Here is a 144179-nt window from a genome sequence, read left to right as displayed (position 1 = left end):
CCTAGTGAAGAACTTCCCCCTTACATCCAACCTAAATCTTCCCTCTTTCAACTTAAAACCATTTCCCCGTGTCCTGCTATTGTCAGCCCTTTCAAAGAGTTTAACAGAAGTTTAACAGAGTTTAACCTCTCATGTCCTATCAGAGGCCCTCTGAGTACTGCCTGAGCTCCTGGTGGGTCTGCTCCTCTGGGGTTAATGTGCATTCCTTGTATGCTGTGCAAGTCTGGGAAGTAGGCCTGCAGGAAGGACTACTGTTCACAGAAGTTTAGAAAAAGCAGTTCAGACAACCCATCCTGCATGAAAAGAATTGAAAAGAGGCAGCAGCACGCAAGGAGGAGTACCAGATTTTTAGAGTTAGTCATCGGCTCGTATTAGTGAGTGTGATCTGAAATTGGATAAATCTTTATGACATACACTGCAGGGAGGGAGGTGTGTTTGATGTGCAATTTAATACATTCACTGAGCTCCTTGGATCAATAGTCATCGCTGGACACAAAATGAACATGAAAATATTAGTCTGGGGACACCCAGGGTCATGTAACAGGAGGATTCTGTTGATTCAACGCAGACACACAATTTAATCCCAAAGACTGTTCATACACTTTCCATCATTTCTTTTTATGCAATTCTGATGTTAACTTCAAACCTTCAAGACCAGAACTAGGTTTTCCTGTCCGTCCAGGCAGAAAGTTCCCCACTACACAGAATGTATCTTGTTCAAATATACCATCTCTCTTCAACTTCCCAGTCAAGTTTCCACTAAGAAAATCTCCTGTTATTGCTACAGAAAACCTGTAAAAAAACTACTAAGTGATATTGAACAGTTTACAGGGATTGATAGATATGCAGGGATCATCACAGTTTGTACACTACATTAATAACATCTTTTCCCAAATTCTAGCACCGTTAGTTCTGAACTATCTTCTTCCTTCACTTCAAAAGTCATCTTCTTCCTCCCAGCTTCCTTCACTTCAAAACTCATCTTCTTCTTCCCATCTATAACAGTTGAGCTTGCTGTCAGTGATCTGGATGCATCGATGGCGAGCATCCTCAGTAAGTGTGCTGATGTGGATCAAATTCAACCATGTTATATGCCATTGTATTGCACTGGGCTTCAGTGTGAACAGAGCTCCATCTCACGCAGAGTAGTTCTTATATAAAGGGCGTTCTATGTGAACTTGCACCCAGATGGTTTCTGTTTTGTGTTTTTGTGTTTGTCGCAAGGAGAAGGCCCGTACCTCACCCAAAATCAACAGAGACATGAACTCGCTTGGACTCTGCTGGGACGTCAGAGCTGGTATCTGGTCAGAAGGGCAGGGCCGGGCAGTCACAGCTTCCTACGTAAGTAGTGCATCAGCTGTTTCTTTCACCTCTCTTGAAACACTGTATAGACCTGTATAGGCTGCATAGATCCAATGTTAAAAGTTGTTCATTTGCATGTGTCGTTTTCCAAACTGCAGCACAAGGAGTAAATACAACCCTGAGTCTGCATTTCCTCAGTTAGGGTTAGTTATGCATTGAAGTGTGTTAGAAGATGGAATCACAGGCATCTCGTAGGAGATCCTGTAAGAGAGGTACTTTATTTCACAGCCATTTTTATTCTTATGGCTTACAGTGGGATTGTTTTAAGTAGATGCACATACATACCAGCAAGCAGGTGTCTGTAACACAGTACAGAGCTTTGTATTTCATTGACTAATAATGCAGTAGATCATACATATTAATCTGAATTAAGTCCCGCAGTTCCATCACCTCCAGTAGGAAAGGCAGAAAAGAAGCCCCACCTAGTGGTGTGGTTTATTATCTATCTATAATAGATGAGGAACTTGTTATTCTTTAAAACAAAGCAAGTGCCTTGATCACTTTTTAATGTAAGAAAATGACTACAATTTATGAAGCTGCTTTCTTTCAGTGGCAATTCCCAGTATCATAGCCAAAGTTCGTGCTGAACAACAGCCATCTTACATTTAAAACTTGTACTGCAAACTGTTGTGTACATAGTACTTACATGGAGTAAGGAGTATAGGATGGGAGATTAAAGCTTACCAAAAATATTCTCACTGTTCATGTCTACACGAATGGAGGTTGCAGCCGTAATGAAGTTGCTCGAGGCTCCTTGTTCCCTGTACATGTTTGGCATAATTCATGGTAGTTTCCATTTATGAGCCATCTGTACATAGTAGACACTTCAGATTATCATACAGTAAATATTTAAGAATAAATTCAGCTAAATATGCTGCCTTTCCTGGTATCTGGACTACTAATCTGCTGTAGCTTCTGCCTCCATTTCCATATCCAACTAAAACAAAAAAAAGATGAATCCCACATGTCTCTCGTTTCTTTTCACTCCCAAACTGATGAGGCATTTAAAGGCAGCTACTTCAGTGATTCAGTACCTCATTTCTGGTGTCTGTAATGTGAGGATGATAGATTGTAAATGCAACCTAATGGTGCCAAAATTGAATTGTTTATCTTTTTGCTTGGTGAGGCAGAAGGGCTCAAATTAACTTTGGTTTGAAAATGTTTCAAGCAGCCGCTACGCTGTAAGGAGCTCAAAAAGCAATTCCTTTGAAAGAAGATGCTTCTTTTTTGAAAGGGTTGTCCAGGAATAGGAAGTGTTGCCATTCACACCCTGTTCTGTCTCCTACACAAACAACAGACATGTATGAGCACAGTTGAAGTGAAAGGTTTTACTGTTCCAGGTTATTCTGTTTACAACACCAGTTGGTCAGTGTCCATTCACACTGAAAATGTTGCTTCATGCCATCAGCTGATGTTAAGGGAGTAATTCTTAGCTTACACTGCAGTAACAGAGTGCAGAATATAACAGAGAATCTTTCAAGTAGATCACAGAGTGTGTAGTCTCAATTACTAATTGATTTCTGGTAGCTAATGCCTCCCCCTCGTGCCGCTACTTCCTAATTATATGAGCAGTCCTAGCCAAATCTTTTCAAACTTACTTGCAGAGCTAAGGATAACTCAATGAGATCAAGAGTAGCCAGGTTAATCTTAGAGAACCAAAATGTGGAGCCCTTAATTAACTCGTGGAGTGATTTTAGTAATCAGGCTGGAGTCACAGAGAGAAGCAGCTTAATGACCAAAGAGGAAGAATGAACTAACGAACAGAGTAAATCTTGAAGAGCCACTGATTCATTTTCCTTCTGAATATTGAAAGGTTTCAGTGATTAAATCAAATGACTTCTAGGCTTTCTCTTTCAAAGGCCTATTTCAAGAGTAATTTTCTCTCTGAGTTTTCCTTTTTTTATCCATTGTCCCAAAGATTCTACTTATTTTCACTTAATTTTTGTATGCCATTTTCTACTTATTATTCCAACCGAAGAAATAAATGAAATTTCTTACCCCTGCCTCGAGAAGGATACATCTGTTTCCCAAGACAAGTCCCTCTCTGTCTGCTAACAAAAGGTTTATCTTGGCCAAATTCAGAGTATTTTTGTTTAACTGTGGAGCCTTGTCTTCTTTTCAAATTGGAAGACTAACGACTCTATGTAACATTCTGTCATTCCTGCCATATGTTTAGTGGGTGTGATTTCATTATGGTTTATGACTGAACCCATTTAGTCATCATTTCTTGACTCATGTTACAGAACAGGAAGATCCATAAAGTATTGGCACTGAACTGTGCCAAGGTGCAAGCGGCTTTGTTTTTCACATTTAAATGCAGTGGACAATAGCAGTGAGGTGGTGACCTTTCAGTATGTTTTGCAGAGAGCAATAATCCTCCAAGCAAACAGTGCAGTTCAGAAGCTTATTTGAAGTTCTGTATCTTCACACTGATGTGATTTTTGCTGCTTCATTGATTGAATGGACGATGCAGTTTCTTGCCTGGATTTTTTTTGTCTAAAACTGCCAGACTTTTGTTTAAAACTGCCTGTTTCCTCACACATTTGGCCAGAAGCAAGAACAGCGGTATTGGCAGGAACTTCAGCCAGACACAAACCGCTAGCAGGCAGAATATAAAGACTTTGGCTCTACAGAATTTTTCCTCCCGCCGTGGCAAATAACAACTGTTTTGCTGTGAATGGCTTGTGTACTAAAAGATGCAGAAGCTCTCAGATCTCAGATAAAAAGATGACCTGTAGAGGCAAAACTTTTGATTAGTTTTGTTCTCAAACAGTTTATCCAGGAAAAATAATGGATAAATGCTTGGGAGACCTCCAGTCTTAAAAATGATGAAGACCAGAACAGATAATATCATCTAATATTAGATGTGGAGGGTGCTGGCCTGCATGCGGCAGGGGGGGTTGGAGCTTGATGATCCTTGAGGTCCCTTCCAACCCAAGCCATTCTTTAACTCTGTGATTTTATGATCAGTTCCATGTAAAGCCCATTTCTCATAACAGAGCTTCCAGGTGACTGGAGAGAAGTGTTTCAAAGCCTGGTAATAAATGCGCATCATGAATAGGTGTTTACGGGGTTATTTGAACATGGATGTCAATAATTTTGCAAAAGCTTAGACTTCTTAAACATAGGAGGCTAAACTTGAAAGCCTTCATCCTCATTTAAGTCTCAGTGAGGTTTTTGAAAAGTACTTTCCAAATGACAGAGGAATATACATGCTGAATACAGGGCAGCTTGTGAAAAGGTCCTGTTTTACGCTTAGATCCCAGAGCAGAAATAAGGCTTAGGAAGGACTACAGTGTAGTCTGAATGTTAAAAATGTATCAAAAATGGAATGATAAGGACAGCCCACTAACGGAGAATAGTATTTGTAAAAGTGTTTAAGTAAGAAGTATCTGAAGCAATGACATCATATCTTTGAAATGTATAATGCAAGTAGGCTATTGAACTTCATGTCTATAATTGTAAATACAATGAAATATATGTCTCAGAAGAACTCTGGCATCCATAATTCTAATAATGAGTTGACTAAAATGAGAAAAGAGAAGATTTACTCTAAAATAAATGTGAGGAAACAGGGGCATATGTGCGAAAAACAACTGTTCTTAACTGGTGTATCCAGTATTACTATTTTTATCTATTTCTACAGTCAAATTTGAGTGTCACAAGATAGATAAAAAGTGCAACTTCAAATTTAAACTTCACTTCTGATAATACCACTTTGATACCTGAATCCTCCTGAGGGAACAACTCCTGCCTGGGAACATGATGCTTTCTTTTTAATCTTAGGTTATTTTAAGTTATTACACAGTTTTGGTTGCTTAACTTCATAGCTTGAAATAGGCAACCGCGTGATTTTGGAATTGCCTTGAAAAAGGATGGTTGAAGTTACTGCACTAAGCTTTCACGACCAAGCTCTGCTGCTCATCCTTGGTGAAAGCACAGAGCTGCACAAACGTGCAGCAGTGAGAAGTGCAGCATGGGACCTTTGTGATTTGGGAATGCAAGAGAAACAGTTCATCAGGCAAAAATTCCAATGGTCTCACAATCAGAAGGTTTGTTAACAACGTGCATCAACATACAAAGGAGTGCACAATAATAGGTTTAGAAAATATGTTTAAATATGTCTCTGTTTAAAGGGAGACACAAAGTCAGGAAAATCCCCCATCACCATGCAGGGCTCAGCCAAATTCCGGCCCTTAAAAGGCAAACAGAGGTGACTACTTGAAGACCAAAACCACTCCTGCTCCCTGGAGCCCTGTCTGGTGAATGATTTTTCCCTTTTCTTCTCCCACTCTTGCATCACAAGAATGAGTGAGTTTCCCAGATCATAGAGGGTTGATTTTGTTTTTAACTATAAAAGAAACATCCCTTGTGTGGAGTTTGTTTGTTTGTATCTTGGTTTGTTTTGTTTTAACTGCATTTAAACTAAAACATGGAGCTCCGTCCATAGCTAACACTCACCATTCTTTCTTCCTGGCTTGAAAAGCAGCTTTGGGGAGTAGCTTGGCAGAAGCTTTGTTTGTAAGCTCCTAGAAAAACAAGGCTGAGTGGGATCATTTTTACAACCCATCGTTGCTCTGAGCATGTAAAAACAGGATATAAAGCTAACTATCAAGCTCTTCACCATCTTTCCACTTTCCTCAATGAAAAAAGCAGCTGACAAGGGTCAAGCAAAGTGCCATTTTTCAGTCTTATACACATTAGTATGATTTCAGATAAACAAGGCACTAGAGATAATTGTTTCTGTTTTACAAATTACTAATTACGATAGCCAAGGTTAAAAGGTTCAAAGGACAGCTTCCTTCCTTCTCTCTGGTAGTCAACAATATTGAAGAAAGAAAAATAACTTGATTCATTTTAAAGACACAAACCAAATTAAAAATAAAGATGTGACAAATACGTGTTAAGATTTGATTTGATTAAAGTCTCGGTCATTTAGTCATGTAAATCACAGAATACCCGCCTGAAAGAATGAGTTAAGGCTGCCCTTCAGTAATTAAGAGATACATGAAAGAAATACCTGGACTTCACAATTAGAGATACTGTACATCATGGGAATCAGGCCTTCCTTTCCAATCTCAGTTGTTTCATACAGAAATTGAATCAATTTTTCACTAGTTCAAGGAAGTGTCTTAGAGACCCTTCCCTACCCGAGGATATTACAAGAGGTTGCCCGAGGCACTTCTTTCCTCCTCCTGGCTACAGGCTGTAAGTCTCTGAAGCTGAATTGCAATAAAACTGCATTGCCCTGATACAGGTTTAAATCCTTACAAAAATTGTGATAGCTTCTCTGGGGCCAAATAATTTAAAGTATTTCAAGTTCAGAATATCTTTCCCTAAAAAAACAATATGGAGAAACCATACACCTAATTACTCACAAAACTGTAATCATCACTATAAAAATGACATGTACCAACAATTAGTATACAGGTATCTAGCTCAGTATTTAAGGAGGGAAATCCTGCATGCATTACAGCGAGAGTGGGGCAAGTCTCTTCTCACTAGTGACAAGTGACAGGTTGAGGGGAAATGGCCTCAAGTTGCGCCAGGGCAAGTTTAGGTTGGATATTAGGAAGAACTTCTTTACAGTTAGGTACTGGAATAGGCTCCCCAGGGAGGTGGTTGAATCACCATCCCTGGATGTGTTTAAGAGCCTTTTGGATGTGGTGCTCAGGGATATGATTTAGCAGAGGGTTGTTAGAGTTAGGGTACTGGTTAGGCTGCAGTTGGACCTGATGATCTTCAAGGTCTTTTCCAACCTGGGTAATTCTATGATTCTATGATTCTATGTTACAGCTCAGACTACTGAACCACTACATGTCTTTTTTAATGTAGTTCAGTGTCTTCTTGGGGTTCTCTAAAGCAGACATACCCCATGGTAGGACAGCTGACATAAAAGAGTAAAGGTAGGTTAAAATGAATTGCCTGACTTATGAACCAAACTAACTGAACAATGGTGTAAATCCTTTGATGCTCTACTGAACTGCAGTGCAGTACACGGCTGCCAAAACCCCCCAAATACTGACTGAACTCCCTTGAATATGCAGCCATGAATCTTGATTCTCTTGCTCTTTCCACAGCGTATTTTTTCCACATTTCTTTTCTAACCCATTTGTATCCCTAGCAGAAAACATAAATTACTTTTGTGAGAGAAGCTCACGAAAAACAAACAAAAAAAGCAGGCAAAAAAACCAACAAGCCATCAAAACAAACCCAAGCTCCACAGGCTGCCTTGAATATGGCTGAATTTCCTCTCTGGCTGTCTGGGTTTATTGATCAGAGGCTTGAACTTTTCACCCCATTAGCAGAACAGGCTTCCTGATCATCAGAGAGTAATGCTTGTCTGCTTCTGCCTGTGGGTATGGTAATAACTGACATCCATCAAGCAGTGCTTTCCCCATTCATTTTTGCACGCTTTAAATTAGAAGACCGCTATGATTACATCGCCATCCTTGATTCCTAACAACCCAATTTATGCAGGCAGTATAAGCGCAGATTTCAGACCTCCTCAACCAATGTTAATGAGACAGGGATCTCATCATGTGTGCAAGCCTCTGAGTCTGGAGCAGCACCATCCTCAAGTTACTTTATTAGCAAGCAGCAGGAAGGCACGAACCCAGAAACAAGTGGGTCTGAGCCAGCACAACAAGCCAGAAGCACTGAACCGGTAGCTCCTCAGGAGCTATGATTCATCAGACAGCGAGCAGATACTGCGTTGTATCTGATAATCTCACATGCTCAGCGAGTGCTCACGTACTCGGTATATCTGTGCGGGATCTATGGGGTGGCCGTAGCGCATGCTCGGGGTCCGACTACGCGGAAGCAGCGCGCTGTCGGAAGTAACGTCACGCCAGGGGTGTCCCACGCTTTGCATCTGTGCTGTGCTGTGGTCGTTCTTGTGTATGAGGTTGCATTGAAGGATGTCGATGCCGTTCCGGACCCTACAGCAGCCCCCCCGGCACCTGCTGGTGTGCGAGAAGGGACACGTGCGGCATGAGCGCTCCCGACACGCGGTGCATGTGCGGGAACACGCTTACAACTACCGCGTGAGTGCGGGAGGCGGCGGTGCCTTGGGGGGAATGGAGGAGCTGGGGGGGATATGGCTTATGTGTTTCGGATACGCTTTGATTTCCGTATCTGTGCCCGGCAGGTGTCTGTGCTGATCCCCGAGTGCGGCGTGCTGCCCGAAGTGCTGAAAAACACCATAGCAGACGTCGGGGAGTATTACCTGGTGAGGAGCTTGGCCGTCCATCAGCTGGTCGCTCAAGAATTCATTGACTGCTTTGTGAGGAGAGGTAAGGGTGTGTGGCACACACAAAGGGGATCTTGCATAACAGCAACGTTAACTTGCCTCTGTTTATGCTGTTTTAAAGAAAGGGAAGAAAGTGTGCTAATAAAATCTATGCATTTTTTTATCTGCTTTATACATTTTCCTACTTTACATAGAAGCAATGGGTCCAGAGCTTATGGTTGCTCCCCCTCTCTGTTTTCCCCATTCCATCTAAACCCTGCATGCCTGCTGACAGGAGGGCTCCAATATGTAGTCTCACCTCTCATCTTCTCCACCTTATGGAGAAATCACCTCCTTTCTCAGAGCTATAATTGAGCAGAGGGTTGTTAGTTAGGGTAGCGTGGTCAGGTTGCAGTTGGACTTGATGATCTTTAAGGTCTCTTCCAACCTGAGCAATTCTATGATTCTATGATTTGGTGGGTGGGCTGTTCAACAGACAAGAAACTGGTTGCAAGATTGTACCCAGAGAGTGATGGTCAATGGCTCAGTGTCCAGATGGGAATCAGTGATGAGTGTGATGTCAGTACTAGGACCAGTGCTCTTTAGTATCTTCATCAGTGGCGTCAACAGTGGGATCATGTGCACCAGTGGCAGGTTTGCAGATGACAGGAAGCTGTACAGTGTGTTCAAAGCATCTGAGGGATGGGATGCCATCCTGAGAGATCTGGGCAGGCTTGAGCAGTGAGCCTGGGAGAACCTCATGAGGTTCAACACGTTCAAGTGCAAGGTCCTGCTCCTGGGTCATGGCAACCCCTGCTGTCAGTATCAGCTGGGGGATGAAAGGATGGAGAACAGCCCTGCTGAAAAGGACTTGGGGGTACTGATGGATGGTAACTTAGTCATGAGCCAGCAGTGTGCCCTCACAACCCAGAAAGCCAGCTGTGTCCTGAGCTGTATCAAAAGAAGTGTAGCCAGCAGGTTGAGGGAGGTGATCCTTCCCTTCTACTCTGTATTGGTGATACATCATCTGGGGTACTGCATCCAGGTATGAAATCCTTGGTTTAGGAGAGATGTGGACCTGTTAGAGCATATCCAGAGGAGAGCCACAAAAATTATTCAGAAGCTGAAACACCTCTCCTACAAGGACAGGCTGAGAGAGCTGGGGCTGTTCAGCCTGGAGAAGTGAAGGCTCTGGGGAGACCTGATAGTGGCCTTTCAATATCTAAAGGAGGGCTGTAAGAAAGAAGCGGGCAGACACTTTAGCTAGGTTTGTTTAGACAGGACAAAAGAAAATGGTGTCATACTGAAAGAGGGGAGATTTAGATTGGACGAAGGGAAGAAGCTTTTTACAATAAGGGGTGGTGGGCCACTGCCATGGATTGCACAGAGAGGTCTGGAAGCCACATCCATGGAGACACTCAAGGTCAGGCTGGACAGTGCTCTGAGCAACCTGATGTAGCTGTGGGTGTCTCTGTTTATTGCAAGGGAGCTGGACTATGTGACCATTAAAGGTCCCTTCCAACTCAATTCTATGTACAGTTTCTTCCATTTCCTGAGTGGAAAAGCTTGCACATGGAAGTAATGTATGTCTGGATTGAGGTATATTGATAACATTACCTATATTATGAGTACATTGTAAACTTTATAAAACTAATAATAGGCATTTTGTTCAAGAAGGTGGAAGAAACTTACCTAGTGACAACACAAGAATTAAATGTAATTCAAAAGATTTGGTGCATGCTTGATTATCTTGAAGTGAACGTTTCCTGTTTGTTGTATCTTTCTCCAGAGGCTGTATAATCTCAGCATTTTCTGCTTTACCATTAAAGGTTCATGCTATGCACTTACCTATAACACCAGAATTGATCAAGATAATACTGCAGCTTTACTACCAACTGGTATGTTCTTTTGATTTTTATGATATGTACATTGATTATGGTTTCCAAAATCAGTGTTGCTTATTGATAGTATTAGATGTCAGTGCTTCACCTGGCAGAAGTTGCTACGTATGATTATTTTTCTCAATGAGCTGCATTCTGACTTCTTGTTTCATACTGGTCTTAAAGATACAATTTGTACCAGAAGAGAATACCAGAGTACTCTGTATTATACTGTTATGTATGTTATAGTAGAATTAAATACTGTGGTATCAATCTTTTGTGTGAAATTGTGTACCAGGTGGCAGCTGCCAGATTTGGCTTGTGAGCCAGGAGTGGAGCTGCTCCTGAGCATTATCTGCTCATTGCTAATAAGCGTGTTTCACTCGGTGAGAGCAGTCCCATGGGAGCTGGATGTAATGCTTTTGTGTGTTTAATTGAGCAGAGCATGAAGGGATGTTTACAGAATCAGGTCCCAAGTGTAGCTCTGTGTTCAGCCAATGACACCACAAATGTGGGGGTCAAGCAGAGGAAGGATTGAGTGAAACACTCCCATAGTACAGTCAAACAAACAAACATACTGTGCCTAAATCAGCAACATTATTTCACTTCTCTCATTCAAATTCATAAGACCTGTAGGATAATAAAGAACAATGGAATTTAAATGTCAGGAGCAGATCTGGTACTAAAGAGTCTGGATTACGTTAGCAATACCCAGTGATTCAAAGTTAACGTTGTATAAAGTATGTGGTTCTCAGAAGACTTGCAAGGGAACTAAGCTGAAAAATCATTTAAAGTTTGTTTTGTTTCTAGGAAAACTAATTCTGTCAGTAGATAAAGATACTTATGAGGAACTTGGACTGCAAGGCCGCCCTTCTCGGTATTCTGGTAAAAAACCAATGAGATACAGTAAGTGTAATCGATATTAACAGTGATTACTTCAGATCTGTTGGTGAAATGCCTTGATAGGGTGTCAAAACAACAACACTGAAACTTACCTTTCCTTAGAAATTATTATTTGTGAGGTATCTGTGTCTTCTGATTTAAGAGGAAAGGCTGAGAGTCCTGGGACTCTTCAGTCTGGGGAAGAGAAGACTGAGTGGGGATCTCATTGCTGTTTATAAATACCTAAAGTGTGAGAGTCGAATTGATGAGGGTGGACTCTTTTATTGGTGGTGTACAGCAGTAAAACAAGGGGTGATTGGCAGAAACTGGAACACAGGAAGCCCTGTATTGGGATTTTGTTGTTGGTATCACTAGGAAACTGTTTTGTATTACCTCAAAATAAAGATGACAGGAGATTATTTACATAATGTGGGAGTCGTATTTGCATAGCCAAATAGTTTGTAAAGATGCTGAACATATGAAAAGGTATTCTAATGCTCTTTGGTTTCTTTGTGTTCTTTTAACTCTTAATTTTGGTGTTAAATGTAGTCTATAGAATTAAAAAAGCTTTTGTACATTTTTGCAGTTATAACTATTGACTTGACCGATTCCAACTTCCACCCTGATGGAAAGAAACATAAGAGGGTGCTTTGGGCCTTGAAGGAAAAGAAGCCTTTAGAATTTGATTTCTTACTGGCTTGGTATAATTCAGGTAATAAGAACTGAATGTAAAACTAAAATGGAAGTGACGTGATGTCCACATATTTGTAGTTTAGCTTTTCTCCAGTATTGTCCAATTGTATTTCCTCAGTACAGTTTGTTTTGTGTGTGCAGCATTTGCATTGACAAAAAACACAAGAGCCATATCTTATCAGAACTGTAGCTTTCGGTGTGCTCTGCTTGAAGTCACTAAAAATTCTCATGCTAGTGAGATGTCAGAGGGGTCTTCGAGCGTGTTTTCCCCATCTGCTCTTTACATTCTTAGTGATTCTGGACTCTAAAAGTCTGAGTTTTACTGATGTGAGAAATCAAAGCTGATTTCAAGCTCCTTCAGCTCTGCCCTATGTTTCACTTAATAGTCCTTCAGCTTTCCCCACCCTTTTTAATACGAACTGTGTTACATGGATTTGTCCTTGTTTGTCATGACAGAAGTTGTTTAAGGCTTGCAGTTTCTGTCCTTGTCATCTTCAGGAAAGAGTCACGGTGAAGACTCCTGCTGTCATAAGTGGTGACATAAATCCAGCTAAGGTGGCAGATCTTCAGGCTCAGCTTGCTTGGATTTATTGACTCCGGGCAGAGAGCAAAATGCTGTTAGGGCCGGTGTGCTTCTTACATTTATTGCTGCCTGTGTAGCAGCATTCAGGAAGAACAGTATCCATTTTCTTCAGTTTCTTATGGCAAAAAGCCTATAGTCAGGTTGATCATCTCCTGAATATGGAGTTAAATTAGAACATCGTTCTGTGCAAGAATCAAGTTTGTAGCATAAGAAGACTCTTCCTTTGTACTGACAAAAATAAAACCCTCATTGTGTGGATTCTGCTGGAAGGGGGAAAAGAGGGCTGTATTTTCTTGGGAGTGTCCTTGTCCTCCGTGCGCATTGTGTTTGCAGCCTTCCTGCTGAACACTGGTGCTTCTTGCCATGGCCAGCACTGCTGGAGGCCTCTAAACATTCCGATCACTTTCCAAAAGTAGGGTTTTCAGTTTTCCTATCAATATATTTGATTTCTTCCCACCCCCCCCCCCCCCCCCCCCCCAATCCCCATTTCCTGGTTCTGGTACTCAGAGGAACAGAAAGAAGGAATACAGAGTGTGTGGTGTCTTTAATGACTGAATCAGAGCCATCTTTTCATCTCTGTTCTACTGCTGTAATTTCTATGGCAATTTTAAATATTTACTGGCTGAAATTCACTGGACTCCAAGAGAACTTTGACAAAGCAGCTGGTTGTTGTGGGCACGGAAAGCTGTTCTGTAGCTAGAGGAGCTGTTCTGTTAGAGTCTTGGCTGTAACCTTGGAGATTTCCTGAAGTTAGGACTAAGGCTGAAGTTTGTACTTTGAGGGGTCATTTAAAATATCTCAATTTTTGTTTAATCAAGAATTCTCAGGCAATAGTAAGTATTCTTTGAGCCTGTTAGTATAACAAGTACTTAAGGGCAGAGTAGACTGAAGGAGGATTGTCCTGATGCACTTCGAACATGAATACACATACATATTTATGTAAAAATACAAACTAACAGAAGTTCAGTATCTGTCATGTGTGCCCTTCTGCACTTGGACAGCCATTTGTGCAGGATGATTAAAAAGGGTCAGTTTAGCCCTCCTCCTCCAAGTGATTGCCTTTGGACATTAGATGTGGCTGATGGAGCTTAAGTGGTCCAGAATTCTTGATAGTGGGCCACAGATGCTGTAATCATAGTTAACTGTGTCCTGTTCTGTGTCCTGTCCTCCCTGGGTCCTAGATCAAGTTTTCCACTGCACTAAGAACATCAAGTATATGGTCTTTAATGATGGGATCAAATCTCCTGGAATGATCCTTATGTGTTGTTCTCTGCTGAAAAAACTAAAAGCCTCACTGCCTGGGCATGCTGAGTAAAAGACTTGAGTGCCTTTTAGGAAACTGAGAAGGGACACTTTTGGCGCTTGTAAAGTCGTGTTCCAGGAGAATTTATGAGACTATAACTTTTTGTAAAGTGTTCCTGAGAGCTGCAGGAGTTCATTCCATTAGAGCTGTTTTTGCTTCTAGATGCCATGCTGTCTCTAGGAGGCAGTTCTTACTGAACTAGAGGTGCTGGGATCCCTCTGGGTGCTCTGTGCTCTTGGAGGAAATAGTGCCTAAATTCTTTGGAGCTAAATTTCATTTAAATGGTTTTAGAGATGAAGAATCTCCATTTACATCTACCTTATGTATGCTACCTCTTATGCTTGAATGCCTGAGAAATTTCTAGAGATGCTGAGCTGGAGGTGACCTAATAACATAGCGCATGCATGATGCTTGCACAGCTGCAGGAGCAAAGAGGGGATTTATATATGGACAGTCATAAGGCAAAATGATCCCTAGCCTCGTGTGTACAGGTGTGGGTGTGCTTACAGTGTGAGTACACTTTGTTTTGGGGGGTAAGTTAATAGGCAAGTAGCTTTCCTTTCGTGAATTCCTTTTCAGGACACCTTTAATTCATGTAAAGAATTAATTCATTACTTGCCTAATTAATTTTGCTTGAATTTTCTATTGTCACATCTATTTCTATACTTATCAGTAAAATAGTAATGTTACTGAGCTGTGCTGAGTTGCTGGATTTTGCACTAATTCTCAGTTCAAAGAAGATAAGGAAGCTGAAAATCCTATGCCTTTTTCAAAAGAAAAGGACATAAGCACTTCTAGTTGCAGTTCAGCACCACTCTCTACATCTTTTAAATGCAAATACAAAAGTTTCATAACTTCATTGCTCCTTCTGTGTAATAAGTTTTGTAACAACCCTTTGTGGTGTTGTGTTGTTAAGGTGCAGAGGGATCAACATTGATGTCATACTTTCCGAAAAACCAAATACAGGCCCTAAAGCCAAAAGTAACATTCAGCACATTAAGAGACTTGCAGTGTCCAACATTACAAAGCAATGAACTTCAAGGAAAGCCAGAAGAATCCTGCAGTACAGAGGAGCTGTTTGAATGGCTAGGTGCTGTTTTGAATCAAGTTAATCTGTAAGTAAGGAATTTGTTTGATCTTAAAATACATTATAAGTAGGGAAAGCCACAATTTATTTAAGGAACGGTTATGTAAGGATTAAGAAGGGCACGCTTCTGCCAGTGGAGTGTCTATTACACACTTAAGTACTTGTTGTAAGTCCTGATTAACTTACCTGTGATTTTGAAGATACCCATGACAATTTCAGTGTCACTTGTCCATTAAGCGTTTGGGAATCAACACAGATACTTCTTTGGTACAAGTTTTGATTGCTAAAGCTTTAGCTGGAAGATTTAAAGTATGTTTATTTTATTGATTTATTTATTTTCCTTTTTTATTTTTCAGAGACAACGTATCTTCTAGTTTTTTATCAACCTATTGCTGTCCTCAGCCCAACACAATAGCAGACCGGGCATTTTTGTGCACAATCACAGGCTTCATAATTCCTGAGAAGATAATTCAGTTACTGGAGCAGCTGTGGTAAGGACTTACAGGAGGATGTTCTTAGAGCTCAGTGGGTTTTGGGTTTTTTTTTTGTACTTTCTCAAAATGATTTCAAAAATTAAACACACATATTCAGTAGTGCTGTTGAAAGTAAATAACAGAGTGCAAAATGAAGGCGTTAATTGGGAAATAGCAGAAGCTTCATGTTGGTATGAAAAAGCAGTAGAATCATAGAATTACCCAGGTTGGAAAAGACCTTGCAGATCATCAAGTCCAACCTCAGCCTAACCATAGTACCCTAACTCTAAAATCCCTCTGCTAAATCATATGCCTGAGCACCACATTCAAATGGCTCTTAAACACAACCAGGGATGACAATTCAACCACCTCCCTGGGGAGCCTATGCCAGTACTTAACTACCCTTTCTGTAAAGAAGTGCTTCCTAATATCCAACCTAAACTTGCCCTGGTGCAACTTGAGGCCATTTCCCCTCAACCTGTCACTTGTCACTAGTGAGAAGAGGCTTGCCCCACTCTCACTGTAAGCACCTTTCAGGTACTGGAAGAGGGCAATAAAGATACTGGAAGAGGGCAATAACAACAGTAGTTGTTTTTGGACTCTTTCCTGATGTATACAAATCTGTGAATCCCTGCCCTGCATTCTAGTAACGACTGTGTTTTTATATCTTAATTTCTAAAGCACAGTGGCTCTGCTGAGCTCCTACATTTTTCAGTTTTCATGACTGTGAACATCAAACGCCTTGAAATATGTCTGATGTAGTATTTTTAACTATTGATAAGAAATACGATTGAAAACCCTTTGCAACACCAAAAAGAGCAACGCAAGGCACTTCAAGGTTTTGATGACATTCCCGTAAATTAACTTTATGTATATTTTAATCATGCTACAACATGAATCATGTAATATGAGTAGTGATGAACAGTGTAACTGCGGTTCTAATGCACTGCCAATCTACTGATACTGGTGTGTCTTGGATTAGTGCAGTGTCTGCCTGGAATGTATATTAACTCTACTGACAGTGAATTCCGGAACTTCCTTGCTGCATGTGTATGAGAATTCTTGAAGTGCATGGCTACTAGTGGTTGTAGCACTAGCTCAAGACAACGTTACTGTTGGTTTTTCTGTTTACTGTTGGTTATCATTCCTCTTTATGCATTTTCAGATCTGTAGCAGAAAGCCTCACTAGTCTTATGGAGTTAGAATATGAATACCCTTGGCCTCTGCTTAAGAGCAGTATATAATGCCAGCTTTGATTATTTGTAATCTGTTTCCTTTCTGACGGTAGAAGCATTTGTGTCAAGCACAGCCTCTTTCTTTCTCCTATGCCTTTTCTTCTCCAATGATGACTGTTCTTAGTAAATGTAATACAGTCTGAAAGGTGATGTGTTCTGTAGGAAATTCAGAACAACTCATTTGTGATTTTGGAACTATAACTTTTTTTTTGTCACGTCTATAAGTATGGTAGGAATAATCAAGAATCAAACATATTTCAATTCCTAATGTCATTCTGGTAGAATATTTTCAGATTTACATATGTATTACAGCAGGGTGTTCTAAACCCCATTAATTACAAATGTTCATTAAAATGCTTTTCTTAAATTTTTGACCTTGTATACCTGAACTTTCTGTTCATTCCATTGTATTTATTGATAACCTTGTTTTCTTTCTTTCAGTTGCTATTTTGGTGAACCAAAGCTGGCACCGTGGCTGACCTTAACTGTGCATGGCTTTGCAGACAGCCCTGTTTCCTGGAGAGAGAATGAACACGGTTTTCACAAAGGAGGAGAGAACTTGTACAATTTTGTCCTTTTTAGAAATCTGGACTATTGGCTTCAGATGGCTTTAGGAACTAATGATGATTGTCCTCCGTAATGCTCTGTCTGCAGAAAAAGCATTCTAATAATCCCAGGATACTGTATGATAAACATAGTTTTTATAAAAATAATTAGATAATAAGTTAAATCTTAAGTGGCCTTGTGTTTTTCTGTAGCGTATAGCCCTTGAAACATGACCTGCAATAGAAGGAATGGATTTTTGTTTCTTTGCTGCCATATAGTGTCCTTAGTTCTGGAAGACTTCAAAATTCTGTCTTTAAGAAAAATATTTTGTGTGTGTGCAAGTTCTCAGGCATTGACTGTAGGCTGTTTCTTTTTATCCTAGCATCATTTGTAAGTATTTTTAAAGATTGTTAGCATAGCAGAAATGCTAAGTCCTGGCCTGAACCAGTGACTGAGCACCTGGTGGGAAGGCAGGGCCAACCCAGGGGAGCTCAGGTGCAAGCAATGCAGCTGAGTGACTGGAAAGAATGGAGCCTGGATGCATTCTTTCCCAGACCTCATTTAAGTGTTGGCAGTGGAAGCAAGGTTACCTTGCTGTAGATCCCTGCATATCTGAGGCCTTATGAAGGTAAGCAGATTCTTTCCTTTATTTCTGTGTCCACAGCTGTTGCATTTGAGCTGCTCTTCATTTGCTGCAGCCTAGGATAGTGTCACTCTGCTATTATCTCTGTACTTTCCATCATGTTATAGCATTACAACATTACAATTGGTGAGCCAGCCAGGTGCTTATTTAGGATGGATTATCTAAAAAAATAGTGCACTTGAATGGTCACCAGGACCACTAATACACTGAAAGAGGAACTTCCGGGGGAAACAACGAGATTCCTGTGTTCCCCGTGGCTAAGTTCTGCATTAATTACTGAAGAATGGGGTCTTATAGGGGACAATGGTCCCATTATTAAATCCCCTTCAAAAGAGGCTGACTTTTCAAATAAGTTAGGATAAAATCTTTTGACAACAGAGGAAAGAGTAGTAGCAGCATCTGCTGTGGCATGGCCACTGCTACTCACTATTAATGCATATCGTTCCTTGTAGACAGAATTAAAAGATGCAAATGAGCTTTTAAAAGCCTGTATTAGGCAACTGGAAAATGAAATTACATCTTGGACAGGGCAAACTCTTCCACCTTTAAATGGAACTTCCCTTTTGAAATTAAGATCCATATTATTAGAAGGGGAAAAGAACTTGGATCAGCAAGATCTCTGGATCCTAGTTGAATCCAAAAACAAAAAGAAGGCCAAGCAGACTAAAATCCAACTAGAGGATCTGGGAACCTCAGATCCTCTAGAAATAAGACCAGTAATAACTCAAAAGACAAAATCCAGGATAGACCAGCATGGTTGACACCTGAAGAGTGGCCCCCTACCCACAACACACTACATGTAACAGCATGCCCATGCACAGCTGCTGAACTTATGGATTTATTGCAACAATTTAAACAAAGACCTCAAGAGAGCATAACAACCTGGCTTTTGAGATTATGGGATGTGGGGGCTGAAAGTGTGGTGATTAATGGGGCCAAGATTTCAAAACTTGCATGTATTTCTACACATCTGGCCCTCAGACAGAGGTTGTAATGTGACAGTAATACATAATGAAGAAAACCATTATTTAATTCAGTGGGTAATGGCAACATGTGGAATTACATGGTTGAACAGAAACGATGTACAGATAAATACCAGTTCATGGACCTCAATGGAAGAACTCCAAAGTTATTTCAGAGAACTAAGTATGAAGGAGGCAGTTTATGATAATACATCTGAGAGTCCTGACCTGGTTAGGTTTTCAATGGGAATGAGGGACCTCATACTACAACAAGCCCCTCCCCACCAGTATGGCATACTGGTGTCCATAACAGACCATTTAGTGGCCTTGGAGGCCATCATCCAACAAGCCACCCAATTGTTGGCTGAGACAGAGTGCCTTTGGAACAGCTGCAATATCCAAACATTGGAAGGGGCTGAGGTCATCCCCAGAATTAAAAGCAGGAGTCCCACCCCCATGGACTCCTCAATCGGGACCCATATGTGTATCCTGAGAGCAGATGCTTAATGATTTAATCCAGGCTGGGGTTCAGTTTACTAAGATTGATTGCTAGCCCAGTCATGTCCTCCTCCAGCTGCGGACACAGTGGGAGGACAAGCAAAAGTTTCAGAATATCCCTAAAAAAAGCAGGGGTGAGAACTATTGAAAAAATACCAACGAGAACATGGAAGGTACTCTAGTTTCAAGTAAAAGTACAAAGTCTCCTGCGGTGACTCCAGTCAGTCTACTCCAGGAGTGAGACATGACCTGACCTATGTCAACACGGCAAGTGGGCTAATGCAGGCCTATCCAGGACCAAGAGCAAACCAGGCAAGGTGCTCACCAAGATGATGGCTGCCTATGGGGCACCTCAAGTCATCAAGAGCAACCAAGGGACTAATTTCACTGATGCAATGCTACAATGCTGGGCAGAAGAAAACAACATTGAGTGGCAATTCCGCATGGTTTATAATCTGCTGGGTCTGTTCTTATTGAATGTTATAATGGTATTCTTAAGGCTGACCTGAAGGGGTCCATGCAGGAGTGGACTAAGAGACTCTATGAAACCCTGCAGGACCTGAATGAAAGGCCTAGAGATGGCAGACCCAGTGCCCTGAAGATGCTACAGACAACATGGGTCTCCCTGCTTAGAATCCAGATTATGGGCACTGATAATTGGATAAGGCCTCAAATTGGCAATGAAAATAATCTTCTGCTCCCTGCCCCTGAGAACCTAGAACCTGGTACCCATAAAATGGAAGGTGCAAGTAGGACTGAAGTGGTGTGGCCCACTTGCATCTTAGGGGAGTTTATTGCAGGCTGGGAGATTGGTAGTTCCCCCCAGTAATAGGTACATGGCTTCCAAATTTCACGGTCAACACTCCAGTTTTCATCACTAAGCGGATCTTAATCACATCCCTGTGGCAAACCAGGACCCTCTCTTTGGGCTTGATATAGTTATGCAGCCTCAGATGCTGGGCCAAAAGATATGTACAGATGGTTGGGACATGCCCCAGTGCAAGCTGGAGTTACTGACCCATGACAGGAACATGGCCTGTATCTCGCTGTGGAGGGCAAACCTACCTCTTCTGGTACATCTGAAACATCTATGCTATTTCCTGTGGGTCTCTTTGGGTCCACACGGTCACCAGAAGGAGGGACATGACATCAAGATGCTCTACTGTCACTGTAAGTTCAGTGTGACACCCAGTGGTAGACTATATGGGACTGATAGAAATACAAACCTTCCCTGATCCAAGCAACTATGTGTCGCCAGGAAAACCACTGAGTACTGTCACACAAAGGAGCATGAAACTCAACCAAGAACCAATCATCAATCGTCTTATATTTTGTCAGCCTACACTGACAGGAAAATTGTACGAAGTGTCACAGTACACTGGATCACCATATTGGAAAGGTCTTACCTTCAGCCTGCTCAATCATTGGTTCACACCGTGAAGGGGTGGAGCGTAGCAGGAATGCTAAGTCACAGCTGGAACCAGTGATTGAGCACCTGGTAGGAAAGCAGTACCAACCCAGGGGAGCTCAGGTGCAAGCAATGCACCTGAGTCACTGGAAGGGATGGAGCAGTGGAGGCAAGGGTGTCTTGCTTGAGATCTTTGTCTACCAGAGGTTCTTCCAAGAGTAAGCAGATTTTGTTTTGTTGTTGTTACAGTCCATGACATGGTTGTGCTTGTTCTCTTTTGCTGCAGCCTAGGATTGTGTCAATCTGTTATTATTGCTGTATATTCAGTTGCATTATAGCATTACAGCATTACAGTTAGTTGAAGTATTGGGGAGAAAAGCTCATTTTGAGGTTGAATGTTTTATTTCTTTACATTAAAGATCTGTAAAAACTTCAAATGTGTGTTTAAGACATTTCAGTGTACATACAAGAACCAAAAAAAAAAAAGGAGGGGGGGTGGGAGATGCCTTCTCCATAAATTGGAAAAGGGAAGAAGAGAGCTGAGGAACAAATACATAGGAATAAGGGGAGCACCCACTGAACATGGAAAGAAACGATGGCTATAAACCTGCTTTTTGGATATTGCAGATCACAGGTGGTTATCAGAAACAAGTTATTACTAACAGTGATGCTAAAGGCTTCTCACTGATTCCTATTTTTTTGTTGTTGTTAATTCCCCATGCACACAGCCTCAGCCCTGCCTTGTCTCTACTTTTAGAAGTAGTTTATGTTCTTGCTTATAAAACAAGCCTTCGCTGTCATGATCTCACAGAGGTACATTTCTGGGAACTACACCATGGGTATCCTTGAACAATTCAGCTGAATCAAAATAGCTTTTGTTAGTAATAACCAGAAATACTGAGAGCATAGGCAACTAAAAAATCCATTCTGAATCCTGTTGAGATTTATGGAAGATTTGGTGGTGTTTTTCTTGTTAGTTTATTGTTTGTGTTTTATGGAATCAATATATTTAAAGTACTAATGCAGTCTTAAATGAAAATTGTCCCATGTGATGAAGAAAGAGGAATGGTAGTGATGGACTGTGAAGGAAAAAATCAAGATCTCTTATCAGGGTGAGTAGAACAGAAAAGCAGAAAGCCTGGGGGAAGCAGTTGGATTTTGTTTTATTGATTCTCTTCAGTGAGGAAAACCATCCTGGATGATAACTGGGCGGTATTTGTCATATACCTCCACTGTATGTCACCCCTTTAGCTCAGTTTTAAACAAAAGACAACTTTCCAGAGTTGAGGGTCTTGTATTTGTGTGTTGATTTCTCTTACTGAGATCAAGGCATCCAGCCTTGTTCATGTGCCAGGAGCGCAGCAGCTTTTTGGTCCTGAGACTGTAATGTCATCAGTAGGATCAGGTGAAGTGAGTTTTGTTTGTGGCAGCTGGTTACAGAGCACCTAGGATAGCTGATGAGGCACACGGTGCAGAAGCACTGGTGGGTAAACTGTTCTGGCCTCACTGAGATGGTTCTGGAAGGTAAGATCAGAAGTCAGGGGTTTCAACTCCTCAGTTTTCCTCAGCACTTGTGTACTAAAATTTAATATTTTAGGGATATCTGGGCAAATCTCATCAGGTTGGCCAACGGTTCTCTTTACAGCCAATGGACTGTAAGTGCTTCTCAGCACCCAGTGGTGTGGGTAGAGTCATTTGGTTCTGCTTCTCTATGCCATCCCTGGTCGTCATCTGGTGGTTGTTTCAAAGGGCTTTTCCAGCTAGGGAAGGGACGAAAATACTGTCTCTGAGTCCTGCATCTGGTTGGAGGTGTTGAGCTGCTTTTGAGCTTTCCTATTTCCTTTAGGCTCTTACAAAATGTCATTGAAAATACATGGCAGTAAATAGTCACTACAGTTGTCTGCTCTGTGAATGGTACTTTATTACTCAGATCCATGCTTTCCTAGGAAGGCTCTATGGCATGTCTGCCTCTCAGAGGGCAGGCTGTCCTTTGCTGGCTGGACTTTGTAGTTGCACAAGAGGGAGACTCCACTGAGTGGAACTGGCTTCTTTCTTTCTATCTGTAAACTATTGCAATCCTAGGGAAGATTTTCCTGAGATGTGAGAGAAGGGACAGCATCCTGTTCCCTATGGCCTACAGGACAGACAGAGTGCTGTGAGGAGGTCAGCACATCTTCTCTAGGAAACTCCCAAGCATGGGTGATACTGGAGAAAGCATTGTTCATGTCCTTGGGGAACTGCTTAGAAGGAAAGAGCTGGGGCTGAGCCAGTAATTCAAGGAAGAGTTGTGCAGAGTAGGTGAGGTGGCAGATGATATTTTGCAGGAGGATGAAAGATAACTGTGGGTGGTGTTCTTGCCCTTTGTGACTGACTGTGAGGGAGGACAGGAAAATCCAAAGGGTTCCTGAGAGCTGCAGAAGTAACAGGGAGCAGCTGTGCACCAGCTGCTTCTGAGATCAAAGGGCTGACTGCTCACTATGAAGTTTGGCCTCTGGGGAGTGTTTTATCTAGCATGGAGAAAGGGAGCAAAATATTTGGATGCAGAGGCAAGCCTGGGGCAAGCTGGTTGCATAAGGAGTAGAGGTTTTTGTCCTGGTATGTGGATAGTGATAAGTGGCTCCTTGAGAGCTAAGGAGACAACGCTCTGCTTTAATCTCAGCCCTTCTACCGAGCTGTGCCAGTCTTATGGTATCACTATTTTGTTTGAGGTAATAATAACTAATACTAACATGGGGGAATCTAAGAACATTGGAGGTAAGGATGAAGGAAAAGGAACTTTAGCTATCTAAGGGTGCTATGGTTGTGGTGAGAAAGCAACAAGTCAGCACAGCTTAATTCTGGGTGATGTAGGAGAGTCAAGAATGAGTGCTGATCTAAGGCTACTTGACAGAGAGGTAACAGGGATTAATGGAAGGAGTGCCCCTACTGCAAAACAAATAGGTAAGACAAAAAGTCGAAAAGAAAGGCTTAAACAAGTATTTTCCCTCTCATAAAAGGTACACAGCAAGGCAGTGGCTGATCTGCTGTCAGAATGAAGGCTCATAATAGCTAGTCCAGTGCTCTAGGTACTAGACTGTTGTTCCTCTAGTACTGTTAATTAAGTGATAATTGCATGCATCTGGTCTGTTATTAGTATTTATGTGGTGGCTATGCTGGAACATGTTTGAAGTATTTAAATCAGTTCTACTCCCAGAACAGAGCTTAAAGAGCAAAACCAGAGACTAATTCAACGAGTGGGCTATGAAATTCCTACTTTCTGAATATTAAATCCTCCACTGGCAGAGAAAAAAACAACACAAAACAGGACTTCTGGTTAATTCTTGGAAGTCTGCTTCCAGCACTGCCTAAACTGTTTTAATGCAGCCATGTACAGGAGAGAAAAAGGAGAGCTGAAGTGATTTGAGCACTTCTTTTGCTTTCCAGAGTAGTGTGAGGTGGTTATGCAAAGTTTCTTTTTGTAGGCTACGTTGTAGCAATTTACTGGACTTTCATTACTAGAAAAAGGCTGTGTCTTGCAATTAAGGAACATTCTGAGCAGTAGTATATGCTGTTTTGTTTGGCAGTGCTGAACTCTTCCTTTATCCCCACCTGCTATCAAATGTATTTGAGCATCAATATTATTAATAACTCAGCCAAACTTCTAAGTTCACTAGATACTGAGGATCTTCAAATTTCTGTGTTGTATACTGATTGGGATGTAGAGTATGCAGAGAAACTGGGTTTCATTAGCAGCTGAAAAGTAGCGTATATATTGATTAATCCTTGTCATTGTTAAACTTACTGCCTTTCTTCAGCACTGCTAAATTGACTGTTTTAAGAGTATAATTTAAACAACTGTGGGAAGCTAGTGCTATGTTACACTACAGCTTTCGAGAGTTCTTGCAGTTTGACACCCAAATCTGGCACTGGGGTTATGATAGCCTTATTGAGCTGGGCTCTACACTGTCATTGGATCATCACAGGCTGCATGTTATGGAGTGAGGTATCTTCTTTGTTCTTGAAGCAAATTAGCTGTCAGCTTTTGCAGGGCAGGCACAAAACCAAGCAGCTAAGCATCGGTTCTTGAGCCTGTTATTCTATTAGATAATGAATCCAGCTTTAGAGCTCCTGATGTCGGAACAAGAAGTTGCAGCCCCATAAAGTTATTTAAATGTGTTCAAAAAAAGATTTATGCCAATGTTGGTATTGTTTATTTTCCCATCAGTGGTGTAAATGCTGTCACGTAACTGTTTCAACAGGAATCTGAAGGTGTACCAGAATCACAAAATTGTAGGGCTTGGAAAGGACCTCCAGAGACTGAGTCCAGCCCCCTGCCAAAGCAGGTTCCCTACACAAGGTCACACAGGTAGGCGTCCAGGTGGGTCTTGAATATCTCCTCAACCCCCCTGGGCAGCCAGTTCCAGTGCTCAGTTCTTCTCATTTTACCATTTAGCTCAGTCTGTTCTGATGGAAAAGGGGATATTTTGTTGTGGGTTTTTACTTGTTGCTGTTGTATGGGGGAAGGTGAAAGGAGTGGGGAGGAGAGGTTGAAGTGGGAGAGCCGCCTGAAGGGCTGTGGTAGAGAGAGCTGGGTTTTAGTTCTGATAACAAATTGCTGGGTGACCTTGTACAGTTTGAAGTTCTGTGCTGCTCTGACAGTTTCAGTGCACCAGACTCAGTGATAGTACTTGCTCTGCAAAGCACATTGAGATAGCTATAGGTGCATACAATGCTCGCTGAACTTCAAAACCTGTAATCGGCTCTGGCTGCATCTGCCTTCCTCTGAAGGCTGCTGATCAGAGAGCAGCGGTTTTGACCAGAGCTCCAGGGCAAAACAAGTCATATCTTTTCCCCACCTGTCTGGGGAATGATGTAAATGAAGGAAGTGGTATAGTTTTTATTTGGCTTAAGGCAAGATTGTAGTCGCTGGAAAGCATGACTCTGTTGGAAACATTGTTGAGAACAGAGATGAAGGGTAACTAAGGGTAACATGGAGCATTTGGGATATTTATAAAAATGTGAAATGGCTTTTCTTGTTAAAAGAATGGTTGTGCATCATTAAAGGCTACAAAAGCAAAGAGGGAACATTCTTTTTGGGTCAGGAGGAAAGCAGTCCTTAGCGGTTGCTAATCTATTTATCTTCCAGTCATACTCAGAGTGTGACTTTGTGTGCTGAATCTCTTGTAATTAATTGCCTTGAATATGCCTCTCTGCAGCAAGATTCATTGTTCTGTTTTCCCCAAGAGGAAGGCTCAGATTTTTAGCTTTAGGACTTCCCTGTAAAATGAGTAGAGAGACATGGCTAAATTCCCATGTATTGTTTTGTTGAAACATTGTTAGTTATGGCTTCCATTACAAGAGTGTCAGTGCACTGTGATCTAGACAGAAATTGGTGCATCCGGTGGGAAGCAGCCAGTACCATTCTGAGGAGAATACATGAGTTTTGGGAGTCAGGTTTTGATCCCTGTTGATAGAGTTCCCAGAGCTTTGCAGAATTATTAGGATGCTGTTTCATTTCTTGCTTTCTCAGACTAAGACTATTTTTTATTCTTCTTTTCTCTTTTTTTTTCCTCCTCCCTCCCCCCTTCAACTTCTTCCTGCCAGGTTCCTTTTACTATTCCCCAAGCAATGCTCAAAACATCTACATGTTAAGCCAAGTTAGATGAAGGTGAACTAAAAGCTCCTCGCCTTGGGTGAAGATCTAGAGGGACAAGACTGAACACACTGCCAAGAACCTACGTAACTTATGTCTTCAAAAGGGCCTCCAGTTCAACCTTACTTATGTATGTGAGCCCTTCTCCTTGATGCCTTCCCTTCCCTTGAACAGAAGTGAATGTGTTTTTAAATAGTGAAGCATTTCTGTAGCTTCCTTTCAAGTCCCCAAGGTATTCTTGGCCGTGGGAACTTCTCTGTATAGCTCCTATGGAATTGGGAACTTGGAGCATAGCCATGACACTTCCATGTAAGCAAACATATGTTCTATACAGAACTTTTCACTGATGTTGGTAACCTGGGTGGAATAGCTGATTTTTATTCTACAGATTTACTACTTTTGTGAATGGAAACCTACACTAAATTTTCTTCCCTGAGAGCTGAAAATGGAGTTGCTTTTAAGTTTCAACTGAATTTGAGACATCTTTAGATCCAGATGCTGTTCTTCCTGCTCTTCCTTCAATCTGTGGCCTGTTCAAGTTAACTATACGCTGAGGACCTCTAGGAACAGGAGCTATGAAGAATTATTTTTTTTCCTTCTTGCCTATCAGCAGGTAGGTCTGCCCCATTTGGGACTATTTTGGGACTCTGTAGTCTGGAATGGCTATTTCTTATTCTTTCTTACACCGGTGTTGGAAGGCTCATTGAGAAAGTTCAAATGGCTCCTCCTATATTTACTTGTATAGTTTCTAAAATTGTCCATTGTGCTGAAGCTGAGAAACCAGCCACGGAGATGGGCACTGCTGAAGGCAGAGGGCCTGCCTAGTGGCCTGCTTACCCTGCCCTTGGCCAGTGTTTGCCACAGGCTATGTAGATAAGCAAGCAGGGATTGCTCCCAAGAAATAAAACTATGGAGTTCTTGGCCTTCCTCCTGGAAGTGTAATCTGACAACCACAGTTCAGACAAGAAACTCTCAGCACTGATAATTCACAGTTTGACTCGCAAGTGCTACATCTCCAAGAAGGTGGTGGTATCTTGTCTTTGTGGCTTTCTTCTTGTTGTTTTCTTTGTTTGTTTGTTGCTTTTTGGAGAGCGGTCACTTATTTGTCATTTTCTGGAAGACCCCGCAAAGATGATTCAGAAACAAAGACAGGATGGAAAACTGCAGTGAATGCATAAGGCAGAAGTTTGACAAAGACTTTTCAATAGCATTGAAAATGTTTTATGAAGATTTTGTTCAAAGTGTCAGAAGTTCTCATCCCTGTTAGTTATGAGGGCAAAGTAAAAGCACAGTGAAGTGTGCAGGATCACATGATTACTGCTTTAAAATGGCTGCTTTTCCCTCCTCTCCGCAAATTCAATTTCAGTAACAACAACAAAAAAGTAAAGGTAGATAAGGAAAGAAAACTAGAATAAGTTAGAAGTTGGTCTTGGACTGAGATTAAATATGATAAATTTTGTCTAAGGGAGATCTTGTAGATAGCAATTGAGAAAAAGATAAGAGTATTTTAAGACTGAGTTGAGGATCTGCTCTGTTTTACTTCTCCAAACCCAATAAGAGCTGTGTGGACAGAACAGCTTCTGTATACATAAGAGAGATCTTAACAGTGTTAAGATTTCAGTGCAAAATATGAATTCCCATATTCTTCCATAATGTCCTGAGTTTCTAAAGATCTAGTTGTTTTAATAGGAAAGGTACAGTTACAATAGTCTACCCTGCCAAATGCTTTTATCTGTATTTAGATATATTCCATTCCCAGTCCACCCAGAAGAGGACATACTGCCCTCTTCTTGTCCTTGCTTTCTTATGGCACGAGAATGCCTACAAAATACATATTATTTGTAAATTACCTGTGATATGGTTTTTTTTTGTAAGTAAACATCATTGAGGATGGCACATCTTTGGTTGAATCATCTGGTGTTGGCCCTTGGGCTCTGTCCTCTCATGATTTCTGAGCTGTTCTGTGTGACCTTGAGCATGAGTTATTAAGTCAGACTTTTTGAAGAACTCTACGTTTCTAAGTAGAAACAAGTAACTGTCTCCCTGTGGACTTGCATTTCTTTACATTCTGCCAATCTTCTTGTTTGTTTTTGTTGACCAGTTCTGGTGCTGGTCATGAATTGCCCATATTCTACTAGCAGTTTTGTGTCCAGTGCTGTAGTAATATGCAAAAAGAATCCACTTCAGCTTTCTGTCTTTCATTGCTTCCAAATGTATAAATAAATAAATAAAACAGACTTGGACAAAAGTGGTAAAGTTCCAGAAAAGGTTTTGCTGTTGATAGAAAAAGGACAGAGAGAAAGGAAATGCACATTATGATGTTTCTCACAAGCCAGAGCTTTTCAGACTTGTTTGGTTCCTCTTAAGGTTCAGAAAGTTTGTCCATGCCTGTGGTCAGATGCCTGTTGTGCTGTGTCCATGTAGCTGTTCTGAGGACGTTTCTGCCAGCAGAATAATGTCACACTCAACCCTTTTTAGAGGTACTGGACTAAGTACAAAATGGATCTATTTTCCTCTTGTACTCTGGCTTGCTTTGGTGATGGAAAATGTTGGTGCATGGAAATGCTGAGACAGACTGTCAAAAACAATAATTGTGTGAGATAGTGAAAAACATTTTCAAGGTATTGTGAAGAGCTGGGGGGAGCTTTCTGGGAAAGGAACTGGAGCTAGCCAAAGAGAAGTCTGGACTATTAAATGAATTAGCCTGTCATGAGGTTTTTGAAAGCAAGGATGGAGCTGTATTACATGTTGGCTTTGTGGCAAATGAGAGCTGGCGGGAACCTGCTCATCTGCATGTAGTTTGGGGATGAATTAAAGTCTTAAAGCCCATGGGTATTTTTTGAAAAATGGCATTTTGAAAGAGGCAAATTGGCTGCTAGGAGTCACAATCATGGCAGAGCCAAAATAAGCTTCATATTTCTTAACCCCTACATCACTGTGAACTCCAGATTTTCCCTGAAGATGTGCAAATGCATGAGGACTGAGCGCTTTGAGCTGCCAGGTTTTAATGAGATGAGGAAAAGGAAAATGCATTACAGCTGTTTATTATGTAAATACAGATTTGAAAAAGATGGAGTTATTCAGACTTGATAATGTTCATAAGGAAAGGAAAGAGGCAGCTATAGAATAAGGAGAAGAGCGAGGGATGTGAGTAAACTGAGGATTCAAACTATGACTTCAGTGGTTGGCACGAATCAGCAGAATAAATAAAGTACTGAGCTGGTAGGGGGCTGGGGAGAAGTGTCAAGAGTAGCATAAACAGGTCTAGAGCCAGCATGCTGTGCATTGTGTTAGTAGGCATCAAATGGAACTTGTGGGAAAGATAGCAGCAAAAGAAACTAAGGTTGGAATGAAGGCCACGGAATGATTTGCTATGCTCCAGTCACTTTTGTTCTGCTAAGTACAGTACTAAGAGAGAAATAAGCTTTGTTTTTTCTTATTAGAAAAGATGCAAATTAGATACAGTTGTGATTTATGTGATTCTGTGTATGTGGGAAGCTGGCATCAAGGCCTGAGAAACTAGCAAATTAAAGAGGCCTGAAGAGAAATAAAATGGGATCCCAAGGGATTGTTTATTCTCTCGCTATAAAAAAAGGTCATTAAGAAAGATGTGCCTGTTAAAATTAGGTAAGTATAATTTCCAGCAGCTCATAGCCACAAGTGCTCATGAGCTACCCTATGTATGTGTGAATGGGAGTTTTGGAGCCTAATTACCTTAGGATCTTGGGTATGGGGAAAATGCAGTATGGTACCAGCTCCAGATAGGTGAAACAAGATGAGTGTCAGACTTCCAGCACACCTGTGATCCTGCTGCAAATGGTTAGATTGCAAGTGGTTTTACTTCTTGTTGGTAAGAGCTACTTTGAACTTCTCTAAGAGTGGTGAAGGATGTTAAGTATATTGCTGGACACAGTGCTGATGAGAAAGCCAGGGAAGAATGTGATGCGCTGCCTTTCAGGGTTTCCTGTATCCATATGGTTTATTCCCCATTAAAACTGATGGACACTGCTTTTTATAATGCTGTGTTTCCATCTTTGTACAGATTTATCAGGGAATGCATAGTTCCATCTACAGAAGGAACGCTGCTGTTCAGATTAACTCCTTCTAGGCATGAAAAGCCCATGCAGAGCAGGTAACAGAATGAAATAACTGCACTCTAGCATCCTCTGTTTAAAAATAAATAAACTCATTCATTTTTGTTTATACCACAGGACATAATGTAAAGGTTGCCTGATATCTATCCACTTTCAGGGTTCCTAAAACTGCTTGTGAAAGTTTCTCTATCATATAGAATCTTACTGTTGAAAAGATCAAACTTCACCATCCTAGAGTAATACTAGGTTTATTGATTTAAACAATAACAAAAAGCTTAGAAGTGCAGCTAAGATTATTGAAATGTTAGAGGCCATCTTGCATCACTCCTGAGCCAGGCTAACTCATATGCTTGTCAGTGCTGCTGGTTCAGGGTTGCTTATCCCTTCTGGGCACCTGGCCAGCCTAACTTACAAAGCTGCGATTGCCATGATTGCTAGGAATAGTTACACTTCTTGCCTCAGATTTCTCATGCCTTGTTTCTTTCCTTCTTCAAGAAAGTCTTAGCATTCTCATGTCAGTTCTGAGGAGATCCTTATTTCTCCCTCAGGATTTCCCATAGAGGAGCAGACAGAGGCTCTGCAGGTCTTCCAAATGCAGTCTTTCCTTGGAGAGCAGCAAGCATGTGCCTCCCTTTCTTGGGATCAAGTCTCTTCTGTACCACTTAAGAAAGCTTGGTCTCGCTGCTAGGAGGTAGGAAAAACAGATGCAAAAGATCTTTGATCTGATATTCTTGCAAGGGGACTGCCTCTCTCTTTGTGCATTCATGATGTTCTTATCCTCATTGCCCTTGCAGTTTCAGTTTGTGATGAGGCAGTAGTCTGAGAGAGAAAATCCAAAGTTTATCTTGCTTGTGCCTTACACTATTATGCACTGTGTCCTCAGTGATAACGTGTTTCTGGGGAATGTGCCATCGGTTCTTGCCATTAGCACTGAAGCTCTTTCCAGGGTACAGTTGCTCTTCACTGATACAAATGGTGAGGAGCACCAGGGCTGTATGAGGCAGGGAAGTAATAGTGATGTGTTGGATTATGGCAGACTTCTGACCAGAATCTTTCCATCAGGGCATTTCCTGTGTTCAGACCAACTACTCAGGGGGTACAAAACACTGCTGAGGATTTCTGAAGCCAACCAACTAAAGTCAGAGATTCTGCATGTGTCTTTCTAGATACTAGCAAAATTACATTTATCCTTAGCTGACAGAGTCTTCTGAAGACAGAGAAGCCTACTTTGAAATTGAAGGTGCATGGCTTGGAAGCACACCCACACCCGCTGCCAGGCAGTGAGAGAGTGAGCAAGCATCACTTCCATGATGTATTTCCTTCTCTGACCCTGAGGTCCTCTGGGAATGTAGTTGTTCTTATCTGTGTTCCACATGATATCATGATGTGGAATACCAATAGCAAACATTACAAAACCACGACACTTAGGAGAATTGGAATCAAAACCTGACTTTGCCTTTTGGACATATTGATGTATTTAGTTTGTTTCTTGAATGTAACTTCACATTGGCATAAAGGAACACTTTTTTTTGTAAACACTCAAAAATGAAAGAGTAACTTTAATTTCCTTAGGCAATGTAATGCTGATTTTACAGCTGCTTCTGTGGATGTCACAGTTCAACTACTGAGATCACAAAGCTGTTTGCAGACCCCTGTTTTGACATCACTCATCATCAGGCCTACAAAGCAAGCAAAAAAAATGTTGGTGGGCAGTGTTGCTTCCATTTGCTTTCTTATTTTGACCCTTTGACTCAAGGGGTCATCTTCTTTAGAAGCTCCTAGCTTTGCTCTGTTGTTAACCTTACTTAAAATAAGAAAAAATCCTTGTTCGGGACTTAGCAGATTTCCAGCTTTCATTGCCCGTGCTCTTTCTATGCATAAAGCTCAGCAGCAGGGGTTGTGAGAAGAAAGGGAACATTTCTCTACCTTTTGACGTTTGATCACAGTGTGCTTCTATGACACAGTTGTCCTCTGATGCAATAGACTGTATGCGAGCTAGCACCAAAAGGAAGCTGTTACTTACTTTCACATTTTTATATGATGAAGTACGTGTGTGGTTTATGTATGTATGTGTTTTATTCCTAACTTAGCAGGTTTTCCAGTTTTTGTGTTTAAAATAGGACTGTTTGACAAAGATCCCAGTCCAGCCTGACAAGATTAGTGAATTTCACATACATAACGTTTTATGTATGCGGAGCATTGTCTGCATTTTGCATAATTGCTGCTGGCAGTAGGCAGTTGGTGCAGCATGTGATTGGGGTGATGTCGAGGGGTTCAGTATGAGTGTCTGCTCCCACTAAGACACGAGGTACTATGAACTTATTGAAAATTAATTCATTAGGGAGAGGCAGGGAAGCCAAGCAAGACGTTGGATAGTGTTAATATTCTGGGTTTTGTCTGGTAATTAGAACATTTTGGTGGAGAGAGAATTAGAACCATTTGGTGGAATTTGTTTCAGAAAAGAAGATCACAAAATCAGAGAGTGGTCTGGGCTAGATGGGACCTCAAGGATCGTGAATCTCCAATCCTCCCCCCTGCCATAGTCAGGGCCACCAACATTTAATTCTAGACTAGGACTCCCTGGGTCCCCATCCAGTCTGGCCTTGAACACCATGGGGCATCCACAGCCTCTCTGGTCATCCTGTTCTAGCACCTCAGCACTCTCTTTGTAAGGAACTCCCACCTGATGTCTAACCTAAATCTTCCCTCCTTCAACTTAAAACCATCTGTGTTTGTCCTGCTATTATCTACTCTTTCAAATAATTGAGGAATATCTAGGAAATACTGTTTTATTATAGCATTATGAGTTAACTTCTCTCTGTGCAGAACAATGTGGTTTCTAGAGTATTTAGTCTAAAGTTATAGCCAGGTAATGTTGTAAAATGTGTCAAACTGGAACTAATGACTGAGACTATATGCTGTCTTCTTTGGCAGTCCATTTGGTTACGTTCAGAATGACTGGATTGCTCTTCTGCTTGATGGGCTTGATTCTGGGGAGAAAAACGCAGTTTTAAGCTACTGAGTCTAAAGCAAATCTTTGGGCACTATATAAAAGGCATGTATATTTGTTTTCTTTAGCAATCCTATTTATTCTTGAAGAAACAATTAAGACTATGCTTTTTACCAGAGTCAAGGATGATCCCTGTCTTGCCCTAAACACATGTCATTTTTTGCTCATTTCTGTTCTAGGGGATTTGGTACAATCTTAATAGAAGATGTTGGGCTTTAAAAAGACTAAAGCATGTAAAAGCCTGATGATCTTGCAGCCCTAGACATAGTGATTGTGCATGATATTGGATTGCTGGAAAATTAATGCATTTTATTCCTTCCACAGAATCACAGAACAGTTGAGCTTGGAAGAGGCAGCCGGAAGATACCTGGTCTAAGCCTCTGCTCAAGCAGGGCCGCTGAGGGCTGGTTGTCCAAGACTGTGTCCAGGAGGCTTCTGAAGATCTCATGCCTTTCCAAGAGACCTGTGTCAGTGCTCAGCCATCCTTGCACTGAAAATGTTTCCTGATGTTCAGATGGACTATCCTGAATTTTTGTGCCCACAGCATCTTGCCCTGGCACTGGACCGCTGAGAGTAGCCTCTTTGTCATCTTTATATCCTTCCTTCTAGTATTTACTGTGTTGATGAGTTCACCAGCTCAAGCCTTCTCCTTTCTGTGTATATCCTTTATATTTATATCCTATAAGATATCCTTTCTGATATCTTCAAGCAGATATCAGGGTAGTTGAAGTCTCCAATGAGGACCAGGTCCTGCGAATGTGAGGCTTGTAGTTCACATGAGTTCGGGCATATGTACTGATAAGGTACCCTACACTGATGTACTGAAGAGGTATATGTACACCTCCTGTTTATCTCCTCTAATACTGAGGGTGATGTGAATGAGGATTTAGGGGAGAGAAAATGCTATTCCTTTAGCTATTCCTTTATTTCTCCATGTAGCTGCTTTAAGTACTTTACTTATCTTCTGTGTCTATGTGGTGGTTTCCAGTTTCCCTCATTTCTTGTTCCCTGTGCAGGAGTGATGAGTAGGACCAAAAACACTCAGTCTCTATTGCTATATTTTGCACTGCATTTCAGAATCACACATCCAACTGTTCTTCATCCTGGGAGCGAGTGCTTCACAATATATTTTTATATATATAATTTTTTCCTTGTGTTTAGAAAGGCTGGTGCATGGCAACCCACCAGTTGTGTTCCTCAAGGGCAGGGAAAAAAATGAAAATGGAAAGCAAAGATCTGTAACTGAAGTATTCAGTTAGAAAAATGCGGGGCTGTACAGAACAGGACTACAACGTGGTGGTCTTGTGCCATATCACAGTTCTCATCCTGATGCTCACATTTTTGTTGGAAAGGGAAATATACTTCTGTGCCATCTTCAGCATAACTGTGCCCTCAAGATGCATGATTTAAGGTTGCCAACTCAGCCTCTGATATAGCACTGTAAGACTGCCTGAGTGTTGACAGCTGCTGGCAGTTCCTTAGCATGGAAAATCATAAGGATAACTGTAAATGAGCTGAGAGGTACCTCTTCCCTCCTACTCACACTTGTCACAACTCAGAAGAACATGAAGTACCTCTTCTTCAACCAGCAAATTGAGGTAGGTCATTGACCCCATTTTACTGAAGGTCTCTCCCATCCTCTCATCCATAAATGCTGTCTACTGCCATATAATTTAGCTCTAGTTTACAGTCCAATTCTGCCCACTGTTTGGGTAAAGCATGATGAGTTTGCATCAGTAAAAAGGAAGGCAATTATAGCTCCAGTATTATGTGTGTTTCAATTAATTTCAAGCGAGCATAGCTTTAAGAAATGGATCCCACCTAACAAAGTGGTTTAATTCCCTCGAGCCTTGTTTTCAGAACAAGCTTCTAAAGTACAGAGAAAAGTACCCTTTAGCAATGACAGCAATACAGTGAAGGACTCACTGAAGGAAACTGTTCTAAATGCTGTCTGGGCAAATTTAGAACTTGAAACAAGGGAAAGACATCAAGGTGAGTTCAGCTCTTCAGCTTACCCCAAAATACTTTTTGTATGTTGTACGTTAACTTACTCACACGGAGCAAAAATGTTGCTGTGCTTTCTATTTCTGCTCAAAGTAACACAAGAGAAGAGTATGCATGTGGCTTTCAATCAGTTCCAAGTACATTCCTCAACCTCTGGCTTATCTAGTCCTGTTTCCTGACAGGACAAAAGTAGTGTTATGAACTCCAGTGCAATGCAACATTTTGTGAGGGGGGCTTACTCCTGCTCAATTGCCAATACTTAACCGTTTGCTGTTTGCTCAAGTGCTTGTGGCCATACCTATGTCAGAAGGAGAAATAGACTATCATAGAGAGATTCCTCCACTGTACTACCATAGATCCTCTTCTACAGCAACTGTTCTTCAACAACTTCATGATGCTCTTAAGTTCTCCGCAGAAGTTGTTTAAGCATCAGTACTAGAATCAGCGTAGAAAAGTGGTCTTAATGTAAAACTGCTTCTGGGAGGTTTTGACTCTAAATGAGGTGCCTTTGAAGAAACATTGGCTTCAGCAGCTCTTCTCACCCTTCACCTGGGCCCGGTCAACTCCCAGTTGCTGCAGCTGCCTTCGAGCAGCAGGAAGCTAAACCTGATTTATCTATGCAGTAACACAAGTATCTGCAATGAATCAGGCTAGACAAAGACCTGACTTCTGTGAAGGAGACTTGAAAATACTCATTTTTAAAAGCTCTAAGTCACTTATGACTTCTCATGCCTTATTGCTTGCTATTAGAATGTCATAGTTGTCTTGGCTTTGCTTTGTTTCAAAAGACTAAATGCTCCATAACGCTGTACCACTCAGATACACACTCTTCAGTTTTCTGAGGCAGAGAATTTCTATTTATTTGGGAACAGATGAAAGTAAAGTTCTGTTACCTAGTAGGTATTTGATGGAAGAAACAAAGCATTATGTTTTGTCACATTTCCTTGCCGACGTAACTTAAATTATCATTATTTTTTCCCTGCAGTCTTAGGGAACAGTAAGAAATAATAAGAGAAGACTCTAGAAGATTCACATACCTACACTATTTGAGATGGCTCCTGTGGACAGGGATTGATGGCAGCAATTCAGATTTGAAGGGAGGCTGTAAAAAAGAGCAAAGTATGTTCTACTTCAACTCTTGAAGCCTGCCTCATTGGATGGGCCTCACGTGCGGGGTGAGTTTTTTTAATTCATTTCTTCTGCATATTCACCCTAGAGCCAAAGAAATCATAAACCCTACATTGTTTACTCTCTCTGCACAACCTCTTCAGTATAACTACTTGTGCCTTTATTGTTTTGCAGAACGCTTCTGACCTTGAATGAAAAAAGTTCTGACCCTCCACAGGTAAGTTTTGCATATCAGTAACTACTGGGCACCAAAGGTACTTCCTGACCTATCTGGGACTGTACAGCATTTTCATACAGAAAAAAACTATCTGTGTAGTGGAATGTACATTTATGATTGAAAGCATAAAAGAAGCCAGTTACTGTGTACAGAAATTGGTCTGAACTAAGGATTTTTTTCCAATTTATTTGCAACTGACTGCAACTTGTAGGCACGCATAGCAACAGCCTGGCTAACTGTAACAGCACAAAATGAAGCAGTATTCAACTGGTTGATCTCCACTTGGTGTTATTCCTCCTACCTATCTCTAGATCCAGTCTGCTGTTTCAGTGTAATCCTTCTGTATGTAAGGACAGCATAAATGAGTCTCAAGCCAAAATTCAACCTATGCCCAAGTGCCTCTTCCAAGGTGCCAGAAAAGGGCTGTCCTGAAGTGTTATCCACCTCTTCTCAGAATAAATGTTGGTACAGTTTACCACAACTGGTTGATTTTCAGCTTTTCCTTGGAGGAAACAACTAGGAGCTTATATATGTTTGACAGAGTAAAGCATGAATGTTGAAGGTGCTAATTTTCAAGATCTAAGCAGTACTTCCTTTAAAATCAGAACTGCCTTTGAAAAAGACAACTGTATGAGAACAACGTTTAAAATGTGTTAAGAAATATTAGTTTTATTTAACCAGTTTTCACAGCTGAATATTTATTCTATAAAAACTTTACAGATTGTACAGTTTATATATAGTTCAAACTACTAGAACAAAAAAGTAGGTCCCACAGATGCAAAAATACTGTACCAATCCAAGGTAAAGGCAGATTTACACACTGTACAGCTCTCCACTGGGAAGGGGAGGTGGGTCAGTTCCAAGTAAAAACTTCAAAACTGTACAAAAATAAGGTTTGATTTCTATCCCATTCTTCATAATACATTCAATAAGATTGCAAGCACAGATACCCAAATTATAATAGATATCTGCAGTCAGGAATCAATAACCACTCCTGAAAGGAATGCAAAATAGGTCTATTTACACAGGGCACTCTTTTACACCATACTGTATATAGTGTATATTTAAAATAATAAAAAAAAAAAAGCATAGACAAAGAACATTAAACATCTAATATAAGGTAGTTTTTTTTTTAAGGTTTTTTTTTTTTTTTTTTTTTTACTTAATAGTGTGCCAAAAGAATTTTAACTTATTAAATAATATATTCTAAGTGAACCTAAAATTTATGAACATAAAATGCATTTTTGGTGTAATACATCAATTAAACCAGCAAATAGGAAAAAAAAAAAAACACAACCCAAACAACTGTATATAAAGTAGTATTCTCACCCAGCAACAGAAGCACTTATGTAGTTATTTAAAAAAAAAAAAAGGCTATTTGAAAACCCACTAAAACTAACTTATAACTTAGGATATCCATACATAGATATTCAGTGATTCACTAATACTGCAAAACAAGCTTTTTTTGTCTTTTTTTTTCCCTTACCCCTCCGCATTCCCCTTGCTATCCCCCTCATTGCCTTTCCCCAAGAGACAGTGGTTTCTTCACGTTATCTGGGTAAGAATTAAACACGTTCCTGCTCTCCTTCCTGACACACCTCTATATCACTCCTCTGAAAAGGGCAGAGTGCTTCCTTAGCATGAATCCTGAGCACACTCTTTTGGGCAATATTTTTGATTTAAACTTTAAGGTGTACATCTGAAAAATGTTAGGATGTTCCATTGAGGTATGTCAACCTTCTTCTGAGACAGTGCCTTATGTCTTAGCTGACTTGTTGGACAGTGAAAGTAAGGGCTGGCTAATACCCGTTTCAATTCTGTATTATAATGATAAAAGAAAAGCATTATTCCAAACTTCCCTGCCACACAAAAAAATAATGCAACACCATTTCACTTTTTAATCCATTCTGTTTTATACAGTACTAGCCAACGATGACCAAAACTAGAGCCTTTAAGGAGATGGGAAGTAGTGCACTCTATCATTGTTTACCTTGTGTGTGCATGTGTCTACGTACACAACCTCACACATTATATTTTGTATATATAAAAGTTATATGTACACACACACTTTATGCATGTGCATATATATGTACACACACAAAACAATCAGGGAGAAAGGAGTTTTGTTCAAATTTAAGTGATACAGTACTTTCATACCCCTTGACAATAAAATGGGGGGGGAGGGAAGGGTAGGGAGGAGGGATATACTACTGTTCCCAAGCTGAGCCAGGGGAGAGTTTATATAGGTTTTAAAATGGGCATATTTTATTTGCCCTGATGTCCAAGAAGTACAATTCCAGTGTCAATGGGCACCTCATCAGAACTCATCGATTTTTCTTTGCAGATATTTTAACATCGAGTCCATCCCCTGTGCTGAGCCCCAGATTTTCTTCAAAACTTCACACTCCTTTTCATTTGCCTGTTCCAAGTCCACCTTCATAATATTACGTACTAGAGCTTTGGATTCTTCAAGTACCTACACCAGAAAAAGAAGAGTTTGTTCAGTTTTGAGCAACTTGTGCATTAAGTTTTATATAAACGGATCCCGATGTCATTCATGAATTTAAGCTTTTCATGTACTACGCGTGTATGACTTTATAGTGATAATGAGAGAAAAATAACTTAATTGAAAGTTAACTGTAATACTGTTATCCAGAACTGCTCCAGTAACCAGGTAGACATCCTAATTTAAGCAATATTTAGAACAGATTGAAAAAAATAAAATAAAAATCATCAAAAGTTGGCATTTTCACAATCCACAATTTTCATGCACAGAACAGTTGCTTTGTATTGTATCTCTTACTCTGAGGAAGCAGGGGATTGTGGCAGTTGCAGCCATCATACAGAATGACCAGAAGCGCATGAAGACACAAATGCCACAAGCATCACCAGTAAAAACTGAAAGCTTACCCTATTGTCAAAAACTGTGTTTTTGCTACACAAATATTTTTGAGTCATCAATTTCCTTGATAATTTAAATTACAACACAAGATACATTTAGGGCAACTGCTTACACTGTTGATTAGAAAAAGTTGGACTTCTTTACTGTATCATTTATACTTAAGAAATATACTTTGTTTTTAACTTAAGAGTGCAGTGATCTTAACCACAACATATTACAGCATGTGATCAAACAAACAAACAAAAAAATCAGATATAAACTCCTTAAGAAACCCAGAACAACAACAAAGAAACTAAGAAAACACATTTACAGTCATTACTATACTGGAGTGTGATCCTTGTCTTCTTTTAAGAGATGGAGGGTATAATGATGTAGTCTAGCAATACATCAATTTTTATTTATTTCCTTATGATAAGTTGTTTATAGTTAAATTAAGGACACTTACAACTGAATTACATGTCACCAGTTCCTTAATTCGAACCATTACTTCTTGTGTGAACGTTCCTGGCCAAAACACTTGAGAGACCAGTCCTTTGGCACAAGCTTCTTGCGCAGTCAACTTCCTTCCACTGAACAACATTTCATTGGCCTGAAGGGATAGAAAGTTACTTCTGGTATGAAATGTAATGAGACAGAACTCATTAAAGGAAAAATGCTCAAAAGAAAAGAGAAAATGCCTACGCTATTTGAAAAAGTTTGACTAAGGCTCTTCCAACTTCAGTTATTAAGGAGTTGCCTACAGATGAGCTGGTCAGTGGTGCTGACTGCACAGCTTCAGTAGTTGCAGAATAGAAATCTGTGGTTAAGTGTGGAATGTGTAGATGGCTTTTGTCATTTCCTATTAATGAGCGTTCATAAGCTTCAGCTCTTGGAGCACTGCAGCCATGATTAACTGTACTTATGGTAATAGGTTACAATGCCTAACAGATCTGTAATGAACCCATCACCTTGCTTTCCATGATAACAATGCTTGCAGCAACTAAATCTTTCCTAAAAATAAAAATAATTTAAAAAAAACTAAAAGCCTACATTTATCTGTAAATTATAAAAATAAGCCAGTTCTGGTAGTAGACCTCCTTTGAAATGCTTATCTCGTATGGAAAGCAGAGTTAAAAAAAATAAAAATAACAGCAGACCGCTTAATACTGAACACTCCAAAACCTAAATATATGCGGTTTATTTTGAGCCTGTCTCAAATGTCTTCAGCACTATAGCATTTCATTTGTGATACATTTAAAATAGCTGGCTTATCTTTTGGAGTTCCATCTCCAAAACCCATCGAAGCAAGTGAATTGGATATTAGCTGAATTCCGTTCAAAGAAAATTAACATTGAACTGATTAATTCTTTCCAAAGCTGCCAGAAGAGCCTTTTTTTGGAAGGAATTAAACAAACAACCCCACAACAACAAACACAGCAAAAAACAAAACAAACAAACAAACAAAAACTAAACAGAATCCAGAATCTTAGGAAGACCTTATGCATTGAAAAAAAAAACATTAATAAAGGTACAGAAGAACAATACATTTTATACAACAGTCTCTGTAAAGTTCTTTGATTTCCAATCACACACTTGACTATTTAATAGCTTCCCTGTTAAACATGACCCTACATGTTTATGTATCTCTTAACGAAGTTTCTTATACAGACAGTTTTTGTATTTGTATTTGCCTTGACACCTGCACAGAAATAGCCAGTGAACATTAAAAGCTCAGAGAAATTGTCAATCTTGAAAAAAAAAAAAAAAAAAAATCAGCTTTACTGCTCTTTAATGACTAATTACATTCAAAATATGACAAAGCCATCACTGGACACTTGGAACATGAGGCTGTTTGGTTGCTGACCCCCAGCTCAGTAGGCTTGTGAAAAGGAATGCCTCCTAGGATCTTTGACATATATGTTATATATCCCTGTGAAAGGTTCCAGCAAGCTTAACTATGCAAGATTTATCATTGTAATTCTACCTTCTAATTTTCTAGATCACACACAAACTATACTCTAAACCCAAAAATCAGTGACATACACAATTTTGACTGAAAAATAGGAAATGGAGGAAAAAAATATTTGGAAATTGGATTTGAATTTTGAAAGATACTTAGCACTGATTTTAAACAAAATGTGAATCTACTGGGAGTTGGGAAATTTAACACCTTAAGTAAGTCAGCTAATCAGCAGTTACATATTCTTCACATAGGTCTTAAGTGATGAGGTTAAAAAAATGAAGGTTAGAAAACATTATTATTATTTTCAAAGACGCTGTTCTCCTGAATGTGAAGACAACAAGCACTAGCAGTGCAATCATCTTATTTCTGCAAGCTCTATCACAGCATTAACAAAAGCTCACGTGAAATACATATTCTTAACAGTGATCTCAGCTGACAGATTTTGAAGGGGAGTCTTTAGATTTACATTCATTGTATGCTGGAGACCCACTGTCAAGTTTTATTCATCTGACTGCATCTTGTATCTGCTCTGATATTTAACATACTTGTTGCTTGCTTTCTAACAAATAGAAACAGCCACAGAAATGAAGATGATAAAAATACTTCATTAACACCACGTTCTCATGATCAACTCTCGTATTCATTGACTCAGTTTCATACTTATCCTTTCACTGAGAAATTGCCATACTGCACTGAGACATCTGCTGATCTCTGTTTCCCTCTGTCAAAACAAAGTCCATCAAGGCACTACCACACAAGTCTAGATGCCATGGAACACCTCAACTCTCCCATGCGCTGCTGTCAAGAGGCAGCTGCTCTCTATAGTGCTAAAGACCGTGACTAGTGCAGACTACAGACACTAAGAAATATGAATCCCCCATGCCTGACACAAAAGCTTAAGACATAGTGCTAGTATGCTAGAGACTGGTTGAAAAAAAGCCAGTGAGTGGAACTTGGTCACACAGCTTCTGTGCTTTATGGCCAGAACCATAAAAGAAACAGAGCAAGAATTCCACAGCAGACACAATAACAGGGCTTCCCAAACAGACTTCACAACCTCTATTACAGATTTGCTTTCAGAACTAAAAAGCAGGGCTTAAGCTTCCTTCAAAATTTCTTGGTATTCCCAATATGGAATCAGTATTGAATTCTAAGGTCTGGACTTCAAATTTCCTGCAGTAATGAGCTTCACACCAACCGCATTCTAGGAAAAAATTCTACATGACCGACTGCTCAGCAGCCAAGACTGACCCATTTAGCAAAGGTATTTCCAACAATCTTGTTCTAGATGGGTTTTTCTTTTTAACTAGGTGCTGCTGATAAAAGGAATGCAATGAAACCAGTCTACAAGAGCTAAGTGCGGGACTGGCTTGGTATCTGCTTCAATACATCTGTAAAAAAATTTTAAAGCACACAGAGATCCCCCTTCTTTTGTATGACTTTTTTCCCCTGCATGTTTGTCATCTCCTGCTTGTTGCCTCTTGTTTCTGCTGACTTCTCTGCAAAGTATGCTGATTTTGTGAAATTTCTAACATGACTTCTGAATGTATTTCACAAAACCCACTGATTAAGGACCAACTTCATCTTCCACAGCATTTATACTGCTGTACTGCAAAGAGTCAACGATAGAATGAAAGCAGAAGCTTGGGCTTTCCCTTGGAAAATGCATTTAGCTACGGAATAATACGGAATTATTAGCACTAGGAGCTTCGTGTTTAAATCTTTAGGTTTAAGGATGAGAGCATTCACAAAGGCACATGAAGGAGTACACCAGGGAAGAGCTTGTGTTTTTATGAAAATTCTGAAGAAACAAAAAGTAACAACCACAAGACTCACTCTAAAGGACGAAGATGGATGGAATGGATGGATGAATGGATGAATGAATGGATTGATGGCCAAATAAAAAGGGAAAGGAACAATCAGTAGGTTGTAACATGCTAATATATTAAATACACTCATAACTATTAACCTGTTTCAATTACCTTTTCTGTTCTCTTCTACTGACTAAATCCAGACATCACGCAAATAATTAGTTATGAGATCTGTTTGAACTGGTGCTCTTAACATACCAAAAAATCTGTATTTTAAAAACAGTAAATGCCTATGGGGGAAAACTGGATTTTATAATAAACAGTAACTTAGGAAAAAAACACAGAGCTACGAGTGCTTGTTTCACACTGTAACTATTCAGTTTTGATTGGAATGGGATGTAGGTCCAAGTTTCCAAGGAATGCAGCATAAAAAAAGTAAACAGCACAAAATAACGTAGGTAAGAACAGTTTAAGTAATATTTTCTTACATTCAGTTCTTTCATCTGATTGGAAAACAAGGAAGAAGAGAAAAATAATGTGGCTTATAGCTTCAGCAGCAATGCAAAGCATTATCAGTTACCTCAAGCCAGTAAAACTGCATATACAATACACAAAGCTAAAATTAAGAAGAGAAAAAAAGATTTGCAAGGGTGACTTGGACCAAGTATTTCCTGCATAACACACTCATTTAACACCAGGAGAGATCCATAATGTAAGGAAGTTCAGCACAACTTCTTGAGAATGAGTGCATGAAAGCTCATTTACCTATTTTGCATATTAGCTTAAGACTGCTGATAGCTGGCGATACAGGGATCTGATACATAAGCACAGACCAGTGTACTCTTTACACTTGCTGATGCTGTGCTGAAAGCAAGACACCAGTGGCTGGTCTTCTGAAGACCTCAGCTGGGCGTACGTATCCAGGTACACATCTCCCCCTGCTGCCACCATAAGGGTTAAGGGTGCGCATGATGTGGGATTAGGTCCCACACTTGCTATTTGGTGCCTTCAGGTGTAAGATAAGTTGTAACAGCAGAAAACCTATAAATACTGGTTTCTCATGAAAAGTTTTCAAGAGAGAAAGAAAATAAAGACAGCAAAGCTTAAAAGATTGTGAAGTCACTGGATAAAGTTTCACAACTGTGTTGTGAAGCTGTCATCCCCTGCCCTGCAAGCTACTTACAGAAGCCAGGCCCATTATCCGGGGGAATGTAAGGGATGAACATCCATCTGGACTTTGTCCAAAAGTAGTGTATGGTGTCTGAAACCAAGCCTTCTCATTAGCCCAAACCACGTCACACAGAGGCAATATAGATGCTCCAAGTCCAATGGCTGGGCCATTTACTGCTACAATGATAGGCTTCTTAAACTGAATAAAAGTATTCACAAAATTCCTGAAGAAAAACAAGAACATGCACTCATGTATTAAAAGCAAAATATACCAGGCCCTTGAGATCTCAGTAATAATTAATCTCTATAGCAACGTCACTTTCAAAACCAACCTGATAACCTACTGTGAGGTAACTAGCTTTGCCAATGAGGACAGAGCAGCAGATATTGTCTGCCTAGACTTCAGTAAGTCTTTCATCACCATCTCCCACAAAACCCTCACAGGGAAGCTGATGAAGTATGAGTATGGTGAGGTGGATTGAAAACTGGCTGAATGGTTGGGCCCAGAGGGTGGTGATCAGTGGTACGAAGTCTAGTTGGAGGCCAGTTTCCTGCACTGCATCCCAAGGCTAGGTACTCAGTCCAGTCACGATTAAATTCATTTGTGACCTAGGTGGGTTAGCGTATTCTTAGAAAGCTTACTGACCATTAAAAAGCTGGCTACGGTATTGTTCTGCCACACGGAGACCTCTACAGACTGGAGAAACATCTAACAGGAACCTCATGAAGTTAAAAAGGAGTGCAAAGTCCAGCATGGGAGCAACAGCCCCATGCACCAATTCATGCAGGAGGCCAATGAAAGCAGCCTGGCAGAAAAAAAAGACTTGGTCCCAGTGGACACCACTTTGGACATTTGCCTTGTGGCAAAGGTGGCTAATGATAATTATGGGGAGTGTCATAAACAGGTTGAGTGAAACGAGTGCTTTTCCCTTAGCACTAGGAAAAACACACCCAAAATACTGAGTCCAGTTCTGGGTTCCTCAATACAAGGGAGATGGGGTGTAACTGGACAGTGTTCAGTGGTGGGCCACAAAGCTGATTAACAGACCGGAGCATATCTTCTATGAGGAAAGGTTGGGACCGTTCAGCCTGGAGAACAGAAAGGTCAGAGTGTGGGAAGGATCTTGTCAATGTATACAAAAACCTGAAGGGAGGCTGCACAAAAGATGGAGCTAAGCTCTTTCCAGTGGTGCTCAGTAACAAGAGGCAATGAGCACAAACTTCAAAACCCTGTCGTGACTTGGTCCTAGGCACCCTACTGAGTGGACCAGATGAACCCTGAGGTCCCCTTCCAACCTCAGCCACTCTGTGATCCTGAGAAAATCTGATATTGCTCCCAGTCCAACAAGGCAGATTTACAGGACAGATGTGGGTTTAATGACACTGACATGGAAGCATTTGTGTTAAAATATTGTGACTCATACAGCCACTCTCTCTTAGATGATGGGATGATATACACTTGTGTATTCTCATACTGATCAACACAAAAAGACCATTGTTCCAGTTCCAATAAAAGTATGGATGTTTATGATTTCCCTTCTCTCAAACAAAAGATATATTAAAAATGCATACATAAAAGTTGGGGGGTAGGGAGAGAGAATTCCAAACTCAAAAGTAAGATGCTGATATTTCTTAGTTACTCATAGAATGGCTTGGGTTGGAAGGGACCTCAAGGGTCATCAAGCTCCAACCCCCATGGCACAGGCAGGGCTGGTCAACCTCCACATTTAATACTAGACCAGGCTGCCCTGGGCACCATTCAACCTGGCCTTGAACATCCCCAGGGACAGGGCATACACAACCACTCTGGGCAGCCTGTTCCAGCACCTCACCGCTCTCTCTACAAAGAGCTTCCCTCTGACATACAACATAAATCTTCCCTCCTTCAACTTAAAACCATTTCCCCTTGTCCTGCCTTTTTCCATATTTGTAAAGAGTTGACTCCTCTCCTGTTTGTAGTCTCCCTTTAGGTACTGGAAGGCTGCAATGAGGTCACCCTGCAGACTTCTGCTCTCCAAGCTGAAAAAGCCCAGCTCCCTCAAATAGTTAATAGGTCTGACACATAAGGATAAAGTTGTCCATATTTAGTGCGGGTACATGATTATTAATTCTGAGGTGAGCATATAGGAATTAGCACCTGTGAAACAGTCTTTTGCTCTGAATGACAGGTGGCTTTTCAATTCAGTTTTAGATACTGAACGTGGGATTCCTATTAAAAAGGTCTTCACTCATAAATTTAAAGTTTAGACATGTACAGCATGATAGCAACTGAACATAGGTCTCTGAAAGAGTATAGTTATTCTGGAAGTATGCAGAAGTTATTGCAAGATCTCGGGCCTTAAAAAAGCATTCAGAGGATAAGCTGCTTCCCTGTACATGGGCACAGAAGAACCACACACTATTCCATAAACATTCTTCTAGTTCATAGTAGTGTATATGTGTATAAATTATCATTACTGTAATTTTCTTCTTCCTTTTCTGTCTAAGTAAATAGTTTTTAATCTTCCTAAAATTCCAACATTTTTTCCCTCCTGCCAATTTTCTCCCCAACCCACAGAGACATCGTGGAATGAGCAAAAGGCAGCATGGCGTTCATCTGCTTGCTGGGTTAAAACACAACAGGTAACTAGTATTAACTAATTCACTACTATTTTATTTCTAAAATATCCATAATTCTACTGCTCTTTATCAACTACACTGTTAATTGTTCAGTCACAATCATCAACACAATCATCTTGTGTTTCTGTGTTCAGTTAGTGATCCTGAAAGCATGTGGTTGTTGAAGTCTTTTAGAATTGGCTTCAACTGAATAAATATTATCATAATGCCAGCTTCCGCAGTTAAATTTTAATAATATAAATAGGTATGCATAAAATAAGAACCCAAACAGAAATGGACAGGGAGTATAAAAGTGCTGTGTGCATATCACATAACAGGTGAATATCTGAAGTACTCTTGAATTAGAAGCCACGGAAATAGAAAAGATAAAGCAAGTCAGACTAGATAAGGAAAAATACCTGCTCAGATTACTGAAGATATGTTTACATACCTAATAGCTTCTGCCATCTTAGTGCTTTCCTTTTTTCTATCATCCGTTAAGCGTCGTATAAAATAAATAAAATCAAGACCGCAGCAGAAAATGCTACCAACTGCGCTGAACAGCACAAGTTTACTGTCGTCAGCAGCTGCTGTGTTCAGTGCACTTTGGACTTCCTTCATTACCTGGAGGAAAAAAATAGATAAATAAATTGATTAGAATACTTTTATTACAGCATTAAGTGTGCTGTTCTTCCCCCTTAGTCATGAAAGATCTCAGTCTTTGAGATCCTTCATTTTTCCTTACGAACCAAAAGTTATCATTTATAAAGTTTGTTATTCAAATGTAAGGAAGTTTAAAAACAAATAAACAGCAAAACAACCCAAAGCCCCACCAGTATTAGCTTTGTGTTTCTAAACGGAATTAGAGTGAGATAATGAAATTGTTAAGAAAAGATACATTAGATGTTATCTCCAACTACAGAATTAATTCAGCATTTCTGTAATTTGGACAGCAGATGGCACATGCAACCAGTCCAGAGGAAAAGAACCTTTATTCAGGCTAAAGTTTGTTTTCAGTTGCTCTTCACTGATCTCCACATAACAGAAGTTCCGATGTTGTCTTCAACATCAAAAGTTCAGGTAATAATAAGTTAATACCCTCAACTGAATTATGCTACAAGTCAGTTGGATGTATAGTAACTTGCAAGCAAAGCCCCAGATCTCATGTAGTGTGTTTGTGCCTGAATAAAAGGTAGAAATAAGGCCAAGAGCGTTATAATTCCTTTTGCACCCTCACCACCTCTTCCCCCTGCCCCCCTCCAAAATTAGAACTGTTCTGACCTCTGGATTTAGTGAATTATTTTCAGATGATTTTGTTGATAGCAAGATGTGCGTGAATCCATCTTGTTTCCTGACAACAATGTCTCTGTACCGGTATGCACTCTCTGTTTGTCTCACACTGAAACGCAGCCTTTTATCAAAAGGTTGATCTCTACGGTCATCAATAAACCTCCGCTTGCTGGCTGTCACTCCTGTCACAGAAGTCTGCATGTTGGTTGTACCATTGGCTGCTAATGCTTCCATAAACGTAGATGTACCTAGAAAATAGTTTAAGTAGTAACATCCTATTAATTACATTGTATTAGTTCAACGGTCTCATAATCCCTACAGCATGAAAACACGCTATGCATACAGTTGTGAACATATAATTAATATTGAACTTCTTCCCAGGGAAGTTGGTGAAATGTTACAGAAACATACACTGCACACTGAGCAATAATACAAATGAATTTTACATTTGTGAGAAAAAGAGCAAAGCAAACCAGCAATATTTGTTCTTAGGGAGTAGGGAAAGGTTTATTTGTCCCTAATGTCAATGCACTTCAGTAGGTTTATGAAGTATAATAAGTAAATAGAATCAGGAGAGATAGTAATACCCTGCTTTTTCTTTTTTCAACATCTTTACATGGTCTGACAGCATCACAATTGCAAAGAGGAAGCAGATGCCTTTCAATTTCAAACAACAAGAAGTTAATAAATGGAAGAAAAATGACACAGCAAGCCAAATAAATACCTTGATCGACGAGATCATAGAAACCATAATAGTCTTTAAAGGAAAGCAGAAATGAAGAAATACAGGCTATATTGCTTTGGGAAAGAAACAAGACCCATACAGTGATGGATATTTTAATGGATTCATAGACAATGAGATATTTCTCAAGTCTAAACAATTCTGCTATTAAAACTGGCAAACTGAGTATTATGTCTTTCTGGTCTTGTTCCCAGTAATTTAAATAGACAGTATTTGAAGGAATGCAAGTAAACAGGCCATTCGTCATAGCACAGAAGGGATAGGTTTTTCTGTACTCCACATTAGGGTGCATAATATCAAATAATTAGCATTCACAAGAGAAAATAAGAACATCTTGGCTTTATTATACCCATCTATATGTTAAAATCTCAATGTAAAATTCATCAGATTAATGTAATGGAATGTGCAAGGTGAAAGGCAACAGTGGGATTAAGATGTTGGAAAAAATGCTGCAGGCCATGACACAGAAGGTTTGAAAGCCTTCTGCTGAAAACCGAGATATTAGTCTGTGTCAAAATCTACTAGATAGCCTCAGTCCTTATCTCACTGATATTTCTGGACATCATCAACATGTTGTCTTTAAAAAGCAGAATTTAAACACAAATAGGCAATTAAACATCACTGCTGGATCTTGTTTCATTCTTCAAAAAACTTGCTGAAGAAGCCATATTTTTCAAGTTTGGATAACAAATGAAGCTGTAATTGTTTATTTACAAAACACAATTGTTGGTGTAATGAAGGCGTTATATAGACTCACCCAAATAATTTATATTCCCACATTTCAAATTTATTTAAGTGTTGCTTAATTTGACCCATATGAAGTCTCATATAAAAGCTAACGAAAGCAAATCTGGGACATTAAACTTTTCCTTCTACTTGTATTACAGAAACTGCTTTCAAATAAGTGAACCTTTATATTAAACATTTGTAAATAAATACTCCTCTCATCATAAATCTGGTCTTATTAAAAACACAGAATCGTGAAGGTTGGAAAAGACCACTAAGTTCATCTAGTCCACCTACCAACCCATTCCCCACCATGCCTACTAATCACATCCCTCCCTACATATTTATTGCACACCTCCATGGAAGGTGACTCCACCCCCCCTGTGGGCAGCCTATGCCACCACCTCACCACTCTGAGAAGAAATTTTGCCTAATTAAATAGGCAACTTACCTGTCAAAGGAACTATGCAATAAGGTTTTACTTTGCTATTTCCAAACTTTTGCATTGGTGTTTAAATTCTCTTATTATATGTCTTTATCTTCTTGAGAAAAAGCTAACTCAAGATTTTAATTGTTTGAAGTGAAAAGGTTTACAGAGCTGAGTTCAGCTTGTAAACAACCTCAGAGAGAATAGGTGTGAATAAAATGAAAAGGAAGATAAATATTTTACGTTGTCACAAAAGATTCACGCTTATTCCCAAGTTTTTCTACATCTCATCAAATTCCCTGTTTTCTTTTCAACAGAATAAATAAAAATTTGATGCAGACCAAATGTGAAATTGATGAGTGATGCTTTAGATACTTTTCCCTTTCCAACCATACTATACAGATTACATTCCTTTAAAAATGATTCCCATCAAGGGAAACGCACAGAAACAATACTGTTACCCCATATTTCTTTAGGAAAATAGGATGAAATTGCATCACTGTCTGCAACAGTTTGTTTTTTTTCCATAGGAAATATGAATTAAAGCAAACATGATTTCTAAACCTTGATATATTGATTTTAGTGCTTTTTGTGATGTCAAGGACAGAAAAAGTAGGGAACTGGGAGAGTGCAGGAGACAAGACTGAACTAAAAAGAACCTCACAACCCACCAACAAAAAACCTTCAGTCAGTAAACTTGCCTAAGAACTTTGAGTAGACCTTTGCTCACAACTTATACTGCTAAGGATGTACTCAAGCAACAGAAAATTTGGCAAGAGGGAACAAGATATAAACACCACACACTTTTCATGCTTTTTGAATGGGCAAGAGATGTTTTAGGTTCTTCTGTAAATTTTGTCCACACTTGTCAATAGTTAGAGTTCCAAACCACAAACAAGGGACAGCTGCAGTTCAGTGGAAAAAGGGATATTTAGCTTGTGCTGAAGTGCTGTTTCTAAAGCCGATGGGCTTTCGGTTCCCATGTAATTGTTTCAAGTGTGTTTACAAGACATGAAGGAGAATTTTTCCACTGACAGAGTTAAAAGAAGTTCAATTAGCATTTGTTACTAGCAACGCATGTCTGGTATTCTACACCTTGAAGCATAGGGGACAGTTTCTTTGACATTCAGCCCTCAAAAGCAAAGAAACAGACCAGAGATGTAAAGCAGAGCTTTGTGATAGACATAAACAGGTAAAGGTTACACAAGTGAATGCAGAGCTATGTTTATTTTTTAAACAGATCATAGTTGCAGTTGGAACACTGGCTTTGGGTGGGTTTTTTTTCCTGTTCATAAAGGAAGGCAGACACAAAGTGTGGGAGTTGAAAGAAGGACAGAACAGCAAAGGTAACATCCTCACCCTTCCTAGAGAAGACAAGAACACAAGAAGGAAAGTATGAAGGCGAGAACAATCAAAATACATGATGCCAGGAATCTCCCAGATAAACACACTGAGTTCAAAACAAGAGATCAGATCTCCTAGACAGAGGCCAGCGGAAGGCAACGAAGATGGTGAATGGCAGGGAGCCACTCCCATATGAGGAAAGGCTGAGAGACCTCAGACTGTTCAGCCTGGAGAAGATCCTCTCTAGGATCTTCTTAAAGTTTATAAATATCTCAAGTGTAGGAGTCAAGCTGATGGGGGTGGAACCATTTCTGTGACATACAACAATAGAACAAGGGATGGTGGGCAGAAATGGGAACACAGGAAGTTCCATCTGAACATGAGAAATAACATCTTTACTTTGAGGATGATGGAGCACTGGAACAGGCTGTCCAGTGAGGTTGTGGAGGCTCCTTCTATTCTGGAGATATTCAGGACCTGTCTGGACACCCTCCAAAGAACCTGCTTTAGCAGGGAATTGGACTAGACTCTTTCCAGAGATCCCTTACAAACTCTACAACCCTGTGATTTTTCATTTCCTTCATTCCTTTCAGTACAACCTTCCTCCAAATGGGTCAGTCCCAATCCAATTTCCCTTCCTTCTTCCAGAAGACATTCCACATGTCACCCTTCTGTGTGCTTTTCTCTTCGGCTAAATCTTGGAACGGGGTTCAAAACGGCACACAATATTCAAGACAGGGGACTTATAGCATTTCCAAGCCTCTTTTCTCCTCTTTGCTAAAATAATTTGTGGCTTTTAAAATATATCTATAAGTATATATAATTAGCTCTGAGTAAATGTTTTTAGAAAACTGCATAAAGAAATCCACTGACATTTCTGATGAGAAAAAAAATCTAGTCCAGAATCAATCATTATCTGGTTACAGTTTTATGTTTTGCTATAGGCAGTGTCATACAGAATTACGTTTTGTCCCCTTCTCATTACTCAGGACACATCTGCACTGCAAGTAATCTCACTTTAATAGACAATTGCTCATTTTAAGTTTAAAGTATTTTAAGTTGCGTCTACGGGGATCATAGGACCCTCACACCTTTCCTATACAATAAAACACAGCAACTACTTCTCTTAAACTACACAACAGAATTGTAAATAAGAAGCATTCTACACAGTAAACAAATGAACTAACGCCAGCAATGATTTCTTAAAGCGTTAACTGCAAATATAACATGTAATTGTAACTGATTACAACTCAAGTACAAGAGAGGGAAAAATACAATGCAAAAAGCTGGTTAAGAAAAAATAAATAAATAATGGAAGACACAGTTCATGCCAAAAAATAGGCTGAGTAACCTGGGTCTGTTGAGCCTGGGGAAAAGACGACTGAGAGGGGATCTGATACGTGTTAAGAAATATCTAAAGTGAGATGGGAGGCAAATGGATGAGGTCATATGTTCTCTCAGACCATCTTCTTGATGGTGTATAGCTACAGGACAAGGATCAACAAGATACCAACCCCAGACAGTGATACTGCAATGCAAACAACATATAACAGTTTCCAGTAATTTTTCCACCTCTGCTTCCACAATTACATAGCAAATATTACTTTAAAAATGCAGTGCATTGGCAGAGTCTGTAGAAATTCAAATTGAGCAAAGAGCTCTATCTATACACATAGACAAACAAACCAGTATATATATATTCACAGTATTGATGCTGTGGAATCAAGCAAAAGTTCCAGCCTCCTTTAATGTCACTTCAAATATTTGTAAGAAAATACAGAATTTTTTCATTTTTACACCTTTCACCAGCAATATTCTTTAACTCTGTGTTTCTGAAAAAGTGTTCACATGTCACTTTTGAAAGAAAAATACTACTAATAATAATGGCTTGGGCTAGAAAAGACCTTAAACACGATCCAGTTCCAAGCTCTCTACCATGGGTAGGGTTGCCAAACACTCTATCAGTCTGCCCAGGGCCCCAAGTTTCACAATCTCTGAGAAAGAGCTACGCATTTTTGTGCATAATGTATTAAGTAAACTTTATTTTTGCTGTATTGTAGTGGAGGGGAAGGAAGGCCCTCCTCTTAACAACTGCAAAAAATTGTCCAAATACATCTCCGTCCTTATTCTATACAATATACATATGGTGAAATAAACACTCATCAGATACGTAAATTCTTGTTCTCCTTTAGCTCGACATCTAGACGAATTAGGATTGCTCCCTTGCAGTGATTTTTTCCCCATTGAATCTAGCTGGAATGGTACTGACAAATAGAAAAGAGCCCATGACCATTCCCATCAATTTAGCTATTATTTAAGATGGTTGAAAGAATAAAAAGGAAAAAAAAACCAAAAAAATGCCCAAGTCGTTCTGGTATCACTCCACTCAAGAAATCCCAGCCATAATTCAAAGTAGTATGCAACAGAGTATTTAATGAGGAAAGGAAAGAGTCATTTGTATTTCTTCTCCTTACAAATAAATACATATGAGAGAAAGCTATTCCCAAGTTATCAACTCCTTTTTGAGGCCACTTAGAACTAGGTACATTTTATGAGAAGAGCCTTCTGCTATCTTGTCCTTCAATACTTTCAGAGCTGCAGGTTATGATATCAGAGCATTCATTCAAAATGCTCTCAGATTTGAGAGTTAAGTAAGGACATCTCTCGGGGCTCATCTATAGAGGAAAGCTACTACAAAACAGGCTAAGGTTTAAAACTTGAAGTATACCCAGCTATTTCACAGTAACTCCTGAGGTGAACACATTCTATATTAAGAGCACTTCATTGCAATTTAATCCAATTCCCAAAGTGATCTAAAAAAAGGCTCTCTTCATGTGGAATAAGAGTGCCCTAATGTAAGGCTAGCTTAGATAGATTCTGCCAAAAGACATGCCAGGCAGTTTCCTGTATAGACATGAATCTATACATGCCCTGTACACATGACATCATTCTTGTAAGGACACTAAAACTTCCTAGCACATTTTGCTAACTTAAGGATATTAAAATAGACAAGTACAGCAACATTACATTGACTAGATATTTTCATTTGCCATCTTTTGGAAAACAACATGTTAATAAGTATTCACATTTCATTCTTCTAACATAAATGAAGCAAGAAATCCATTCACAATTGTCCACACAAACATCTGGCTTTCAGGTGGAGAAACGTACCCTACAAACAGGGCCAAAGGACTCCCAGATGCTTAGCACACTGATACATATGTGTTTGGCTTTACAGAAAGAAAACTTTTCAATCAGAGTACCTGGAGCGAGCATCCCAGCTGTGAAGAAGCTCCTCTATTTTCATGTATCTCCCTTAAGGAGGTATGTTTATCTTTCCAGTCACTGCCTGAGGTCTGTCATTAACAGCAGATGTCTTGACCTCCTGTGTTCTAGTAACCAACAGGTTCATTAAGGAGTGTCACTAGTTTACCTGAGGCTGAACTGGCTTGATGCACAAAGGCTGCCTGCCTGTACACAACAGCAAGTCATTGTGCAATATGGCAGGCTACACCTTATACTTGGGTTATATGCACCAGAAAATGTTGCTGGGTGACAATTTGTTTTGCAGCAGTACCCCCTTATCAGAAATAACCGTCTGGGTATGCATAAAGGAGGAAGCTTCATTTGACTCCCTGGGGTACATCATAGGAAAAAAATCTTAAGTGTTGCAGGGCTGGGTGTTTGGTCCTGAGCCACATGCTTAAGCAAGATGACTACCAACTCCATGAGCACTTCTGCTGCTTTAAGGGCTGCAGAGCAAAAAGCAACAGAGTTGAGCAGAGACACTGGAGAGGAAAAAGGAAAAGAAAGTATAGGTGAAAAGATCAGAGGTCTTGGCAAAGTGCAACACAGATTGAGATCTCCAGTGGATGTAAGGACATAACTACTAGTGAGCAAAGGGCTGTGAAGATGTGGAAAGGTCTGGAGGGCAAGTTGCATGACGAGCAGCTGAGGTCCCTGGGTTTGTTCAGCCAAGAGCAAGGAGCTGAGGGACAGCACTGAGCTCTGCTCTCTGTGAGAGCAACAGGGCCAGAGGGAACAGCATGGGGCTGTGTCATGGGAGGGGCAGCTGGGGATTAGGAAAGGGTCTGCACCAGAGGGCAGTGGGTGACAGGCTGCCCAGGGCAGAGGGCACAGCCCCAAGTGCAGGAGTTCAAGGAGTGTCTGGACAGTGCTCTCAGACATATGGTTTGGATTTTGGGTGGTCCTGTATGGAGACGAGAGCTGGGCTCAGTAATCCTTATGGGCACCTTCCAACTCAGGATATTCCATGGTTCTGTGAATGAACATGCATTAATAACTTGTTTGGCATGTGTAATTCTTATTTTATACAAGGAAGTACTCAGAGGAAAGTAGTCTTCACTGAAGAATCAAGGATTTGAGCCAAGAAGATCTGTTAAAGATCGTGCCTCTAGGCAAAGCACATAGCTGTTATTTACACCACATCTAAAGACACATTCACAAGCTGTTTCAAAGGCAACCTCTCCCCATGTCTTCCCAGTATTTAGGGAAAATAAGCCCACATTAAATAAAGGATGATTAAAGGCATCCCATGCAACAGGTGCTGAATATTCCAATGCACTGAACTAAAAAATGATTCAGAACAGCATGTTGTCATGCCAAATTTGTCCTTCTGTGTTATTTGATGGGAATAAATCTCAAACAGCTTAAGTAATTTATGATGGAAAAGAGAACAGTAAATACAACCTGTGCTCTCAAGCTGAATGTGATTTCTCATGTTTGTCTTTAGCAATACCAGTGGGTGTGTGAGGACATCTCTGGAGTGAAGAACTCAGGGAGAATATCCAGAATTCTTTACACTTCCTATACTAAAAGAAAAACAAACAAATATAAACCAGAAACCAAAAGCAAACAGAAAGGAAGAGAAAGCCCTAAATTCAACAGTAGTAGACTCCTCAGAGCATAAGGCAAGGATCATATGTGGAAAACTTGGGCAATATCTTCCCTCTCAGGGAGGCAGACAACTACTACAGATAAAAAGGGCACAGGAACACTATCTGATAGAGCAAATTCTCACTTACAGAACACTATGTTTCAACATAGTCACCACCATTAGCTATGCATTTCTGCCCAGTGATAAACAAGAGCCTGCATACCATGCTCCTAAAAATCTGCACCAGCCACTGTTGAAACACCACCTACCACCTGACTGTATTCGCTTTCACTGGTTGGTCTCCAGGAAAATCCAGCAAGAATCAGTGAATGCCTATGGGTGCCACTTCTTTTCCTGCATGGAGGAATTCACTGATATCCCTCTGGTTCATACGCACTTCCATGTCAGACACCATTTTGTCAGACTGCCCCTCTGCTGCCATTTGTCACACGGCAACAAAACATAATGGACTACTGGTGGGAAAGTTCAACATCTACTGCATACCACCAATATCTGCCACTGACAGCATGGGCCAACATAATATAGGAGGCATTACTTTTGGAGCAGCCCTTACGGTAGACAGCAGGAAGTATTTGTATCATTCAGCCTGCAACTTGACCCCAGTAATAACGGTGTGATTCTCCAGGTTTGGGGATTTGCAGAGGTAGCCAATATGTTTTGGAAAAAGACCCATCATAAGAACATATTTTCATCACATTTAGAAATTGAGAGTATAGTGGTGAATAAGGAAACCAAAAAACATGCCCAGGGTAAACCACAGGACAATAAAGCTGAAAGCAGCAAACTGAAATGGTAGTGCTCTAATCTCAGCCAGAAGCTAGGAAGAATGGAAGACAGTGAGCTGCCCCTATACAGCAGGACGCATCAAGCGTAAATGGGCAGAGTTTGGATGCATTTTCCTCATGCTGTTGAGGAAAGAAATCAGCTTGTCTTTCATTGCTGAGGCTTTCATGAATGTGGTGCAGAGCTGCTCAATTAGTTTCCCCTGAGCTAAAGAGCACGTCTGTATAAAAGCCAGGATTACTACAGTTACAGATGGTCCCAACCCCAAAAAGCTACAGTAAAAATATTCTTTAATAAATTCCTGGATTTTTTTCCCCTTTCCAGAAATTATATACATCCAGAAAAGAAGTTGAAGTAGGAATAATGATACAACTACTAGTCAGAACAGGCAGCTAAGGAAGCAATGGAATCTAACACTATGGTATTTAATATACCATTTCAGCAGCACCAATACAAAATGATAGCCACTAAAAGATAACTAAGACTAATATTAGGAGGATGAGATCTTGAAGAAAGTCCTAGAAAATTAGTAAGTTAGAAATACAGCACAGAAAAAAAAACCAACCAAAACAACCTAACAATGTGGTTTAGGGCCAATTACGGAACAAAAAAAAGGACAAATCAGTTAAGATCCATCTCAGATAGCAGGACAGGGCAACTATTACCCACTGTGCTAAGAAGAAGGGAAGTAAAAACAAGATCAAACTATTATATCTGACCCTTACAACTGAAGTATGCAGCAACCTCAGAGGTGTTTTTGTAGCTTGTGTAGCAGGCAACAGGAAAGCAAGGTTTATTTGCCTATTTGCAAACAGTTAGGAGCACATCTTTACACAGAAGTCACACTGGTGTGATCATGGTTAAAAAAATACAAGTTGACTCTTGTATATTACCACTGTACTCAGAGATGGTACACAGACAATGAGCACTGAACATCCTTGTATATATCAGAAGCCTAAAATGCTGAATCTTGCCTTAGGAAACAACCCATTAAGAACATACAAAGAAGCCAAAAATATCAGAGGTGGTCACTACTGAAAAAAAAAAAAACCAGAAGAATTTCTACAAGGAAAACCAGAGATTGTGTACACAAAAAATGCTGGGACTTGTACATAACTACCTTCATTGCCAGCACACTTTTTAATTTGGACATCATTTAAAACATATCATAGATGAGATGAAGTGACAGAGCAATTACATGGGTTGCTGTTTCTTGAAACCTGACAGGGACACACCTGTTCAAATCAGATGCCGACCGCTAAACAAAATAAAATAGATAAAGTAGAAACATGATGGTTTGGCAAATAGAAATGAAACTTAATTTCTACCAGGATGAAAGCTGTTCAATTTTAGATATGTTATGTAAAAAAATTTTGAGTTAAATGCTTTTTTAGACAAACAATGGGACATCTCACTCATAAGGAGAGGGTGTAGAAATTGAGCTGAACTTATACAGTAGTTGTGTTATTTTCTTCAGGAGTGAGATGAAGCTTCAATTAACTTCACATAGTTAAACGGGTCAATAGGAACTGAGGGTAAAAATAGAATATGCTATACTTACAAGAAAATAGGAAGAAAAGAACACTGGGAAGAATACAGGGAGATGCTAAAACAGATAAAGAACGGTATTAGAAATGCAAAGTAAAACTCTAAAGTTTTCATAGTTACAGATGCTAAAAACAAATTACTTTTAAATGATAAAAGGAGAATTAGACCAAAAATAAGAAAATGGGATGTACTGTGAGTTACAAAGTCAATTAAAATATTAGTGGGGAAACCAGCATGCTGTAAGAAAACAGAAAGGACTTAAAATGATCGTATTGTACATGCAACAGGTTACAAACTAAAAGGCTTGAACATGGTGAGACTGCTTACTGAAAAAAAAAGAAAAACAGAGGTAAAAAGAAAAACATACAAGTGTGACAGCTTTAAGTGGGAAATGGACCATAGCAAGTGAAATTCTTCTAAGAACTGTTTGTTTAAAGACTGGCAAACTTGAAAGGTACTTTGAGTAGTAAAATTTGTATAATTGATATAATTTCAGAGTTATGATAAAAAATAATCTAAAACAAAAAGCAAAAACAAAACAAACAAACAAAAAAGCCAAACCAAACCAACAAAACCCAACAACCAACCAAAAACAAATAGCCTCAAATCTCTGCAGTATGTTTCTGCTTAAAAGACTGTTCTCACTAAGTCTAGAAATTCCCTTCTGATTAAAAGCTACTGGGGATCCAAAGCAACGCCCAGGAGAACCACGCTGGATACTGCAGGGAAATTTTACCTCCTTCCAACAGTTCCCTCCTTAGCAGCCAATTTTACCAATATTTTACCAATATCTTGCAGTTTCATACCATTACTAAATATGCATTAAGTTTCAACTGATGCCAAAAGGTGGAAGTTAGTATTCATTTCTGGTTTTCTATCTAGCAACAACTAAGATTTCAGGGTTACTGAATGGTAAGACTTAACACTTTCTGTCACAGAGAACTTGTTATACAGAGTTATGCAAAACCACATCTCCATTTGATCTCAGAATATGTTGACATATCAGTAAGAATTTGCCATAAGGTCATTGGTTAACTCCAAACAAAGATGTTGCATATAGCTTTCCATTCTGTTACCTACACATCACCCTGTTGATTTATGATTATATCAATATTTTTAATCGCTGCAGTAGATGAATTTTCAAATATAGGTAAATCACAGAAGATACTAGAGATATTTTTCCCAGCGGCTCAGTTAAAACACTACTGAGATCTCAAAGGAATTTATCTTAAAGGTGTTCTCTCAAATTATTCTTGTTAATTATAATTAGCAAAAATGCTGCAGTGGGACTATTTTACTTTTTCATTAACTCTTAAACAAAATGATCCACTTAATGAAATTTCAAGGAGGATTTATGTGGTGGGGTTTTTATTCATTTTTTTTTCCCCCTTGCTTTGTTTTAAACCAATTAAGAGACTAAGAGCAAGAAGCTGTATGATCATGCAACTAGCTCAGATCAGATGACCAATGCTGTGAACATACTGCCAAAGTTCACTCCTACTGTAAGAGGGAAGAGGTCTACTGCACATCTGTCTGTGAGCCGGACTTTGTCAACAGACTAACATGCAGTTTAGCTACCAAGTTCAGGATCGCCTATGAGTCTCATTGTAACCCATGGAAATTGCTCTCCCCCTACAATCCCGAGTCAGTCACTGGTACCTGAATATCAATATAGTTTATGCAAAAAAACAAACAAACAAAAAACCACAAACCAACAAAAATCACATTTTCCCCTCACAGCTGTTTCTTTCCTGCACAGAGCTCACCAAACTAATCATTCATTGTGGGTATTTGTGTCCAGTGCACAAACAAGACAGCAGGGCCCCCAAATACCTCACCCTTGATGGATTTTCTGAGCAATTCCACAAACCTTCTGAAGGCAAAGCCAATTCCAGTTTAAAACAATTTACTTCATCAGTGTTTCTGCCTGTTTAGTTTCCCTCTCCTTTCCCAGTCTTAAGACAAACGGAATCCCAACCCAAACCAACGAAGAACGTTAAACGCAGTTCAATTACAGCAGAATATCCAGGAGAAAGTGTGTTTTCCTACTGTGGGCTCATTACTTGGGGAGAAATAACAACTTATGACTAAGTACCAAAAAAAAAGTGAATAATGAACTGACAGAAACAAATGAAGATATGCCAAAAAGAACCCACAAAGACTGTCAGATTAATTTAACAACAGGAACAAGCCCATCACTTCTGTGGGGTGTGCTGGGTTGGATTTACACTTGATCATTTCCTTCAGCTGCCTCATCATGCAGCAAGTGATGCTGCTGGCCAGGCAGAGGGAAGGGGGTTGCGGAAAAAAAAGAGGATGGGACAACTGAGAATAATTTGAGAAGGAAATCTAGAGAGAACAGCAACACATTTCCCTCCAGTTTAATAAAAATATACTGCCTGGCAGATATCATCATAGAAAAGAGTAGGTATTTTCTCACACAAGCCATTTAGTAATGGAATTGAGCCCAAAGTTACAAAATAAGCTTCAATAAACCACTGATGTATCTGCACAGAAAAATGATAGCATTGAAATAACGAGAGAACAATTGCTATACAACATGCTCTTCCTTGCCCTAGAGTTTAGAACATTAAAAGAAAAAAAATAAACATACCTGATATGAATTTATCTTCTAATATTTCAACTACATGGCTACAATAAATATTAAGAACTACTTATACAAGGATAAGGCAAACTACTGCTTAGAGTGCATCTGTGGAGTAGTTTATCTGTACTGTAGAAAACATGCTCAGGTCCACTGCCCCTGCATTCAGGATGCCACTACAAAACAAAGATCTTTATCACACAGGCTCAAAAGTGCTGGTTCCCCTGGGCAGACACATAACACAAGCAGGCAAACAACTTATGCCTATATATAAAGCATAACCAGTGTAAAGTAACATGCGACTATTACTCAGTACTGTAATTCTACATTACCACTAACCTACAACATATATTTTACTGTTTAACCTAGTGTGAAAGCAAAATCAAATTCTCTTATTTACAGCCACCACAAGCAAGCATGGTTCAAAAGAAAATGAAGTATCTCTAGAGATATGAATTACTTTCACTAAATATAATTCTTGCTGAAATCTCCCTCATTAAGACTCTATTTCCCTCTAGCTTTAACCAACTATGATTGTCACAGCTCCTGACACTTCAAGCACATCTATAAAAGCAGGCTGCATTCTGACTTATAACACTATCTAAAAACACCATTTGCATCACCAGAATCACAGGATGGCCCAGCTTGGAAGGGACCTCAAGGATCATGAATGCTCATCGCAGGCAGTACTATGAACCTGCACATTTAATACTAGACCAGGCTGCCCTGGCCATGAACACCCCCAGGGATAGGACATCCACAATCTCTCTAGGCAACTTGTTCCAGCATCTCACCACCCTTTCTATAAAGAACTTCCCCCTGACATACAACCTAAATCCTTCCCTCCTTCAACTTAAAAACATTTCCCCTTGTCCTGCTGTTGTCTACCCTTTCAAAGAGTTGACTCTGCTCCTGTTTATAGGCTCCCTTTAGGTACTGAAACGCTGCAATGAGGTCACCCCATAGCCTTCTCTTCTCCAGGCTGAACAAGCCCAGCTCCCTCAGCCTGTCTTCATAGGGGATGTGCTCCACCACTCTGATCATCTTTGTGGCCCTCCTCCGAACCCTCTCCAACAGTTCTCTGTCTTTCTTGTATTGGGAACTCCAGACCTGAACACAGTACTCCAGATGGGGCCCTCATGAGGACAGAACAGAGGGGGACAATTACCACCCCATCCCTGCTGGCCATTCCTCTTCTGATTTGCTTTCTGAGCTGCAAGAGCACACTGCTGGCTCACATTAAGTTTTTCATCCCCCACAACCCTCAGGTCCTTTTCTTCAGGGCTACTCTCAAGGACTGCTCCTTTCAGTCTGTATACACGCCTGGTATTCCTCCAGCCCAACTGCAAAACCTCGCACTTTGCTGTGTTGAACCTCATTAGATTCACCAGGGCCCACTTTTCAAGCCTGTCGAGGTCCCTCTGAATGTCATCCCTTCCTTCCACTGTGTCAACCACACCACTCAGCTTGGTGTCATCAGCAAACTTGCACTCAATTCCATCATGGATGTCATTGATAAAGATACTGAAGAGCAACAAGACAGACCACAGGGGACATCACCTGCTGGCTATCTTGGATCACACGTTCATTCCTTGTGTGATCAAGCCTGTCGTCCAGGAAGATCTATTCCATGATCTTCCCAGGTACAGCTCAGCAAAAAACTACCTCCATTTTGCTGATCCTTGCTCCTTCCTTTTATCTGCTCACTGTGAGACAGAAACTATTGCCCTTTTTCACCCACCAGCCCACTCTTCAACCACACACCCTCACTACAAATGTTTCTCAGTAACCATGATGGATTCTACCCATGTGCAAACCAATAGACTGAATCAACATCTGCAAAGCAGTCCAGTAGAAGGAGGATGGATTTAGATTACAAAAGTTTCTTCCAGACCTATTTGCTGGGATGTCTATGTGGCAAGGTTATGTAGAATTTCTGCCTTTTGTCTTAACCTACGGGCAGTTACTTTTCACCAAACTGGACAAAGGAAATCTACCTGAACTGATAGTATTGGACAAAAATTACAAATCCTAGCAACAATTGGATTCTCAGTTAACTGCTGCTTTCAATCTTGATGGAAACTCTCTGCCTGTGTCCTTAAATGAACCTTGGAGAGAAAAGTTCTCTTCTGTGGATACACCTTGAGTACTTGACTGCAAAGCCACAACCACAGCTCCAAAATGAATCTGTACTTCTGCCACAAAACCTGGGCTCTTATTTATTTTTTAAAGAATGTTCCTATGTATTGCAGCCTCCATTCTGCATCCACCATTTCTGCGACAGCCTCACTGAGGTGAATATTGCACCTATTTTATGCATTATTTGTAAAATACTTCAAAATCAGGAAACTGGGCTCTGTGACTGGGTACAGTAAATGATAACCTCATACAAGCTACAAGGTAACGATGAGGAAAATAGCCTGTGGTAAGAGGAAACTTCTAAATGATCAGATTAAAACTGACAACTTCTTTTCCTCCAAGGGTAAGGAGCACAACCAGTCATACATCAGGAGAATCCACTAATCTCCTTGGTTCCAACTGAAACCAAAATCCTATCTAAATTAAATACGGGTGCTATTACTGGATATATTCTGTGCAATACCTTTTGGACTACCCAGGGGACTTTATGGCCTACTGTAGAAGTCATTTCCAGTATGAACTTCTGTGGTGCTTGGTGCTAAGATAAAATTCAACAGAGTTGCAGCAATAGAAATAAAGACAGCCTGATTCTTTTGAGATTGTTGGTACTTTCAGAGGGAGCTATAATAAAAATTGCCATTCCCCTAACACAGAGAGTAGGCACGAATATCTGAGAAAACAATAGCAAAGATGGACAAAACTTCACAAGTACCAGGTGTCCCTACCTCTCTGCATTTACCAAGGAGGGATGAAAATGATTAACTTTGTGCAGTGAATCAAAACAGCATTCAGTAGCTGAAAGAGTTGCAGGAGGGTCCTTTAGCTGTCTATGGCCCCAGGTTCGCCAGTAGAAGGTAGGCTCCCATCAGGCATAGAAAGGATATGGCAAGAGCACAGTCACTCTGCTGTAGCAAAACAAAGCACTGTATTGCAGAATGATAGCAAAGACTGATTAAATTTGTCAGGAGCGAATTGAGGGAAGAGGAGGAGTTGAAGCAGAAAGAGCCCTCAGTTGTGTGCCTGCAGAGGCAGCCACAGCTGGTTGTGATCTGGTGGGCAGCCCCCTTCCAACCTGGCCTGAGCAGAGCTTCAGATGTCTCAGCTACACAGTCCTCCCAGTACAAAAGGAGCAAGTTGCAAACACTCCTGAAAAGTGTTATTAGAGAAGTCTAGCTAGAAAGCACAGTATTTCTCTCCTGAGACCAAGATACCTAGAGAAGTGCTTCCTCTTTATTTGGCAGCAAACCTGGTCTACTGTGAGGTGTCCACACCTATAGCAAGAGGGTCGGAACTTGATGATTTTAAAGGTTCCTTCCAACCCAAACCATTCTGTGAAACACCTGCAGCCTCTGTTTCATTCATTTCCATGCTAGAATTGAGACATGAGATTTCATGATATCCCATGCATTTCTTCCACATAATTCCCTCCAGTGCAAGGAGTGACCTCCCACCCCCTCCCCTTTTTTTTTTAAATTTTCTAATGCCTTCATCCCTCTACAGATCAAACATATTCTTCTGAATGAACAAGGCAGTACACATAAGTTTGCGCTACAAGTGAATTCTCTGATGCTTCAGCTCCCCCTTTTCTCTTAAAAATACATTATTTAAAGAAAAAGATGCTAAGATTTCATTACTGTCCTGAAACTCGAGTACTGTAAAGTAAAATATCCAAGAGTAAATTCAACTCCTACAAATATGATGTACACATGTTACATTTTCAGTGGATTTTTATCCATTAAATATTGCTGTACACACAACATGAGTACAAACTTTATATATACATTTTCCTGGGGATGCTTCCTTGTCTATCATATTACAAAGAGGTTAATTGGCACTGAAAATTATTCTCTTACCTGCTTAGCAAAGCTGCTTTCAAGACTCAAAAAGAATTTATTCTTTAATTCAGTTTTTGTGATTCTTTTTTAAAACTGTGTAATTGATTCTTTTAATTGTGTGGACTTCAGCACTAAACTTCATTAAATTAATTTAAAATTGGCTTATTTAACTTACACTTGACATTTTAAAAATTGCTTTAGTTATCACTTGGAAAAGACTAGCTTCTTGGCTAATATTTAACAGTGTGACCACATTAAGACCCATTTTCTTTTATAAAATACTGTAAAGTACATATTAGTAAGTATCACCGTGAAACAGCAACAGGAATATAATTCTGTGTAAACAATCAGAAGCACGTACAAGTTTCTCTGCATATATGCATTTATCGCACACCTGATGGATTTTGAAAATCAGTCATGAGAGCAAGTGTCCATGCCCTTATTGCAAGTTCCTTGGAATCAATCAGCAAATAATTCGTATGAGGAAAACAAACGCAAACATGAGACTGAGAGGAAAATACTCCAATGCAAGTAGGAACACACCAAATATTACTTTTCAAGATGCAAGATCACAAATATGAGTTACAGCAGCACCACAATTATGGCAGTCCTACCCACCACAGCAGTGAAGAGTGGATGTGCTGTTAGCTCTGCAAAGCTTGTAAGGGCTAGAATAAAATTAATGTGACAGAATCATGGATAATTCAAGCAAACTGGTTTGGTCAACAGAACTCTTATCTTTGAAATTCCTCTTTATAAAAATGTACAATGCTATGAGAAAGATGCTCAAAAACACCCATTCTATGCATCCCTTTCCTCTACAAGTCCCTTCTTTCTACACATCAAATGACTTGCCTCTTAGCAGTTTGTCTGCTTCGCAATTTAAAACTTGAAACTATTCGCAATGGAGAGGTACAAACAAATATAACCCAACCACAGTTATTGACATCCCAGAGAAATTTAAACATTTTAAAGACCAAAGACTAAACAAGTCAAGTGAGGAACAGCCTTTCATATAGCTTTGCACTAGAATTAGGGGGCAAAACAAGGGAGCTGTGGAACAACAATCAACAGTGAAGCCCAGCTACCTCCTGCTCAAGAAATTTAGGTAGACTTAGAGAGTGAGCTTTTAAAACAGGTGATGTTTTACTGCAGTTTCACCCAGTGAAACCTGCTGCACTCTTATTAAATGCGTTTTGTCATCTTAGCGATACTCATTGTTTAAATCCTATCAAGTACACTAGAAATGAGAAAGAGTAATGTGTTTTCTGCAGCTTTCATTTCTACCCTGCTGCTGTTACCTGCACCTTTTCACCCCACAGCAACTGAAAAAATTGTTTTACATAGAGAGAGGAACAAACAAGCAAATAGATCCAAGCAACCTATTAGGATTCCAGAACAAAGCCTTGCTCCAGAGATTGTATTGAAAAACTAGAACAAAAAAAAAAAAAAAAAAAGAAAGAAAGAAAAAATAGCACACAGAAAATAAAATGTACAAATCTGAAGAAGGGCTTTTTTGTTTGAGCAGCAGTGGTATAGGATTGTAACGTGTGATCTGCCTCAACTGCAAAAGAATATGTTGATTTTAAAGAAAAACAAATTATACTCTCCAATCATATCCACATTTCTTAAGGAGCAAAATGCAACTTCTTGTTAAAACATAAAAAAGAGCTCTGAGGGGCACACTGGCACCGTTACCAAAAGATCTGAACATAGTAAACTATCCAAGTGGCGATAAAGCAATTAACCATCAGAAGTACACCAAGTTTAATTGTGAGAAAAATCTAACACCTGCCAGTGACTTTATTGAATGCTTACAGTGGAAATGGACAAAAGCCCAGAAAGAAATAACATATCTATTTGCCCTCATGTATAATCAACAAACATACAATTAGCAGAGTGGGATGGTTAGGATGGCATTTATAGGCTGTATAATTAGAAAGATTATCACAGTTGAAAGAGATAATAAAAAATAAAATGTTCACCCACATCCAAGGATTACAGTAAAAAGCTCCAAAGAGAGTGATCTTCAGAAAGAAACCCTTCTCCAGCGGCAGTCAGCCCTTAAATGGGGTCTAGGAGAGGTGCAGCCAGGCTCCACCCCTTCTGGTCACACAGCTGATCTCATCACACAGCTGAATTGCCTTCACCTGTGCTCCCAGGGCTAACTGAGTCCTTGCCTCAGGAGATCAATCAGTGGTTCAGACTGTGACTCAGCAGTTCCCCTACACCTTGTAACATAAACTATGTGATAATGAAAAGGCTCTATGTCCTATGTATTTGCTTATTTTAAGCCAAAAATCTAAATCACAGGAATGCTAAAATTAGTTATGTATTACTGCAGGTTACCGGAAGAAGCCTATAAAATTGGTAATTTTATATTCTGTAATGTAAACTACTCTAGCGCCCAACAAGACCAAACTATATTATTTGTGTATGTAATACTGAATCTGGGTCCAAAATGTTTTTTCATTTGTGTTGTCAGACAGCACTGAAGAGATACACAATCTGAGAATTTCTGCCAACAATAACTGTTAGAACCATTTTCTTTCCTCTTAAAACACCCTGCATTTTGTAGACCATACGTAATTACTACGCTGTCCTGATTCCAGCCAAAAGTTTTAATACCACACCATTCTTGCGTTTGCTCAGATTACATGGAAAATCATTCTCCTAGGTTACTCAGTCAGACTGTATTCTGGAATATGCATTCTCCTGCACCTAAGAAAGTTTGTGTTTCCTTTTTGCTAGTTGGTGGAGACATGGCAGTTATTTTACTGATCACATCCATGGGGATCTGACGATATCCATCTTGCCATTTCATTCCTTAGTAGCTGACCTCCTATGCTGGTTCCTTGTCTTTGCTTTGCTTTATAGCAAAACTGGCTTCCAGAGGGGTTCAAATTATTTTCTTCCCTTTCTCAGAAACTTTCTCTGTTGTGTTGCCTCACACAATTATGTCATCAATGTATTACAGATGTTCATGAGCTTCCTCCTCTGCCAGTGCAGTCTGGATCAGCCCATGTCAAATGGTAATGCTGTTTCAACTCCTGGGGCAGTCAATTCCAGGTGTAATGATTGGCCCTCCAAGTAAAAGCAAACTGTGGCCTGCATTCTTGGTGCTAGAGAGACTGAGAAAAAGGCACTGGCGATGTCAGTCGTGGCATACCACTTGGCTACCATTGACTCCAGCTGATACTGGTGTTCTAGTGTGTCTGGTACAACTGTGCTTAGAAGTGGTGTGACTTTGTTCAGGCCACAGTAGTCCACTGCTAGCCTCCACTCTCTGTTGGACTTTTACACTGGCCATATGGGACTACTGAAGGATGAGCGAGTCTTGCTGATTACTCCTTGGCTCTCCAGCTGACAAATCAGCTGATGAATGGGAATCAGGGAGTCCTGGTTGGTGTGATATTGCCACTGGTGCACTGTTGTGGTAGTGATTGGCACTGGCTGTTCTCTTAACAGTTCCACAAGTTACGGGTCTTCTGAGAATCTAGGCAAGGTAGGCAGCTACTTAATGTTCCAAAATACTGAGGGTGCTTCCTGTCCTAGGTACCTTCCTATGCCGTCCCACACTCTATACCACTCATAACTATCCAGTTTCAGGGCAGATCCCTCGGGGAAAGTTGTAAATAGTTTTTAAACAAAATCTGAAGCATATTTAGTGGACATAGAATTATAGAATCATAGAATCACAAGGCTGGAAAGGACCTACAAGATCATCTAGTGCAACCATCCTCCCATTGCCATAGCTACAGCAAAACACTAAACCATATCTCATAGCTAATAGCAATGTGCCGGTTTGAATATTCCTGCTTGTCTCCCACATAGCCTGGCTTCCCAAGGAAAAAAAGCAATGAGTGAAATTATGAATGGTTTCCAAAGTCTGAAGAGGACTACAGTATCAAATACAAATGCTAGATTAGTATCCTGTTCAGTGTTACAGCATGTAAGAAAATGATATCTTCAACCCAGCCTCTGGAGATTATAAACAGGGCAACTGGTTTCATATACAGTAAGCAATATGTTTTCAAGAAAAAGCTCTGACAGATCTCCGAAAATATAACAAATATAACAAAAATTATTAAACTACTAAAACACTTCTAACAATTTCATTTTAACACACTAGAGTCGATCTGTCATTATCTCCACCATTTGTGCCCTAGGTTGGGTGCTGTGGGTTAACCCAGAAAAAGCACAGCACCACACAGTCATTTGCTACATCACCCAAGTGGGATGAGGGAGAGAACTGGAAACAAAATAGAACTCATGGGTTGAGATAAAAACTATTTACTAAAACAGAAGAGGAAAGTGGAAACAAATATGCAATAATAACAATATATACAGTCATAATGCAATCACTACCTGCCAACTGATGCTCAGCTAACAATGCCACTGCCCTCTGAAGACCACCATGCTATGAACACATCTCACCACCCACACATGCTCAATACTTATTCTAGTATTACATAGATTTAACAGAATATTTTGAGATGAGTATTCCCCTCTTGCCTCTAAATCACAGCCTTTAAATGAGCTGAAGCCCAGTAATGAGGCTACTAACTAATGTGTGTGAGTCTGAATCATTTACCTTCACAGAGAGAAGAAGCTAAAATAACTCTAGAACTGTTTAAAAAACAAACAAACAAACAAGGTAGGGACCACCACCTGAAACAAATTCAATATATGAGAAATCGCTCATTTTTTACTTGCAAAGTTACAGTACAAATAGTGGAGAGCATGTGGGAAAATTAAGCACTGTGACTGTGGTATGAGAAGGACCACGCACAGAAAGATCTCAGAGGAGCAGTCACAACTTGAACCCAAGAGCACTAGTCTTTTCTAGAAAGGGTAGAAGAGTGACTGCAGCTCAGGTCTGAATGGAGACAGTGAAATACTGGGTCTTGGTGGTGCCAGTTTTCAACAAGAAAAACCCAACCACCTCGCCCATCACCAGAGAAGAGTGTGAGAGAGGATGAAGAAATACATTTTATTCTCCTAGGGGCATATATCACCCATGTTTACTAGTGTAGTACATGCAAATAGGGTATTAAAAACCAACCAAAAACCAAAACCACCCCATACACAAGCCAATATTTGCAGGCTCCCTGAAATCAAGTAAAAGAAAAAAAATAAAACAAAAAGATGCTTTTGGTTTTGGTGGCCACAAGAAGAAAGATCGTCTAAGGGTGGCAATAACTGAGAGGTGGGAAGAGGCATATGGTTGAAAAAATAAATAAAAAAACATTCTTATTTATAAATTATCAAACTGAAAAATAAGTCTCTAATGCAAAGGTTTGTCTAGGGACCAACTAATATTTTTTTCATTCAAGACTTGGAAAATGTGAGAGAAAGCACATTTATGAAATTCATAGGTTACATAAAAATGAAAGGACCACAAGCTTTTAGAAGGACCGGTTATAGTGCTGGATTTGGGAGACATCTTGAGGAGTAAACTTTTATTCCTACTGAAATAAAAATAAAGTATGCATGGGAAAATGTGGATTCAAAGACTAAGAAGCACAACACGGAAAAGCCTGTTCAGTTGTGATCAATTGCAAAGTGTACACCAGTTAGCAGCATCATGCAAAAAGAAGGGCAAAGCCCTATTCTGAGGCACATTGGTAAGGAAATTTCACTCGTGCAAAGAGATAATGCATTCTGCTACATTCTTGTGAAGTATCTGCTGAAACAATCCAGTTTTGGGCAACATTTCTAAATATAAATACTTTGGACAGTTCACAGTTGAAGAACAACGATAAGAAAACTGAAAATGAGATAAAGAGGAAAGATGAAAGGAATAGTGTATATTTAATCTGTAGAAAAAGGAACTACAGATCTCCAACAGTTGTTCTACTGCAGATGAAAGTCATATGTGAATTGTTCGTTGAAAGAAACACTACTGAATAGCGTTGGTTTATATTGCAGAAAGAAAGAGCTGAGTTAGAGAAGGTCTAATCCCCATTATGGAAGTATTTTAATAAAGGGTTATAAAATCCCTGTTGGGGAAAAGAAACACTTGTTCTATCCAATCTCAGTTCAAGCAGAGATGAAGCTCATCAGCATGTCCTTTAGTCCATCTTGTAGCTCTAATAATATCCATAAGTTTTCCACATGGGTCACCCTGGTTCCAGTACTATTATAACATGAGCAAAGGCTGATATTTATTGCTTCAGCCACACTCTGTTCTATATAGCTCTTAAGCTTAAGATACTAGTTATTTCTAAGTGGAGAGAAAGTGTTAAACTGGCAGGCATTCTGTAAATACACACCGTCTTGTTAGTTTGAAACTGTTGGTAGAAATCCATTCCACTAATGACAGAGCCAATGGAAACCTTAACTTTGCAAAAGATTTAAACTGATTCCAGAACACACAACATGGAATTCCTGTCTGGTAACAACATCTTTAAATGGAGCTTTATTGAGCTCTCCAATTCTCCAAAACTGTGAGGCTACAAGTTCAAATAATCAAATGACTCAAACAGTGGCCAATACTGGAACAAAAACATGGTCTTGAATACAGTTTGCATGCTCAATTTGAAAATTTGATGAGGTAGGTGGGAGATTATCAGAACTGAAAAATTGCCTATTCTCCTAAAAAACAGACTTTTGAAAAGAGAACAAGCAAAAGCAAAAACCGTACTGATTTTGCTTCTTATGGTGCATGTAGGATAGCATGACACATTCACATTAGAAAGAAGCACTTAATGTGCCTCTGGTATGTGAGAAGTAGAACCATGCTCTTCTTGGAGGTGCACATGAGAATGAGAAGTAATGGAAACATGTTGTAACCAGGGAAATTCTGATTAGATATTCAGTTAAAAATGAATGAAAGGCAGCACTGTAGCAAGATGCCTAGAGAGGCTGTGGATTCTTCTTCTCTAGAGACATTCAAAACCTGTCTGGATGTTTTCCTGTGCAACCCACTGTAGGGAACTTGCTTTAGAGGAGAGTTGGACAATCTCCAGAGGTCCCTTCCAACTTCTATGATTCTGTGATAATGAGGCAAACACAGGACAACCATGCCTTGGAGATACTGTAATCAAGCCCCAAGCAACCCTTAGGAAGATGTCTGAATGTCTGCTGAGGAACAGAATAAAAAAATAGAATGTTCAACACAAGACTGAATCACCCAACTTTTTTTAATAGTCACATACAACCTAATGTACTCTGTTCATTCAACTCCCTACTAGATCTTAGCAATTAATCCTATTATTGAGCAGAGTAAAGGACTGGGACATATTTGTATGTTAAATACTGCTTTTTAAAATTTATTTAGCTTCTTTCTGTGACCTGCTGTCACACTAGTCTAGTGTGTTAAATGGCATCTTTCTTCATCAGGCAGTTTCAAAACATCTTATTAACAAATGACCCCAAGTCACATTCTGCTGCTACTGAATTATAAAATTCTAGGCTGAAACAAAGTTTCAGGTCAGTTGCTTTCTTTCTTTTCATCCATAGGGATACAGCTGCCAATGAGATGAGTGTGGATGGCTAGGAAATGTTGTGGAGTATCCTCAGTTGGAAGGGACCCATAAGGTCCATCAAGTCCAACTCCCATAGGAAACTTACCTAGTATACCTTCAGAAATACTGGAACCATTGAAGAGAATCAGCCCTAAAATGGAGCCCTGCTAGTGGACTGGCAACCAGCCTGATGTAACCCTATTTACTACAATCCTTTCAGCTTATCAACTAATTATTCAGTCATCACATATTTTTGTCTATCTATATGCTGGACATTTTGTTCAGAAGGATATTGTGAGAAACAGCATTAAAAGGTTTTCAGTAATCCAAACACACACCTCAACTGGCTTCCCTTTGTCAACTAAATGAGTAACCTGGACATAAAAGGAGACAGTTTTGTTAAAGAGGACTTTCTTTCCCTGTCTGAACCCATGTTGGCTGTGGCTAATGAATGCATTGACTTTCAGGTATTTTTCAATAACTTCCAGAATATCTTTTTCCATAATTTCGCTAGGAATCAAAGTGAGAGTGACAGACCTGTAATTACCTGGGTCCTGAAAACCAGGACAGCATTCACCAGCTTCCAGTTGACTGAGATCTCCCCAGATTCCCTCGATTATTGAAAAATAATTGAAGGGGTTCTTGTGATGACATCAGCCAGCTCTTGGGAGTATACCGAGATGAATTCCATTGGGCCCTATAGGCTTCTATGCATCCAGCTGAAACAGCCAATAGTGTTCAAATTTGGGATTGGCTAGGAATTGTTACTGTAGTCACAGTCATGCAACTCAGAGCTCCAGGGGTCCCGGTGCCCATCGTCAGTACTGAAGATGGAGGCAAAGAAAGGCATTAAATGTCTCTGCTTTGTCTGTCTGCATTAAAAAGACTCTGTAATAGCTTAGTTGAGGAATGAAGCATTCTTTCTAGAGACATAAAACCCAGTTCAGAGGTTTTTATGTTAACAGATTACATACTGCCTGCAATTGAAGAAACTGCTTGGTAATACCTCTTGCTTCTAAGAAAGAGGTAACAGATTTGTATCTTGTGCAGGAGTTAAGAGAAGCAACTAAGAGATAGTTGATTAGGGGACCTCAGCATTATCTTTGTATTTTTTATTCTCTGGCCTTTGCCCAGCTGTTCTTTACCACTCTCAACAACTGTACTACATTTTTTGAGCAGAGAAAAAGAAGATATTTTCAAACAAACATCAAGGGTACACTTCTGTAAGCAGCAATGCCAATTTACAGGTCTTACTGAGCCCACCTCCTCCTTGTTTCAGCTCCTACTCAGGCCCTTTAAGTGGCTGGCATCAATTAAGAATACAGACAGAAATAAGCAGGCAAAAGCATGGAGTGATAAGAGGAAAAGACAGACAGAATAAAAGGCATTCTGCATCCTGTCTTGGAAGCACTTTTACTTGATGTTTAACCACAATGTTAAATGGAGAGAATCAGTAAAGATGACACGGGCTAGGTTGCCTAACATGAATCTATGGCTGTATTTCTTCTTCCCCTCAAGTCAACAGTACAGAACAAAGATTTGAAGGAGTTATGTTCAACAGAATTAGGGAAGGTAGACAAAAAAATTAGGGAAAACACTTCAGCAACAGGAAGAAAAACCTTATTACTTTTTGTCTGGAGCTTTTTCATTCTTCTGAGTGTTCAGCACAGGGAACCTGGGGATATTCCTGAAAACAACTTCCAAATATTTGAAATCTGAATAATACCTTCACTTTTACAGAACACCCATAGCCTAGATGGTTCAAGAAAAAATGCAGTGTTTGTAAGGCCTTCAATCTCCAAATAAGTTCACATTGAATCTCCCTTCCCTGGAGGACCTGCAAAAGTCATTCCAGGCTACAATTCAGTTTGACATGTAAAATTGAAAAATGCCTCTGCTCATATGCTACCTTATGGACAATTGCAACAAAACCAAAACAAAACACAAAAAGGCCACAAGAAAACAAAACACATCCAACCAACCCTCATTAAAAAGAAAAATAATAATAATAATAATAAAAATAAATATACATATAAAGAAGAAAATCTATATTTCTCTTGTATTCATAAAGCTGCTCATGCAAAGTCTACTTTTACATGCCGGAGAAAATCCACAGATTGAGCTGCAGGAGGTTCAGCAAGGGATTGCCTGAACACACCTCTATTACTTAGTTGAAAAGGACATTGAAGTAAGAATTTGCTAACAGTGAGAGACAGCCTTTTAACAGCATGACTCCAGCAGACGTTTTAATAACCAGCCTACACATTTTTACATTGTCAGCATACTACGACATTGAGGGAGGCAGAGCAATCTGCCTGGATCTTTGTGGGAAGAGTGGAAGTTGCCAGAAGTAAGTGTTTGGAGGGTACACTAAAAGGGCCAGGCTATGTGTACATGGCTGAAACATAAGCTACTGTTCAAGGAAGCTCTTTTAATAGGAATCCAGTTTATTTATTTATTCAGAAGCAGATGGCATCCTCTCAAGATGTTATGCAGAACATGACACACAAAACAAGTATTTTCATCTCAGCATATTTTTTCTAATCAACTCCCTGCTATTCAGCATTAAATGACAAACAAAAATCTAGTCTCCAGAGACTGGTAATACACTAGGCTAACTCAGGGTATAGCAGCAAGTGATGAAATGTAATGACTCGTAATACACTGGAGTGCAGACTAGATGACCTCAATGTCTTTTGATTCAAATGTTATTAAAAAAAAAAAAAGGCATTCCAAATGTAGAGCACATTTGATAGACAGACTCCGTGACCTATGGTTAACCAAGAAGTGCCTAGTGTATCTTCCTGTGTTTATACAAAGGAAAATAGAGGCAAGAATTCTTACTATAAGGTATGTCAGGAATACTGTTGTGCAAACTTGGCATTGTATGATTCTGTATGATATTGCACATAGCTTCCATATTGAGTTTTTGTGCAATTCTGCCTGAATCATGACCATAAATCTCCATTCACTGAGAAGTCTAAACTCCTACCAAGACTTTGTAGAAGGTTATCACTTAAAAGAACATCTTATCACTACAGACACACAAGACATAATTTAAAAAGAAGCCAAATACTATAAAACATTCTCCTCTCTTGATCCTCCCTACAACACAACTAGTCTCTGAGACTGCTGAGCATTCCCTTTAATCAATATTTTTCCTTTAAATAGAGGAGAGTCGTACATATCCACATACGCTGATACACTGAGGCTAATTCCACATACAATAGTACAATAAAAATGACTTATTTTGTCATTACAACCTTGCATGCCACAATCCAGCAGTTACTGCACATACATCCAACTATTATGGTTCTCTTGCCTCCCTCTTTCCAGAGTTTCCAGGTGCTCCCTGCACCCCCATACAAGACCATCACCTTGTACACTCTGTGGGAGGATGCCCTTAACCTTCCCTCACCCTCTCCCATAAAAATAACTCAGCCTTCCATTTCTTCTATCAGCAACAGCTGCTCCGTGCACACACTATCCATCCTTGGGCTACTAGCCTTGCTGAGGGAGCAAGGGGCCTAGCAGAGCTGCTGCTGCCATAAAGAGCATGCAGTTGTTGCAGGAAGCATGTGGCAGCTGTTCCTGCTAGCAGCCTCCCTGCTTATCACTTCCTTGCTCCTGCTGGCTACACCATTTCTGATACAAGTCAGGATGCCACTGAACTTCTGGACTTGGCCACCTGGGTACACCGCTGGCTTATGCTCAGCTGAGAATAGACCAACACCCCCAGGTCCATTTCTTCCACATAGCCTTCCAGCCACTCTGCCCCAAGCCTGCAGCATCGTGTGCGGTTCTTGTGGCTAAACTGCAGGACATGGCACTTGGTCTTGTTGAAGTTCATCCTATTGGCTTCAGCCCAGCTGTCCAGCCCATCCCTCTGTAGGTCCTTTCTTCCTTTAGGGACATCAACACTTCCTTCCAAGTTGATATCTTCAGCAAACTTACTGAGGGTGCACTGAACCTCCTTGTCCAGGTCATCAAAAGATACTGAAGAGGACAGGTCCCAGTACTAATCCCTGGGAAACACCAATTATGTCCAGTCACCAGCTAGATTTAACTGCATTCACCATTATTCTCTGGGCCCTGCCATTCAGCAAGTTCTTTACCCAGTAAAGAGTGTACCTGTCCAAGCCATGCATTGCCAGCTTCCTCAGGAGAATACTGTGTGAGACAATGCTGTCTACTATGTGCGGTCAAATGTTAAGATAAAAAAAGAAATTATATCTTTTATCAAACTAAGAGCATCTCAAGAAGGCTCACACCCAAAGTTCTCATGATTAAGAATGATAAAAGTTCACATAGTTATAGTTGTATCACTATAGAATTTTAACATTCTCTCTAGACATTTCAATGGTAAATGATGTAGGTAAATAAAAAATAAAAATGTCTTAGTGTGAGTATTCCACTGATTACAATTGGCACTCTAATTTTATCATAAGGAGCCTTATCAAAACATCATTAAGGGGCAGAAAGCAAAATTTAGGTTTTGTTTAAATGTGCCGCTGTTATCTGAGATTCTGAGACCACTGTTATTTGAGTGATTTTATCCAACTCAAAGTGCCTTTGAGAAGATCAGCTTGCATCATTATTTTTCTCCTCCCTGATATATCCAGAATGCTAAAAGGTCTCAACAGGTCTGCAGAAATTACTGGAGGCTGCCAAGCAAACTGTGTAACCTGGAAACACATGATTTCAAACAAATGACTATATGCCTGAGTGTTAAAAACTTTATCAGTGCTTTAGCATAGCATTTTTATAGTATATTTATCATTGCTGTAGTATAGCATTTAATTTGTTGATTTAAACAAAACTTTTACTTCACAGTATAACTGATATAAACAGGTACAACTAAAATTTAACTGAACTGAAGTAAGATAAGTACTGGGCAGAGCATTTCTAGGATCTCATAGCAATTTCCAGTTTTCTCCAAATTCTTTATGTAAAAAAAAAAAAAAATCCAAAAACAAACCAACTTATATACGTAACCTCAGACACTTGAGAAACGTTTCTCTCCTTGTAACTAAAGCAATAATACAATCAGAGCAGGCTTGCAGGAGTATCTGTGAATACTGAACACTTAGCAAGGTAGTTACCGGCTTATACACAAGCACTTTAAAAACATACAATAACTGCATAACTATCACAATGCAAGAAACAAAAATCCTCTGTGACTTTCAAGGATTCCTTGGGATACTGGTGTATCTAAGCTTCCATTCAAAGACCCCAACAGCCCTCTGAAGGGCCATCACTGGAGGTGTTCAAGGTCAGGTTGGATGGGGCCTTGGGCAACCTTATCTGGTGCCTAATTGAGGGGTTGGCAAACCTACCCAAAGCAGGAGGGTGGAACTAGATGGTCTTTGAGGTACCTTCCAGCCCAAGCTGTTCTGTAATTCTATGACTCCCCATCCTGAAAGAGAACTGCCAAACCAGCCCTTGTGCAAGTCACTCTTCCCTAGCAAATGTGCTGGGCTTACAACATGTTTTGGTGAGAGGCTAGGAAAAAAAAATTAGCACAATTGAGTAAAAGTGTTGTAGAGAGAGCAGTAAGTAGTCAAATTGAAAAAAGAAAAAGAAAAATCATTCAAAAACTGACTCACTATAATGGATTTCTTTGAGTTATTTTAGGTCCACAGAAAAAATTATTTGATGTACTTATCATAGAATCATAGAATGACTTGGGTTGAAAGGGACCTCAAGGATTAGCTCCCAACTTCCCTGCCACAGGCAGGGTTGCCAATCACTAGGTCCAAGTACAAGATCAGATTGCCCAGGTCCCCATTCAATCTGACCTTAAATATCAATAGAGATGGGCCATCCACAACCTCTACGGGCAGCCTTATAATAGAAACACAGATTAATATGTAAGTGTACCCACACCCCTCAAACAACAACGAAATCCACATGAAACATCCTAATATTTCATCATGAAGTTGGAAGATCATAGCAAGCCTTATTATTAACCTGGCTAAATACTAAAATACAAGAGAAAATTACAGAAGAGATATAGGGATGCTACTGCCAGGTCAACTACAGACTGAATGACTTCTACAAAGATTTATTAGGAAATATATTTTGTTAAGTATTTTCCCTCCCTGCCTTTAATCTGAACATATGGATATATATATCACCTATCTGTATTACATTACTCTGCTGGATTTGTAATTTATAATACACAATATTGCAGTAAGTTTCTTTAGACAGGCACTGAACAAATATTATACTTGAATTGCAAAGAATCTAGAGAGATTCATTAATTTCATTGAGGCCTAAATTGCACCTGTCAATCTAAAACAAATAGGATATAAATTAATTAGATATCAGACTGTATACCAGGAATTCAAAAATAGAAAGCAAAGTAATAAATTAAAAGAACGGGGGGGGGGGGGGGGGGGGAGAATGGGGAACTGACTAAATCCAAACTTTTCTTTTAAGAACTTTTTTTTTTTTTTTAAAATATAATTTAATACCAGAACAGAAAGGAATTCAGATCAAAATACCTTTTGCTCTCAGTGAATCAAGTTCACTTTCTTCTTCAAAGCTTTAAGGCAAGCCAAACAATAAAGAACAGTTGTGGATAATGTTTGTTTTAACTTGTATTACTTTAGAAGAAGACTTAAAGCTCAACCTTTAATGCCAGCTAAGACTCTGTATTTGGAAATGCAAACAAAGTCTGATTTCCAGAGGTCCAGAGCACCAGTGCTTTCCTGTCAAGCTAATAGACTTGGAAGTATCTAAATTGTCAGCTGGGGGGAAAAAATTACTGTGACAAAAATCATACCATTGATTTGCCATGTGTCTTAAAAGTGCTTGTGCTTGAATAATTTTATCCATTGCATTAAAAGCACATTAAGCATAATATAGTTGTTCTTTTTTTTCTTTTACTTTACAGCATCTAAAAGGTTGTTGAATCTAGCATTCCAGAAAGGAAGAGAAAATCTTTGAAATAAGCATTTTTTTCTGAATCTTAGAAACATCAGGTAGAAACATCAAGTAAAAATAAATCAAGTTCAGATAACTCTCATTTCAGAGTACTTATTCCAGAATAGATCCTGAATTTTGAGCCATATTGATCTTACTAATGGAGTGGCTGCTCAAAATGTGTTTTACTACAGGATCATTTACAAAAAGCCCATTCTCTTATTTTAAGTGTATTATAAAATACTTTGTTGTTTGTTTTTTTTTTAATGGAAAACATACCACTTCCTACAAGAACATGACATAAGCAATATGATTAAATATAATTCTTCCATTTCTATTATTTTTATTATTGCTCTAATATTGTTTGAGATTAGAAAGGATATTTAAAAAGAACAACACACTCCCCTGACTTAACTGACTGACTGCAGGAACCTCTAAAGCTGACAGAAGTTAAAGCACCGTCAACATACAAAATAAAGAAAGAAGGAAATAAAACACCTCACTATCTCAGTGATGCTAATCAAAGATGTAACTTCTGCTTAGTATAAACTTCTGAGCATTTTAAACAGGTTTTCAAGCTAATTGCCTACACATTCGCACAAAGTAAAAATAGATGGTTTTCCAAACTAAAGAACATAGAATCATCAGTCATTCTTTGTACTCAGAAACAAAAATAAACAATGAATCACAGACACACAGTACATTATTTCAGATATCAATTATTACCACATTACACAGTTTTCCTACTTGCACTCACATGAGAAAAAGTTTCCCTGAGGTGTTTTCCTGCATCACCACACATACATCTTTATGGTATTACCAACTTTAAGAGAAATCCTAGCAGGATATTCCTTCCATATGTTGAAAATTAATTTTAAATTATCCATGCCAGTACAATTTTATGTCTGATAAAATAAGAATTAGCTTTACATTTATGGTTGGTTTCAACTCACTGCTATATTTCTAAAAAGTGCCCGCTGACTTTGAAATCTGTCCAGAAAATGAGGAAAGGGGGTAAATGAGGATTAGGGGAGAACTCGGTGCAACAAATCTGTTTACACTCGAGGGTCTTCTGAGACGGCTGTTTCAAAACCAAAAAGGATGAATGTAAATCAGTACTGTTTATTGAAAGCATCTACACTTTGCAGAAGTGGAAGGATTATTTATTTCCAAATAATTTCATGCAGCTTTCTAAACATTTTCTAAAGGATGGGTATGAATATGGGTGGAATTCTTAAAAGAGTTTTTTTTTGTTTGTTTCTTTGTTTTTAATAAGTTGGAAAGAATATGGATCTGGAGTAGAGAAAGGGTAGTGTCCCAATTCACAGCTTGTCCACTGGAATATGTTAGCAACAGGACACTGTTTTCAATTTCCAACAGATATTAGCTATTAGCTACTTATTTGGTGTGGTTCAAGAAGTGGGTGCAGTTGTTGATGCTGAAAAGAGGCAAATGTGGAACAGAAGTGAGAAAAAGGTCTACATTATGGGAAAAATGTCAGTTCTCTGTAACCAAAGATGTAGTCCACATCACTATGTGGGGACATACAGGCATCTAGTCCTAGACTCCAAGGGGTTGCAGGTCCCTCACAGTAAGGCCTCAGTACATCCTAGACCAGAGTTCCACCTTCTTTTTACTCTCCTAATGCCTACCCTAATATTCTAAGAGGAAAATAATTAGATTCTCTCAGTATTTGTTCAGAACAAATTAATTTCATAAATAAAAGTTGAGTGAAACATTCTGTACCTAATAACAGCTAGCAATGCAGGACAAGATATAAAACTCCCTGCATTACAATTTTCAGGTCTGTCACAGAAAGTTTCCTTCCTTCTACAGCAAGTGGACTTATTTTTCTAGAACTATAATGTTCATTCCTACAAACACAGTTTAGTACCGCTATCCTTACAAATGCCTATAATTCTTTCACATGATCATTACCTTTAAGCTGTTCTCAGAACTAAATGGAAACTTCATCAAAAGGCATTATCTATCTACTTTGGATGTGACATCTTTCAATTTATTTTGACGTCTGTGTCTTATTAATTCATTCCAGAACAAAAATTTCCAACATCAGTAATTATTTCATCACATCTCTAATTTAATTCTTCTCTAAGATAATCAGATGCAATATTTTCAGTATTCCCATCAGATGTATAATTTTTTTAACACCCTTTTGTTCCTACTGCACCAGTATTCATCAGTAGCTTATCCTAGATTTGCCAACCATATATACATAGCAAGTCTACTCAGAAGGTTCTCATGTGGAACTGCCTGAGAAGGCAGCTAGCCAGTTTTTCCACTTCCTCTCTCTCATTTGAGCTCATCTTCAAAATGACACAGCAATCTGTGGGACAGCAGTGCTAATGCATGGAAGACACTAGACCAGCAAATCCTTGTTATTCATACTTGGTTATACTTAAGCACAGTGACAAATGTGTGTGGCAAAGAAACCTTGAGAATTTCTTTAGCTCAATATTAAGCCAAGCTTCTCAAAGTCATCCTCCACAGTCTTTAGGCACTCCTATCCACACCCAGCCTTCAAAACCAGTTTAGGAGCCAGCAAGGAAAATGATCAGTCCAAGTTATTCCCCTGCTGTTCCACCACATAGCTTCTGTTTTAGCTTTAGATATATCCCTCTGAAGTTTCAATTTTCTTCTATCTTAATAACTATGTGCCTCTCTGCAAGTTTTTGTACCTCCACTGACCACTGCATTTTTATTTTTTTTTGAGATCAATAATACATATATATAAGCACAGATCCTATTACAGAGCCTTGGGACATCCTACTGCTAAGCTTCTGACACAACTGAAATGAGCCATTAAGCCTCCTCCACTTTCTATCTTCCCAGCCGGTTTCTCAGCAGTCTTTCGACACAAACCTGCTTACTTCCTTTAGTTGTTTCATTCAAGGAATATTTTCAAAGAAAATTAATGACATTCTGTACTTCTTTATCTACTGCTTCAGGTGTGTTCAAAGAACTCAATACAATAGAAAGATGGTCTCTTTTTCCAGTTAAATCTTAGAATTTTCCAGTTTTCAGATACATTCGAACACAGAATAGTCTAGTTCAAAGCACGAGTGTTTATGATTTGCCTTTGTTTCTTAAAATCATCTAAAACGTAATAAGCTTTAAAGCATTTTAAATGATAAATACTTCTCAAATAAAAACTAAAATCTCCTTTATATACAACCTAATATTTCAAAATTAAGCAAACAATAACTAGAGCAGAATATACTGATTGTTGACTTCTGGCTTAAGGAATTTGAGTGTGCATTCTTAAATGTGCTTATGATATAAACGGTATCTACAGAAGATCATCTAGTCATCTTCATGCTTGATCTTAAAAACTGCAGTTGCACAGATGTACTGCTTATATATTTATTTTCTGTTACTTAAAAGAATTGTAGAAATAATCACAGCACTAGTTCTGAATCACGATGATCCCAGTTTGAATTTGGCAACTTGCACCTGAAGTAGATATCCCAAGGCAATACAGGATCTTGGTATTTCATTAAGTCTTGATAATAAAACAAAGTGTATTTGCAGTCACCTGTTCAATACAAGTCTGTCATCTCTTATCCAAGTAAAGAGTGAAAATAAATATATAAAAAAAAGTATTCATTTTTTAAAATCGGTTTTTTATCTTTTACCAGGATTAAATGAAAAAAAAAATTAGAGCTCATTTACTAATTCTGTGATGTTTCCCCACCTATAACAGCCTCCCTATGAGATCTTTTGTTGGCAAAAAATTTAACTGCACTCTCAGCATCTCCCCTTTCAAGTATATAATGAACCATACTAAGACTATTTTTGTCCAGGTTTTATGGATTTTTTTGTCAACGTATTAAGATTAATCTTCTTGTCAACAGAACACAGATCCACATTGACAATTTTCTTAGGAAAGTTACATTCAATCCACTTCAGAGTCTTAAGAAAGATGTTTCCACTCAAAAGTGGAAACAGCATGGGACAAAAAAGCATTGATGGTTACTACGCCAAAGTAAAACACACTGTAAAAAACACTGTGTGAGTATTTCTGATTGCACTTCCCACTTCTGCTGTATTATCAAAAGCTGTTTTAAAGTTGCACAACTTTGACAATGTGGAAAGAAAAAAAATGAACAACCAGTTCAACACTTCTGTCGACATATTCAGTCTGATCTTTACCATGTTTTCTCTGCAGAGATCTAAGTAAAATAGGTTGAAAATGAGCCTCACAAAGAGAACTTTTGCTTCACACAGCACTTCTTTCCCAATGTTACCACGACAGGTATGACAAATGTGTCCAGGGAAATCACTTCTGTTTGATCTTTATGCAAGTACAATAGGAATATGTGATGGCTGATCATAATTGACCCCCTCAGAGCAGTCGTGAGATTTAGACCCCAGAGATTGGATCCTCAGTTATTGTAAATTGATGCAGTGCCTGTAGAAATGTGCAGCTAACAGCATGGGGCTTATCACTGGGCCTGAAGATGCAATACAAATGTTGGTGAAGATAACAGAAATTTTTTCTGTAAACAGAGGTTTAAAATTTTATGTCCAAATTGAGTATTTCTTGAGAAATTTCTTTCATATATACAGATAGATAAAATCCAGAGATCCCATTAAAGGGGAACTCATTTTTCTGGGGCAAGTTGCATGCAACCTTGTGTGTATATGTCTCCAAGGACATACCTTTTCCCTCTCTGTCACACTGATAAAAATAAAAATGCCTTGAAAGGAACATTTGGCCACAGTGGAATTGGGGTTAGGGAAGCAACCAAAAGGAATGGGTTCATTCTTTCCAAAGTAGTTTTTCAGCTGTATCAGAAATCCACACCAACAGTGTTCAAACAGACAAACCTGGCATCCAAATCCACAGCATCTGAGTTCAAGGCAGTGAAACACAGCAAAAGGCAGAAAAAGCGAGAAACCAGATACTTACTCCTTATATACTCTGGAAGACAGCCTTAAGACTCAAACAAGCCTTGTAATTAAATCCTACTTTGTCATTACAGTAATCTATTGACATAAACCAGTATATCTTGAAGACGAAAGACTTTCACATAAGTTCTCCATCCTGGAGAATCATGTAAAGCACAATGATGTATACCACGTACCAGAAACTGCAGAAGTGTGTGTGTGTGTGTGTGTGTGTGTGTGTGACGTACAAAACCCAGGAAAGGATGGGATAACAGACTGATTTTCCACATAATACACACCATCCAGACTACCGCAATACTTAAAGCTTTTGCAGGTATGATATGGCAGAAAAACAAAGATACAAATTAACAATTTAGAGTATTATTTTAGTTAAGAGGAGAGAAGCTAAAGAAATTGAAGATGACTTAACAGATGGAAAATTGATGCAAGATAGTGCATAATAGAAGTAATAATGAGAAACCTTCAAAAGTAAATTCTAAACAACATATACCTTCTAAGGAAAAAAACCCAAAGGTAGCTAAGGTTGATTAAATTAAAACTGCTTTACTCTGAATTAGCGATTTGCAAAATGCAGACACAATAGAAAAAATACAAAACTACACACTGCTGCATTCAACAATGCGGTTTAACCAGTAATGTCAAAAGTTAGGCAGGTTCACAAAGGACTTTAACCCATTTAATTGGCTTTTGTTTCCACTAATAAAATGCTTGGTTGCTTTCCAGATCACTTCATAGAGATCAAACCACCACCCAAGTGCAATGTACAAACATACTGGAAAAGGAAGTTCCTGTCTCAAGGCTTTTTTTGGAATGATGTTTTACTACCAAAACATAACAAAAACAAATAAAAGGAGTGCTCAGAGCTGCTTGTCTTTTCAGAATGCTAAACAGGAATCTGAAGAACTGCAACACATCATCCCAACTGTCCTTTATTTGTACTGTTCACTCAAATTCCCACAGGAGTGAGTTCTGTGACTTTCCTCTTGCTTTACAGATGGGTTATATGCATCACTTGTGGTCTATGAGGACAATTAGTCTGGTTCACACCCTACACGCCTTCATCAGCTGCAATACTCTCCCCAAGGGCCTCCTGACCCTGGCCCAATGATTTTGCAACACAGCAAAATCTTAAGCAAATAATAAGCACCATTTTCTATGTTACTGAAAGTGGCTTCCAAATCTGCAGGTTTTAATTCCACAAACTGTTTTGAATAATGGAGAGAACGGGTAACAAACAGAATGTGAGCTCAATAATTTTTCTCAGGATGCCCGGCTTTTCTTTCGGTGCCAGTACCATTGTTTCAAGACAAGAACAGCACCATCATTCAACTGAAAAATCAGCAGACACCCTTGCTGCCCACAGTTCAATATACTCCAGTCATCTTTCTATTGTCAGACAGCCTATTGCTCATGCAAGTGACACATCTGAAGTAGCATGTGCAAAGAGGGAGGTGCTAATGCCACCGTACACACAGCAGTGCTTGTTCATCTTGCAAAGCGACATAATCCAATGCATTTCTTGTATTTCTTCTTTTCATGCACACCGGACAGCATCCTGTATTGCTCTAATTGTGACATAACATACAGCTATGTGGGTGCTTCTCACTTGTTTTATGCTTCCAGAAGTTTGCATGCCTTTCTACACAAAACTTGTTTGTACCATTTATTCTCAATAACATCCACATGTTGGACATCATTAGCCAAACAGAAGTCTTGGTGACCATAGAGACCCAGAAATGTACAGAAAGAAAGCTAGAATTTGCCAAGCAACGGAATTCACCTAATTTCTACTCAAGTTTTGCAGGAGTTGAAAAACCAGTTCCGTGTTTTAACTCTTCCTAAAACTGAAAACAACTTTGGTCTTGCGTGGCTCACAGATTCCCTTCATAGTTTCACTTCTTGTGCATTCTACCGAAGAGAAATTCCTAGAATAGCTATAAGCACACTACGTTTAAAAAATTTGCAGTGGATTTTCAAAGTTATTCAATTTTGATTAAAGAAATACGCTTTCAAAAATCTCAAATGTATTTGAACCTCATATCAGATACAAGGTCCTACCTGCTTTTGAGTAATACAGCTTGCTTGTAGGTACCATTAAAATCTCTTACACAACATTGAAGTTTTTGGTGATGTTTTTTTTCTATTTCATCCCTCCATTTATAGATCACTTCTATCAGCATTTAGTAACAGGATTTTTAGAAAAACTGGAACCACATAAGTGATAATTCAGTGACAAAGTCCTGCTTTGTATATATGCCACCAATATATGCTAGTATATTGAATATTACTCCATCAACTTTGTTTCAAGGCCAAGCCTCTTTTAAAATAGAAATATTCAATACAATGATGTGTTTTCTTAAAACATATGGTCTGGACAGCTGCTAGATTTTGGTACGCTGAAACCACCAAGTACCAGAGCAAATTCAACTATTACTTTACTCTCCCAGCACTTCTACGTATGTATCTAAATATTTGCTAGTTGCCTTTTCTAAGACCATTCTTAGGAACAAGAACTGCCATGACAGTTTGTCATCTGAAAACATGACTAGATGCTACAATAATACCGATATTTCGGTGTAATTCCAGTCATAAAACTGTGATTCTCCGATGCATACAATGTTTGAGGTTTTTTCTAATTATAAAAAAAAAAAAAAAAAAAAAGAGGCTGGGGAAAAAACACACAAAGAACTGACAAATTTTTGAAGAGTTTCAGCATCATGAACATCTTTTTCATATTAACATTTTTAATGTTTATTTTTCCAATTTTACTCACAGAAAATCAACACCTAAATCAGCTTTGACAATCAAAGCTGTCTAAAATGGATTTGAAATGCAATTTGCATTTCCCTAGAATGCTTCAAAATTATGTTTTCCAATTAATGATTTCTGTTTTAACTAATTCGGATTTTTCCCACTAAAAATGTTTTGAGAAAAATTTCCTGAATCGGCTCAAGTACAAACTTTCCTCAAAATATGCTTTTATCTTCCTGACAGCACGTGGCAGTAAGAACTCTTAAAACTAACAGAAGGTGTACGTGGAAGGGGTGCGAAGTTTGGAAAGAGTGCTCCAAATGCCAGATCTATCATTTGCATTATTAATATGCCAGATCTGGTGTGCATGAAGAGCTAGAGATGAGGGTACAGATTTGAGGAAGTTTCTGCACAATTAGCAATTCTGAAGTGATTCCTAAGGTGTTGACAGTGCTGAAAATGTGATGAGGCGTCCAGTCAGGACAGAGGGAATGTCCTGAGTAAGGAACAGAACAGGATTCTGAACAGCTGGAAACCGGTGCAGGGGAGGAAGAGGAGTGTCTACTTATTACATTTCAATGAATAGCAGAGTGACATTAAAAATAAAACCAGCAAAGAGCAGAGTGCAGCTTTAATGAAGAGAAGGAAAATGTGTCAGCTTATTAAGCTCCAAGGCCAGGCTAGTTCTTGGCTTCCTTCTGAACGGAGGTCCAATCTGCCAATGCAGAATAGCTGAGTTGAACCACAGGCTTGTATGAGAGAGAGTTCTGTCACAGAAATTTTAAGATGCTAGGGAAAGAGACAGATGTTGAATACATCTGGGTATTATTCCTCCATGACATTGTTTCCAAGCCTTATAATCAGAGATTTACTGCTCAGTTTGGACAGGACCCCAGAAAAGTTGTAGAGGAGAGTCTATTTGCAAAACCATAACAAATTAGGAAATTTGCTTCCATTTCCAAGCAAGCTGAACAGCTCAGGTTGGAAGCAGTGTTGTGAGAAAAGGAAAACCTCAGTTAATAGCTCACCAGGAGCAGAAAAAAGCAGAAATGTGCCATGTATCTTTGGGCAGCCATGCATCATGACTATCTCCTTGGTTCCTCCTGTTTTGGTCCACAAAATGTGTCTTGTGAAAATGTCAGTGGGAGGAAAATCTTGTATTCTGGTGATTGCAAGCACAGCTTTCAGCATTAGATGAAGGAGGTGGTGACAAGGGAACTGCAACACCTCAGTGAAATAGGTTAATACACCTCCACTAATCTTTTACATGCCGCTATCACTCCTGTACAGGACTTTCAAATCCCATTTCGTGCCCTGTAACAAGCCCTTGCTACACTAGCATTACCAGAGTGAAAGTTTGGTGGGAATGATTTAATTCGGAGGCTATTAACCTACTTAAGAAGGTCCTTTTTTATTTCCGTTGCGTAGTGTGGGATTGGTTTTTTTGTTTTATTTGTTTATTTGGTTTTGTGAATGCCTCCAGGCAAAAACCAGGATGCTGAAGGCAGTGCTAATCAATCACTTCAATAGGAACAACTCCACTGTGCTCCAAAGCACATATTATTTATCATGAAACCATCACATGTGTGAACACTTATCTATCTCACCTGCAGAAGAAACTTGCACACTGACATCTCTTGCTTTTTCCCCCCTCTGGCTTTGTTTACATCCTCAGAGATACACATTTCCTCTTTAGCCCATGCAAAGGAAGGGATATTCGAGGCATTAATGTGTGCATTGCCATGGTTACCTAGTTCATCTGCAGCAAAAGGGGTTGGTTCATGACCTGACACCACAGCTCCAGGAGAGCATTCCTTCCTTCTTGACCACTACAGACACGTGGGAGATTTTTTCATAAAAATCTGAATGCAAGCAACATTGGGACAAGCAACTCAACCTCTCACATAGTCTTCACCATATTTTTCAAGCAAGTCATCAACCAAAGAACATCTGCAGATTTTACTCTCTGAATTTTATCTGAGGAGAACATCACACTTGAGAACTTAGCTTCAGAAGCAAGCTTACAACAACATGTTGAGTCTGTCATGGGAAACAAATGTTTGGGGCATCAGAATGATGACCATATTAAACCAGTCTCTCATCAGGGTGAAGGGAATTAATAGCTTCCTCCCATCCAACCAAAGAAGCAGTTTGGATTTCTTTGGTATTAAAAATGTAGCTTAATTCACTCGCACTGTAACTACTGAAATATTGCCAAGTCAGGCGTTAAATCTAAATGGACTCTCAATACAAAATTAGGTATAAACAACAAAATATTGATAAAATATAACAATGACAGAATTCAATCCAGGCAGAAGGTGTATGTATCTCCACAGCTGGCTCAAATTTTCACTGGAAAGAAACATCAACTTCAGTTTTTAAGCAACATCACTCTCCCAGTTTTTTTATTGTAAAATAGATAAATTATAAGAAATCCCTCCTCATATCATTCATTTATTTGCACAATGTACATTTCTAATATTCTTAACACATTTTAGTCTTTGATGTTATTTCAAGAAGCAGTGGTGCTATCTCTGGAAATGGTATACTGAATACATGAACCAAGCATGTCAAAGCAAACACAGATGTATCTTATGGTGGTTCTGAAAACACAAATACCAGTAAATCTCTGTGAAGAGAGCAAAGGCTAATAAAGTTTGAAATGGCTTTGTAGTAATACAGTTATGTAAAATAAAGCTGTGAAGTTCTCCAGACTTAACATTTCTGAAACAAGAGCGTGTAATCTGTTTGCATATTATTTGCAAAATGGATCAGTCAAATGAAAAATCTACATAAGAATGATTGACTTGTACACTTACCTTTTCCATTTATTGTTAATGCTGATGCAATTGTGGCTGTTACTGGCACTGGCAATTGTGGCACTAATGGATGTATCCTTGGTCGGCTCCCCATCCTGGCACGCTCTGCACCAGGTCCTAATAAAGCTCCCACGGGTTTTTCTGCTGCTACTTCAGGTGCTACAGAGTCTTCTTGATCCTGCTCTGTGTGGTCCATTTTATCAGGGCTTTCATTTTGGAAGCCATCAACTGCTGTCCGGCTCTTAATTGGACTTTTGGGCACTAGGATTTTAATACCTGATTTCGCAAGGTCCATATTTTTCCTTCCAGAAAGAGATGGTGAATTGTTTTTCCGGAACTTCTGTGTGGCAGTAAAGAGTTGGTTATTTTTTGACTCGTGGTCTTTACTCATAACTAAAGATTTAGTGGAAGTCTTTGAAAAAGAACTATTGGTAGACCTAGAAATTTGTTTTCTGGCGTTATTTGGAGAGGTCCTATTTGTCCTAGTTAATGTGCTTTCCTTTTGCTTTTCATTGTGACGCCTGTTAAATTCATGTATATATTCCTCACAATTAACAAGGTGCTGTTCTGGCTCCCAGGTGTCGTCTTCACTGTCATATCCTTTCCATCGCACCAAATACTCTGTCTTTCCCTTCTTGTTTTTCCTCTTGTCAACAATTCTCTCTACCTGTTAAAAAGGAAAACTAAACATTAGACACAGGCAGACACACAAGTCAATCGAGCAACACACATGCAAATAATTTTCTGAAGTGTACCTAGATTTTAAAATGATCTTTAGTCCTGTAATTCTCTATTGTAGCTCTATAGCATATAATTTTTCACTGCTGACTGGAAATGCCTCTCTTTATACTTCAGACTGTTATTTCCACCTAATAAAAGATGCTCTGAAATGCCAAAGTCATTCTTCAATATGAATTTTGTATGCATAGGAACCTGAGTAAGATGTATATTGTTAACCATTGGCACTGGATCCTGATGAGTTTTAACACCAAGATCAATGTGACTGGGATTTCACACCGTGAATATAAGAGATCACACTTAAATATGCTGCAAAAACACAGTTTGCTTACCTTACTAAACTTATCAATGTATTATTTCCTGTTTACTTAGCATAAAGCTTATGTGAGAATATCTTACTTATGGCAAGTTATCCTTTAGTTACCAGGGACAGTATAATACAGATTGGAAATCGGGGCAAATTTGGAATAGTTTTTAGAGGCTATTCACTTTGTGAAAACAGAGAACTTGTTTTGGCCAGAGACTTCAGTACACATACTTGAACCAATTACCATGCCTCACTTATCTGTAAATAGAGATGGTATTTATGTCACCAGCATTAAGCATGCACATGCTACGACTGCACATGGGAGCCATGGTGTAGAGGAATTCAGGCACTGGGGTAAGGCAGACAGGGCAGAGAGCAGCAGCTGCAGGGACAGAGGCTCATGCCTTGCACCAAATTTGCTGTCAGTCTTACTGCCACAACAGAGAGGGAATTCTTTCATAGAAATGGAGATCCAAGTGTAAGGCTAGACTCTGGATTTTCTCGATTTTCTCCCCCCCACTTTTTTTTTAAACTTTTTTTTTTTTTTTTCCCCTCCAGGCTGCTCCTTCTGTTAAATCCTCCAGCCTACTTTGTTTCAGTTATGGAACCTACACAGCTTTCTTCCAAACTCGATCTCCCTTTTGGTTATTAGGAAAAAAGAAAAAAAGAAAAAAAAAAAAGGAGGGGGAAGAGGTATGTGATGAGACTAGCACTTATTAATTTACCTCCTAACCCGGCTGTCCAGCACCTTGTGAGCAAAGACCGTGCATACAAGCAACAATCACGCATACCTAGGATAACTTCTGAAGACTAGCAAAATCTACTGGAGTTGCATTAGAATGAAGCATCTACAGAATAATTTGGAAGGACAGAGGCAAAATACAGATACATATGTCACTTCTGAATCATGTCACTCTCAACAACAGACTCTCTTAACAGTACACCCTCAGCTTTGACTCTTTATGTGGCAAGTAATCATATTGACCTGCATGGTTTACAACGGTGAAGTTAAATGATTGCTATTACTACAATTTCAGAAGCAAAATAACTGTGCTTCCTGGAACTTCACACTTTTCTCACAAGTGTTGTACTATGCTGTCCCGCCAAGAGGATGTTACACAGTTCTGTTTGTGTTGGTATTAAAAAGAACCAAAACAACAACAAAAAAAGACAAACACAAACTGTCAGACTGGTTGCACCTTTACCTTGTTCCTCAGTTGCATAGTGTTGGCAATTCAAAACATTTTAGGGAACACAATATAAATTGTCCCAACACTGAAACATATTAAAACTGACTTTATTGTGATTATTGGGTTTAAAAAATACCTCACTATTGAAACTACTGTTTTCCCACTAAACTGTACTTCTTAACACAAACAATACCATAAGTAAAGTCACTCTGCAGAAATACACCTTTCCTTTCCTTTATGTAGACACTGAGTTAAAAAGTCTTCAAGTACTAAGTCAGAAATGTTAAATTAGTAAATAAACTCATGAATCATAAACCTTATATGATATTGTAAAAAAAAAAAAAAGTTACCATGTTGGTCTTGCTTGTTGTTCAATTTTCTTATGACCCATTGAAATAGATTTTCTAAATATGATTCGCAGAAAGATCTCTGCAACCAGACAAGGTATTTTTATTTTCTGCCAGGAAATCCTCATGACAATCCAAACAGCATCGAAATCTGGGCAGAAAGTTCTACTAAAGTTTTACATAGTGGAAGGCCACCCTTTAAGGGCACATCCTTTTAAAGCAGGAAGCCATTCTTCTCACCCAAAAAAATCCAGACACCTTGCAGAGATAACAGATGAACCTTAGAACAAGAGATGCAAAAATCCATTGCTAACCCAGTATTTTATAGAGCAAACAGGAATGCTTACAGAAAGCTGTTACACTTCACTGCACTGTCCAAATCTGCAACAAAACCCATTTTGATAATGCTCTTTTAAAGTTTTTTTATTTATTTTTATGACGCTGTTTAATTTTTCTTCTGTCTGTTTTATTTAAAACCCCCAAAATATAGCAATTGACCTGTTATATAGCAATTGACCTGTTATACATAATTCATCACATGTTTTCACAGTTTTATTGAGGGACTTTCTCAATTGGCTCCACTTAATTAAACTGCCTTCAAGCCACTAGGAAAGCTGCTCAGGAATATTCTACTTCAATACTTCTGCTGACAATAACAGGTACAGAAATGTTTCTCATCCAGGTTCGGGAAGAGAAGACTGGAACGTTTCCACAAAGTACGCAGAGTTGTGAAATAGGGTTATGCAGGAATGAACAGGAATATTTGAATTCAATTTCAGAGCAACAATGGGACTATAAACTTGTACTTTTCCTCTTTTGCTACAGAAAAATAGTTTGGCCAAGTCATACATTTCTACCATATTATACAGTGGTGACATGATGTGGAATATAATGCAAGACACTTCTAGTTCTTACATTGAAATATACTAACAACTTACACCCAAATATTAAAATGAACAAGAATGTAACTCAGCAGAGAAGTCCATCCTTAGTCTAAATTCCTACTTCCTAACACTTCAGTTGCGGCTCAGTTTGATGGTACAGCTAAACAGATAAAATAAGCCACATCAAAACAGGCAGTATTTTTTCATCCCCTGTTGCTACTGAGGAGCTGAGCTGGTGCTTTCCTGATCCTATGACGAGTGAGTTCTGAGAGCCAAAAACTGGCAGAGTGCCCCAAAGCACCAGGTAAGCACAAGACTGCATCCTAGGCCAAGATCACACCAGAAATGCTGGTGACAACTACTTCTTGCCAATTACCATTTCTACAGCCTCCAGTGCCTTCTGCCACAGGGTGAGATTTATTTTTAGTTCTTAAAAGGTTCTTTAGCAGCGGATACTGGCAGCACAATCTAGTTTTCAAGTGTTGTGGAAGAATCAAAAAAAAAAAAAAAAAAAAAAAGAAAAAAAAGAAAGAAAGAAAATGATTTAAAAGAGAAAAAAAAAAAAGATTGTAAGGGAAGAACAATCTGGGTGGCAAAAGTTAACGTATCCCACTTTATCCACTTGAAGTATTCATCAACTACACTTGAAACTCAGCCAGCACAAAAATCGACAGAAAATGAACACCATGCTCTAAGGTATAATCCAACACTGCAACATCCATATTATAATCTCACACACAACGGTTATAGTTGAGACTTCCCATCTGCAAAATGGTAAATTTCCATTACTTCCATGAATGTGGTAAGACTTAATTAGTGTTTGCTTTCTCTCTCTTTGAGGAAGGAAATACTTCTGTTTGAACTGCTTTTAATAACAAAATAAACAGCATTTACACTTTAAAACAGAACAGATAAGATATGGTTGCAATCAAAAAGTCCTGTCTGGCTACAGCTGTGCCAGGTGAAAATGGTCATATTTACAGCCCATCTGCAACTGCTCCTCCCTCTGCCAAGCTCATAGACATCAACTCCACCCCATCTGTCCACATAACTCCTTGTGCAATTGTTACCTAACGTTGCTCTGTCAAAGTGACCTGGTTTAGATATTAAGAATACCTGAGCTAATGTAGGCATCCTGAAATAACTGGTTTGGAGAACAGCCACTTATGCGGTATTTCTGACACATCTAAGAAGACTGCAGGGGACAACAAACACCTTTGAGCAGGACGGGTGCAGTAACCTCTTCATTCTGCTACACTCAGAAATTGGATGTGCACCAAATGAACATGGTGACCCTTGTGGTCAAACCCTGGTTGATTCTATGCACTCTTAATCCAAGATAAAAGTTTTTGTAGTTCAGGTCAAAATAAAGATGAAATTCAAAAGGATGTTTTCCACCCAAACACTGCAATTTGTGCACATTTAAAAACTCTGAGAAAGGCATAATGAAAATGCATGTGTATGCATATCTTTAAAAACAATTTAATTTAATGGACAATTTGAAAAGATTCAAGTAAAGATACAGCACCTCCAATAGAGGGAAAAAGACAAGGTGAGCAAAATAAACACATAGGTGGGCAAGTAAATATTCAAGGAGCATTGCCATGTTAATCATAAATTCATTTTCCATTCCCATGGTGTTTCTCTATGTCCTCACGTTTGTGTCAGACTAAATTAATTTAAAGGTAAACAGAATAGAATCCGTTTGACTTCATCCCCTCTGTTGCCTGTGAAATACAGAAGACCTTGTTCTCTTAGCTTGAGGCTATGTTTGGTTCAGAGCAACAGTGTAACTGAGAAGCGAATCTTTTTTCCACCTGCCACCATTCCCACTTACTATGCAACAGTTCACAGACTAGTTTTCATATAAGTGCTGTTGATTCTTTTGGGAGAAATACAAACTAGAAAAGGTGATTCTGATGCACAGAACATGCTTCAGCACCAAGGGAATAAGGGGCCAAGAGCAAAACAGCTCTGATCAGTTTCAACACATGTTGTGGCATGGATATTTGATCCTAAGAAGCTCTACTAAATCTAGTCCAAGAAAAATTGCTGCACAACATAATGCACTGGGGTAAGGGCCACAGCACCAGCTCTTTCACTCTACTGATTTTCTCCTATTGAGCCACATTTCTCATGTAGACATTCCCTAATTCAGTGACTGAAACTAGATATAGCGAGTACCAGTTTTGCACAGCTAATCATACTACATGTGAACAATCACTTTGTTAACCTAGAAATTGTCCCGTGTACAAATGGGACTTAAATGAGCATCTAAAAATGGATTAGATGTGGGCTGACTACTGTCTTCTTGTCCAGCCAGCTACAGTAGACAATTGAGCTCTAGCGTGACTTCCATGATAGCTTTGAGCAGATGCCTGATACAGCCCAAGGCCTGCTAACAGAGCCAGCCCACCAGGGTGCCTTCTGGCACTCAGAACCAGCAGGAAGAGTTCACACTGAACCATCACTTCACAGCCTGAAGCCACTGTGCTTCCAAACCAGCACTGAGGGCCTGATAGCCTCAACCTCCCTCTGAGGAAGCAGTCTGTGCAGTGAAGTTTCGTACATACTATCTGCAGTCAGGTAAATGTCTAAAAAAATGCCAGCAGTCCCTTCATACTGACAGCCTAACAAAGACAACTGTGTATTCTCAACCCTATTTCTAAAACCTAACAGTGTTAAAACAAACATGGTGACTTTTCCCTCTTCCAAGCTTTATTTTGATGAAAGGCTGCTCATTCTTTTAGGATTCCTGGACACAAGTCATGCAAGAGCTAACTTTGCAGCTATTTGCAGCACTCAATTGATAATTAAGACCCTTAGGGAATAGTAAAGTTCTAGTCCACATAAAGTTCTAGTTCTGCAGACATTTCTAATGAAGTTGCCTATGAAAATGCATGTATTCTGATCAAGCTCATAATTTACCATTAACCTGAATACTGATAGTCATCCACAACCTTTACACAGACTATAGACAAAAATCATTACCACAATCTTATCAAAGTAAATGGTCTGAGAATCATGGCAGTGGCATATGCCACACCCGGGCTGCACAGGAAATTCCTCAAATGGCACATTAGGAAGTTTCATGCCTCGCAATAACATTCAACAAACAGAGTATCACTGTATAAGTAACTCCTCAATGGTCCCTTGAAAAATACCATTCATAGACATGAATAGCACAGGTCTCAAACTTGGCATAAGCAGTACTGTCCCAAAGAAAAAAGAACGGAGAAAACTGAAATGTATATTGGTAGTTTTCTGAAAACAGAAAATTCACTTAAAGATGATCATGTTTTGGGATGTGACAATTTGGGAAAACACAATAATAAATTCAAGCTATCTCACAGTAAGAGCTTCAACAACTTGACTATAATTGACTTAAAGGAAAATGCCAATAGAAATACTGTCACGCATCTGGAAGAATAACATAGAGTAGCAGATGAAACATTCATCATAAAATATCAAGGCAGCAGATACAAGCTACCAAAGCAGGAGAAGCAGAACTTTCAACAGCGCTCAATTACAAAGACTCTGCAAATGCAAATGACTGACAAATATTAAAAAATAGCGTCTTACTGAGAGGTGTCACAGCACAAATGGACTGCAAACGTTTGTCGTGCCTAAGTAAACTTTTGCAACAGGAGCTATAGCAAGGAAAAGCAAGAAAAAGAAAAGCACAAGACGGCTGAAGAGGGAACTTAGTATGCTGCATTTGACTTATCAAATCCTTAATTCTACTTTTACAGACCAGAATCAAATTAGGCTTTCCAGCAGCCTCCTACTTGTAGAAGGGACAGTGAGGAGCCTGCTGTTGTAGATCACTTGACAAACTTCAGTAAGAAGGCACATCAGGCCTCAGGCAAGCTCTCAGAATCTTACTTGGTAGCTTGGCTTTTATTTGTTTTATTTATTATTTCTTGGTATTATTTAGTATTTATTTCCTCTTGGAGGTCCTGAGGTGCTTACATTAAATAAAGTTGACTAGAGACAGCTTTCTTTGGAGTCACTGGATATGAGAAGACAGAACATTCACACATCTTACTCATATTACCAGACTTCTCTCACCCTTGCCATGTAAGATTACAGATAAACAGGGAGTAAAAGTTTATTTCCACAAGACACAATTCAAGCATCTGGATACAAGACTACAACCACATTTTTGTTTCCAAACACAAAAAACACACTAAACAGTTCCAGGCCATATTTAAGATCAACATTCCTTGCTGGCTTTCTCTGTATTCCTTTCCTGTTTCAACATCTCCTAGATGAATGAGCTGTAGGAGCACAGTTCCCAGTCTCTCTGCCTGTTAACATGACATCACTCAGTACTTGATCTAACCCTGTCTCAAAAAGATGGTGATAAAAAAAATTTCCTCTAATTAGTCAGCCTCAATGCTGTACAGATGCCTATTAGATCTTATGCTGTTACTCTCTGGGATTTATTAGTACATGATCTGGTTTTCCTTGGAAAGTAGGAAACGGGCATTTCTCTGCTTTAGGTGTCATGTCTCTCCATATCTGCCCAGCTTTTGGTATAAACCCAAATTCTTGTTTCTTATTTAATACCACTGTGGCTTCTGTGATTCCACTCTCTTTTCTGCTGTCTTTTGGAACAGTTATGGGATACACATAAAGATATACAGACAGTAGCTATTGCTGGTAACTCTGCTTGGCAAAGATTCTTGCAAGCTGCAAGGTTTTAATGTTTATTTGTAACAACAAGTAAGTTTTATGATGTTCCTAAAATTTGTACTTTTTTAAAGTAATTAAAAAAGGACTTTATCATCTTCAGCTCATTATTTACTTTTTACTTGGCCTGCACATGGCACATTTGGAAGACAAGCTTTCCAATAATGTATTTGTTCAAATCACTTCTTTAATTCACCAATATTTATAACTTTAAGGAGTGTCCTAAACCTTACCTTTTCATCCTTTAAACATGCCAATCAGACATAAAACACAGTTGATTTTTATTAATATTTTTAAACACACAACTCTTCCTGGTTTTATTTACATGAAATTATATTTCTAATAATTATGATTTTTTTTTCTGAAATGTATCACTGCTTTTTCACAATGAATACTTCCTAATATTAAAAAACTTTTAATTCAATGTTACACACTATGGGTCCTGAATTAAAGGGACTGAGGCCTATATGATTATCTTCTATTGTCTTATGATAACACACACTGTCTTAAGCTCCATAATTTGTTGATTCTATCCACTTCACTGTTCATATATGCATGAAAAAAATGACAGTAGAAATTAAACTGAATATGCAGACATGAGGTAATTAAACAAGCCGTCCAATCTTAAAATTCCCCATTGTGGCAATGGCAACAGAAACAGCAGGAAAAATGTTTTAGGGTTGGACAGTGGCATATAAGATCTAAAAACCTTTAGAAAAGCCTTAGGTAAAAAAAGGAAAAATATGCTCCGTTTCCAGAAAGAGGTAACAAAAAGGAGAAGGTTAGCCCAAACATTTGTTATTTTTACTCATATTTTTCCCAGGGCACACCATCTTAAAACTGGTTCTAGTATGAAGGAGCCATTGTACTCTTGATTATAAAAAGTACTATGTATAGGTGTTTTGAGGTGGCATTGCAAATAAAGAAACCTATGCTATTTGTTCTGGTGATTTTACCAGTGTTCTTTGTAGTCTGTGTTTAGGCCTCTTCCTAAACTAAACCATGGCTAAAATTTTATTTTAGCCAGAAATGACACGGCACTAATATTTGTGAAGTTCAGTCTTAAGACACCAAGACATTAAGAGTTACTTTCCAGAGCACAAATATCCTTCTCTACTTACATTCAAGTGCCCCACTCTTAGAGACATCACATAAAATGATCTGTCATTATTCTTTTATTACTACAAAAATATTTGCAAGAGAAATACTACAAGCTGTGTTGCAAAGGAAGAAGATATTTTTCTACATTTTCCACCAGAAATGGATCCTGTGTTGGCTTCTGGTACTTCCTCACTTACTCATTCCACTCACTTCTAAGATAATGCTCAATCCGTTTAAAAGAGTAGTTCTTGGGAAAAAAGGAAAATAAATGTTCTAGTGTCTCTCTCACACCATGTCCCCTTCAGTCTCTTCTTATTCTTCAGTTGTTCCTTATTGCTTTCCCCCTTTTTGTCCCTGTCTGATGCTGCTATTTGCAAGGCCTTCCCTAATCCCACATCATAGCCTGCTGTCCAAATAATGCCTTGAAGATTATTTTCCTCATCATTTTACACCGTAACAGCACATTAAGCTCTTACTAATTTCTCTAGTGTTCACACTGAAGTAAAGCACTCTGCAGAAGAATTCTCTCTATATTAAAAATAAACTAATTAAAAGTATAGTATTTAGTTTTTACCTATGCAACTGCTTGTGGTAAAGCGAGTGCTTGCAAACAGTCTGAAGTATTTAAAGTTACCCCCAAATCTTTATTTCTGCATTAGTTGCGTGCATAGTATTTACAAACAGATCTAAAATTATTATTTTTTCATTGTACAGGTTCTAGAGAAGAAGTGACTGTCTCACCTCTTTGTTTATGAAATAGAGGAATTCAATAATGGAACAGTGGAGAGTAAAGACCTAGGCATGTAATACAAACTGACATTTATTTTACCCTTCAGTGTGACTTTTCATATTTAAAAAGGATTTAAATATGCTTTCTAAATATGAACATTTTTCAATTTAGAGCTGCTTTTATCATATGACATTTTTGTTTCTTTCCCCTTTCTCCACTGGAAAAAAAAAAAAAAAAGTTCAAACTAATAGCACAAAAAAGTAAAAATTTACATGAAAATTTTACAGTTTAACATCAGTGTTATTTACAGATTGCCTACACTGAGAAATATTCATCGTATGGCAGAGACAACAGGGGGGGAGTTATAATTCCCCAAGTTACCAACTCATAAAACACTTTTTCTGCACAAGTAATTCCTGTCGGTTTCATTGCACAAACAAGTCCTCAAATTCAGGAAATGCTTAGGCAAGATTTAGCATGTTGGTCTTCCAGATTTCTAAACTTGGTAATCTCTGCCTGTATAAAATAGAAATAATTTATCTAGAAGCAAGCCATCCAATTCCAGGAATATGGCATTATCCTTTTGTCATAGAACTGTTACAGTAATGCTGAAATAAAAAATTTTATTTCATGTTCTTTCAGTTCTAATTGGAAGGATAGATGAGATTTGCTTTCTCCCTACATATTTGTCTTGATTCCTAGCATTATGACTGCATAATTACATTGCATCCAAAGATTTTATGCTGTAAAATCTTTGCAAAAAGAATCTGCTTCTATAAATGGCAAGATGTTTTGAAAATCTTTTGAATTTGGGATCTCCTATAAAAATAGGTATTTTTCTCTCTTCTAGGTGCTGATAATGAATCTAGTTATCTGTTGGCAATAACTAGTATCACCTCACTAAGAAAAACAGCTAATAGGAATAGCTTTTGAAACATACCTTTAAAAGAGATGCTTTGCAGATTAAAGATCTCTCACAATAGTTTTTGGTATCATTTCAAATTCTTTAGCACAGTTTTAGAGTGCAGTTAGTTCTACTCAGAACAAAACTTAAGTCTTATCTCTACAGCTACTCAAAAATTAAACTAAATGAATAGATATAATCATTACAATAGTGATACAGAGAGCAGAATCAAATCTCCGAGACAAAAGCAGAGTTTAGATGCAATCAAAAGCACTAATTAATTTCTCAAGGAATTTCCAGGAAACTATGACCAAACTGCTGTACTTTGTCATAAGTCTGCATGCACCAGCCTTTGATACTTTGGCAGTAGATACACCCACTTTTAAATCATGACCTGAAAGTTGTATTTTTCCACTTTGAGAGATATTAGCCATACCATCGACATGAGAAATACCTTCTGGATCTGAAACAGCACAAACCAATTTAGTTAAATTCTCTCTAGTAATTCCTTCAACATTTTTGATTAGTGTTTTATTTTAAAAATGCATTTATTAAAAAAATGCATATAGGGAATGTAAGCCCTATCCCAACAGATGAGGTTTTAAGAAAATGTAGCTGTGTTCTCATAATTATAATCCACAAGAACAAACACCTCTGTTTCATATTCTGTTGAATTTGGAACAGCTTAGCTCAGTTACTGTGAAGAATGTATCTGGTCCCTTCCCTTTCCAGGATGTATTAATGTAGTGCATACAAATTAAATTTGTAGATGGATCTGCTACAACTAAATATGCTGCTCAGAGACATGATTTAGCAGGGAATTGTTAGAGTTAGGATACTATGGTTAGCCTGAGGTTGGACTTGATGATCTTTGAGGTTTTTTCCAACCTGAGTAATTCTATGATTCTATGATATATTTTTAAAAAGTTTTGTTTGGTCTGATCTAGTTTATTGTGGAATCATATGCCCACATGATGGCAGGGAGAAAAGCCAGGAAATAAAAAGTTAGCATAGAAACAGCAATGGTGAGTTATTTTTCTGAAATATGAGTTATGGAGAAAATTGTTGCAGTTTGGAAGCAGCATTGTTTATAAAGGGTTGTCATAAGAACAAAGGAAATTTAACCCAGAGTCCCATATCTCCATTATTCCAGTTCTAAGAAGATACCTGAAAGAATGCATTACTTTTGGAGACTAAATGCTGAATTTATATACATGAAAATAACTACAAATTGTATAAAAGTTTGAAGATAATTCTATGCGTGCTCAAGATTTTTTAAAGAAAATTAATTACATTTTCGAGAACACTGGGAAGGATACGAATTAAACCTTTCAGTTCCTTGCTTGCATATGTTTATCTTTTACTCCTAGTTTATGAATAGTCATAAACTACAAGAGGACATTATCATGTTTTGGAAAGTCCATCTCCTTCAAATGCTTTTCTACATGCAGTCTTTAGCCCTTTGCCTTAAAACATGACTCTTTTCCCAGTAATCAAGCACAATGAGATGTCTAAACAAATGATTAGGTCTTGGCCTCTTCTTCTATGTACTCCTAACCCGACTGCCTATTTGAAGTCTTGCTTTCTAACAGCTAAGACAGAGGATAGGTAAAAATGAATCCATCTTAATCTACAAAAGGAAATTTTAAACTCCAGACCTTTGCAGATGCATGTATCAGTACTCTCCATTAACACAAAAAGCGTTAGATCAAAGGTTTTATTTTCATTCTGTATGCATACCGTCATTTTAAGTTGTCATCTAACATTTAGAAATAATTATTCAAAGGCCAGACTGGAATATTTATTCAAGTCCTCTGTTCAAAAAAAAACAAACCAAAAACCAAAAAACAAAAGCAACAAACTATGCATAACTGCTTCAAAAGTAGAAAAGCATTTAACCTTTAAGTCAAGTGTTAAGAAAAAAGTGGTATTCAGATGCCAATTTCTGAATGAACTGATTCTTCTTGACACTTCCAGAACTCTGTGACATCTTACCAGAGTGAGAAGAAAAGGAAGCAAAACAGACTAGAGGATAAATCCACTGATGAATGTGAAATTTTAATTTCAGTTCCCACTACATATGAAGAGGAATTATTGTTTTCAAAAGGCAATCTGTTGATTTCTATTTCCTCTAAAGAATTTTACATGCATCTATGAGATGTACCTTAGAGATGCTCTGCTAACTGTACCTCAACCTATTGCAGGAGATTATATATAGAGAGAGACAGGGGGAGAGGGGGAGAGGGGGAGAGGGGGAGAGGGGGAGAGGGGGAGAGGGGGAGATATTTACTACCTACCACTCTACCACTCACTTTATGACAGGATATGAAAAAGATACACTTCTGTAAACCACCTACAGTTAATGTACACATTCATTTTGCTCCCGCCCCTCTTTATTTTTTAATTTTTTGAACTTAACATGATGGGAGTGAGAGGAAATGTAACTCTTCTTCTGCCATTAACCTTAATACAACTGTTTTAGTCTACCTCCTTGCATCCTAAAATGCTGCTGCATAAGTTGTGCAGGCTGACTCTTACACCTTCACAGCTTTCCAAGTGCCAGTATCCTGTCTAGATCAAGGTATCCAGTTTGCAGTCTACATCACCATTCCTCCCCTGAAAGAAAAATAAAAATAAATAAATCAGATTCACTGGGGTTTTCTTTTCACTTAAAGGGTTTTTCCAAAGCAAAATATGTTTACAATGAAGTGTTTACTACTATTTTTTCTTAGATGAGATCATCAGGTTGGATAAGAGGTAGGACTTTGATAATATGATGAACAGTCCTTCCACATCATCAAGTACACTTACTAACATTTGGAGCTAACAATGTTGAATAGATTATAATATGAAGGAGGATAATATATGTATTCTTATGATAGGGAGAAAGGAAATACAGAAGTCAAAATACTGTCACAAACTAGGGAAGTCATTCCAACAAACTGCAATAAGTTGTAACTTAAAAAAAATTAAAATAAATTTTAAAATATTAAAAGCTGTAACCAAATTAAGATAAAATTAGGAGAAACAATATGGAAGTTACTGATTATGGAAGTCTGATTTCTAGTATTATTTACCATTTTAAAAACACTTAATTGAAAACACTTCTGTTTCTGCATATTGGTGGAGAGGATTTACTTTGCACTATGCAACTATACAACAAAGATAATCACAGCAATTTAATTTGAATGAAGGAGATTGGAGCCAATTCCAGAGAGTGAAAATGAGAATAACTGAAATTAATGAAAACTTCTTCAAGGGGCTTCTTTTTTGGACCCCTCATATTTTGCTTGGATTGCTGTGTTGAGCCACTCTTTGTGTAAAAATGAGTCCTTTGCTGAAGCAAGCTTTAAGTCTCACAGTCTCTAGATAGAACCCCATGAGTACAGGTGACCTGTTTGCTTTTGTCTCATATTTTTTCTCTAACCATTTTAGCTAATGTAGCTAGAACCAATGGCACTGCTGCTCTCCCACATAAAAATCTAAAGAACATCTTTTGTACTTCCCAGCATCATCAGATCCCTCTTGTTTAATCAACTCATCACAAATATGAAAACTTTGATTCTGAGGACCAGACTTCTGTCCAAAGTGGAAAACCACTAAATGAGTTAATAAACATTTTGAAGTTTACTTGAATGCCTCAAGCATGGCACAGTACAAACCCAAATGCTGTACAAATCACATGTGCAGTACTCTACATCTCTCTTTTCTTTAAGGTCAGATGATCAGAAATGACAAGATGGTCAGAAATTTATGACTGTTTCCAAGGAGGGAACAACTAAACAGACCGACTCCTCAGTCTGGGAAAGAGATTAAAGAGATTAAGAGGCACGTGAAATGATGAATAAGAACATGAAAAGGAAACGTTTCCTGTATTTCCGATAAGATGGGGAGCAGGGAGGAAGGCAGGGGGCATCTTGTGGAAAAAAAAAAAAATAATTAAGCTATATAAAGCTATAGAACACTGCCACATTGCATTGTAGATTGCAAACCTACAAACAATAGATCCGTTATATATTACTAATCGCCAAACACAAATTCTACTTGAGGAAACATTTCAGTTACTGTTTACCATTATGAGAAGGGTATGTGAAAGGAAGAATCACTTTAGTGCAGTCTTATTATTCTTTACGCATCCACCACAGGTATTTCAAGATGAGACACTACCTAGGTGGATCTTTGCTTAGAGTTCCTCTTGCATCAAATGCCACTCAGTGCTTTTCAGAAGGAGAAAGACAAGGCGATAAAGAAGCTTAGTGAAAAAGCCAAGGTAATCAGCAAGTCAAGCACCTGAACTGTACTAGTACCCCCTCCCCTATGTTCTGTGTGATTCAGACCAGTGACAGTTTAGAGTCAGAATTACAGAGGCAGCTTTGAAAATACAACTGACAAATGTAACCAATTATTACATTTAAATGTGGTCAGGAATTTTTCAAATTAAATATTTTCTTAACGGTAGTGCTGTTTTCATAAAATCCATTCAATTTCCATTGGAAATTTCAATTCACACTGAAAGTTTTATTTTCCCCAATAAACAAAATTAAAAACAAAATCAGATACTTTTTAATTCTTTTGTCTGATCTCAATTGGAATATCCCAACATGTTACTTAAAGTAACTCAAAGCACTTTGCTTTAATGTAACTCAAAACCTCATTAACAAGAGTTGACAGAATGGCCTCCTCTCTGAACCCCTAAATTCCTCACTCATTTTAGATGATACCAAATCAGAAGATTATGGGATTCCTATATATGGGATACTAAACAGGCATCCTGCCTACCTACTCCACATAGGAATCCGGAGAGATGGAATTCTCAATGCATTCTGGGAGAAATAAGATCTTGGTTCATTTGGGTAAATAATATATTGAAGTCCTTAAAATACAACGCTGAAGATGATATGCCACAGTGGCAAAACATAAGTTGATGTATCAGAAGTCAGGTCACCACTCCCAACAAGGAAAACAAAAGCTTAAACTACACACATATGCACATAAAACACCCCAAGAAACAAGAAAAACCATCCCACCATTTTCAAAAAAGTCCACTCCATTTTACTTCCAGAAAACTAAGTCCTGCCATCTTCTGTGATCCTCTTCCCTGCCCCAAGCTCAAACAAATTCCATCTATGTGAATTTGCATGCCCTCAAGCAAGCTGATATTCAGGCAATCACATAGCTAGGATGCCAGTGCCAGAACCACATGATAATGGAAGAGCCTTTTCTTCAGAATTAAAACAACAGAAAATATTTCTATAAACATGTTTTAAATCCCAGAATAACTGATACTGCTGTGCATTAAAAACACAAAGCACTCTTCTCCCAGCATGGCTACCAGCAAGCACCTCTTTAAGTAGTCCCTGCTCTTTGGACATCTATAAAGTCTTCTCTTGCACAGAATTTGGCAGTTTTTTATACTATACAAAGAACCAGCTTGGGAAACAGATCCACCTTAACAACGTCCCTGTAAATAAAATGAGCATTTTCAACTTTAGGCTTGTTTCAGGTACCATTTTGTGGCGTTAGCACAAAAGCTTCACCATACACGTGGATATGACAGAGCACACACTTTCCCACTTTCTATGGCAGCAATGCTAACCTATGCCAACACAACATTAATTTCAGCGGTGGTGCTGTGAAATAGAATGTCAGTCTACCGATGAGGCGCAATGTTGCAGATAAACGTAATTCCTCATGAGAGGCAGCGCTGACCTCCTCTCTGGTGATAGCCACAGGACCAGAGGCACAAAGCCACGTGGTGGGAGGCCCAGGTTGGGGGTTAGGAAAAGGTTCCTCACCAGAGGTAAAATTGCAACAGGCTCCGCTGCAATGGGCACAGCCCCGGGCTGCCGGAGTTCAAGCGTTTGGGCTATGGTCTCAGACAGGGTTTCAATATGAGGGGTCCTGTGTGGAACCGGGAGTAGGATACAGTGGTTCTCGTAGGTCCCTTCCAACTCAGTGTACTCTGTGATCACCGAAACAGGCAGATACAGTTTCACTATTACCCTTTTCCAACCCTTCGTATTAGTTACAGGGATTTTGCAGCACTTGACGAATCAGTTTAATTACTTTATTCGACAGAAAGCCAGCCATTCTGTGAAATAACAGGGTTATTTTTCCTCTATTCTTTCTTTCAGCCGACAGCAGGCTTTTTTTTCTTTTCTTTTCTTTTTTTTTATAATTACTTCGATGACAAAAACAAAAAGTCCTCCTCAAAAAGAATAGCTACATACATCTCAGAAACCTTGCGTTTGGGTTTTATGGCCTTTTCTAGCATTAGATACAGTTTCCATTAAACATGGCTCTTCCCTGCAATTGCAAGCTCTCTCATCTTGATATGATTTGACAAACTCAACGACTATAAGCAGAAATGGCACCACTCCGTGATAATCAATCACAACCATTCTTGCGCCGTTACCAAAACGTCTAAAGACTTCTTGTAGTGGGTCATAGAACACTGTGTTCCACTGTCACAATGTATTTTTTCTTACAGCCTGTTTTTAATCTTCCCTCTTCTCTTCCTTCCCTCTCTGCCATCAATTGCCTCCCAATAGCTGAGCCTATTAAAGATAAGCTGAACTCTAAAGTATCGCAATACTCCTACACATTCAGCAAAGCCTTAGGAAAGGTCATTTAACAAAGTCATCCACTCGTTTTCTGGATTTCTTACAAGGGAAGTTTCAAAACAACCACTCAGGTACTTCTGCAACAGACCCTTGGTACAGTGCTGGGGTTCATCTGATCTCAGAGAGGATTCGGGGACGTTTTACCCCCCATCCCACCGCTCGGTTGAAAACTCACCTTTTTTCTGAGTTGCCTCCCCAAGAGATCCAGCAGCACTAACACGACAGGAAACTGCAGCTTCAGATGGCTCGAAAGGGAAACCACAAAGATCTACCTACACTCAGCTCAGCCTGAAAGCTGCAACAGAACTGCACCTTGAACCCCCACCTCCTTTTGTTTGGATACACTGGTCCAGCCCTGGGTAATTGACAACCTTTTCAAACCACGAGTCTCCTGACTCATGAGTCATCCTGCACTTGTCTGGGTAGTTAACTCCACCCTCGCGTTTTTGAATTACCTGAATGAGTTTGGTGTTGCCTTCTTTTGTTGGTTTATCTTTGTAAGCGTTAGCGATCAACAGAGACTAACCATCACATAAGGAGAATAAGAGGGAAACCAAACCACACCGAATAGAAAGCCAAATTAAAAAGAGAAAATAAATCTATGTTTCAGATGTTACAAACGCACTAAACCAAAGTTCAGATACCTCAACTCGCTTTTCAACTAAGCTCAACTTTCTTCTTTAATATATCTCCTTCCCCCTTCATCCATCCACTCAGCAAATTAACTCAGAGTTGCTCCCTCTTTCTTTCCTGCCTGCTTTAATTCTCTCTGCCACCAAAATGGAAATGAATCAGATCAGTTTAGTGAGAGCTGCTTCCTCCACCTTCGTTCTATGGTTTTTTTGCTCACTGCCCTCAACTGTATCTGCACCTTCCAAATATTCCACTTTCTGTTCTGTTTCCCCTCTTCATTATAACCTGGGTATAAAAACTTTATTATTCAGCTTGCTCTGTTCTTCCTTCCCTGATATACAACATAGGAAAGGTAATGTGAGTGAATAAAGGTGAAGGTGTGGGAGCAGCAAAAGGGACTTGATGGGGGGGACAAAAACAAACCCCAAACCAGCGAACAACACTAAAACCACTACAGATTTGGATCCTGACTTAAATAAAGGTTTTCTGTTTCTCTTGACTTTTACATTTTAACAGTATCTGCATCTGACATTATATCAAAAGGCTCATTTTCATTGATAGGTACTGCTAAGCTGGAATGATAAATGCCATCTTTAACTAAACCTGGCAGATGTTACCAGACTGGACGATGATACATTATTCACATTTATTACTGTAATGATAAAGGTGTGAAAGTATTTAACTGACTTGGTATACAGTCCAGCAGTGCACCATTCTTAATTCTAAAAGATTTAAGGAAAATATGCTAAATTATAGGAAGGTACTTAATGCTGACATGATTTTTTTTCTTTTTTTAATCAACAAAAACTCAGCTACAACATAGAAAATTTACCTATTTTAGTCTATTATTTAAGTAAGATGAGGTTATACACATGAATACTTTAGTTTTATTTATTTAACACGATTTTGTTAGAAACTGTTTTGACAAAATCATCAGTAGCGGGGAACTGTAGGTTTGGTTTGGTTTGTTTTTAACTATGTACATCAAGATTTTGGAAGTTAAATATCTCGACTCCTATCATACCTATTATTTTATTTAGACAGGAATAGGTGACATTGATTTCTGAAGTCCAGAATGTTTTCTTAGCTTCCCATACATTAATTAATTGATACCACTGAAGAAACCTTAATAATGAGGTATCTCTCTGCTTTATAATAAAGTTTGCTACCATTTTACTTCGAGGAAGGAATTGCTTATGAAAAACTGAAGCTTACTCAAGCTCAGGCTGTGACTGATTCAGTGACACAATTCTCCAGCAGCAAAATATGCAGTGTTTTATATTTTTTTCTATAATAAAAAAGAGATTCTTTTTAATTCCTCAGATTTAGCTTTCAGACATCTACTTTCTTAAGTGATACCTTGTCTGTTATACGTTACAGAAGAACAAGACGTTAGAGTAGAAAACACCGGCTAAATTAAACCAAATTCTAAGCTCAGAACAAAAAACCACCAGTTCAGCCAATTTTTTAGACTAGTAGTGAGGATTTGCTAATGTGCAACAGCTGGGGACAGCTATTTGAATGTAGGAAATGAGCAGCTTAATTAAGGAAGTATGTTGAGGAACATGAAGAGTCCTAAGTACAGTATGTGAGGATTCATTCAGATAACCATTTTCAGGCCTGGGAATCATTATGCTCTCTTGCATGTACCAATACATGTATGTCTCTATAAATGCTTCCGTCCTGAAACTCACATACATATATTTTCAAGCACCAAAAATAAACTATTATTTGAATTTAAATTCTTAATTTTTTTAAAAATAAATCAGTCTGAAAGACTGTTTGAAAATACATTTTCCTCACAAGTAGATGTTGCGGGATTGGCTTTGACTTCTTTCAGAAAACAAGGGAATATCCTACCACTTAGCAAGGCACCAGTATTTACTTTACTCTCAATGGTTTGCAAAACACTCTCCTTAGCGGTAGATCCAGATACAATGGAAATAACAACAGTATATGTTTTTGTATTTAGCGTGAAATTAGTGTGAGAGCAAAGGGTCAAAGGTAAATCCATTCATGTTTAACCAGCAAGCATTGCATTTAGTGGTGTGGTTCAATCACACCAACACAGCTTGCAAGATACTTGACTGCACACAACCAGTAATTAATCAAAATCAGAAGAAACGGATAGTACTTTTATACCAGAGGCATTCTAAAAAAAATGCTCAGCTTGGCACCTGCCAAACAACTTGAAAACTTGCTGTTAAGTGCTTAGTTACACAGTTGTTCTACGAAGTCTTAAAATACAATAAAAGAAGGAAGGAGAGGGTAGGGAGGACAAGAGAACAGAAGGTAACAATAAAGCAGTACATTCTGTGAGACAGCATCATCTGAAAGACAGCTCGCCATCCCTCCCTGTGCTCGTTCTCAAGGTGGCAGAGCTGATGATATTTTTTAATAAGGGCTCAAGGAAATAACTTTTGGGAGTAGTGATTCAAGCAGAAGGGAAGAAGGAACAGTGTGAAAGGAGCCAAGAAAAAAGAAAGTGAGGATTAGGTTAGAACAAAAGATGCAAAGGTTGTATGTAGAAAATACAGTACAACAGTAGCTTCATAAAAAACGACAAGATGTTTGTAGCACTGTATGCAATGACAAATTTCCAAGAGACTTGGAGTTGAGAGTGAGAATAAAATGGCCAAATAGAAAAGTAGGAAACATGCTGTGAATTAATACTATTATTCTGCAGGGCTAAAGTACCTTAAGCAGAGATGTTAAGATGGCTGCATGGCTGATGCTCAGAAGCACCCTGATTTTAGAAACTATGTCCTAACACATGGCCAAACTCAGTCAGGGCTCAAAGAAGGGTGGGAATGTGCTTAAGACCCAGTGAAGACCATGCCAAGGAGACATGATCAGATTACAGGTTACACCTGGGCTTCACAGAGGTCAATCCAAAACTCAAGATACGGGTGACTTCAATATATGCTTAAAAGGATTTTAAGCAATACTGAACAAATTAAATTAGGGAAAAGACTTATCTGAGAAACAGTACTCTACACCAATAGCTTGTTTTTTTCCTCAGGTTGAACAAGAATTATTCCCACAGTGGAACAGACAACACTATCACTGTGTTTAAGTACTGCCTTCCAGAAAGACATTGCTGATCTCATGAAAAAAGTTGGGTATTTTGGAATATCTTTATGATGACGCAATATACGCTTCTGAACACCTCCTAGCCCCACCAGCCACTCATAATGTCTGAACTCAGTGGAAAACATTCATACACGTTAACTCACTTGCCTTGCAGTACAGTCCTCACAGAGATTCCCAGCCTAAGGATGTAGTGCAACATACAGCAGGTGTAAACAGGGAGATTCAGAACTATATTTCACTGATCTTTCCTATCATCTGGTGCTGACAGAAATTTGGATAGCTTCCATTAATCTTTAGTGCCCTTTTTATTTTACTACGAAGATCACAGGGAGTGAAATGGCAGGGCCTCTTGAGCAATATTCTTACAGAGCACCCAAGTGCATTTTGAAAACAAGGCGTTTTTAGGGTTTCTCTGATTCAAAGACACCTTGGAAGATTACAAGCAAACAAATCGTTAAAGACAAAACAACTACACAAAGAAAGGAAGTTTCCTTGGGAAGGAAATGGAGGAGTAAGATTCAGAAGCCTCATAAAGCATCTGACTGAGCCTCCAGGATAAAACAATTTTTATACCTCTGAAAAATAGAAGAATCCTGCAAGTAATCTTTCACCACCTCTTCACATTATATCTGTTACCACTGGGACCTAGATTGCCTTTCTTTGCAAGGATATCTAAACTCAAGGGCAGAATTTAAAGAGGTACTAAATGCTAGCAGTGAAAAAGTAATCGTCTTCTAAGATGTGCCCTTAGATGAGGTCGCTGACCTGCATTGGATAGCACCGCAATTACAAAGCACAGTTTATTTCTTTTGAAAGCTGAATAGGAGGGTATGAAAGAGCTTCTTCAACACTTTGTTTTCCATGGGAAAAAAAAATAAAATCAGAAAAATATGGGAGAAGACGACAACACAAAGGCCAGTTACAGCCAAATGTTCACGCTGAGAATTTGCTACAGTGTGAATGAACAGAAGCCATTTAACAGCAACTTGCAGGAAAAATATTATGACCTGCTCTCTGTTCATATTTACTTTCTTCCTTTCAAGAATCTTTATAAAAATAAGAGACATTTTTTCTTCAAGCTCCCTTTTATTCCAGTCACTGTTGCGCAGGCATCGCTGTTTCACAGCTGCACATTGTGCTTATTCAGGTAACTAATTCTACTAAGAAGCAGATGAAGGTAATATTTACATTTTAGCTGAATTTCTAGACCTGCTTAACATTCAGCCATAAAAACAGATGAGCCAGCATAATGGAAGAGAGCACACTGGAAAATAACAACAACAACCACCAAATGTCTCCACCCCACACATCATTCTTGCTGCAGTACCGTCTAACTACAGCCTAACACTCGGACAGAGAAACACTAGTTTGCTCTCAGCAGGGTTGAAGAATAAAAGCCAACATCACTCCCATATAAAACCCCCAAAGAACCTGATGATCCCTTTCCCCAGCAGTTTTCCAAAGACTAGTAAAGCATAAAGGGAATTAAAAGATTGCCTGGCATCTTCTGGGGGCTAGCAGCTCATCCCCCCATAGACAGGCATTCTGAACCTCAGAAGAGCAGCAGGGTTTTGTGAATAGCTTAGCCTGCAGAGCTGTTCTAAGATAGCCTTCAAAAGCAGGTTTCGGTTGCTGTTCTGTACAAGTGCATCAAGCAGGCAAAGTGCTGCGTGGCTGCTGCCAGTTTATCATCCCTACATATCAACTTGACCTTGCTCATACTGGCGCATTCCAAATCAGTTCTTTTTGTTGCCTTGTTTCTCACACCGGGGAAGTCTTTGGACATACATTCGTTCACAACAAAAGATGACAAAAGCATGCAACCAAAACATTAACAATTCTCTATGTGTGTATTTCTAGACAATTGTTTGGGGCACTTATAAAACAGATTATTTTTGGATGTACCCACATGCTGAACTGAGTCACATGCATCATTTATGGTTGTTTGAGAACTGCCTGCTCGTGTCAGAAGCTGTCAAGGTATTCAAAGTCTACAAGGTACAAACCAGAAGGTACCTAAGTCCAAAACACATGCAGTTCATTTGAAGTTTGGCATAACCAGGATATGTCTCAGAAACACTTGCATTCTGTGTTCTTGGGAATATGGGAAGAAAAATGTACACAAAGATAGCTGTGAACTGTAGGGCTGTTTATGTAAAGCAGGACTCTCTGAAGGGGTCAGAGGCTTCGGGGTGGGAAGTTATTCAAATGAAAAATTCCTCCCTCAGGGATGGCAACAGTTTATATTATTTTGTTGGGAAGATGTGCAGTGGTGCGCTCCTATCAATGCCTGAGGTTTAAACCTTTCCATCAGTAGGGAAAGGGCTTTCAGTTAGATCTTGATCATGACACCTTGAAATCCACCAAAGCAGAAAACATCCAGTTGTATAAGACTGACCAGTGGTCATACAATTGCCAAAATGAGCAGCTGAAAGAAATTGTTAGAGAAGTGGAAAAGATTAGGAATTGGCAAAAATCCTCCCATTATATTTCCATGTATCCGCTAAAAAAATACCTCCCAAAATAGGAGATTTTACAGTTAGAAGTGCAGAGAACAAGCACTGCTGCAGCTGACAGTGAATACACTGAATTTATGTGCAGATTAGCACTATGAAACACAAGAAAAAAAAAAAAAAAAGAGTAGTCTACTGCCTAATGTTACTGTCAGAACTCTCCAAAGTGTTATTACCACGACTACAAAGATACCTTTCTCTTTACATACAGTTGGTTTTAAATTGCGCAGCCCAATTATAAAATCTTGTGCTTTTAACAAAGTAGGCACCAGAGGGAGACCTGCACTTTAGTTCAAAATGCCAGTAGGAGCTGTTCAAAAGTGGACAATCAAAGCCTTTTGGCCAATGTATGCTAAGTGGCTCTGGGTGAAATTGTGGCTAATAGGACCACTCAGAAAGCAACTGGTGTCGGGCAGTTTTCTCTTTCTAAACGGTCCAGTAGACTTCAAAGAGTTCCATGAAGAAGAGCAGGTTCCCAAATCTCAGGCTGTATTTAAGCACACCTCAACCAGTTTGGTCATACCTGTAAAAGACCTGCTCTTTGCTACCCATGTCCTCAGTCTATCACCACATCCTACTGACATTAACCACTTCTCAAATCTTCTGGCTGAGCTGCATATATAAGAACTACCTAAACATGTCAGTCAAAATAAGCCAGATCAGCTTAAGCAATTTAAATAACAAATCTTTCCTAACATGGCTCAATTTGACCGAATTGGATTAGGGAGAGCTCTCACGAGTGGCTCAGCTAGCAGACCAGGGAGACAAGTGACACCAGGCAGAGGGCAGTGATGAAGTGTGGGTTGTTCTTCTGGTGCCATGACTACAGCTGAATTAGGATTGTAAATATATATGTATATATATGTGTGTGTGTATTTATATAGTGAGTGGGTTACTTTTTTTTAAGCCAGGCAAGAGACTAGAAGAAATACTCTATGGACATGAAATACGCTGTTCTTTTAAAGACAGATACTCAGTTCAGGTGGGGAGAGCCAACAACTTCCAGAAAATACATATGATCCCAGTAGGTCTTACTACCCAGAAAATTGATGCTCTGCATACAGAGTCAAGCAGACTAACCGGAATTCACACAGCCAGTTAAAGAAAAACAAAATCATTTCTATGAGAGGTAGGTCTGTTGGTGTGGTAACAACTACCAATTCAATACTTATACAACTGGATACAAGGTTTGCAATGATGCTAATAGCAACAGGGAACTGATGGGAACAAAGGAAAGCTATAAGTACTGTTTGTCCTTATTAGAAGTGCTCCCCCTACTTCAGATTTTTCTAATTTTCCAAAAATTGGAAAACATATCAACTCCTTGTATACAATCCAAATTAAGAAAAATATTGAACAGCAAAGAATTAGGAGCAACTTCTGGAAGAAAACCAAAATTTGACCCTGCTCTCTTTTGTGAGAAAACAATGGACAGACTCAGCAAATTAATTTCTAGAACATTTGTTTTTCTAATATCCAGATTTAGCATTTGGACTTAACGTTTTGGTTTTAAGTAGATGTAAGATGTAGTTTTTAACTAGCAAATTCATTCTTGACAGCTACAAACAAACAAAAATCAACCAAACAAAAACCCAATGCTGGTATTTCAAATACAAAGTTATTAGAATTTTAATATAATTTAGCATGCTACTTTAAAAGGTATTCCATTATAAGGAAGTTATTAAAATAACAATACATTTAAAGCTCCCCAATAATGTCAGGCTTTTTGAGTTGTATCAGTTACAAAATTAGCATCAGCCTCTGAAACTCAGCAGATTGAACTGTCCCAGGGGTTGAACCATCCCAAGGATGGTCTTCCATAGCTACTTAAAGCAGTCCTCGTGCAGCTACCAAAACTTACAGGGCAGGTGCTCATTGAGCAAATTCAGCCTTAAACAAACAACATAAAATAAATAGGGGAGGAGGTGAAGAGGAGGAGAATTTTCAGATTCCTGAACTTTCTAAGCTGATTCTGCATGAAATGCTATGAGCATTGATTTTCTAGTGGGAACACCCAGCTGAGGAGGTGGTGGGAAGGCAAGATACCAACATGCTTTGCAATATATGGGTATCTCTCATGGCTGAGACTGAGGATAAACAGGAGAAGCTAAACATGCTGGTAATACGTGGGTTTTTTTGCTCACAGCTTTTGCTTCCTTCCTGGGAGCACCAAAGGGGGAAGCACTGCTTTCCACTGAAACAGTAGACTAGCTGTGCGCCTTCTAGTTCTCTTTTAATTACTACCACGAACAGTTTTCTTCCACGAACACAGGATACATGATCGACTCTTCGCACAAATTAGATACAAAGGAAGAGAATTATGAACTCATAGGCAACCATAAATCTGGCATTTCCTCAATCTAGAGTGTTTGAATTCGTGATGTAAATAACAGTCTTTTTACAATGTGGTATAAATTCTCTAAAGAAAAGAACAGATGCTCAGACGCAGCCTTTGCCCCAGAGAGCTCCTACTTCCAAGGGTGCAAGAGTTTTATCAGATTTTTCAACCACACACGAACAAGGGACTAACCTAAATAGGGTTTGTTTACATGTACATTATTTGTCACACAAAAAAAATAACCATCTAAAAATTTGGTGGGAACTGAATTTGAAATGGGTTTTGTTTGTTTGTTTGTTTTCTGTGGCAACATAAACATCGCAAGTTGACTGTATTACAGAGCAGACTTGGTATTGTTTCTATTACATTGTATCACTTCATTTTGTTTAGAATATCAATCAAATAATATTTCCAAAACCATCGAACTATATGTATTCAAAAAGATGATGAGCTACCAAAACTTGCACTAACATAAGGAACATTAAAAACCTTTTTATGCTTCTACTACACTTCTTAGTTACACTTCTTAGTTCACTTCCATGAACAATATTCAAAGGTAGTTTGGTCTGTTCTTAACCTGCTCATAAGCAATAAGATAGGTGCCATAAAATTTAGTATATCATGCTTACTTTCTTTTTTTTAACACACATTTACACGGGTGCAGAGAAGTGGTAGAGAGAAGATGGAAAACATCAGGCCTGCCCAAATTTCATCATTTAGAAATATACAGCAACTATACTTACGAGTTGCAACAGAGACAAGAAATCAGATTCACACAGCTTTGCACTATATGCAGTTCATAGTTTCTCCTATTTGGGTCATGCCTTCCTAAAATGGGTAAAAAAATAAAACCACATTACAAGGAAGAGCATGGTAATTACAGAGGTAAGAGGCTTGTTTTCTTCCCAAAGGACGCATTACACACCTACGTAGACACACACTAAGCATAAACTTTATAGAATGTTCGAAATAGATCACATAGAACTTTACATAAACAACTCAAAATCTCAAAAAACACATCACAAAATAACAGTCAGAGACTGTAACAAAGAACTACCTGGATGTTTATTTCTAAATATATACATTTCTAAATGATGCATAGTTTTGAGGTTACATATACCATCAAACTCTAAAGCTATGATCATCATAGGTCCTGAAAACAGTATGTCATCCATTCAAATATTTTTCAGTCCAGTCATAGAATGGCTTGGGTTGGAAGGAGCCTTAAAGAACATTGAGCTCCAACTTCCTGCTGTGGGCAGGGTTGCCACTCATTATATCTTAATTACGTTACAAACAAATCTTGTGAATTGAAGAATTTTAATTTGCAAAAATGCAATTCAGACACAATTTTAGTTCTAGAAAGCACTGAAGGAACCTAGAAGTTCATCACAGTTAGCAAAATCACTATCCAGAATTGAAGAAAGATCAATTCATCTTAAAAATATTACATCCTGAATTCAGGAAATCAAACAACAGATTTTCTGATGAACATTCTGGAAGCTCAAATCAAGTACCTGAAAGAATCTAGACAAGCTGAAAAGCTACACTTTGACTTCAAACAGTGCTTTAAAACTGCATTTTAAGCCACGGAAGTGTTTATGAAAAAGCTTCTGGAAAACTTTGTCACTCAAGGAAAGTAGCATTTTCTACAGTCTTAGCATCTTATTCCTTGACCATAACATCCTCCATTCCATATATAAGTCCAGGTTTTGCCCCCCAGTTACTCTAATGCAATAATACTTCTGGAATTCAACAAAACAGAATGTGGCAGACACTGAAAACAAGAGACAAAAATTTATCCATGAACTGTTACAGAAAACACAGAAATTACACAAAATAAACAACACCAAAAAAAGAAAAAGCAATCTAAAAGACTTGTGACATATTCACCTCTACATTCATCAAGGAAGAAGATCTATTTAACTTTTTTAATATTGTTTGTAAAATAAATGGAAGACTGAGCTCAAAAGCTGTGACACGGTTAAAAATAGTTTTATGGCTTGAGCTCTTCTATTCACAGTGTTGTACATGAAGAATTATTCTCCTGGTCAAAATATTTGCCTTTTCAATGAGCTGAACTTTCAGGTCATCTGTTAACAATGTAGATTCTTTCCTGTCTAGAAGAACCTCATTGTCCTCTCCTTTAACAAATAGCAGAGTATTGTTCCCAGCTGGTTGCTAATTCACATAATTATCATGTTGAAATCCTTCAAAATGGTAGGCAGAAGTACGTACTGCTTAGTTTGTGATATATTTTTATTTAATAAATCTCATAATTTATTTCCTTGTGTATTTATTTTGTGTATTTAAAGTGACCATTGTGCCCTCTTCTCACCACCCCAGCCACGCCTTTCCTTTCTTTTTTCAACCTTCCCTTTGTAAATAAATGGACATATATTAAAGCTGAGTTCAGGGCAGCTCTGATGCTGAAACAGCTCTGCCATATTTTGTAGATGACTCTCACAGACTTAGCCAAGTGATGAGAGTGCAGTTTGCCTTCCTGTACAATATCACTCCATCATTCCTGCATCAGATCATCTTATTCTGCCTGAGCTAGAGGCATCTCTTTGCAAAGATTCACAGCTTTTGTCACTTGAATATTCAGAACATCCTTAAATAAATTCATCTGATAGATAACTGCCTTCAGTTTTAAATTTATTCTGTTTCTAAAAGAGATATACCTGAGATCAGCCTTCAGATGCCATATTTTGCAACATCATTGTCTACTACGGTAAAGGTAAAGGTAATGGCTCTTTCTGAAATGTTTGGCACTATATATGGACTTGCAGGCTATCAGTAACCTCGTAAACTTAGTAGACTGGACTCTAGGCTCTTACTAAATACATCACGGTTTGTTCACATATTTCTTTCAAGGATTTTAGTTGACCTTTAGGTATTTTTCTGAATCTTTTCTGAGTTTAACAAGGGTGCTTCTGTATCTTAGCCTCAAACAGGATACATAATTTTCTAATGTTATCTCACTAGAAACATACAGCAAAAGAAAAGTACACCTCATATCAATTGAGATCCCTCATATCCATACCAAAGAACTACAGAGTGCATTTTAGCTACTGCATCTTATCTGTGAAGAATTAGCACTTTCTGAAGTACTGCTCTCCAGCCTACATGTATGATCTTACTGTCTAGACAGATAAATTTAGCTTTATTAACATATGTTAAAATGATCTCCATTAACTAAGTAGAGACCATCCTTCACAGTTATCAATCCACCAATTTTTGCAGGTATGCATTTTACCGGAAATTATATTCCACTTCCCCCTTGATCATTATCTAAGTCCTCAAAGCAATGGGCTGTGAAAAATCTCTATAAAATCCAACACAAGTGTCCTTCATTTATTACTGCTCTATGATCTGTTCATTAACCAGTTTGAGTACTGTGTACGGTGCTCTGTTTTGGGTCCCTCACTACAAGACAGGCATCAAGGCCCAGAAGCACATCCAGAGAAAGGCAATGAAACTGGTAAAGGGTCTGGAGCACAAATATTGTGGAGAGCAGCTGAGGGAATTGGGATAGTTTAGTTTGGAGAAGAGGAGGCTGAGAGGAGACCTACCTGAAGGAAGGGGGGGGTCAGCACTTTCTCCTGTCTATTTAGTGATTGGACATGAGGGAATGTCCTCAAGTTGTGCCACGGGAGATTCAGGTTGGGTCTTAGGAAAAACAGCTTCTCTAAAAGAGCAGTCAGGCACTGGAACGGGCTGCCCAGGTGGTGGAATCACCATCCCTGGAGGTGTTCAAGAAACGTTTAGATGCTGTACTGAGGGACATGGTTTAGTGGGGGAAATAGTGGTGGAAGGCAGGCAGCTGGACTAGATGATCTTGGAGGTCTTTTCCAACCTTGGTAATTCTGTGGTTCTATTTAATATTGGCCATGTTGACTTAGCAAAGGGCTAGATTTTGAAAATCAGAATACCGTGCAGTTCTACATCAAGTGCCTTACAAAAGCTTATTATATCTATGTGAATATCTTTGTTAACCTTTCAGCCTCAACATGAAGACATAAATACAGACAAGTTGTATTCAGCATGAACAACTGGGCAAGCACCAACTCTGCAGTCTTCCATTTTCTGCTAACAAGCTCTCATCCCAGCCTTTCCACAAGCATGACAAAAGACCTGAAGACATTATGAAGTCTAGGAAAGTTTTGTTCATGACCACCCACTATAATCACGCTGAAACAGCAATGTGTATTTTCTCTGCATTCAGACACTTAAAGAAAGATTCCCCTTGAAATAAGTGTTCCAAATGAAAATCTTAGAGCAGGTTACTCATCTAGCCAGAGTATTTGCCCAATAAAGATTCCTTGATTTCTGTATCATCAGTTATTTTTAAGCAAACAGCAACTCCAATATAATTTTCCACACTTAGTATCTCCCATAAAACAGTACATATATATATATATGCATATACATTCCTGATATTACTGCAGGAATACAACAGCACAAATCACCCTAACATATTTCACAAATACTAAAATATGAAAGAGCTATTATACAGTAAGAAAAAATCCAGGATCCTTTCTCATGTCCACGGTCCTTTTTAGGATAAATTTGATTCAGATTATATTTTGGAGAAATTAAAGAGAAAAAACAAAAGAATCAGTGATGTCTTCCAAGCCTTGCCCAAAATAATACATTAAAAAAAAAAAGTAGCACCGGATGTTATGAACCTTAGGAATACCGACCCTTATGTCTATTAAAATAATGTTAAGAACTTTGAGAAATTTCAGGGGCGATTTTCTATTCCTAAGAATCCAACTTGTTTATTTGTCATTACCTTGCAAAGAATTAGACACAGAATTCAGTGAAAACGTACATATATAAAAGAACAAGTGCCTAGGCAAGACTGGCTCCTACAGTAATGCCAGAATGGAACCATAAAAGAAAAGGTGGGAAGGGCAATGAGAAAGGCCTGATTTTATAATTTGATCCTACTCTTAATGAAGCGTGGCACTCAATAAAAACTGGCACAGTGGAAGTCTGTTTGACTTGGTCATTTTCACATAAGTAGTCTGAAGTGTTTGGGTGTATTTTTTTTTAATACTTTGTTGGCAAGTAAACCAGTTTGAATATATTGGATTGAGTTTCCAGATGGTGATCAAGAGAATATAGTTTTTTCTGAGTGTAATCTTGTTCTGTGCTTTCAAATTATTTATTTAATGATATATATGTATATATTATTTAAGCGAAGAATCAATGCCAGTGGTTGGCAATGTCATTAAATTGTTCTGATTTAAAACACAAGTATAGGTTTTAAACTCATTGCTATGTGCACCTGTTAAAACAGTGAGTCATCTGAATATACATTCATCCAATCCTAATTTTTGAGTGCTATGCCTCTAAAATAATATTTTAATCAATTTATTTTATGATGTTTTGAAATTGCATACAAATGTAGACTACATTTTAATAAGTACATACAAATTTTTAAATAAATAAAATTGTCTTTACAACACTGAATACATAGCCTAGGCTTCTTATCATCATGTTCAACCTAAAATTACATTTCTTAATTAATTATGAGCTACACTTAAGTAAATGGCAGAATATTTTTGCTTAATATGAACAAAATATGGGCTTAACCACACACAGAACTGAGAACACTGGACTGGGGGCACTTAATCTACTTGGTTGCTTTATAAATTCTCACTCTGTTATGAACACCTTTAATTGTAAAGCACTAGCATTATAGTCTTTAATATTAACTGCTATTCTTTCCTACCAGCTCTTATTTACATGTTGAAATGAACTGAAGAGCAACATGGCTTACTTTCCTTATCAGTTTTCCCACCTTCACATTTAACGTGAAAATAATTTGCTCCTGCCTGTGAAACTGAAACCAAAAGTCATGAAAGCACAAGTTTTCCTACTCAAAAGCTATTGATGGTCCCCATACTTTGAACCTTAATTCCAATGGAGAGACTAAATATAATATTTATTAATCGCAGCACTTTCAAAGAAATAAAGCATAAAGTGAGCTCAACTACTAAGAGACATGCTGTCCTATCCAAGTTCCAGCCCGCTGCCCATTTAGTATATAACTAAAATAAAACTTAACTTAAAAAATTAAATTATACTCTGAATTTCATTTTTATGCCTCCAACAGTCTTAGTATGGGTTTGCACAACAATAATTTTGCATCTCAGTGAAATTATAATATGATCCAAGTGGACAGGCAAAAAACAAACAAAAAAACAGCCTTGCATGGCTGCAAGAGTTTTATCACTTGTGTTGGGCACTAAAAAGTAATGAAAAAATTCATCACACTTTCTAACTGCTGCATTTAGTGTAAAATTTAGGAAAATGTTAGTAAGTAGAACCTGTGCAAGACTGAGAGCAGCCTTCCAATAATTAAAGGAAGCTTATAAGCAGGAGGGAAATCAACTTCTTACATGGTCTGACAGTGATAAGAGAAGGGTGAATGGCTTTAAATTAAAAGAAGGAAGATTTAGGTGAGATGTTGTGAGTAAATTCTTTGTAAAGAGCAGTGAGGCAGTAGCACAGCTGCCCAGAGAAGCTGTGATGCCCCATCCCTGGAGGATCAAGGCCAGGCTGGATGGGCCCTGGGCAACTGAGCTGGTGGTGCCAGCCCTGCCCAGGTCACAGGGTTGGCGTTGGATGGGCTTTAAGGTCTCTTTGAACCCAAGCCATTCTGTGATTCTATTATATGACTGTGGATTAACTGTAATCCCAAACTGTTGCAAGCAGGAGTTTACCATGTTGTATCAGAACAGAAGAGTAAGCAGCCCAAAACTACATGGTGCAGAACAGGTTAGTCCTCAGCTCTGACATGATGACCTAGCACAGTTTCTTTGTCCCACTACCTGCTCTACCCCTGCCTGCAGCTTCTGGCCCTCCTAGTGCCCCCAAAGGATGTGGACCCTGTCCCAGAGCCAGCACAAGACACAGAAGCCCTGTGGCCACACCACAAGGCAGCCCACAGAATTAGCTGAGCTTAAAATGCAGTACACTATTTGACAGATGCTTTTTAACTGATCAAGGTCACTGCTGCAACCAACCCCAATATCTACCCGGTTCCTTCTCCTATCTCCCTTTGACCCCGTGGCATAGGCAACAACCAACACAAATGTCGTCAAGATTTCCTCCCTCATTCTCTGGATGCTTTCACTGAGGCTGTTCTGTGTACAGTACTTGGTTGTACATATCTAGCAACCTTGGACACATGTTTTGTCATACCAGCAGATATCTACAGCTACTCACTGAAACACATAGAGGAACAGTTCCAACCAAATTAACACTTTGGGAGATAAGTTCTTTTGTTGTTTAATTGCACCAGGTTAATTTTTCAACCCTTCTAACAAATGGCCAAGCTTCCATTGCGGTTCAATGGAAGAAATAGATGAGGTGTCTGAGGAAGGAGCTGCTGAAGTTGATTATAATGTGCTGCCACCCAAAGTCCTTCAGAGACTTAAGGTAAAAAAGCATGAAGTAAAATTATGGTTTAAAAACACAACTTGATCTACCACTCAGTTAACTGTCACTAAAATAAAAACACTTTGCTTTACACCACAACAGCTTATTGCTGTGCCTAAACCCAGCTTCAGTGGCACAATCCCTTAACAACATTCACCTACTAACACAGTTTACAGCCCCAAGGGAAGGCCTGTAATGAAGAAGTTGAGTACTATCCTGCAGTAGGCTCAGAAGACTGTAGGGGGAGAAAAGGTCAGTGCTTAGAGTGTAGCAACTTAAGCATATTTGTCAGAATTGACTAAATGAACTGGACTAGCCTTTCCATACCTCTCTGTAGAGAAAGGAGGCAAAGTTTCTATTCTGATGACCTTCTAGAGAAATGTATTTGTAAGGTCTGAATGGCCGGATGACTCTTGTCACTTGACAGAGAATGTCAAAGATGATATTGCATGCAAGCTGAATACCTCTCCAGCTAGCCCCATGTAAATAAAGAAATAAAGCATATAAGGGAGAGAGATTTGCTTGTGACTTGTACTTCTAGTGTAGCTTCTCTCTATAAGATTCAATTAGATTAATTTATTCTAAGATGTTCTGACCATATTTACTTTAGGAAAACAAAAAACAAACAGACACCTTTATGCTGCTCGCATTTTGGCTCAAGCATGAGATGAACAATTAGCAATCACCTCTGAAATACTCAGGCTGACTGATTTGCTCAGTGGTACATTAACTGTGACAGAGGGAAAGAAAGAATTACATTTTTCAATGCAGCATTCAGGTATCCTAATGATGAGATCCAACATTTCCCCCTTACAGCCCCTGCCTACCCATTTGCCAGCTTCTACAAATGATACGGCAGTTGTAGCAGAATATGTCTTTCTTTCACTCCATAACAAAGTTCCAGTTTCTTGCTCAGAAAAATAAAAATCGTCCTTACTATACAATCAGTAGAGAACCGATTCCACTCTGAAATTGTACTTTCCTGAATAAGTCAGATGGAAGAAGCTAGATGTTGCGGTTTGACTGAAACATCCATTCAGAAGAGGCCGGGAAGGCAGAGCTCAAACATTTGACAAAAGGGACAAGTTAATGGATAGAGAGCGTTTGCTTAGTAAAAAGCTGAATATAAAAGTTATCACATGGTTCCACAGTCCAGCCATGACTTTCTTCTTCCACTTACCGTAAATGTTACGTCTCTGTATACTTTAAGGCTTGATTTAGCATATAAACATCTAAAATCTCTTCCCTAACTTTAATCAACACTATTCACATCTTAATCCAAGCTTCTTAAAACATGAATGAAGAAGAAAAATAAAATTAGAGCCATATAAAGCATTATTTTACTAATGGAAATGCAAAGACACACAGACTTATACACACGTTAGAATAATTCAAGTAATGAATCCCCACTATTTATAAAAATGCCCATCAAGAACAAACAAATAAGCCAAAAAACATTTTTTTACTTGCCAATAATAATGTCATAATGGAGGAAATTATTTTGTATGCATTCGATGACTTTGTTTTGTTACATTTAATAGCTTTGATTAGAGATATATATGTTCGAGTACAGTTGATAACATTCCTTTAGAATAAACTTGGTTGTAATTACTTGAATAATGACTTTAATGTTGAATAATTCAATTAATATTGAATGTGTTCAAACAGCAGACAGTAATAAAGACAGAAACTTCACATTTTAGAGACCAATGCCAGTAAAGTATAAATAAAAAGTCCTCAGTTATGTTGAAGATAAATTGTATCTCACACTGATTTAACTGTAATTTAACCAACAATTGTCCATCGTTCATCGCTTTTCAGTATCTGAAGGTATGAAAACAGGAACATAAGTAATTTCATCTGAGTGATCAGAGGCAGATAACATAGGAATAGGTATAAATGAGCAGCAGTAAAAATGTTTCAACTATTACTGCACATGGATCAAGCTGGAATATTCAAGGGAACAGAAACAATATAACGTCCTACTGTAATCCTGTTCTCTCACAGAATCCATGTTTTGTCACTAATACCAGCAGAGAGACCTTCTAAAACATCATCTCATTCAACATGCCTTGAAACAGGTGAAATGCTGAACAAGCAAAATTTAACTTACAATTGACACTGATACTTATAAATAGATGGTTTTAAAAACAAGATGTACCTTGATAAGCTTAAAAGAATAATAATAATCCAATAAAATACAATCAACCCTGCTATTTAGCCTTCACTGATAAGAACGTAGAGAAGCATGGCACTGTTTGCATACAATTAAGATGGGTATGCTGTCATCTGTGATTTAACATTTTTACAATGCCACATCTCAAAGAAGTATCCTCAGACAAAACAATTTATTTCTAATTCAGAAGGTAATATTTTAGTGCTGAGCAGTTTAAATAAATCAGCACAAATTTCAGGGGATTTGATGAGTATAATGTGGTGGAGAGGAAAAAAAAACAAATCAGTTAAGCAGCTACCCTGATACGAGATGCCTGCAACAAGAATTAAATAGGATCTGAAGTGTTTATGGAACTTTCAAAACACGAAGGTATTTCATTTGCCATCAGCACCTGGGAAAAATTATTTGTTGTTATTGATCATTACCATGTGGGTGCCCTGGTAACAGGGGCTACAGAGAAAGTGGAAATGCTGAATGCTTTCTTTGCCTTAGTCTTTACTGCCAAGACTGCCGCTAGGAAATCCCAGATCCCAGAGGAAAATTAGAAACTGGAGGAAGATTGGCTTCCCCTTAGTTGAGAAGAAGCTGACCACATATTGTTTATACAAAATCAATGCACATAAATCCATGGATCCTGATGAATTTCAACCAAGCATGCTGATGGAGCTGACAGAGGTGGTTGCTGAACCACTCTCTATCGTCTTTGAAAGGTCATGGAAAACAGAGAGCTGCCTGAAGACTGGAGGATAGCCAATGTCACCCCAGTCTTCAAAAAGGCCAAAGAGGAACCGAGCAACTGTCAGCCTCGCTGCTGTCCATGGGAAGGCAATGGAGCAACTTGTTCTGGATGTCATCTCCAAGCAAGTGGAAGAAAAGAAGTTGATCAGGAGTAGACAGCATAGGTTCACCAAGGGGAAATTATGCTTGACCAATTTGGTAGCCTGAAACGATGTCATCACCAGCTGGATAAATGTAGGGAGAGCAATGGATGTTGTCTCCATAACTTCGGCAAGGCATTTCACAGTCTCTCAGAACATCCTTGTAATGAACCTTAGCAAGAGTGCAATAGATGAGCAGACAGTGATATAGCTTAAGAACTGTCTGTCTGGTGGAGCTCAGGGAATTGTGATCAGCAATGTAGAGTTTAGCTGGTGCCCTGTAGCTAGAGTTCTCCAGATGTTGGTACAGGGTCTGGTCTTATTTAACACTTTCATCGATGACCTGGATGAAGGGATAGAGTGCAGCCTCAGCAAGTTTGATGATACAAAGCTGGGAGGAGTGGCTAACACACCAGAAGGCTGTGTCGTCATTCAGCAAGACCTAGACCTCAAGTCCAGAAGAGGGCCACAAAGATGATAAGGGGCCTGAAGCATCTCTTGTATGAGGAAAGGCTGAGAGACCTGGGGCTGTTCAGCCTGGAGAAGACTCTTTCTAAAGTGAAGGAGTCAAATTGTTGAGGGCAGACCCTTTTTGGTGGCACGCAGTGATAGAACACGGGGAAACTGGCAGAAACTAGAATGCAGGAAGTTCCATACTAACTTAAGGAAGAACACATTTACTGTGTGAGTGATGGAGCACTGGAAAAGCCTGCCCAGAAAGGCTGTGGAGTCTCCTTCTCTAAAGATATTAAAGACCCGCCTGGACACTTTCCTATGCAACCTACTGTAAGCTGCTACTGGCCATAGCAGGAGGCTGGACTTGAACGCCTCTACAGGTTCTTTCAAATCCCTACAGTTCTGTGGTCTCTTGATGATCTGGGTAAAAATACATCCAGTATTTCTCTGGAAATTATACCTCCCAAAGGTTACGCTCCATTAAACTAGTACTTGACTTCTTTATTACTTTAGCTCATGTATGTTTCTTTTGAATTAAAATAAAATAGATAATATACAAGAGTCCTCATATCCACCTCTCAATACATAACTTTCTGTATAATGAAACAAAACCAGGAAGTACTAAGCACATGAACGACACAACAAAAATAAGAAAATCTGAAAAGGATTTTGTAAGCTGGGCTTTAACCTCTTCTGGATATGTACGTACAGTATAAACAGCTTGGTGTACAATGAGTTTAAATTTTAACTTTGAATATTCTGACCTTACTATATCACAAGTGAAAATTGATTGACTCCTCTAAAACTTCACTAATTTAAAACTTCCATTGCCCTCGTGAGTGTTAGGACACCATAGTTATTTCTTCAGCTGTAAAAGACAGTAGGCAGTTGTTTCTATGGAAGTCCAGTCTTCCACGGGAAGAGGATCTACCATGAGGGGTGCTCAGAGACATGATTTAGCAGAGGGTTGTTAGAGTTAGGGTACTATGGTTAGGCTGAGGTTGGACTTGATGATCTTTGAGGTCTTTTCCAACCTGAGTAATTCTATGATTCTATGATTCTTCAGAAAGCATTAGAAATCATCTGTCTAGAAATGCTCACTCAATTGACCGTAGTGTGCTTTAAGTACATTTGTTCAAAATAAATATGTTTATGGTCAAACTCCACAGGAAAGCACACTAAGAACCAAAGCTCAAGATTCTCAGTCTGATAAAAACATTGTTGCTTTTACTGTCCTTGTGTTTCTTAATTCTTTGAAAGTCCTTTTAATCAAAGATCGCATCTGTTCCTTATCTGTGACCCAAACAAGCATACCTCAACCCTGTAACCATGAAAAGCCATCTAAGGGCTACCAAATAGTTACTGTATGGCAAAACACCTACATATCTAAAATAATTAAATAAAATTGGATTTTTCTTCTTTTGGAAGTTTTCCGCAAATCTTCCAAATTTAAGAATGATTACACTCCAGTAAATCTTTTATGTTTACACTTACAAAATACTATTCATTACAAATAATAGAATTAATTCCTGAAATTTGTTATGACAATTTGTTTCTATCTATGACAATACTCCTCTAACTTTTCTAAACTAGGAGTTCGTTCATACAAAGCAGTTATCTAGACCTTTTTTTGGTATACAGACCTTATGCATATCATCAAGTCTTCATGAAGGTCTTTCCATGTATCTAGAATATACAAGGCTGATGAAGATTTTAGATTTTATCCAGGGTCTGTATTTCTGTTTTGCCTGACCATGTGATGATAACCTCTTCTGGAAACCCTAGGTTCAAGTTACTACTTTGCTTACTAAACAGCAATTTTTTAGTGGTTATGACTCAGATAAGGCTTGTGCTGAAACTCTACCAGTTGAACAACATCTGAAGTGCATTTAGAAATGAAGTCTGAAGGAAGAGGACAGATGTTTAGCTTGACGCAGAAGGTGAGAGATCTGGCAACCATACTGTACTCCTGCTTATCCCATGTCCTACTCACACCATCAGAAATAATGAATGCGCAAAGCAATGATCTTCCCTCAGGGGTGTCTACCCTCGCTGGAGTCTGCAGCAGCCCTTGAAAGGGTGTGCAGGGTATCAACATGTTTTCAGACACCTGGAGACCATGGGTTACACTGTCCAAGTTCTAAGAACCGTGGCTGAAATCTCTCTTGGCCCCAACAAAACCAACCACAAAAGCTCCCAATGATTACCACTGTGCCACATTTCCCATTTTTCCCTTCTACTGTTAGAAATTACTGACCAGTGATAGGCATCAGGATGCTGAACTGGGCAAATCTGTTGTGATGATGTGTATAGTCTTACATTCTCATTATTTCTTCAAGACACAGTTCCAGGTCTGTTAGTTTTAACCTTGTACATGACCTAGCCAGTAAAATATGACCGAAGAGTCATACTGTGCTGGCACAAGCTGTATTTTATATGTACAGCTGAGGAAAGTCAGGTGCTAAAATCGAACAGAACTAGCAACTCTGAGGCAGCAACCAGTCAGACTATAGTGCAGATAATTTTCCTGAAATTATTTGGAATCATTTTGAACCTGTAGTATATCTTCATTCAAGTGCAATCAACATACAGATGATGCTTCATGTAATAACTGTGTTTTATGGAAAGAACTTCAAAAACCATAGGCTTTTAAATATCTACTAAATAAAACATCCATCACACCAATATCGGGGAAGAATTTTACAGTTGAGTTATATTCATTTCAACAAGTCAAAAAATACCTCAGTGTTCCCCTGCACATATATCTGTGAAACATACATCCAAACTTTTTCTGAGATTAAAAACCAAACATAAGACTTAAATTACTGAGAAGCTGTGAAACATTCAGAAACTATGGTGGCAGAAGAGTTTGGAGAGGCGCGACTATAGATGTGGTTAGGCCACTTAAAACATACATTTATCTTTCCCTGCTAATAAAAAAAAAGAAGAAAAGGAGAGAGAAACAAACACATCATCAGACAAAACATGGTCAAGATCAAGATTTGATCAGAGCTGTACTTATTTATTTTGTGTGATGTGATTATAAACTGTGAAGCCTCACTGAGGAGTCATATTAAGCTTAGTGTAATTATTTTGTTTCATTATTTAAAAAAAAATAATATATATAGTAAATAGATATTTAGTAAATAGTTGCTTAATTATGCATTTCAGTGCTAGCAAAGTAGCTAAAATCATTTAAAGTCATTTTACTCAAAGATAAACAAAAAAATCCCCAACAATTCTGCAGTTATTGATGTGTAATGTTATCACGTCATCCAGCCATCCCAAACCTCAAAAGCACAGAGTTTAATGGGACTTATGCGCTCTTTTTCACTTTACAAGTACAGTATCTTGTACTTCCATCAGATAACCAAAAATAATACATCATCCAGGGACACCAGATTGGGAGTTCATTATGGTGCATTATGAGTGGCATTATAGATCTGCCTATCAGTTATATCTAACGGATCTGCACATCCAGCTATCACATATTTAAGAAGTCATTCTGGTTGTCAAAGCTTTGTATCAAATACAATCTTTGCAAGAAAGGAATACTTCTGATAGAAATGACAACATAACTGTCAGTATCTTGTTTTTCCCATGGCTTGGCACAGGTCAGAGCATGCTGCAGTGGTCAGGAATAAATAAGCTGTACCTACTGAGAAGTCAAAAGGGAAATACTGCATCACTGATGCTGTTCCAGCTATGCCAGGCTTCCTGAAGAACAAGAGGCTGTGATGTGTCTCGTTAAGTTCTTTAAGTCCAATAATTTTTCCTCATTTGAGAGGTACTGAGTGTAGGCACACCAGTAGCAAGCTTCTATGACATTATAGACTTGTAAGCTAGAATTAATCGTTTTGTAACTCTTAAGTGTAACCGGTACCACATTCATCAACACCTTTGATTAAACCAAAACATGAAGAAATAAAATCTGTTTTCATAATGTACATGCATACTAGACGTACATACATGTACAGTCTCATACATTAACAAAACAAACAAACAAACAAAAAACAAAACAAAAAACAAAACAAAAAACAAAAAACACTCATTTTCTGTGAATCATTTTCAGTCCTACACAGGTCACAGGCAGAATTTAACTCCTTGGAGTTCTTGGAATACAGAAACAGCTACTACAGTCCTGCCAAGCCAGCAGCACAGCAGAGGGCATGACATACTGAAGGAGTTGGGGCTTGGGCACTTCCAAGGCAGCAGTGGAAGGGAAGGCACTGAGGCCTCCTGGGATCTGTCAAGAGCTCTGGGGCAGATGATAAGAGATACCTTAAAGTGGTGAAGGACAATGTAGCAAGGGACATGGAAAAGAGTTAAGTGGCGATCCCATTCTTAAGGTTCTCTTGCATTAGCTCTCTATTTTAAAAGAGTGACATTGACTAAAGGGTAATGAAGCTAATCCTCAACTCTTTTCTAAGTTAGAAATACAGTTTCTAACCTTTTTCAATGTCACAGAATGGTTTTGATTGGAAGGGACCTTCAAGGTCATCTAGTTCCAACCCCCCCAGCACTGACAAGGACACAACTCCCACCTAACCTGGCCTTAAACACTTCAAGAGATAGTGCAACCACAGCTTCCCTGCAACTTTTCTGCAATGTCTCACTGCCTTCAATGGAAAAAATGTCTTCCTTATACTCAATCTAAATCTACCATCCTCAGGTTTAAAACCATTGCCCCTTCTCTTGGAAAAGTCTTTCAGTCTTTCTCATAAGCCCCCCATATATACTATAAGGCCACAATGAGGTCTCCCGGGATCCTTTTCTGGTGCAGCTCTCTCAGCCTGTGCTCATAGGAGAGGTGCTCCAGCCCTTTGATCATCTTCAGGGCTCTCCTCTGGACCCACCCCAACAACTCCACATCCTTCCTGAGCTAGTGGCCCCAAACCTTCATCCAGTTCTCCAGCTGGGACCTCACAAAGGCAGAGTAGAGAGGGACAATCCCCACCCTTTCCCTGTTGGCAACCCCTCTTTTGATGCAGCCCAAGATACTGTTGTCCTTATGGGCTGCAAGCACAATGCTGGCTCACTTCCAGCTTCCCATCCTCAAGGACCCCAAGTCCTTCTCTGCAGGGCCCCTCTCAAGGAGTTCTTCATGAGGTTCATACTCATATCTAGGATTGTTCCAAGTGTAGCACTTTGCACTTGCTTAGTCAAGCAAATGTCTCCTTCACCCACTCTGGAACAAGCAATAACATACACACAATGTTTTGTCAAAACAAAACCCAACCAATTCAGTCACCACGAAGCACCAACTGTAAGATCCCCTTTATGAAGAAATGTCACTGATGTTCAGCCAACATCTTAGGAATTGGCACAAAAGGAATAAGAAGCAGAAGATTGGTCCCAAGATACTTCAAACTTCCTGCAAAACAGGTTGAATAAAACCAACCCGTTTTAATGGGAAAACAATTGCTACAGCCCAAAACTGCACGATCAATTTTGTGTTAATATCAGTTTTTCATCAAGTACCCACAAAAAAATTACGAGTTACAGACTGTAGACAATGGGAGATTCAACCTTTCTGTCAACTTACACAGAACAAATGCTTTAACTGTCCAGCAGAAGCTCACAAAACGTGGCTACAGTGTAACTAGAGCTCTGATACAAACTTTACTTTTAAATTGATAATTTCTATGCAGGAACCAATTTTCAACTAAGTGACAGCATTTCTCCTTCAGTTTTCTATATTCTGCCATTTCAGAAATTAGCACAGAAGCTGAAGAACAGCCCACGGTATCAGAAGCTGTTTTATTTTTCACTTGTGACCGCTGTTGCATACGTTAGTGCATAGAACACGATATTATTTGGTGGTCAGATTTGACCTACACACTAATGCAAGGCTATAGGACTTCAGTCAGGTGCACCAGAGATGGGTTTCAGTTTGTAATTTCACTGTCTCTGTAGAATTTAATGTTGAAGGCTTTAGCTCTAAAAATAAAAACAAAAATACCAAATCATCACCTGAAGGGAAGCGTCACCTTGAGAACACAAGACGTTGGGGTGACAAAATGCAGATGCATTTAGCAAGACACTTGAAAATTAAAAGAAAAAACAGAAATCAAAAAGTCCACCCATTCTCTAAAATATAAAAATAATCGCAGTAGGACTACAGGACTTAAATATGTTCAGCTTTGATATTTTAATGGATATTGATGAAGTCACCTGAAAATGCTAGGTTTGTGGGCAATGTTGAGGTAAAACATATACTGAAGAAAACACCAATGCACATATGCACTTGCCAAGTTTACACAAACAGCTTTGCTTGCTTCCTGGTAAAGCCCAAAAGGAATGTTTTCATCCAAACAGCAATTGCAACTCAGGTCTAACTACAGTCACTCAAATGGATCAATCCAGTGAACCATATACCCATACACCCTGTACGTACATCTAGAGCAAAGATGGTAAGCCATAATCTCCATCAGGCAAAGAATTTTAGTACATTTCTTCTGCAGTTAGTAAAGAAATCATTGAATTTGAGAAGATATTCTGCCAAACTCAGCACAGCTTTAACACTGTGCACTTAAATACTACCACTGGTGCTCTTGACATGCTGGCTGATGCACAGCTGTCCTGGGAAGTACCTTCCTGGGATCACTTCCACATTTCATCAAACAAATCCTTCATGCCAACCACAATTCAGGCTGACTTTAATCCCAGATGTGATAGCAAGGGTCTGGCAGAGAAGGTCAAGTGATATGACTGCTGAGGCAGCACAACCACAGCTGCTTTCCAGATGAACCACCTACATGGTGCGGGGATTGTACTTCTAAGTATTCCAAGGAAGACGATGAGAACAATCAACAACCTCACAACAGGTGGGGATACAGACAGTAAAGTGAACTTGTCACAGCATACAAGAAAGTAGATCGAGTGCTTGCCGACTTCTCCAAAAGTTGGGAAAAAGGAAAGAAGTGAATAAATAAACCAACAAAAAAAGAAGACAGCGCTTTTGCTTATATTTTCCCTTCGCTGTCTTGTTCACCAGTTTCTCCAACTCTGTCCACCTCACCAACATGTTGTCACTTGAAAACTCAAACTTACAAACAGAAGAACTATGTTCTTAGCCTCACCCACGGAGGTTGGCAAGATTACTGAGTGTTTCATTTTTCATCTAGAAAAGACAGCCTCTTCAATGCTTTTCATTACAAGCTTCACATTTTCTTCAGATCATCTCCCCCCTCAAAAAAAAAAATAAAAAAAAATATATTTACGGTCATCATGTGTGTATATATATATATATATATATATATATATATATATGGTCATTACTACCACAATCCTGAGAAAGCTGAGAAACAAACATGCAGGATGTAGAGTCAGCCCAACAATGCCACCCCTTCAGCCAGCAAGAGCACTTCTTCCATGTTTCTATCCTTCAATTCCCAATCACTGACCTACAGTTAGGCCCCCACTCTCCAGAGATTAAACTCTCAGTAAAAGCAAAAATCGATCCACAAACAACTAATCCACTTCTTTTTTCTTTAATTTTTATTATTATTTTTAAAGGTACTTACCTTCACCTTTATTGTTACACAAGGATTTCTCTCTTATACTTTGGAAGAACCACAACACCTATCAGCTGTAGTTCATATTTTAGCTAATAATCTCAAATAGATTAAGCACTTTTTTTGTTGTTGTTTAAAACACGCTATCAAGATTCAAAAGAAAAAATAAGAGATAAACCAAATTACACTGGACTTCAATAACCAGTCTAAAAGAATACCACATAGCACTAATTACAAAGAAAATATCCACGAAACAGTCACTTATACGTGGTAGTTCACAGAAGGTTTAAGTTACATAATGTTCATCATTTCAGGTCAACTTGTAGTTGTGTACTTCCCAAGTTAGTATTCACTACATTTCAATCACCCGTGATTTCCGTAAATTGCATTACAGCATAAAATTGGTCAAAAATGATCAGCAGTTTAGAAAAGAGATTGCAAAAGAGACAGCTTGACCACCCACAAGTCCAAAAGCATCAATAATTTTAGCGCCTCCAATAAAGTTTGCACTTACATGGTGAAACAATGTGAGTGATTTTAAAATTAAACGGAGCAGTTTATCACCTCAGGTGTTCTGAAATACAGGCTTTTGCCCAAGGAACTGAGCACCTTGCCTGCCTAGCAAGAATGACCACGGTCAATGGCCTACCAGAACCTTTCAGACAAGCCAACACTTCCAACACAAGTCAACCAAGCAAAAGAATAAGCAGCGGTCACAGTTAACTTCAGCCCGATGTCCAACAAACAGTTTTTCTGGTCATTCTTACGCCAATCAAAACTGACAACCCATTGTCAGTCATTGAACAAATCCAGAAAGATATAATGTTCAAGTACTGGCCACAACACGGTCTAAAGGCCCAACTCTTCGAGCCTGACAGAACTTTTCCTGAAGTCAAAGCAAAGCCGGGGCAATTTTCCTCTATGGAGAGCAGTCTCTAAATTTCTCACCTACTTCCAGAGATCATCCCTTCAAGACCGGCTTAAGCCATGCAACGAGGGTGGGGAAACTTGCCAAAGCAATTAGCCACGATCTATCTGCCTTGGGAACATAGGCCTCCAGTCTTCCCGTCCAGCAGTTCAGCACCTCCACTCAGCACTCGACTCACATAGAACACGATCTCTAAAGGGGAGCCTTCCACCTCAACACAGGGATGCAATCCCACCAGTGGGAGACACCACCAGCACGGGAAGCTATCGCCTTCTGTCAAGCGTCCTGAAGGCCAGCCGGCTGCTTTGACCTTAGCATTCCAGCCCATGGATATAAATATTTTTTATAGAGCACTGCCGAGATGCCTATTACCCACCAGATAAAAGCATTCTTGTTCGGTGGAAGACTATTTATTCAACCGAAAGACAAGAAAACGACAACCTCATCTCGCTCCCAGGGATGACTTCTTGCAAAAATAAAAACAAGGAAGTTAAATCCAAGAGGACCATCATGCTTTTCAATTAAGGGCAAGGATGTGAAATTGACACACTCTCGGGACAGGAAATTCGAAGTCTCACCCTCCCGTGCCCCCCAACGCCGGCGGGCGGGGGATGGTGTGCGGAGCCCCGCTCCTCCTCGCACCGCCCCGAGTTCTCATCGCGGCGTTTCGCCCGGCGGCGGCGCACGATGGTGGCACGGGACTCCGGGACGGACACGGATCGGGGCCGAGCCCCCCCCTCCGCCCGACGCCCGGCGAGAACTCGGAGCGGCACAGCGGGCTGCCCGGGGGGCTGTCAGGGCGCTCCCTCCCCGCTGCCGCCGGGCCGAAGTGCCGTGCGGGCGGCTGCGTGCCGCGGGGAAGGGGGGGGGGGGGGGGGAGCGCAGGCCACGGGCAGCACTTCGCCGTCTTCTCCGTTCGCTCACATTTCCGTCCTCCCCCGGCGGAACCGGGGAGGGGAGCGGGGCGGGGGGCCGGCGGCGGTCGGGGCCCGGCGGACGGGGGAGATCGGAGCACCGCGTCCCCCCGCAGCCGCGGGCGGGGCAGGGTGGCCGGCGGGGCCGGGGGCAGGGCGGACGCCCGGGGGCTGTTACCTCGTAGAGTTCCTCGGAAGCCATGCTGGGAGCCTCACAAGGTGGAGTTGGGTGCTGGTTTGGAAATACTTTGTTCCACTTGGTGTCCGTGTGGCCTCCTCTTCTCCCTCCTCCTCCCCCGTCTTCTCCGTCGCTCTCCTCCTCCTCCTCCTCCTGCTGCTGCTCCTGTCCTCCTCCTGCTCCTCTTCTTCTTCTTCTTCTTCTTCTTCTTCTTTTTCTCCCTCCTCCTCCTCCTCCTCCTCCTCCTCCTCCTCCCTGCGCGTCTCTCTCCAGCGCAGCTAGCAGCTCCGCTCGCTCCGTGCCGCTGAGGTGCTGCTGCTGCTGCTGCTGCTGCTGCTGGCGGCGGGGCTGTGCGCACCGCAGCTGCGCAACTCGCTCGCTCCCCGCTCGCCCTCGCTCTCTCCCCCTCGCGCACCCCGCCGGGCGGGCACGCACGCACACACACGCGCGTTCACATACACACACACGCGCGTTCACATACACACACACACACACACACACACCCGGGCGCGCACACGCGGGGCGGGCGGGCGCGCACACGGCGGCGCGCCCCGCACCCCCACCCCGCTTGTCCCCGGCCGGCTCGCTCGCTCGCTCCCTCCCCAGGAACACTAATCGAGCGCAGAGACAGCGCCACACGTAACCACTCCGCCCCGGCTACCGCCGCCCCCAGCACCACCATCCTCCTCCTCCTCCTCCTCCCCCCACCGGGCTTTGATCTCCCATTGTCCGCCCGGCAGGGTCCGCGGGCGGTCGGGGGGCTCGGAGCAGCCGCTGCCCGAAGCTGCGGGACGAGCGCGGAGTTCCGAGTCGCCCTCCCGCACCCGCCCCGCTCCGACCCCCGCCGCCCTCTGGGCCCAGCCCGTGGCGAGTGTCCCCGTGGGTTTTCCAACCCGACGCCAGTTGGCAGAAGGTCTGTCTGAACCAAGGACGTGGCGAATGTAGAAGGGAAATGGGCGAGGGGAACGGCCGGTCACACAGAATCACACACAGAATCACAGAATGACCCGGGTTGGAAAGGACCTCAAGGATCATGTAGTTCCAACCCCCCTGCCTGGCAGGGCCACCAAACACACACATTTACTAGATCAGGTGTCCCCACCGATCGTTGCCGACCGCAAGCGCCAGACTTGCATCTGACAAGTGTTTGCGGTGTAGGGAAGGCCCCACTGAGGCCTCGCAGGCGTGAGGGTCAAAGGAAGACAGCTGAGCTCTTGTCTTTCTTGGTGCCGGCATGAATTACTCAATGCAACTTGCCACCCGACTATCTCATTTAGGGTGTTCCATGGGGAACTGTGCAAATAAGGTGTCTTATAGTCAACTGCCAACTTGATGGACTGGATGCCTTGTTGTGCCAAGTCAGACACGAAGAGTCACTCCTTCAAGAGCAGATTCTGCAAGGTGGTGTTTCTGGTCTTAAAAGGTAGAAGGGTGGGACAAAACCAGTCAGCCCAAGGTCAGGACAAAAGCTATACCAAATGGAGACACTCATTCCAGTGTTTCTTACCCTGTTCTGCACCAGGAAGACTTACTCTACTGCTGAACAGTGCAAGTTAAAGCAGAGTTCATCACATTTGTGTGGTCAACCCACACACTGACTCAACCAAGTCTTGATCAAGTTACCTCTTGTTTTTGCGGAGTTTTTATTTTGTTTGGTTTGGTTGGTTGGATTTTGTTTTTTCTTTTCCAAAGGCTTTGCAAAGCATTGCTGGAAAATGAAGATGCTCCTTAATATTCTGCTTTGATGAACATGTTTTGAACAGTTCTTCAGCAAGTGTCCATTTAGAAAATGTTGATCTGTTTGTGAGATTTAGATAAGTTATACAGAAAGAGATGGAATCTCTTAGTGGGTGGACATGGTTGACCTGTCCATTCTTAGTGGTGTATTGCTTGCTTCCTCCAGGTCAGTGTTCTTCTTCTAGATGACTGAAAATCTTATCTGATGCTGGACTGCCAGGCAGACAGTATTTGTGTAAATAAAATACTTGTCGCCTTTCATACCTTTGTAATTTCCTAGCTAGTCTACAGCTAGTCTACAAACATAGATCTGTTTAGAGCAGATCTATGTTTGAACAGCTTCTTGAGATCTTCAAGAGTTGGGCTTAGACTAAGTGTCACCTTGAGCTAAGCATTTACTCACAGTTCCTGGGATGTGCTCTGAATCCTTTCTGAGCTGTGCTCAGCATACCATCACTGCTGTACTCATCTTTTGAAGGACAGCTTTTTAAGGTAATCTGTGCTCATGTTTTGGCAAAGAGATGGCAGCAATGGTTGCTGAAAATGTTACTTTACTTGCAAGGCCTAAGAATAGAACACAGAAAGTTCATCTTCTTTTTCTTTTTCTAAGGGTTTTACCATTGAAGTCAACCAGATCTTATGCATTTTGTTCTTCTGGATGACTAAAAAGAAATGCAGTTCATCAGTACTGTTCTATTTTTAGTACTTCAAGGAAACAATGAAAGCTCAGAGTTATTACTAATGATTTTTTTTATGTTTCAACCATCCTCCTCATTTTGTCTTCAGTGAAGGAAGATCTTTCACACGTTCATTGCTTGCAGTGCCCTTAATTCTTCTTTGCCTCCTTTTCTAAGCTTTTGTCCTTGTAGCCTTACAAAAATTACCATGTGAATTAACCATACTACACGAAAACCTGCCACTGAGGTTCAAGCATCCTAGTTACCAAGTTTTGTGGCTAGTGTTAAGCCGTTGGATTTTGTTACAGTATCACAATAGCTTGTTCTCATCTTGCTCTATCTAAAATACAAATAAATAGATAATCAAGTTGTCTGAAAGTTGTATGTTGTACTGGCTACATCAGCGCTGCCCTCTTATTTCCTAATGTGCTTCACACTTCCCTCACCAAGGAAGCACTTGTCAATTATTGCTATTGTTTTTACAGCGTTTTAGCTGTTAAAACTTTGTAACAATTTTAAGAACTTTAAAGTTTAAGAACTTTGTAGCAACTTTGTAAATGGCTGCAGTAACATGGCATATAAGTGTCTATGGTAGAGAGATTGTATGGAGAACACTGACTGACCGGTCTAGGAAACTGGAAAGGTAGGACAGCTGCAAATCTGAAAGCATTAGCAAGTGTTCTTAGAGGTACCTGAAACCACCTTGGTTAATCCAGTCTTGGTAACAATCAGAAAACAGGAATAATGCAGGTAGTGTTAGCACACAGAGCTTCCAGTTTGAAGTAGACATATGCCTTGGCAGTCTTAGTCAAAGTCATGACAGCTGTTCTATTTTGCAGAATGTTCTAATTTATTGACAAGGTGAATTTCAGATTCTTACAGAGGTAGACTGGAGCTGGCAAAAAAAATCTGTATTACTGTAAATATCATAGAAGTCTGTGTTAGAAGGGAATGGGTCTTCATCACCAGAATCTGCTCTAATCAGGACACCCCAGCCATATTTGATGTGCAGATGTTTGTTCACAAGACCATTAACTCTTGACATTAAAGTGACTATCAGTGATTAGTGATATCAAGGTGGCTTTTTGTATTTGGAAGTAGGGTTTGGAAATTAAGTATTTAGTAGTTGAAATGCAGTCAGTGATTAGCTGAAGGATTTCAAAAGATAGGACAGATACAGTTAAATGTGATGGTCTACACTGTAGGCATTAACATCCAATCAAATCTCATCACAAAATCACACAACAGCTGGTTGGGAAGAACCTCTAAAAGCCATTTGGTCCAGCCCCTGCTCTAGCTGGGATGTGTAGGACAGGTTGCCCAAGACCATAATTGGGCAGCTTTTGAAGATCTCCAAGAAGAGACTCCATGACCTCTCTGGGCAGCTTGTGCCAGTGCCACTGCCTCCTGTACTGGCATGGGGCATCACTTAAAAGAGCCTGACACCATCTTCATTTCATCCTCCCTTCAGTTATCTATACACATTGTTAAGATGTGCCCTGAGACTCCTTCAGGCTGAACTGTTCCAACTCCCTAAGCCTCTTCTCATAGGACTCCAAGTCTATTGGTGGTCCTCTGCTGGGCTTTCCCTAGTAAATGTGTGTCTCATCCTATGCTACTTCATAGTCAAGGAAAAGCTATCCAACATATTGAACAGAACTAATGGCGTGCTTCCTCTCATCCTAAATAGATGCTCATGTCTGGCCAGATGAATTGCACTCTAAATCTGATTGAATATGTTGACTGGAGTTTTATAGATTGGAAGTATGATACTTATTCTGCAACTGCCTAAAGAAAAGAGAGGTGAATCCCACTCACATTTCTATGACCCAAGATAACTGGATGACTTAAAACTGCATACTGACCAAATTATGTCAATAGAGTACATATAACATATATACTTTTGTCCCTAACAGTTTCACTTTCATATTTTGATCCTATCTTTATTTGTGCGATAGCTGTTCTGCCTTATAACTCCTAAGATGTAGCTCATCCTTGTATTCAGATCACCTCTGAAATTTCTATTGCTCTTCTTTTGTGCACCTCTTCCTCATCTCTGCCTCCTTCTCTTGTCTTCTAAGCATTCTGGGATATTTAAGTTAAGATAAATAACTGAAAATGCTAAATAGGAGAAAGAAAATAAAAAACAACAACAAAAAAAAAAAAGCCACTCAACACATTTATTACAATCTGTATCTTTATCCTGTGACACAATGTGAAGAACACAATCACCTGAAAGAGTGGCTGTTAAATGTGATTCTTAAGGGGAAGGTCTGGAAAATAGAACCCCCTTATTATCTAAACTATGAAGACATAATTTTTGTTGGTCTGTTAGCACTGACTTCTAAAACAGTTTGAGACACTAATATAATCATATTTAAATAACTGAAGAAAAGAATGTTAATCACACATTAATCACACATGTTAATTGGTAAATTTTGTGGATTCTCATCATCACATCATTATAGGTAAGGGTGTAGTTTCTTTCCACTGATACTTGCTTTCTGCAACACTAGCAAATGGTCCATTGTTTCCTCGTGAACTTTATGATGTAGTAATTTTTGTGAACAAATATATATATATTTCTTTTTCTTCACAGTCTGCCCATGAAATGTGTTTGCATTGTCGCATCATATAGAAATGAGATATTCAATTCAAGCCAGAGATGTCCACTGATTTCTGCTGCTCCATTAAGGAAGCCTGGTTGTACATATGTATCTAAGATAACATATTGCTTTATATATTAAAAATATAATTCTTACTGCTATAAGTTGCAGATGTGAATACTTCTGTGACTCTAGCCTAGTATTCAGCATCTTGAGTTGAGTTGTATCAAATTATACGTATCAAAGGCATTTGTGATTACTATGTTTTGAATTACCTACTTAGTATCACATGGAAGCTTTGTGACAGATGTAGGACTAAAATATAATCTCCTAGGTTAAAATGCATGTATATTTTTTTCTTTTCTTTTCATCTTTTTTCCTCTCTGGGACCTTATTTTCTCTTTCTGCTTTTCCCTTCCTCTTTCACTACCTGTCTTTCTAGTTCTGCAGTGCATGACTCTGGAATCTTAAATACAACATCTTCCATCATTACAGAGGGACAGACATAGCCTTAGCTATGGGAGCTCTACAGTCAATAGTAATGGAGATGAGATTAAAATCTCTTCACATCCCTGGTAAATCTGTCTGCTACACACCCCTGATTACAGGTTTTAGAGGTGTATATACAGGTATTATCTAACTTTCAAATATATATATATATATATCTTTAAAAACCCCAAAATGCAAAGCTAAAAGGATTATCTTGTGCAGTCGCATTGTTCTCCCTTTTCAGCTTACCTCATTGGTCACCAGCAGATCCTGGACATTGATATTCACATCAGAGAGAAAAGAAAAATGAACTATTTCATTGAATGCCTTGGTTCTATTCAAACTGGTGCTGACTTACCACTGGAACATCACATCCTTCCCTTGGTGTGGATGGGAACAGATTTGTAAAACAACTGCAAAAACAATATCCAAGATTAATAATTGAGCTGGTAAGAAAGCATGGTATGAAGCTGAAGAATAATTTCATCCTTGCAGAACTCTTTAAATGGATGATCAGCTGTAAAAATTTGCTCATTCTCATAGTTAAAATGTCGGTCATTACAAAGGCCATATCAACCAAAAATTAAATTAGAGAATGTCCTCTTAATAAGAGAATGTCCTCTTAAATGTTTGAAAATAGATGCCGTAAGCTAAGAAAGCAGTAGGTTGAGAACTGATGTAAATGTAGGTTCTGTGTCTAAGAGATACTAATTCTTTCATTTTCTCTGGAATCCGTAATTTATCTTCTCATGACTAAATACAGTTTTAAAGTAGTTAATGTGTGAATAATAGAGGCAGCTGAAATTATGTGCTTTCATAGTGAATACCAAGAACCCCACAGATCTTTAAGTAGATATTCCGATATAGCTCATGCAGGACACTTCGACAGTTGTTCATAGAGATTTTTCTTCTTATTTTTTTTCCCCAGGTTATGAATAGTTCTTCATGATAAGGATGTTTGCAGATATCAAGAAAGAATGGACTATTCCCTTTGATAGTTTTAGAAGACTAACAAACATTGGTTTTTTCCTTTTAGATAGGAAAGAAAAAATTAGAAGCCTGATCATCCTTTTTATTATTTTTTTCTATAGAAAGGAAAACTGGAAAATGCAGAGGAAAGCCATCTCCTATAGTAATAGAAAAGCATCATTAAGAATACAGAACACGAACTTCTTGATCTAACAGATGAATTTTTTGCAGATTGAAATGGGTCAAAGATATATATATATATTATATATATATATATTTCAGTTTCAGCTTTCAACCCAGTATTTTCCCATGACCAGAAGAGTAATTTAACATGGTGATCTCAGAATATCAAGTATAGTTGTGATGTCTCAGCAACAGCTGCTGGGAGAGTGGCACAGATCATACTATCCTCCAGCTCATAGAGAAGCAACACGATGTCTGAAGAAGATAATATAGAAACAACCAGGAATGGGATCATCTTCTTAAGTCTAATCACCTGGTTCTTTGCTTTCCTCAATACTGGGAATATAGATACATGATGGCTTCTCAGAAAGAAA

The 144179-nt window shown here is 39.2% G+C and overlaps 2 protein-coding genes and 2 long non-coding RNA genes across 14 annotated transcripts in view; 2 read left to right on the top strand and 2 right to left on the bottom strand.

Annotated features, from left to right (window-relative positions):
* Nucleotides 1–17580, top strand: part of RPP40 (ribonuclease P/MRP subunit p40) — a 19896-nt gene extending 2316 nt beyond the window's left edge. The window contains exons 2-9 of one of the 3 annotated variants that reach the window (XM_015854562.2): nucleotides 1225–1341; nucleotides 8513–8657; nucleotides 10423–10491; nucleotides 11284–11379; nucleotides 11942–12067; nucleotides 14851–15049; nucleotides 15378–15512; nucleotides 17171–17580. In XM_015854562.2, coding sequence (XP_015710048.1) covers nucleotides 1261–1341; nucleotides 8513–8657; nucleotides 10423–10491; nucleotides 11284–11379; nucleotides 11942–12067; nucleotides 14851–15049; nucleotides 15378–15512; nucleotides 17171–17369 — 1050 coding nt within the window. In that variant the 5' untranslated portion in view covers nucleotides 1225–1260 and the 3' untranslated portion in view covers nucleotides 17370–17580. Of the gene's footprint in view, nucleotides 1–1173; nucleotides 1342–8193; nucleotides 8409–8512; nucleotides 8658–10422; nucleotides 10492–11283; nucleotides 11380–11941; nucleotides 12068–14850; nucleotides 15050–15377; nucleotides 15513–17170 lie in introns of those variants that run through there. The other 2 variants (XM_015854560.2, XM_015854561.1) reach the window with 2 other exon arrangements.
* On the bottom strand, nucleotides 1305–8190 carry LOC107309617. Its single transcript, XR_001553258.1, has 3 exons — nucleotides 8120–8190; nucleotides 2047–2170; nucleotides 1305–1402 (listed from the first exon to the last, which is right to left on the bottom strand). It is a non-coding gene; the product is annotated as an uncharacterized LOC107309617 (long non-coding RNA).
* An 8792-nt stretch (nucleotides 17581–26372) lies between the features above and the next one.
* On the top strand, nucleotides 26373–36882 carry LOC107309585. The gene is made up of 4 exons (XR_001553240.2): nucleotides 26373–27031; nucleotides 33847–35120; nucleotides 36512–36701; nucleotides 36829–36882. It is a non-coding gene; the product is annotated as an uncharacterized LOC107309585 (long non-coding RNA).
* A 631-nt stretch (nucleotides 36883–37513) lies between these two features.
* Nucleotides 37514–137341, bottom strand: CDYL (chromodomain Y like). 9 transcript variants are annotated; one of them, XM_015854619.1, is made up of 9 exons: nucleotides 137145–137341; nucleotides 117386–117470; nucleotides 103930–104058; nucleotides 90547–91213; nucleotides 48576–48832; nucleotides 47746–47918; nucleotides 44710–44920; nucleotides 40219–40362; nucleotides 37514–39347 (listed from the first exon to the last, which is right to left on the bottom strand). In XM_015854619.1, exons 4-9 carry the CDS (start codon nucleotides 90935–90937, stop codon nucleotides 39189–39191), a joined length of 1335 nt encoding a protein of 444 aa, XP_015710105.1. In that variant the 5' UTR covers nucleotides 90938–91213; nucleotides 103930–104058; nucleotides 117386–117470; nucleotides 137145–137341; the 3' UTR covers nucleotides 37514–39188. The 9 variants fall into 9 exon arrangements, with proteins under 9 accessions (XP_015710105.1, XP_015710107.1, XP_015710108.1 ...); XM_015854621.1 differs by having other exon boundaries at nucleotides 103981–104058; XM_015854622.1 differs by lacking the exon at nucleotides 103930–104058.
* Nucleotides 137342–144179: the final 6838 nt, after the last annotated feature.

The sequence above is a fragment of the Coturnix japonica genome, chromosome 2, assembly GCF_001577835.2.
Source record: "Coturnix japonica isolate 7356 chromosome 2, Coturnix japonica 2.1, whole genome shotgun sequence".
NCBI lineage: Eukaryota > Metazoa > Chordata > Aves > Galliformes > Phasianidae > Coturnix > Coturnix japonica.
Note: the sequence above shows the minus strand (reverse complement) of the source record. Positions and strands in the feature narration are given on the sequence as shown.

Coding starts and splice junctions, on each gene's coding strand:
- CDYL (XM_015854618.1), bottom strand. CDS start 137,168: ATGGCTTCCGAGGAACTCTACGAG. Junction 48,833..90,546: donor ATTAACAATAAATGGAAAAG/GTAAGTGTACAA, acceptor ACTATTTTCTAG/GTACATCTACGTTTATGGAA. Junction 44,921..47,745: donor AAGATGGCAGAAGCTATTAG/GTATGTAAACAT, acceptor GTTTTTCTTCAG/GAATTTTGTGAATACTTTTA.